The following is a 124690-nucleotide window of genomic DNA, read 5'->3' on the forward strand; positions in this document are numbered from 1 at the left end:
CGTCTAAACTGGTCAACGATTATCAATGCTGCATTCAGTAGCGCAATCATCCAAAAGCATGGATGGTCTAAATTTATGAGCACACTGCTAAAAATTTGTTCAAGAAACTAAAGTTTTTGATACTTTATCCTCTATTCATCAGCAATATGTTGTTTTATATAATTGGGAACGGCCAGGTCGTCTTTCTAAAGTTCTTATTGTCATTCTTTCTACAGCCAGAGATGGCCTTCAGAAATATTGGGATGAAGTATAATATTATTCAAGCAGAGGTGTCAATCAGATGTGGATTGTTAGAAGTTCTCAAGATCTACTCCAAAATCTTCAACCCAATCCTTACAATTTTGCAGAAATATCAAAACATTTGATTTTTCTACACTCTACAATACAATTTCATATGCTCAATAGAAACATAGACTAAACTTTCCAATGCGCAATGCCTTGTTTTAAAAAAAATGGGAATCGTAGATACAAATTTCTTTTTTTTAGGTCATCATTAATGTCAAGATCCCCACTGTTTCCAACAAAAATACACCGACTATGACATACAACATATTTGTTGAGTATGGTGGATAGATATTTTAACAGGCAGTATGTATTCCAATGGGCACTAATTGTGAACCCTACTGGTCGACTTATTTTTTTAATTATTTGATGCAAAATTCATTAAGAACCTCAAAAACGAAAAAAAAGCTTCTTGTCAAGTTTTTTATTTCACTTTCAGGTGTATTGGTGATGTCCTGTCACTCAAAACCCACATTTGAGTGAGTGCTTGCATCTCATATATACCCGTGAATATATGTTTAAGGATACTTCCAAAACTTGAAAATCCACTTCATATCTCATTATATGACCAAAGTATAATCGAAAATATCATCATTTGATTTTGAACCAATGGTCAAAAATGAAGAGTTCCTGTTCATTGGAATATTATTTTTTTTTAAATTCAACGCCTCAAAATGGAGATACTAGACGTTCAAACAAGTATAAACAACAAGTTAAATCGAATGAATTGACCAATTATATTACAATGTGGTTCCAAATGCACTCATAGTTCATTATGTCGATTTTTTTCTTATACCAATAGTTCAGAAAGAGTCTACATATATAAAATATAATACACAATTTATTAACATCATTGAACCACTAGCAAAAGCCTAAACAAATTAGAACACACGTTTATAAATCTCCCAAAAACTTTTCTATTAAATGCCGTTGTTAGGGTAAATGTTACCAAATCAAACGACAAAATTGATGCACCGTCAATCAATGTACTAATACAAGTACATCTGCTGAAAATCTTTACAGACATCAATGTATTTTAATTCGATTAGATGATATATACATTAACTTACTGAGCATACCATTGTATCATTAGTTATTAGGTTTTTCCCCGTTGACACACCTCTAGAAATTGTGTTTTTTTTTTCTTTCCGCCACATTTTTTGTAGTGCTGTATTTGGTTTTGTGAGATGTAGACAAGATATCTAGAATATAATAGTATACAGTTAGTATGCTTTTGAAATTCGCACCTTATGACCGAACACTTTTCTGTTTGGTAGTCATCTCCCCTAACGCTGTTATTTTGTCATCTCACCTCCTTAGTAACCACAAAAGTTATAGACAACTCTTTTTGTTTTACATTGTTTGAATCCCCAGAAGACTTCGGTGATTTTTAACCAAAACGATCCAGTGACACCTTAGTAGTAATCTCCTCTTCACTATTTTCACTTTACCGTGTGTTGATGAAACCACGGGGGGTCTCTTCCTACATGAAGGTATATACATATGTGCCGCTGGAATGGGTCCCTTTTTTGATACGTCAAATATATCGTGGGGTGCAATTTTAACGAGGAAATATATCAATAGGTAGTAATTGACAAATTGTGATATATCAATGGGTCTTAATTTTTCAGTTTGTTGTACAACGATCTTCACTGAATTTCCAAAACTCTTTGTCATTAAAATTTCCACATCTGCTGAAACTTATTGACACAAGTTTTGAGCTGATAAATATATCAATGGGTTATGATTTCGCTGTGAAAAATATGTATAGGTAGGGATTTCACAATTATTTAATATATGAATGGGGGTGTTTTTTAAATACAAGCTGCACAACTGTACCCAAAATCCCATGTTGAGATCCACCCCCCGTGGATGAAACTCATAAACCGTACCCAATACACACTTGTAGTCTTTTAGTTTGAGGTCCTTGGTCCATAACTAAGAAATTAATGCCTCGTTCACACGTACATTTAATTCGAATTGAATTCGAATCGAATGCGAATCGAATTCGCTAATCGCGATCACACACTCTTCTTTTTTAATTGGAATTGATTCGAATTGGCTAAATCGCATTATCCAATTCGCATTAGAAATGCGTTTTTGTTAATACGAATTAAAAGTTAACGTCGTTCGGACAGTAAAGCTAATTTGACGCGCAGTGCAATTCGAATTAGAATTTACGTTTGAACGTAAAACGTTTCGAATGCGAATTAAACTAATTCGAATTAGTTAATGCGAATCGAATTCGAATTACGTGTGAACGCAGCATTAGGTCAATGTCAAAGGTAAAAGTCATGTTTAACTTTTTTACGCTTGTGATCGCATCTCCTTTAAACTTATAAAAAGACGAATATAAAAAACATTGGTACGAAACGTTTTGAGTTATTAAACGGCAGATTTGGCAGATTTGGTCCGAAGCACTTCTAAGACTTCTTCTGTGAGTTATTGTCCCCGATGTTCAAATTGATTAAATAATTGACTATAACTTTTAATTAACCTGGTAAACAATTAAGCATCCAAAGGAGAATTCCAAGTAAGACCCCTTTTTGGCCCCAAAATATAGCATTTTTTCAAATTTGTTAAAAATGTAAACATTTAGCTATTTATTGGAAAGTAGAATACTTCTGTTACATAAATATGGGCTATAGTTTTGACAATGCAATGTGCATGCATCAGGTACTAGGCATCATTAAATCATGCAAAATCACTGAAATCTTCACAATTTTAGCATTTGTGCTAATATTTAGACGGTTTTTGTCTAAAATGGAAGTGGCCGCACTTAATATTTAAACTATGTTGTATTTGATGATAATACAAGACATATATAAAGGTTGAGACTGAAATTTTATGTTTTTGCAGGAAACATGCAAATTTCAAACTGAAATATCTCGAAAAGTAATTCATGAAGGTATATTTTTCTAAGCATATTTCGAAAGTGCATATCAAATTGACAGTGTGAAAATTTTAAGAAAAAATCAACAAGACATTTTTTCTGCATCGTATGTCCTTAAGTCAGTCTCTAGACACAAAAGGCAAAATTCATCTAGAGGTCAACACATGGTCTTTAGCGACAGAGACCAACAATAAATCAATCTCTAAAGCGCAAAAATAGAAAGAAAAACAAAAATACTAATAGTCAAAAATAATAGATGAAAATCTGGATATACGCAATTGATTAGGCTAAGCTGCCAAATATATTCACAGACCAACGAAGATAATGAAACTATTTGTCCAGGTTACCTATTTCTAGAATAGATACTGGTATGAAGTTTTTACATACCCTTGTTTTTCGTGACTTTTTATGATCTGTAACCAGTGTCTCGGCTTTAACATAATTTAAACATACATAATTACATAATGTTAACGTTTAAAACGTACTGTGAATTAATTTTTATTCGTGAGGTACCAATTTTCTTGTATTTCGTATGTATAGGTTAACCACACAAGGGTTTACATGTTCAACAAAGTATAAGTTTTCTAAAGGTTTGTATGCAGACTTTGGCAAAACCAGGAAATCATACATCAATGAATAATAAATTTTTCTCAATCCACAAATATTGGTATCCACGAAAATAATTGATTCCATAATTATAGAACTGAAACTAAGTAATCCTGAAGGCAAATTTGAGGTTCTGGTGAGGCCCGTTCTAAGTTTAAATGATCTCCAACGTTTTATGGATCTATATTTTAAATAATCAATTGATTTTTTAATGCTAAGTGCATTTGGTTTTTTTTCTTCTGTCTAACTGTGATGTGGACTTTCAGGTTGTACAACTCCTTTAGCCAATAAAGGTCCATTCTCTTTGTTTTTGCGACACAGATAAAGAGCAGGCCAAACTACGTATTCGATTACAGTTCCTGACTTTGTATATTCTTTATGAGTGTCTTTATTTAATTTTTCTCCTTCTAAAGGCGATACGTCCAGGTATAGTGGCGGATCCTGAATCACAAATTGCCAACATATTTTCAAACATGTCTCAAAATATGAACTTTTTTGCAAGATACAAAGTATGTCCCCATTAAGACCTGGACTTAAATCTTTTAGTTTCTTCTTGTATATGTCATCCTTTACTACAGTCTGGAAAAAAAGCAATACAAATTGATGACAGATTTGGAAAACCATATTATGGATACATAGTGATATATTGACACAAACACGATTAAGATAACTCAGAAGATAAACTATGTGATTTTATCCAAAAAATAATATCAATATCGAGTGTTACTGTTGAGTAACTGTTTTGAATATTTCTTACATTTGCAATACTTTACATGCTGGAGATTTTCATTAATAAAATACTTAATATTTTTTTTTCAAAAAACTTTGTAAGGAATTGAAAGATAGTTGTCAAGACAAAGGCTCTTCCCCTGCGTAGGATTTATACAAAATGGAATACAAAATGGGCGGTTTAAAACAAGCGTTTATGGAAACATGGATTTTTTTTATCTTTTTGTTTTACTTTCCTAGGATATAAAATGCACAAGCTTTTCTAAACGGTCGAACTTTATCTATATTTGTAAAAGCAGGACAAAACTATTAATTAAAACTGACAGTTTCATAAGCCAGCTAATGCTAAATATATTTTGTGTTTTTTTTTTACCTCTGTGAGAATCTTAATATTTGCCTCTGCCATCCTTTTCCTGCTGTCAGTAAAATTTTGCCGTTCTGTCGCTGGAATTTGTGACCACAAGTCATTTACCTATAATTAAAATATGCGTCATCAATTTTTCTTATTCGATGGTCATAAAATGTTGAATTTTGTGACTTCATAGTCACTTGGAAAACGATTTTTAGATTAGTGCTTCCCAATTCATACTTACAATTGCAACATCAACCATTATTGAGCATCTGACTGACAGAATAGAATGGGATTTAGTGACAAAAGTAATACATTGACTTATTTATAAATTAATCTTCTATACTGATGACCAAATTTCGCAAACATTATTCAAATAGCTGATAACAGCTGACCAAATTTTTTCGTGTTTTGTTGATTTAAAATATATTTCGTATATTCTTAGCTTCGACCTTCAGGAAGATGGGGTTTTAATACCTTACGGAATTCTGTCCTTCCATCTGATTAATATTGACGTACACTACTTGTGCTTTTAACTATTTAACTCGCGTACTGTATAAAAACTTATCATAGATACCAGGATTAAAATTCTGTACGCCAGATGCGCGTTTCGTGTATGTGCGAATAGCTCTTGATGTCATTTAAAAGCGTATTGTATCACTGTAATCAAAACTTTGTAAAGGTCATCAATGGATTCATAAGTGTAAGAATGTTCTTAGAGTGCTTGGTTTATATTGTGATTTATATTCCCTGTTTTGTCCCAAATGAAATATTGAGTCTAGTATATCAATATGAAAATGTTTCAAGTTGTTGCATAAACTCCTGAGAAAGTAAAACTGAATTATATTTTTCCCCTATTAAGCATTGACAATAAATATCCAAATACGGCTAGACTAGAGATTGTTGGTGAGAGTTGACAAGATTTAGATATTTCAGTTTCTCACGGGAAACTCTACACAAAAATTTATGACAAAAGGGACGATTTCTCGTTCAATATTGTTAATTTATTTTTTTTGGAGGAAGATATTCCTTTGGCACAATCTTACGGTGTTTATATATCCATACTTGTTCGATATGCCTGTGTCTGTTGTGATGTTTTGGATTTTAATGAACGTAATCTATGTATTACTTGTAAAATCATTAAGTCAAGAATTTCGTTACCACAAATTACTTTGATACCTTTTGATATAGTCTTTCATATATACAAAGATATGGTTTGGAAATTTGTTGTAACTGTAGAAAACAAACGGGAAAGAACATCCTAAATTTTACGGTGATGTTGTTAACCGAGTCCCTAAATCAAAGTAAACTTATCGAGTCTTTAATTAAACTTATTCTAAAAGGTTACCAATTTAATACTTTAATTAGATCTTTGAATATTGTTTCTATCGGTATAAATACTGATTTGGTTAAAATTTTATTAAAACATTAGTTAAAAACCAACTAAATATTAGTGTTATACATTGTTATATATTTTAGCATTGAACAAGGTAATGTTTCTCTGAATGATAATGACGTCTTCACACTAAACCTATTGGATGGGTTTTGCTCATTGTTGAAGGCCGTACGGTGACCTATAGTTGTTAACTTCTACGTCATTTGGTCTCTAATGGAGAGTTGTATCATTGCATGGCAATCATACCACATCTTCTTATTTTTAAATAGCTTGGCCAAGAAAGAAAAACTGCAGGTTCGATAAACTGAACATTAAACCAAATAATTTATGTAGTTTCTATAATCTTATATAACATATTGTTTGTCCACGAAATATATGTTCCGTCAAAACCATCAATGGAATATGGTGTGTGCATGGTAGCAAAACAGAACGTTTTTTGGGAAAAATGCAATTGTTTATCATTGAAATGCTATAGATGCACCTTTTTGTATTCAATCAGATAAATAAATGAGCCACTGTTTTAACACAATATTATTTGTATTATATTGTCAGGTTCGTTTGGGTTTTATTTCGAAAGCAAAAATACAAAGCAATATATATAATGTATGTTTACATCTCGATATCGACATATAAACTAGAAAACTGACATATCACAGAGAGCCCCGGTTGCGCAATTTTATGCGAGCCAAACACCAGTACTGCATACTGGTGCAAACAAAACGACACATGTACTGGGGTAATATTTTCATGGATTTCAAGTTTCAACCAAATCATGAAACTGAGTGCCATATGAAATAAAATTTTCTTTATTGTATTAATCATAAAACCATGTTATTTGAAAATGGTGAAAAATAGATATTTTGAAAATGGCAGCGAACGAAACTTTTAACACAAGAAATAAGTGAATTATTACATATTCTACCTAGATACCTTTTTTTAAAATTCCAGGCACTTTAAATGTTTACGTATATATTGAATATTGACACCCATTTTGAAAATAGCGGCTGACGAATAAATTTTTACACCAGAAATTAATTCAAAATATCAGTCATATAATTTAAGACAAAGAAATTAATTTGGATAAGCATAATATTTTGAAATCATAGCGTAGTAATTTAAGAATTTGCTTAAAGAGAGGCGGAAAATATCAAAGAGATATTTAAACTCAAGTCGAGGAGAAACTTGACTCGCCATGACAAAAAAAGAAGGACAAACAACAGTATACAAAACCAATGTAGAAAACTAAAAACGGTGCATTATTAAATCCAACAAAAACCTTCGGTGATCTCAGGTGCTCCGGAAGGGTAAGCAGATGATGCTCAACATGTGGCACCCATCGATTGGCTCATGTAAGTGTCAGTTGGAATCCTAAAACACAGGTACAGTATACGACAATCAATTGAATAGACACTTAATGGAAAACGTTATCTATGCTATAGTCTATTCTGGTCGATTGAGTAACGTTGTAGGACCAATCGATTTTTGTGGGGTATTTGCTATCACTTGTATTCCAACTCTATTTATCTACTCAATCGATTCTTTACACATAGTTACATAGTGTTCACTCAATCAATTCTATTATTTCAATTTGCTAGTAGCACGATCGTATCAAATATCCATAGTTTTGAAGTTTTTGCATTTATAAAAATAAATCTTTCAGAATACTTTGAATTATAACAAAAGCATCCTACAGGTTCTTGTGTTCATAAATTATTGATGGACAGACAAATGGACGGACAGGGACATAAATGGACAGAATGAAAGATAGACCGACAAAATTGAAAATTATTTCGATCCTGTATCCCCATGCTTAGCCCTTATAACTCTTCATTTTGGTTATATAGCTTTTCAACTGTTTCGGTTATTATACATACATCCTTGGTTTCAAATATTCGGCTCTGAGCTGAAGGTATATCTAGTAAAGAGCGTCGGAAGTATGAATTCTTAAATCCGTATATTAATTAATAGTAGAGCATTTGCCTTTACTACAGAACGTTCTAATTACAATCCGGTTATGAATGTTGTTTGGATGTTTAGAGTTCCTTCGTTAACTTATATTATAGTCTGAAGTAGAACAAATTCTAATTAAAATTTCGCAAATGCTCCTGGTGTATGTTAGCTATGAATTTAGGTACATATTTCTTTACCACAGGGTACTTGTGATATGGGGAAAATGGACTTATTTTCGGCCAACTATGCTTTAAATAATTTGATCACTCTAATGAACGGTTAAAACATGCTGATGCTACTACTGAATAACTTTTTTTCCTCCCATATCTTAAATTTTCATTCATAATTTATTGTTGCAAGTGTTTACTATTCTCTGAAAAATATGTCTATCAAATGACTGAATGAATCAGAGCAAGATATGTATACTGAGTGCCATTAGAAAGACAACATCTACATTTATTTTCCATTTAATAGAATTAAAACCTATATATATCATTTGTGATTTTGAAGACTTCTTACGAGATGAATACAGAACATTTCGAGCAATTTTCAGAGATTTTTTATTTATTTAAAAAAAAACATTCTTTGCACTTGCTCCATTCTGTTCACATTTTAATAAAAACGTTTTGCATTTGAACCCTTTGGAACTAATCGCAAATTCCGAATTGAAAAAATCGGTGCAAGACCAAACTGTTAGCAAAATGATACAGGAATGCATTGAAAGAATATTTTTTCATTGTGATTTAAGGTAGATAAACTGCAAATCGCCATCTTGGATTGTAAAATAGCATTTCACAAACGGTCTTGTTTTTTGCTTAAATCTGCAAATTTTGAGACGGAATGACAATTAATGTGTAAGACTGTTTATTTAAATAATATAAAATAAGTGATTTATTGCATTATTTAGTCTGTTTTTACAAATGCCAAATAACTTTTTCGTTCGATTCATTTTTTTAAGTTCCCAAAATAAGGAGAGAAAACTCTTTTAGTAAATATTTTATAAAGAAATGAAAATTTCTTGTTTACTTGTAGCAATAACACAAGTTTGGTAACACTATTTTTTATTTTTATTTTCTAAAAGCATATAATTACACCTTTCTTCTTATATTTTATTTCAAAATTCTATCTGATAGATTTCTTTCTATGCACAAAAATGTTGGTTTTTTTTATGAATTAACTATACAATTTAGCAATTTTGCACAACTTGTAGCTTGGAAAACAGCAGTGACCTATACTTTTTATTATATTGTTTGAAAAAAAGCATGGTAAAATCTACATTTTGGCAAAGTATCAGAAAATTCTATAGAAGGAAATATTAAGTGATGATCAATCTTAAAAAGGGACAACCTACCTGTGTACTAGATGGATTGGTTAAAAGTAAAAAAATACCAACTTGTTCTTTAGCTTTCTTTCGACAGGTTTTATATATAACCTATAAAATAAAATAATTAAACGGATTCTTGATGTATACATTTGGCTATACTTTATCAATACACAGGGATTCAAGACACTATTATCAAATTGTTTGCCGAAAAAAATTCTTTTATGTCTTATGTATCGATTTTATCAGTATGTCCCTTTTATAGTAAATATGGATTCTTTTATCAAAATAAAAGATAAAATGTGAACAACTGCTAGCAAATCGACTGATTATATAAATGTTAAACACGCCTCAGATAATGATGCATGAATATTGAAGACAAGCTAAACATAATTTAAAAACTATTTAGATCTTGGAACATGCAAACACAATTTCGATTATATCAAGTCTTCAAGTTAATGAAATTGCCTCAATTACTTTTTAGACCTCAATTATTAATGCACTATCTATCAAAAATAAGACAACAAGATTTAACCTGAATTCGGCGAATATCGTTGTCAGAAAATAAGATAAAAGGTATTTTTTTAATACATGTAAATAATAAATTACAATAATGTATATGATAAATAGTCGTATATGCTGTTCGGTGTGAGCCAATGCTCCGTGTTGAAGGCCGTACCTTGACCTATAATGGTTTACTTTTATAAATTGTAACTTGGATGGAGAGTTGTCTCATTGGCACTCATACCACATCTTCCTATATCTATGTATATAAATGAGTGAAAATTCAGTCATTAAACGCAGAACTGCTTTAAACCTTTTGTGTGAAAAAAACCACCGAAATGAACCAATGACTCATTTAATAATCGGGCTTCATTTGTGGTCACAGATTGTCATTTCAAAGCATTTTCAATCAAAATTTTGAACATTTATTAACTATTCTTATGCACTTTTAAGACATTGAATCAAAAAGTGTACCAATATAAGCAAAGCATTCAAAATTGTCTTTATAACTTTTCAGTTATAATTTCTATTAAAAATGAAAGATACATTATTTTGCGACCATAGGATTGATTTGATTTGTTATGTAAATCTTGCCGATTCCATTGGTCCTTTTAGACGCTACAGGTAAAGCTGAAATAGGTTTGAAAATACGCCTAATTCCAATCGTTATCTTTCCGTCAAAGTGTTTGATTTAGGTGACAATATTTGACGTCATTAGTGCGTTTGTTGGGCAGTACATTGAGCTAAGGGATGCATATTCTAATGGAGATAACTTCCTTATGACTGCTTTGATTACTGTTTTTAAATGATCAAATTAATATATTTCATTATGCAGGGTTGGATTAAGTACATAAGAATAAAGACCGGTGTTTGAAAAAATGTCAAGCAGTCACAATACGTTGTCAGTTCAAAGATACAGGGATCCAGTTAATTAGCCCAAAAAACATTTAAATGATGTTAGCGTATAGTTAAAGAGTATTTCTGTAACTAACCTTAATTAGACTAAACAAATGATAAACAAATTGTTCATGTTTATCACGTTTTTTCTTCAAATACTGCTTTTCCAACGCTTCCAAGGCATCTGTCCACTCATCATCGTAAATCTTGCACCACTTTTCCGCTAACTTCGTTGCTCGATTTGGATCATTTAGGTCTGTTATATTTGGGTTGTTTTCTGTGAGCATTGAACCAGCCACACTGCTTAACCTTTGATCACAAATATTATCAGTTCATAAAGGTTCAAAACTAGACCAATGAACAGCTCTTAACAGACTTTAATATAAATCAAAAATCATGTTTAGTCTGTCAGACAATTTTCAGACTTATTCACTGCGGTAAATTCAGTACTGTTCATACATGTCGCTTGAAATCAATCAAGATCTATTCAGTTTTTGTTTGGACTGTAAAGTTATTTACCCGTACGATTAACAACATGATAATACTGAATTTCTTAAATGCATGCTAAAGCACTAGATTGACAAAATATTTGAACGGTACTGAAATTACAACAGGAAAAGTCTGAAAGATGACTTAAACTCTTGACCAGATTTACGTTTTTTTCATACTTTGTAAATGATGTTACAATAGAAATGGCCGTTTAAAAAAAGGTAGATACCAAGGGAACATTCAAAACACATAAAGTAGGGGTGAACTGACAATACTATGGCAAAAAACGAAAGACGACGACAAGACACACAAGTTTACAAAACACAACACAAAAAACGAAAGACTGAGCAATACGAACACAATCAAAAACTAGGGGTGATATCAGGTACTCCGAATGGTGAGCAGATTCTCCTCAACTAGTTGCGTCATATTCCTCATTATTTGTTCTAATTCGGTGATAAAATTAGTTCGGTGATGTCAACATCAAGGAAAAGAGGATGGGATTGTGATCCAGACCATTGGCACATATCCGCGGTTATTTGGGACACATATATGTCATAACGAGGAACCAATTTGTTATGGCGTCAGTTAAAACTTTTATAGGGATAATTTCAACTTTACAACAGAAGCTTCCTTGTATAAGACCTCCAATGCGCACCCATTCTGTCCACTAGTTTTTATGTACTATTACTAAATAAAGAGCCCTGTGCTGTAAACTTTACACTAACTCTGTTTTTTCAGACAATCACAAAAAGCAAGGGAGAACCATAACTACAAAATAGCATATGTGAAATAATCAAAATCAAATATAACATCATTTTTTGTCATTGTCATTATGTCATAAAAAGTGCTAAATATATCCAACTTAAATTTGTGCAACACTTACCAAACAATCAATCATGAACTGTTATAGTCTTTATCATATTTGAAAGCGGTTCAAATCTTTCATTGACTTTTTTATGTTTGTTCTCCCTTGTCAGGGGTTAGGTTTTGAGCACTTGTTATAATTTCAAACCCAGTCATTTTCTGTATTTGCTTGTCCCAAGTCAGGAACCTGTTTTACAAACTTGTTACCGACCATGTCAATCGGTGTGGAAGTTATAAAGTTGTAAAGAACAGATAGAAATATGGAAACACTCACAGAAACGTACTTTTTTTACTTGACCAGACGGCAGTATTGGACATGAGATAATATCTGCAATTGAAAGTCTAAAAATGGAAAACCACCTGGAAATGATAATCTGAATGCCGAACTGTTTAAAATAGACCCCGACTTATCAGCCATCCTGCTCTATAACACCTTTAAAGACATCTGGAAAAAAGCTCAGATATCTTACGACTGGAATAATGGCACTATAATAAAAATATCCACAAAGGGAGCATTAACTGATTGTAAGAACTGGCGCGGTATTACACTACTTTCAATCCAAGTAAGATCATGGCAAAAATTATTATAAGACAAATTGCATACTCAATTGATGACCTCCTGCGTAAAGAACAAGCAGGTTTTCGCCCTAGGAGAAGTTGCATCGACCACATCATTACATCAAGAAATATTGTAGAACAATGCACAGAATGGCAACGGCAACTGTATATAAAATTTGTCGACTTTGAGCAAGCGTTTGACAGCATCCACAGTGATAGTCTTTGGAAAATATTAAGATCATATGGCATTCAACCACATCTTATAAACCTCATAAAACCATTCTACAACATCTAAGGTGGATGGTTGGGTACAATGATATATACTTCTAAGGAAAAACAGGGGTAAGACAAGGATGTGTCATATCATAGACACTTTTCATCATAGTCATAGACTGGATAATGAGACAGACCACTGCTGATACACCAATAGGCATTATATGGGGCACCTTCACCACTTTGAAAGACCTAGATTTTGCTGAAGACCTAGCATTAATGTCTCACACACACACCAACATATTCAAGATAAGACCACAGAACTACAAAAATATTCAGGACAAATGGGACTGAAAATCAACACCAAGAGAACTGAAATCATGACGCTAAATGTAAATAATCCGAGTCAGTTTTACTGGATGGAAAAACATTACCACATGTTGACACCTTCACATACCTTGGCAACACTGTTACTACCAAAGGTGGAGCAAATCTGACATCAACAGACGACTATCTAAAGCAAGGCCAGGTCTTAACAACCTGCAGGCTGTATGGAGGTCAGGGAAATATACCATCCGGACCACACTCAAACTTTACAGCAGCTGTGTCTTGCCTGTACTTTTGTATGGATCAGAATGTTGGAGGATCACGACCAAAACAAACTGTCTGTATTCCATACCAAAAGCCTCAGAAGGATTCTACGAATCATTTGGCCACAAACAAATTTCAAACCAGAACCTTCTTACCAGATGCCAGCGAGACGATATAGCCACAACTATAACGAGAAGACGCTGGAGGTTGATTGGACATGTCCCATGGAAAGAAAAAGAGGATTTCACTAAGACAGGACCACAGAAAGTAAAAGAAAGAGAGGAAGACCCAAAATGACATGGAGGAGAACTGTAGAGGCAGAGGCTAGTCAACCTCAATAGGCATGGGATACAATACAGAAACCTGACAACGACCAACAACGTGGAAAATCTTCGTTACTGCCGTACACGCCAATGGCATGCAAGGGCAGTAAGTAAGTAAGTAAGACGGCAGTGTTGGATTTCAGACTACTTGAGATCTTCTCCCACCAAAAACAATTGGTTAAGATCTTATTTTTTGGTTAAATAGCAATTATTTACGTAACGACGCTATTTCTAAAATATCACTCTATTTAAAGGGAATGTGACCTAGTCTTCAATCTTGCAAAAACAAAATTGTGCTGAAAAATAACTGTCAGGCATATGCAAATGAGACAGTAATACAGACACAGGTTTCTATCCACTGAGTAACTAGACTTTGTCAAAAGATTTTTTAAACAGAAATTTTCAAAGATCTTTCATCGAAATCAATGTTTGCAAATGCGAAAAAGACAGGGATAGTTCACATGTACATGCTTACTAGCCGACGAGTTTCATAATGCATAAAACAAATAAAACATAAATTGCATATACAATTGGACAGCTATACATACCACATCGATCAGTCACCAACTCCCGATGACAAAAATGTAACAACGAAAGACACAAAACAACAGAGATGATAACCTCGTTTTCAGTGCGCGTAATGTTTTGACCATTTTTTTATAAAGGTAAATCCCACAATTAAACACATGAACCGTCCATCTACTAACATGATGAACACAAATATAAAAAAGGAGATGTGGTATAATTGCCAATGAGACAACTCTCCACAAGAGACCAAATGACACAGAAATTCACAACTATAGGTCACCGTACGGCCTTCAACAATGAGCGAAACCCATACCGCATAGTCAGCTATAAAAGTCCCCGAAATGACAAATGTACATCAATTCAAACGAGAAAACTAACGGCCTAATTTATGTACAAAATAATGAACGAATAAAAAATATGATACACAGAAGCAAACGACAACCACTGAATTATAGGCTCTTGACTTGGGACAGGCACATACAGAATGTGGCGGGGTTAAACATGTTAGCGGGCATTTTCTCTTTGCTGTGTCTACTTTTGAAGAAAGAGAAACAGGACAATACGCGAATGGGCTTAAGGCGAATTCAAATTGATACATGTGTAAACGCAAAGTATAAATACAATTGCTACGAAAAAGGCATTTTTCGATAAATTTGGATTACCTATTCAAATAGCCATTCTTTTCAAGTGCCATTTTCTCTATTTGTCTCCTGAGATCATCTAAACAATTTTCAATGTGTGACATGCTTTGCAAGAATGCAGGTGGACAAAGCGAATTATCCGTGGTTAAATTTCTATGATTTAAATGCTGATTTTTACAAATAATCGCCAGTCTTTCAGCTTCTTTTGTCATGGCTTGAATTTTCATGTCTGGCTCCTGTCTGGTAAAATATAACTGGATTACAATGTGCAAATATAGATAATTGAACCTGAGTGACGGATTTACATTTTAAGGTGTTACGCCACAGGACTAGAGAATATAGTTACAATAGCACGTTGATACTCGAGAGATAATGTCGGAATGTATTCTCTACTCTGTATTCTACACTATCACATATTCTTATCAAACAGAAACTTTCGAGTTTTATAAAATGGTATTTCGATGAATTTGTGTGTCATTTGTATCTCATTACAATTCATTACAATTCATTTCTCAGTAATAAAGAAAATACAGTTGACTTGACATGTCAATGTATACGTCCGTAGCATATGTGAACCGAAAACAGTTATATTATAATAGAGTTGACATGTTTCTGCAAACACAAAGTGTTCGAGGTGAGAATTCGGATTCGTTTGAGTTAATAAAATAAACTGCATGAACTCAAATTGGACATGTTTGGTCAATACATGATTTAAAGAATACGTTTGAACGAGTTCGGCCTGTTTTATCCAGACGATCACGTTTGGGGGACAGAACACGTTAGAGAACGTAAAATAAGTGCCATTGTAAATTTTAAAGATTTTTAGCATATTATGATGATCAATTGCGAATAAATTTACACAATCCGTCACACACAAACATTTGCATACATTTGTAAGCTTTAAAAAATATATCAAAACTATGAAAAAAAAGATGAGACTCAAAAGGAACATTCATAATACATCTTCATTTCAATAAATAACAAACAGGACATTTTGTCATTATACATACACTATACATTATTTCCTGAATACCTAGTTAATGAAAAGAAAGTGATATAATTATAAGTTTCAAAAGCAACAAAACTTGTTTTTAAAATGTTTCATTTTTAAAGCTAAAATACATGCTTACTAAAACAGATTATCATTTTTTTTAATTATGTTCCTGTGGTGTTGGCAATAACCCTATCTGACTACGACTGATAAGTATACACTTTTTGCTAGCAATAGATAGTCAAATATCTATAATCTATAAATGGTATTATGGGTTGACAGGCTGCTTGATAGCATATATTCCATAATCATACACTATTGGATATCAAGGTATTGCACAGAGTGTTTTGACCCACTTGAAAGTCAGGCTTTTAACAATTAACATTCTTAAAAACTTTGAACATAAACACGATCTGTATATAGCTCCAAAACACAACTAATACATTGTATTTAAAATGTACAACTTGTTGTCTAAATCATGCGAATTAAATTAAAAACCTTGTAGTTTAAAACCAGCATATATTTATATTGAACACTTATTTTATATATTGGGTTATGAAAGTATACCTAATTATGTCATCTTCATCCTGCTTTGTCCGCAAACTTGATGCCAAGAATAAAACAGCAGATGATGGTCTATCCTGTCTGAATTAGTAATTAAAATCATAAATTAGCAATAACATGTAATAAAGCAGCTATAATATTTATTAATTTGTTGATCCAACATTATAAATATGGGAAGCTAGATACATATCATTATATTAGTTAACCAAGTATCATTTCCGAATATGTTGTGTCATTAAATCATACTGAAGAGTTCCTATATTGTACGCTAAAACAGAAAAATACTTATAAACATTGTTAATAACATAAACGGTATCAATTTTTCTGCACCAGATGCGCATTTCGACAATCAGTGTCTCTTCGGTGATAAGTTATGCACATTAGATTAGTTTTATTTATCCCATGGAAGTGTCTGGGTTTCATTTACTTATGATTTGCAAATGCCCCTGAGGCATCGTCTATCTATTTAAGAGGTTTTGAATGATGCCAATTTATACGGTCATTCATGTCGAAATTGATATATAGAAATATGTTTTTAGCATAGCTATTTACATGAATATCTGATTCAACAGTACAGATAAATACAGGGCCCTCCAAAAAATAACATCGCTACATTATGATTAGAGAAATAAATTGCGTTTACTCCCTCGCTGATGTACCTAGTCATACTGTTCCCTTCGCGTTCATTGTTTTTCTCTTGTGTAATCTTTTCTATGTTGAAAGGTTTGTCAGGAAAACTGCCATTGTCTCTGTAAAACAGAAGTCTTTTTTTCAATTACCCTTAACATTGATAACATTCTTTAAGACATTTTTGTTCGATTTAGCTTGACGCATCATCATGCAAACTGTTATCATACGTTTTACAGCAATAATCAAAGCCGCTAATTTTCACTTAATTCCCTATGTCTAATAATGTTTTCTATCAATTTAACCAACTGCAAAAAGTAGTTTTTCGCTGTTCTTTACAAGTCCATTCGTTTTTTGCTCCTGTTAAACGATTCATGAAAGGTTAATAAATGCACATTACAAGTATCCTGTATTGACCTACGTTTATCCAGTATAAAGGAGACGTGGTATCATTGCAAACGAGAAAACTATCCAACAGGGACAAAATGTCGTTGATCCAAGCAACCGTAAGTCACTTTGTAAGTCACCATTTTCCACATTTGAAAATGCCTGTACCAAGTCAGGAATATGACAGTTGTTGTCCATTCGTTTGATGAGTTTTGTCATTTGATTTTGCCATGTGATTAGGGACTTTCCGATTGAATTTTCCTCGGAGTTCAGTATTTTTGTGATTTTACTTTTCACCTCTTCAAAAATGAGAATGAGAATAATACAGTCAGCTTTAAACGGCCCCGATATGACAAAATTTTAAACAATTTAAACAAAACATCAACGCCAAATTACTAACCAAATAATACACGAACAAAAAACAGAACAGACAGCAAACAACGACAACCACTAAAGTAAAAGCTCCTGACTAGACACTTACATAATGAGGCGAAGTTTACGATGTTTGTGAATAGTGGTGTTATATCACAACATAAGAATGAAAAAAAAACGGTACAAATCAGTTAACAATGGCTGGATTCATCTAACTGGCACGAGGCCAATTTACAAATTTATATCATAGCACATAAAAAACGATCCAAAGCTCATTTATACTGATATACCTTGAAGATGATGTTCTTTCACTGTCATTGGCAACCTCTTCTGTTGTAACTGCCGAAGGATGTGACTCGTTTGGTGCTGGACTCACCATTCTGTAAACAGGTACATATTTGTGTATATTAAATTGTAAATAATACGCATTACATCCTTGAAAAAAATTAATATTATGTGTTATTACTTGAATGCTTTTTCATAAATTTAAAATCCTTTTCTGATCGGTTTAATGTGCAAGAACAATAGCTATCCCTTCTAAATAATATTTTAAAAGAAAGCCAATAATTTTGCACACAAATACATTACCATAGTAATTAGGAATTTTGATATATCCAAAAGAGACAAGTTAAAACTCTAACCAAAAGTCGCAAAATTGAAAAATTCAAATGATATCATCAATCCTAATACGTATGTCAGAAAATCAAAAGTAATCTCATCATAGATACCAGGCTTAACATTTTGTTCGCCAGACGCGCGTTTTGTCTACAAAAGACGCATCAGTGACGCTTCTATCAAAAAAGGAAAAGGCAAAATAAAGAACGAAGTTAAAGAGCATTGAGGACCCAGAATATGATTATTGAGATATCTTAATGTAATAAAGAATGAATATATAACTTATGTTGTTCTTGTCCTCATTTTCCATGGACTCGTCTTCCTTCTCAGAACGGTTGAGCAAGTCTGCAGATGTTGGCCTTCTGAAAATAAACATATAGAAATACAGATAAACTATAGCTAGCAAACATGGTCGTGTTTTCAATATGCGGTCAAAATTGTTGATAACAAAAATTCAAATTCTTTTCAATGCTATATTCATATTTTCTAAAGTCCATAATTTGTCATCAAACATTTTTTATCGAGGTAAAATCAATCAATCAAAAATGTAGCACTCTGCCAAAATATATTATGTAATCTTAATGAAATTGAATACAATTTAAACAGTTTTATATAGTTAACACCAGATAGCCTACCAATAATGCTAAATAGGGGACAATGCAATATTATTAAAAAAGCGTATCTTTCTCGAAGCATATCAAAAGCATCGAGACATATTTTTTTGAAGATTAGTATTAAGCGTCCAATGGCAAATGCTACATGCATATGAGACGGTAACATATTTTTTCGAAATGAATATGAACACTGCTATGTAGTAGACGGACGAACTAGGCTCGATGTTTTAACATTTAGTTCACAATGTAATTGACCGGGCAAATTATTCTGACTCCGAGCAGAAAAGTCTTTGCTATTTCTCCTAATGCAGTGTGATAAGCGGAGACGCAGCATGTCATAGTTTTAAGTAGGTTTTACCCGGCAATTGATCGAACCCATAATCCTCCGCCACTACCAGTTTACAACTTAGATAGTATGTAACTTATGTCTCAGCTATCATAAAAAAAGCTGAAATATGTGAGGCGAGTCATTAATTATAAACCATATGCCAGCTAAGATAAAGTTCTCAAAACGCCACGTCTTTTGATAACGTTTGTAAAAAATATATCAATATCTAGAGAAAATAAAAACAACTTATTTTTACCAATTTCGTATATTTCACCTCAATCAATTCACTTGAGGTTAAACATTAACAAGGTACATGACACGAATTAAAAAACATATCATATCAGTATGTTTTACATCCAAGTGTCATATAAATGAAAAAGTTCTAAAAAGTAAAATAACAAAAATACCGAACTCAAGGAAAATTAAAAACGGAAAGTCCCTTATCAAATGGAAAATTCAAAAGCTCAAACATATCAAACGAATGATCATATAAGATCATACGCAGTTGATGGAATTCTATGTTTGTCTGAATTATATATATTGCTTAAAAGAGAGGTGAAGGATAACAACGGGAAATTCAAACTCACAAGTCGAAAATAAACTGACAACGCCATGGCTAAAAAGAAAAAGACAAACAAACAACAGTACACAAAACGCAACATAGAAATCTAAAGACTGAGCAACACAAACCCAACCAAAAACTGGGGGTGATCTCAGGAACTCCGGAAGGGTAAGAAGAACCTGTTTCACATGTGGCACCCATCGTGCTGCTCGTGTTTGTACAAACCCGGTGATAAGTCTAATTCGGTAGGTCACATACGAGGAAAACGGGACGGAATCGTAGTTACGACAATTGGAACATATCTGTTGTCATCTATGAAACGGTCTACCAACTCGTGATGGTGTCCGTGAAATTTACGAAGGGGTGATTTCAACTTTACCAATTGGAACTCTTGATCTTAACATTGATTTAAATCGACTGTATTGTTAATGAAGATAAGGGGTCAAAATAAAATTGATAGAGTTGTTTGATAATTTGCCAAAATGAAGCTGCTATGATGTTTTTTTTTTGTAAAAATATAGTAAAATAGTAAAAAGTATGGGTCACGGAGCGTGTGCAAAATTGTCAGACTATGTATAGATTATGCATGGAAAAAACGATTTTATGTGATAGTGAGAAAACTAAACGATATAATTTCAAGATAAATATTAGAAAGATATATTACATGTATTTCTTATTTTTCGCTTTCAGAAAACAAAAAGAAATATTGGGATCATTGGACTCTTTATCTTGGTACAAGACAAAATAGGTAAATTCTATGCACATTCTTTTATGAAGATCGGGGTTCTAGGGGACGTTACAAAGTTGCATTGAGGTGATAGTTTTTTTATTTTTGCTCCGTGTGACTTTGTGATGAAGTTCAGCAATAAAAGCGTTTTTCTTTTTCCTTTTGTGTGTTTTCTGCTGTGCATGTACTGATTTTGTGAAATGGGTGGATACCCTATATCTTTACTTTTTTATTATCTGAGTCATCTCTCCTTATATGGCAAAGTTGAAAAAATGCATTATACAAAAAATCAACTGTAATATTTACAAAACAGTCGTTATAAAAAGATAAAACGCATAATGTTCCTCATTTAGGCGAAAAGCCTTACACAAATTATGTTCCTCTCATAAAATGTGTTATTTCATTTAAGATCTAGCTCAATTGTGTTCTGCTGTTTTACAAACTAAAATGGCGGATGACACCAGATCTACCTTAAGTCGATTACCTTTTGCTGTTTAGTCTTTCTGCTGTTCCTTTCTTCTTCTTCTTTTTCTTCGATGGATTTTGCTTCTTTCTATATGTATCTGTAACTGTATCGTCTTTTTCATGACTGTAATAGGTAAATGCGTGAAAAATGAATATACATGTACAAAATTAGAAAAGATATAGCCTCAGTTACAAATGTGCTATATCAATTCAATCAAATTGGAGTATCCACAATATGCCACTCTCTTTTGTTCATCTACTGATTTATTATTCAAAGTCACGTTGTTGGTCATTTGATGAAACTTTAATGATGTCGTAATAAAAACAAAAAAGGATATAATTTAAACAGATGCGTAAGATTGGATTCAGCATGAATGCAAATATGTTGGTTTTTTTTTTTTATTTTCAGAAAAAAATATTCTGCTCATTTTAACCGTTGTCGTAGAGCAATCTCTTTAAATATTCATTGTATGAACTCATAAATAGGATGTCATTTATTATTTATTTCTAATCTATAAAGCGAATAATGAATAACATTTTTTAATAAAATGTTGTAAATATAGTATATTGTTTGAGTATTAGTAATATTTAATGTAGTAATATTTGATATAAACTCATAAACTCTCGGAATTTAAGGTTTTCAATGCTCTTCAACTTCGTTCTTTATTTGGCCTTTTCAACTTTTTTGATTTGAGCGTCACCGATGAGTCTTTCGTGGACAAAAAGCGCGTCTTGTGTACAAAGTTCCAATCCTGGTGTATCTATGATCAGTTTATTCATGTTCGAATCACTGTTGTACGAAACGATAATGATGTATTCGACATTTAAAGAGTATAATTTCAATACATCTTTTTCAAAAAGACTGAAAATACGAAGGTGCAATCGAAATTCATAAGTAGAAAAAAAATACAAAAACCAAAATCAACTACAAACAACACCACAGAAAACACAATCTGAATAACGCGAGCGCCACGACATCCTGATCTACATTTATAGAAGGGTTAGCGATTCCATTCTCTACTAGTGGCATCATTCGTGTTGCTCTTATAAATATTCAGTGATACATGTACATGTACATGTAAGTCTCAAACAATCTCATTCGGAAAAACACATCAATAGTGTTTGATTTGCTTTAAAACTATTGTGTTGCGACCGCCACTGATGAGTTTAAATTATGTAGACGAAACGCAAGTCTGGCGTAACAAAATATAAGCCTGGTATCTTTGACGAGTTTTCACAATCACTAGGTCGATGTCACAAGGTTTATGGCATTTGTGCATTTTTTGTCTCATTCAAAAGTTTAAGTAAAAAAGCTTAAAATATATTTATTCAGATCCGCTGATAGCATTGTTTCGTTTTGGTTTTTGTTTTGTTTATTTTTTATTTGACGCAAGGCCTCCATGTTTTGTATTTTACGTGCAAACGTTTTCGCTAAATTACAAAAAGGAGACCTAAAAGTACAACCAGATTCATTTATGGTCAATTTGCTTGATGGAGTTTGAATCTTATTTTCTTGAAAATTTCCTAATTTATTACGGGGAATTTAAGAAAACAATATTATAAATCAAGTCAGTATCATCGAGGCATTGGTTACCGGTAATACCCTCGGTGACAAACAATCCACTAGCAGTGGAATCGACCCTGTTCAAGTACGTAATAAATTCCGTTTGTTCGACGCGCTTTTCTGGATATACTTTCATCCGGAATATTAAAATCCATAGTACTAAGTTTCGGCTTTCTTCTACTTTAACTAGCTATATAAATATTGTCATTGCATGTCAGTAGCTGCTAGTAGTCCTTTGTTGATTTATGTATCATTGACATTTTACTTAGTTTCTTCTGTTACCTATTCTGACATCGGACTCGGACTTCTTTTAAACTGAGTTTTACTCTGCGTATTTCTGTGTGTTTGTTTTTTTCTACATTGTCTAGAGGTAAAGAGGAGGGTTGAGATCTCACAAAATATGTTTAACACTGCCGCATTTTTTGCGCCTGTCCCATGTCAGGAGCCTCTGGCCTTTGTTAGTCTTGTATGTTTTTTTCAAATTTTAGTTCATTTATATTTTTTCGGAATTTAGTGTGACGTCCATTTTCACTGAACTAGTGCACTTTTTTGTTTAGGGGGCAGCTGAAGCTGTGTTGAAGATCCAATTGGTGGCCTTTTTCTGCTCTTTGGTCGGGTTGTTGTCTCTTTGACACATTCCCCATTTCCATTCTTTTTTTTTATTTATTTTTAATGTCGTATTTTGTAAACATAAAGGAGATCTTGGACATACATCAGTGATTCAGTAACCTATCAAAATATTTCGGACAGTTATTGACAATAACATTACTAATTGATGTTCAGCAACATAAAATACCAGCCACAATATTCAATATCTGAATAACACTTTATCAATTTCGTGCGTCCGAAGCTCTTTTAGATTTACCTTAATCAGGAACGCTCACACCAAAATGTCTTTCTATTTTATTAATAGAATTTATTAAAAGTTCTGGTCTGTCTATATATTAGCCGTTATTATGGTCCTTATTGACAAAATATGTAACATCACTTTTAATAAGAGTTTTTAAATAACATGATGTAAACCAGACTAGAATGAAGTATTCAATCTGTGTCGTCAACGTTTGTACTTGATATTGTTTTGTTCGTAACTTGAGGAGACAAAATATCATACATACCTGTTGTCTTCTGTATGCATATTGGCATGTCGAGTTAGTGAACCATTTTGGTCCACTGACGCTGTAGATACATCATTCCTGTAACATATTTCAATAGATAGTTATAGTTATTGATTGTTGAAGTGAAAGAAGATAACAAAGGGTCACGTTAAAAGTTAAGATGAAAAGAAAAGCAAACAATACCAAAGGGACATTCAAACTCATAAGTCGAAAATAAACTGACAACGCCATGGCAACAAAAAAGAAAAAGACCACCAACAGTAAACAAAACAAAGCATTTAACAAAAGTAAAGACAACCTTAACTCCACAAAAAAATAAACAGAACACTAAAGGTTGCGCAACACAAACCCAAATTGATCAGTGTAAACGCAGCAGCTCTGCAAAGATCAGCAGCTCATTAATGTTTCATAATTGGTTTTTATGGCCCGCAACAAAGTTGTCGGGGTCATATAGTTTTACCCTTGTCCGTCATTCCGCCATTCCGTCATTCCGTCATTCTGTCATTCCGTCATTCTGTCATTCAGTCATCTTGTCATTCCGTCATTCCGTCATTCCGCAACAAACCATTATACGGACTTTATTACTAAACGCCTTCAGGTATTGGGCTGATTTTTGGTATGTGAGTTAACCATGATGAGTTACAGATCAAGTGTAAGTTTCGTTCTGCTCTGCTAATTTTTGCCGAAATTACGGGCTTTGGACTTTGATTAATTGTTGAAAATCACAGTTATACAGACTTTTTTTCTAAACGCCTTCAGATATTGGGCTGATTTTTGGTATGTGAGTTAACCATGATAAGTTACAGACCAAGTTAAGTTTCGTTCCGCTCCGCTAGTTTTTGTTGAAATTACGGGCTTTGGACTTTGATTAATTGTTGAAAATCATAGTTATACGGACTCTTTTCTAAACACCTTCAGATATTGGGCTGATTTTTGGTATGTGAGTTAACCATGATGAGTTACAGATCAAGTGTAAGTTTCATTCCGCTCCGCTAATTTTTGCGGAAATTACGGGCTTTGGACTTTGATTAATTGTTGAAAATCACAGTTATACGGACTTTTTTTCTAAACGCCATCAGATATTGGGCTGATTTTTGGTATGTGAGTTAACCATGATGAGTTACAGATCAAGATTAAGTTTTGTTTCGCTCCTCTGATTTTTGCGGAAATTAAGGGTTTCAGACTTTTGAAAATTGTTGAAAATAACAGTTATACAGACTTTTATTCTACACGCCTTCAGATTTTGCGCTGATTTTTGATATGTGAGACTACCATGATGAGCTACAAATCAAGTTTATGTTTCGTTCTGCTATGCTGATTTTCATGTCGTTTCAACACATCTTGTTAGATCTGCAGTACATCCACTTCCTGTTTGCTAATAGTTTGAAATTTAATTACTCATTGATCAAGGAAATTTTTCATCAAACTAGTATTGGTCTTGAGAGCTGGATTCTATCCATGCATGTTTGTGTCCACATGTGTTGTTGAAATTGCAGATTTTACAACTTTTTGAGACGGGGCCATTCGTGTCGTTCCGACACATCTAGTTTTTCTATGATTTTATTGCATAATCCTAAGTATTAAAAGGTCGTTTATAAACAATTTCAGACAAACTTAATCATAGCATTTAATACAACAATGTGGCGTGAGTGGGTAAAACCATTGTCATATATTGATCTACAAATGAATCTATCACGATATTTAAAGCCATAATAATATGCGATTTTGTTCCATGTCTGGTTATTATATATATATAAGCAATTAAAAATAAAAGTTACCTTGGAGACTCAATTCCATCGTTGGTTGTTTCTATTCCGTTGTTTTGAGGTTCACGGTCATTTTCCAGAGTACTTGGCACATCACTTGACGATTGATTCTCCGTTCTGGATAAAGAAGACGAACATTACAAATTGCATGCAATACACAAGAGTTTACTATGCTAAGGCATGTACACAGAAGCTCTATGTTTTTATTTTATAGTCACTGCTTAAACTTAACATTTACAACCTTTTGCAGTCATTAAGCATCTTTGGGCTTGAAATTTGTTACTACTATTCGGTACTCATGTGCCTTTGTTGGCTAAAACATTGATAGCTCAGTACAGGATAAAAGGGGACAAATATTTAACATCTTATATCATTAAATTTCCTTAGACAGAATAAACGTAATTTCTACCAAATAAAACAAACATATTTTTACAGAGTTTGTCTTTAGTGCCACGTGGAGACAGTAGAGTGCCTCCCCGTGCTTCAGGTTTATGCTCTTATAATATACAAGATAATGGAATGTGTGTCCGAGCGAGAATATAGTTACGATACTGTTGTCAGGTCATTAAATATGACATATTTTGGTATTAATATTGATTCACTAATAGGGTCTTTGCATTGGAAATAAACACATTTATTCTAAAACTAGTTGTTGGCATGATACGGGTTATGTTCTCCTCATATATTTTATGATTGTATGATACTAAACCCCTAACGGGAGGGATTGTGCTCGATTTTCATATGAGGAAGACATAATCTTTCAATCAGTTTAATTGAGGTCTGGAGCTGGCATGTCAGTAACTGCTAGTAGTCCTTTGTTAATTTATGTATCATTGTCATTTTACTTAGTTTCTTTTGTTATCTATTCTGACATCGGACTGGGACTTCTTTTAAACTAAGTTTTACTGTGCGTATTGCTGTGTGTTTGTTTTTTCTACATTGGTTAGAGATATAGAGGGAGGGTTGAGGTCTCACAAAACATGTTTAACCCATGCGCATTTTTGCGCCTGTCCCAAATCAGGAGCCTCTGGCCTTTGTTAGTCTTGTATGACTTTTAATTTTAGTTCATTTATATGTTTTGGAGTTTAGTATGATGTCCGTTTTCACTGAACTAGTGCACATTGTTGTTTAGGGGCCAGCTGAAGCTCGCCTCCGGGTGTTGAAGACCCATTTGTGGCCTTCGGCTGTTTTCTGCTCTTTGGTCGGGTTTTTGTCTCTTTGACACATTCCCATTTCTATTCTCAATTATATACTTCAAAACAGGAAGTGATGGTTGTATACAATTTTACTGTCCATCTAAGACATCGGGTGTAGGACGACTGAAATATTCAACACTACAGGTATAATAGTTGCATGATTCTAATCTTTATTTATAAGAAAAAAATAGACCGAGAAGGGTTTTTTTTTTGTGTTTGTTTTTTATATTTAGTATACAGTCGTCACATTGTAAAAATAGAATTGATATAAATATCACTTAAAGGGGAATAAGTTGCCAAATTTATGTTCATCAAATGGACTGAGCTCTTAAATTTGATTTATTACATACTAAAAGGTATTCAAGAGTCACGATTTCCCCACGTGAAAAATAAATTAAGTAAATTAAGAAATATAAAAAAATAGATGTGTCGGAACGACACGAATGGCCCCGCTCGCTAAAAAAGGCAGAAGCCATTTTTGGGAGTGGAAAATTGAGAATGAAAGTCCATATAACTGTTATTTTCACGACATTGTCAAAGTTCAAAGCCCGTAATTTCGGCATAAATCAGCAGAGCAGAACCAAACGTAAACTCAATCTGTAAATCATCATATAGTAGACTCACATCCTAAAATCCAGCTCAATATGTGAAGTCGTTTAGAAAAAAAAACGTCCGTATAACTATCATTTTGACGAAATTTTCAAAGTCCAAAGCTTGTAATTTCGACAAAAAACAGCGGAGCGGAATCAAACGTAAACTCGATCTGTAACTCGTCATCGTAGACTCATTTACTCAATATCAGCTCAATATTTGAAGCCGTTTAGAAAAAAAGTCCGTATAAGTGTTCGTTGCGGAATGACGAAATGACGGAATGACGGATAAGGGTGAAACTATAAACAATAAAAAGGATAAGCATTTTTGGTCTGCACCCATATAATTAACCATCGACATGATCTTCGAATATTGCCGATAGGCATACGACGCTAATATCAATATAAATATAAATAGTTATATACAAACAGCTCAATATGTATAGCACGTGTAATAGTATAACTGAAAATTTTTATGGAAACTTCATAACACAGATCGTTTTACCTGTCACTTTTAAAAGAATGTTTTTGACGGGTCGAAACAGTTAATGAAATCGGTCTTGATGTTGAAAATTGATTTTATTTTTTCAGATGATATTCATTTCAAAAACTTAATTTGTTGAGAACATGCGCAATCATGTCGAACTGAGTTCACATCAAAGGTTGCATGCATAGAGATCTAAATGAGGTGGATATATTCTTGTGTGCCATCTCGACAAATCATAACCAAACTGAACGCTCATAACAAATAAATATTCAATATCCCATACTTGTAAATGTTTGAAACAAAAAAAATAGTTAAATTAATTCAACTTATACTGTCAAAACTGTGGCTATATTTAAGGTATATCGGATCTTTGAGCAATAAAAAATATTTACGTGATTTACTACAAAATTTGTTCTGCATACGAACAAATCTGAGTACAGGAAAAAATGTTTAAAAGCATGACAGGACTGTAATTAAAAAAAAGTTAAGTATTTTATGTTTCAGAAATTAAAAACTTTTTTAGACCATAATTGGAGATTATTTTTTTCAAACATGCAGAAGGTGGTATAATAAATAAAAACCATGAATTTTGTTTGATACGGTCCACTCAGTCACAAAGTTTTAAATCCCATATTGTTGTGTAGATGTCTATTGTTCCTCTTCGAACAAATTTTCAATTCTTTTATAATATACCTTTCCATCAATATAGAATAAAGACTTAATTATCATCGTGTGTGTATTTAAATGAACAACACGACGGATGCCACGTGTGAAGCATGGTCTGCTTAACGCGGGCCCTTCCAGAGCACCTGGGATCACCCCGGGTTTTGGAGGGGTTCGTTTTGTTCAGTCTTAAGTTTTTTGTGTTGGTTTTTGTGTATTGTTGTTTGTCTTTTCGTCGTTTTTGTTTGTTTTATGCCATGCCCTTTGTCAGTTTGTTTTCGACTTGTGAGTTTGAATTCCCTTTAGTATCTTTCGCCTCTCTTTTCGAGTGGAAATAATAGTCCAGAATTGTCTTCTATTTGTAACTATTATTATAAAAGAACTTCAATTCTATGACAGAACATCTCAAATATTTTTCAAAACTCAGTTTACATGAACTAGTTTGAATCTAAGTTTCTTTGTGGTTTTAAGTTGATGAGTAGAAGGTTCAGCCTAACTCAGACAAACCTTTAAACGAGTATAACATCCATTTGAATAAATTTATTATATCCGGTCGCTTACTGGCATGCGTGTGTAGGTAATGCAAAGTACATGCAAGCAAAGGAAGGTATAACGCATTGCACAGTACATGAAATCATTCTTTAAAGTATAGCACATGTTATAGTTTAACTTTCTCTTCTTAACCTGTTTACGAATTCTGAACATTGCCAAACTCTGTCGCCTTAATCTAATTTGATAATTACCAATTAACCGATAAATTAAAAACATTACTATATACAAATATACCGGCGCGGAGTACAAGATATCGACATTGGTTAATAAATAATTTACCTTTCAATCTCACAATCTTTAGGAGGCTTTTCCCTCTTACCACTATCTTCTTTATGTGATTGATTTGGAGATAATTCGTGACACCTGTAATCAATATCACGTACAAAAACTGTATTTTTCAAATCTTGTTATAACTTGCAAATAAAGCGTAGCTCATCTACAGTAATCACAAGCCTGTAAACACTGAGGTTGGGAATTCGAACTCTGCGTCTGAAATATGCGTTATATTCCGATGTTAATTGACTGAAATTGCCACTTTTCCTACCGACAGTCGGTGGTATAATCCTGGTACTTTGACTTCCTCTTCCAACCGAAACTAGCCTCCCTAAAAAAGCCAAGTGTGCTAACAAATGAAAACAACTTTATAAATTGTATGTGTCCGAAGCGCTATTCTTGATTTATCTTAATCAGGAACGCTCATAGCCAAATATTTGAGAGATAAAAGGCAAGGATGTATAAGAACCAAAACACGTGAAGAGCAATATGACCAAGACAGACATAAACAAAATAGCCAAATCCATTTAAGGTCAACTTTAGAACCTTAATTTCTAAATAATTTATACATTTATAAACGGACAGTTTACGAAAGGTACGTGATACTATATGTCAGTACCAAAGCTCTGACTACTGAGCTAATTATACCCTGGGGAACTTAGTCAGCGATACAATGGGCACCAACAATAAATCAATCAATCACATGCACGGCCCGAACTGTCTGTTTGGGTCATTAAATCATTACCAGACGTAGTAGTTCATCATCTATAGTAAAGACTAGAATCTTTAATGTAAAAAGGCAGATGTATAACATGTTTAAGACTGATAAAAAATTTATCATGGCAGTGATAGGAAAATGGTATTGAACAATACTATTTCAATAGTTTCAACGCATGGACTTTTTATCATCGATAGTAATGGTACATGATTTTCTTTCAACCACACTGTCAGGAAACATTTCTTAAATAAAGCCAAAAATGCACAATAAATTTCAATAAAATTATAATGATCAAGAATGTTTGTCCATAGTAAACCATGCCCCTGTTGTCACTTTCACAGTTGCATATACAGTGAACCGCGAAATCTGATTATAAAATGAATTGAAAACATAAATAAAAAAATAAACATTTATTCTATAAAAGCACATTAATCGAATGTTAGATCACTTTATGCAGTCATGGCTGAAACTTAGTTCAGTAAATGGTTTAGTAGATTTTGGGTTAACATTTTTTTCTTGCCTAATTTTATTAGGATGTAAGAAAGATTAAAGGTATTACCATACCTGGGTATATGTTGACAAGTCCCTATATTTATTTTCTTATATAAAATGATGACTTTGAATTACTTATTATATTATATTACACATGGTTAATTGCTTTTGAAATCCCGTAGCTGATGTATAATGGTATATTATCAAAACTAGAAAAAGATGTCTTTCAATCCCATGACAAAAGAACAGTTTTCATTCAAATAACTACACCACATCTTCTTATTTATATACTAACATTAAATAGCCGGATTTTTAACTCAGTACACCATAATTATGAATATACGATTGGCGATATGATTTGAATATAAAGTCAGCAATGGTGTTTTTGTCAAGAGCGCATACAATGTAGCCAGGTTTTTATTAGTATAATAGCATGTATGCGTTTGGGTTTACAAGTGTAACATGAAATGCTGAATACTCCAGGGCACCTGATTTCATCCAGATTTTTTAAAGATGGGTCAGTTATTCAAATTTAGATTTCTGTGATGTGATTTGTGGACATTCTTTTCTGCTTTTCCGATTTTTTGTCATCAGCTATCTTTGAATTGCGTTTTTTCGAAGTTGTCATAATCCCACTCCTCTTCTTCCTCTTCATCTCTTTTTTCTCTTATTCATACATGTTTTTCACTTCTCCTGATACCTTTTCTTACTCCTCATACCTTTTCCTCCTGTCCTCCTAATACATGTTAATTCTCTTCCTTCTATACCTTTTTTTATTACTCGTACATTTTCCACCTCTTCCTCTTATTTTTCCTCTTCCTACTTTCATCCTTATAATTTCTCCTCCTCCTCCTCCTCCTCCTCCTCCTCCTCCTCCTCCTCCTCCTCATCATCCTCATCCTCATACCCTTTCCTCCTCCTCTTCTCGTCTTTCTCAAACATGTTCATCATTTTCCTCCATCATTTTAAAACATACTAGTGTAAACAGTGTTGTGATTTGGATAGGTCCGCTATATGTGTCGTGGTATATCACAAAGAATTATACAAAGCGTTTAATGATCGTATTTGCATTGACATTAAGATATATCACACCTGATTATACAAAGAATCATGGAATTCTTCAAATTTTTGTGTAAATAAAATTACATTATTGTTATTGTCGCGCTTGTTTATTTTTCTTTCTACTATGTTTGCTGTTTGCATTACATATGTGTTTTCGTTACATTTAACAATCGATTACATGCAGTTACGTCATCGATACTTAGATGGTTTACCGAAAACCACCACTACACACTAATATCGTCTTAGTAAAACAATAAACACCTGAAATCAAGCATAAACGTTCTATGCAGTCGTCATCATGATGACCCTTGATTTCTATAATTCGCAAAATATGTTTACGATTGTGTGCAATATTATTCAACAAAGAATCGGCATTCCTATGGAAAAAGCTTTTCCTCTCTTCTTGTCGACTTTTCATAGAGAAATAGAGTGAAGGATTGAGCGTTGTCCATTAACTTCAAATTCATTTAATAGATAATGCCTTTACACTGAATCCCAATCACCCCTATTGAATTTGAAATTTTGATGATGTTAATTTTTACATCGTTAACTTTCAACTTATTGGTAGCAGCATTCCAAAGCACCAACTGTATATGGAGCTTATATCTTCCAGTTGATAGAATATTCACAGGCTTAGATTACCTTTGAAGAGCGTTGCTGCTTACCAGAAATCTATTACACTAATGGATCTACATGGTAAAGTTGATGTCATCCCTTCTAAAGCTTTACGATCTCATTATGAAGTTGTCGACTGTTATTCAAAATTTGCGTCACAGATTGTCATGGCTATGATCCACTTATTGTATTACAAAGAACATATTTCTTCGATTTAAATCACTCAATTCAGATTGTCAAAGTATTTTGACTTCTCCTGATCAACACGACGTGTGCCAATAGTGGAGCAGTAACTGTTAATAATTACCATTCCTGTTTACCTGATGTCAACAATGGTTTAAGTTTGGTTGTTGTTGCTCAATCTTTAGTTTTCTATGTTGTGCTTTGCTAACTGTTGTTAATTTTTATTTATCTTCATTTAGACTAGGATGTTGTTTGTTTTTCGTTAACTTTTATATTGTATCGCCTTTTTGGTATCTTCCGCCTTTGTACAGAATCATAGTTGAATGAATTCCTAGCTTTTCAAACAATACTTACGAAATGCCACTTGGACTAGCTATACGATTTTGATTTGTGTAGGATTCGATTTTATTCCCAGTATCCTTATGTGACTGGGTGGAACAGGAATTATTGCTGAATATACAAGATAAAATTATTGTTCTTCGTTCCTAATTTGCATATAATGTAACATCTCATCCGCCCAAACATTTATATATTCAAGCATGCTAAGATTTATAAGTTCTATGCGTTTATGAATAAAAGGATTGATTGAATGATTTGTGTTTGATTAACTTATTAACACATGAAATCTCTTTGTTTTACTGTGCTATAATCAGGTTAATGCACAGCTAAGATGTGCATTGACTAGCTCATATATATACTGCACAGTTCAAATACATTTTTCACTTACAATTATGACAAAATTGATCAACAACTTATTAAAACTTTTATATATGAAGGTGTGGATGGGGGTTTACAGAAAAGAGAATAATGGGCTAAATATATAAAGAAAAGAGAAAAACGGACCAAAGAAATAAGGAATAGAGAACAATGAGGTGCTAAAATATAAAGAATAGAGAATAATGGGCAAAACGTATAAAAAAATAGAGAAAAATGGCCTTAAAATTTAAAGAATTCAGAAATGAAGGACCTCCATCCAGACCCTCATATATGACATAAAATAAAGATTTTTAAAGTGTTGGTGATGGAACAAAGCTCCTTTCTGAAATTTTATCTTTTTCATTATTTTTTGTACTATGTAAATCCTAAAATAATCCCAAATCAAGTATAACTAGACTATTTTTTTTTTTTATTTCTAGAAACATAATGAAAGTATAAGAAAATCTAAATGATTAAGATTTGATTTTTATTATTTTTTTTATAAACGGAATTCTTTATATATATCCTTGTTATGGTGGTATGAGTGTCTTCCACCAATTTTTAATTAGAGCAGTAACTTGCAATGCAGGATGGTAATTTAATAAGAAGAATGTTCATGTAAATGAACAACTTCATATAATGTTAACTTATAATATATAATATTTTACAAAAGTAGTTTTGCTTGATTTTAATTGTTTTTAATCTTACGTATTAAGGAGAGGTTACTCAGAAATGAAATAGTAAATTTTAGAAAGGAATCTAAGGAAAGACGCTATCCAAGTTCAATTTGCCGTTTTAGAATCTAATGCATTATGGGTATAACATTTTCAAAATCGTACATCAAAACGCTGTAATTGACTTACAGTGTTCCAAACAATTGAAATTCAACCAATGACGTGACGTTATTTTTCAATTTGGGGTACGAACAATGAAATTACTCATGGTCCTTTTGATTCTGAAACGGCGAATTGAATATATCATTCGCACCAAATCTCATACAAATTCAAAATTATATTAATATGAAGGATAATTATTTAAATATTTCAGAAAACTAAATTTGCATAACATATATCTGACATTGATCACGTGGTATATATCCATTTCTTTAGAGATATACTAGGGGAAAAAACTATATATTGATAGTAAACTGCACATTGCTAGGTAACATACACATGTTGGTGCCAACGTTGATAATTCAATATAAATAAACAGGAAAAATACGAATAATAAATTAAAATTACAATGATTACAAAAATGTATATCCGCTTAACGAGTCCTTGTGTTGTCTGCCTGAGTAGTGTTCATTCAAGCAGTTAACAAAATTTAGTATTTACGTTTTGCTACATCAAGTTCAAATTCGCTAAAAGAAATCAGGATATTTTGGGGATTGTGTCTCTTTTTCGTTAAATTCTGTAAGAAATGAATACGAATTTGAGTGCATTTCGATTTTGTGATTGCGCTGGTACACTATAAATCGAATATTTAACGTGTGTCGAAGTTAAAATAATAATTCTTATAATATTCTTCCAAACCACACTACTAATGAATTTATCATATTTCTTAAAAAAATTACAGCATACTAAACAATATTCTGTGAAAATATTCTGTTAACAAAAGGATGCGAATCGACATTTAACAGTAAATGATAGAAGTTTGCTGCTTTCGTTGAATCACATTGATGGTATTCTGAGCATTAATTTGAGCCCTTAACCACATCTGTGCATCATCAAATGTCGCATTAACGCAAACAAATTATCTATTTTCAAAACATTTGCTTCATCGTGAAAAGGAACAGGTTAAGTATGTACTTTATTAAGCTGGAAAAATAAAATGATAAATAAGATGCAGATCAATCGACTTCGTTCAGTTGCTGCATACAGTCAAAATTGGTTGTCGAACACAGTAGAAAAACATCGAAAAATAAAAAATATTACGTTTTTTCGTTTTACTTTTTCTTATAAATTTTGGCACATTTTCTTCAAACATTCTTCTTCTACATTCTTGAAATAATAAAACAAACACATAATGTACACTCAATAATCCTTTTAAGTTATAATTTCTTGTTAACCGATTTTGAGATTCAGCAAACGGAGCAAAGACTATAATAAAGGGACATGGCGTGTATACGCAAATAGGCAAGCAACCCAACGACAAAATGACATCACGAGGGCAATATACAGTTTTCAATATTAGACAGGTGTCTACAGAATATGTACGTTAATTTAATTGTAACTACATATAACAAGCAAGTGAGCCTGTAATTCAGTGGTCGTCGTTTGTTGCTGTATATCATATTTGGTTTTCGTTTATTGTTTTGTACATACATCAGGCGATTAGTTTTCTCGTTTGAATTGTTTTTTATATGACGTTTCGGTGCCTTTTTTAGCTTGCTATGTGGTACGGGCTTTGTTCATTATAGAATGCCGTACGGTGACTCATAGTTTCTAACCTTCTTCGTCATTTAATGTTCTCATTACCACATCTTCTTATTTTCATGAACCCTGCATGGCGGGAAATAAATTATAACCTTGCGAACATGGTATATCCAATTAAGCGATGACATGATAATAATAGAATAAAAAGAGATAAACAAATACTCATCTGACAAAAAAGGAAATCAGGCTACAAACTGCAGCAATGAAAAAGTGAGAAGATATAGATAGGGCAATGGATGCAATAGTCGAAGAAATAATACAATGGCCATCCGAAAAACGCCAGTGGTTTATGTTTGAAAAGTATGGTTATATATAAACGGACATAATAATCACCCTGGCTGTTCTAATTCGTTCTATAATATCATACAACATGTATTTTCATACATTACTCCATATTCTTTTTTAGTCACATTTCAGAAATTCGATACATTCATGCTTACGTGATTTTCTTGCTTTTTCTCGTGCATAATTACACGCATTCAAAATAGAATGTATACTATATATTTATAGAGTACATACTGTACTTCCAGTATTCCCTTTTAATCCTTTGTTAAATTTTACATGTAGTATTAAAAAAAGAAAGTATACTATACCTTGAATTAATTCCATTGGATCTTACAGAATCGTTGAGGCGTTTGTATCCCTGGCCCTGGACACTAGGTAATAATCAATAAAAGAACACTTGCACTTTATCAAAAATATACCTTAGATGTTAATACATAAATTCTGAAAAACCAGTATCCTTGGTATTCCTCAAATGCTATATGGCTGTTCAAGTGAATTACTTTCACCAATTATAAGCTTGGTCAGTGACTTCAGAAGACTGTAAGAACTTCTTCAGTGTTTTACATCCCGCCATTGTGTTATTGTGCTATGGTCAATTTTGTATGCTTGTCTTCATTGTTGCTTATGTACTTTGTGTCTATATGCCATTTTGTTTTTCTTTGTTGAAATAGTTATTTGTTTTTATAGTTATTAAGATTATAACACAATGATGACTATTGTACCCCAATTTTTTACATTTTTACCTTTTTTGTCTGTTTGTTTTGCTCACACATTGTTGTCAATATATTGTAAATCTATGCGACTGTCATACAAGTGAAAGGTTTAGCTAGCTATAAAACCAGGTTTTATCAACCAATTTCTAGAAAGGAAATACCTGTACCAATTCAGGAATATGACAGTTGTTTTCCATTCGTTTGATGTGTTTGAGCTTTTGATTTTACCATTTTATAAAGGACTTTCCGTTTTGAATTTCCCTTGAAGTTCTGTATTTTTGTTATTTAACTTTTTATATGAATATTCGTTTGACGTTATTTTAAAGAATGAGAAATATTTAACAAAAATGGCACGAATTAGTCAAATCGATTTCATGCTAAATCTATCGTCAAAGCTGGAATGTTTTGTTTGAAATTATATAGATTTGTTTAGGCAGTGGCTATTTTGCCGGCTCCGGCAAAATAGCCTCTTGGTGCAATTTACCGGCTCTGGCAAAATACCGATTTATTGATTGTCATCTCTCTCTGATTTGATTTCACCAGATCTTCATATGATTCGAACTTAGCGTTTAGTTCAAGTTTTTTTTTCACAACGAAGTGTAGTCTTCCATTTTCGAACGTCAATGTTCAACAGAAATTTTCTGCTACATGTACATGTAATTTTATGAGTGAAGTGAATAAACCACACGATGAAGGCATAGCCTGGGCTTAAAAGTAATGGACAGCTAACCATACATATCATTTGTGCATAAAAAAATTCAATAAAAAAGTTTATTTTATATAGTCTGAAAAAAAATCTGCAATAAGACCGACAAAATAGCAAAACTCTACACAAAGTCTATTTTACCAGAGCCGGCAAACTAGCACTAAGGAGGCTATTTTGACGGAGCCGGTAAAATAGCATCTAAAATATAAATGGCTATTATTCCGCAGCCGGCAATATAGCCACTGTCTTTTGTTGAATAGTTAAAAGATATAAAATAAAGAAAAAATTACAAAAAATAAATATAGAAAGTAATGAAAAAAAACAAGAACAGCAATAAATAAAAGTAATAAAGTAAATAAAATTAATACTTAAAATTTTATTCATACGATAAAAAAAATTAAGATAATTAAAATATATAAAATACAATGAAATAAAAATAAGAAATAAAAACAATAGAATAAATAAATTAAAAAAAGACTAAATAAATAGATAGAGCTGACCAAAAACTTTTGAAGAGACAGAACTGTCAGAAACTGTCCAACTGTTTTGGTAGAACTGTTCAAAAACTGTTTCCGGTTAAAACTGTTCTATGATAGAACTGTCCAAAACTGTACTAAGATACAATTGTCCTAACTAATTCATGGTAGAACTGTCAAGAAACTGTTGAAAATTGTTCTAAGGTAGACCTGCCAGAGTCTGTAAAGGTTAGATCTGTTCAAAGGTATTTTGGGTCAGGGTGGAATCGCTTCTGTTAACAGTTCTCCTGGCAGATTTTAAGAGAGGCTATAGAACTGATCCAAATTGTATTATCCCGAGAGCTCTGCTCAATAGATTATATTGGTTGAGAGTTGATTTGCTGTCTGATAACGAAAAAGCCATATTATCCACATTTATTTTATACTTAAAACAGTTGGATTAAACAATTTTTCTAGAGAATATGGACGTGTAAACTTAACCCGAATCACTCACAAACTGAATAAAAAATTGTGAATTTACAGTGACGTGAGTTTATAAGTCATCGGTTCAGTTTACGCACCAATCACCTCTGAAAAAATGTTGAATATATCCTCATAATTCTCAGCTTAAACAGGTGTCATCTTTTCTATCAACTCCAATATTCTTGTAACCCCATGATTCCATTAATGCATACCACTCATGATTATCACAGTGACATAGGGTTTACCGAGGATACGAAAGTAGTTTCGGAAACATGGTTTATCAAAATGTTAACCGATGGAAAAAAAACTCTGACGACCAATCACATTCAATTATTTGTAAATATGCAAATCATATAAGAATTATTACTAAGAATATAATAAATATCACAGTTCGTACATGTGCTTTGACTTTTATGTCAATACATATTGATATTTAAAGACAATATATAACTACAGAAGAATCAGGAACTGATACAGATGTTACTTACTTATTCGTGTTGTCTTCAGGGGATAGTTTCTAAAATTAAAAAAAAGTAGATATCACATGTGTATCCGTGTAAAATCATTATGTTTTAGAAATGTTCACTAAGAGGGAAAATAAGGAGGGTCAAACAAAGATGTCCAAAAATGTTGATATTTTCTAATCATCCTTTAGTGTTTATTTTCTATGGTCTTAAAAAAAAACCGAGAAATGTTGACGTCTATTTATAACCTTTGACTCCATATCTGTTATTATATAAACAAAAGCAATATTGATTTTGTTCCCTGGTACAATTTAAAATACTTTACAGTATTGTTGAAATTTGTTATGCGGACATTAGTGATATTTCTAAGGCGGGTCACCAAGTTCTATCTGCACAAACATGGTGATGAATCGGGCCTTAGACATTTTTAGGAATGTTTCTAGGTATATTTATTATGTTAATACTGTTTCCCAAAACAATCAGTCGGAAAATGGTTGCAGTCTTAGAAAAGCGCTTGGGTTGCATACAATTTATAAAATGTTACTTTTTTTTAGTTGATTGCAGTTTTGCAGAAAGATTTCTATTGTTAGAACTCGGCAGATTTCGGACGAGATGATTTTTAAAAAGTTTTAGTCTGCATTGGCTGTATGTTCAAATTCCTATACATTCTTACACTAAATCTATACAATAGTAACTTGCTTTACTTTTGATGTAAGATACAAATGCACATTATGTGTATATAAACTAAAAATACACAAATTTCAAAAGATTGACGTAATTGATCTTTTACAAGAACTTCATATTCAAAACATTTTGTCCAATTTGTCATTTGTAAAAAGTAAAATAACAAAATTACCGACCTCCAAGGGAAATTCAAAACGGAAATCCCTTTATAAAATGGCAAAATCAAAAGCTCAAACACATTAAACGAATGGCTTTGGAAAACAACTGTCATATTCCAGACTTTGTACAGGCATTTCCTTTCTAGAAAATAGTTGATCAAACCTGGTTTTATAGCTAGCTAAACCTCTCACTTGCATAGAAGTCGCATAGAATTCCAATATATTGACAACAACGTGTGAACAAAACAAACAGATATAAAAGGTAAAAATGTCAAAATTTGGGGTACAGCAGTCAACATTGTAATATAATCTTAATCACGATAAATACAAATAAATATTTCAACAAAGAAAAACAAATTGGCATATAGACAAAGTACTTATTAGCAAAAATGAAAAACAAGAATACAAAATTGACCATAGCACAATAACACAATGGTGGGATGTATAAGTACCGATCCACGTCAAAAGTACATTACCAAAAAATGGACTAAACAGTATAGGTAAAAAAGACCACTATAACACATAATGAAGATGATTAACAACGTCAGTTCCTACAATCTATACTTCAAGACCATCATGTATTATTTGTGAAGTTGATACGGAATATTTATCAACAAGGTCTTGATATCTTCCAATGAACTTTTTTAGAAAAAGGACGAGACGTTCTTTGACATAACCTTGGCTCATCAATTTTCTGCTCAGACACTGGTGACGTTTTATAAAGTCTGAGTAGCAGCTGCAGGCTAAAAGAGTTACATTGTAGTGGCTTTTTTTAAGGCATTGTGGAAATATGAACTTAGTGTTGAAATATTACAAATATATATATATATATATCGTCTCCATGCGTCTGCGTGTTTTTGCTGTAAAAGTTTAAGCCTGTTTTCAATTATGCGCACAAACAAAAAATATTCTTCATATTAAATGTTGCACCATGTGTTTTAGATTTTGTAAGTAAATGTGTACTCGGGTCGGATCGTCGTTAACTTTGAACCTGTAAAGTTACAAGTTGTTTTTTACTAATTTAGGGGTTTTAGATCTTTGTTACAGGCAACTTATATAAACAATAAAAAAAATGAATACAAATGTGGATTCAAAATCTTCGAAATGGAAGAAAATAATATGGTTTGAATAGTCATTTCGTGTTTTTTGCAGAAAGCTATTTATTAACTCCATTTTGCGTCTAGACGAAAGAATATTTCAAATCTGCAATTCAATTTCCTATGAAAATATTTGCATATGAATGTGTATGGGCAACAGAAAACGCACGCCAAATGACAGCAATAAAAAATACATAACACTTCGGACTAGGTGAGTTAATTAGCTGAGTTTTAAAGGAGCAGCAGCTTTTTATTGGTGTTCTATATCTTGATAGTAGTTGAATGTGTTTAACAAATAAGAATTTCCATGCTTTACAGTGAGGTTAAAATGGTTTTAGCGTCTGACATTTCACCAATTCATATATGTGAGATCGTTAATAAAAATTTATCACTAGCCAAAACCTCACATCAAACATGCTCACCAATTTATATGCTCTGTTTGTTGTATCATGGGATAACATTTAACAGACAATATACAATGTAAAGTGAATTATTATAAATGTCTCATATAATTATGGTTTCAGTTCTTTTTCTACATTTAATTAACTAATTAATGTATAAGAATATCTTTACTAAAATACTCACGCTATTTTGTGAACCCATCAACACTTAAAAGATTAACTCAGTCGCTAAAATTTTCATTATTCTCTGCTTGTCATTATTCAGAAATACATTTCTATAAAAGAAAAAAGAAAATATACACTTTTTGAAAATAAAACCTCCTCAAAGATACCAGGCGTATACGTTATTACACCAGGCGATCGTCCCGTCTATTTGAGACGCACCGGTGGCGATCGAATCAAAACAACTGTAAGGCCAAATCTATTGCAGGTTGATGACATTGGAACAAAACAATTCTAAAAATCTGAGTGTTTCAAATCATTCTAATGTTTTATTAAATTGAGTTATTTTGAAGAAATTGATCATCAATGATCCTTCATGTAAAAGAGAGGCGAAAGATACCAAAGGGACGTTCAAACTCACAAGTCGAAAATAAACTGACAAATGCCATGGCTAAAAAAGAAAAAGACCAACAGACAAACAGTACACAAAACACAACATAGAAAACTAAAGACTGAGGAACACGAACCCCACCAAAAAGTGGGGGTGATCTCAGGTGCTCCGGAAGGGCAAGCAGATCCTGCTTCACATGTAGCACCCGTCGTGTTGCTCATGTTAGTACAAACCCGGTAATAAGCTTTAGTCTAATTCGGTAGGTCACATTCGGGAAATGGGGACGGGATAGTAGTTACGACATTAGGAACATATCCGCTATCATCTGTGAAACGGATGTTCCGTAACGGTCAACCAATTCGTGATGGTGTCCGTAAAATTTACGAAGGGATGATTTCAACTTCACCACTTGGAACTCTTGTTTTAATAGCTTCCTTGTGAGCAGCAACACTATATCAAGTAAATACAAGAGCAATGACTACTGGGTTGGTGATACCTTCGGGTCAACCAGTCCATGGTATCGAGTCATTGATTGAAAATATCAATAATCTTTCTAGCTTCGGAACCGTTCGTAGCTCTTATGGTATTTGTGATATTTTCTGTACAATGTCACAGTCATCCGTTTCGTCTATAAAAGACACATCTGTGATTATATATATAAAACTTTAGAATTTCGACATATTATGTCAGGAAAGACTTGGAAAAATAAATACTTCAAGGTAAATATGGAGCTATAAAACACAAGCAATCAATCCGTGCATTTACTTAATCCACAAAATACTGCGAATATCCAAATGTGATAGCCAAATGTTGCGAGTTTATGTAGCAGTTGATATTAGACAGATGAAACACACAAACGCAAATTGACTGGTATTTTTTTTTCTCGATTAGTCAATTCTACAAGCTGCTAAAGTTGCAATCCTGACGTCTTATACATGTATATCTACACAACTATCTCAACAATTGACAAAAAAGTTTAAAGATGCATATGGTAAGTTCTTCAGTGGGTGACTGCGATATTTCAAATATGTTATACCTAAGAAAAAACAATCTTATGTTGGATAAAAATAAGTCGCACTTTAATAAAAATGACTTTTGAATAAGTTGGATACAAAGATTGACTACCACAAAAATCGAATATTTACCAAATCCGTAGGCAAAAAAATTCAAATAATTAGTATTGCCTTTCATGGGGGTTATTAACCTTAAACCTTGTATCAAACTAATTAAAAGTCATTAACTGTTTGATCATATGACTATGTTTTCTTAAAAAGCTTGAATTACGATATTGCATTGATTTACCTGAATGCCAAGAGTTGGGATGTCTTGCAAGGTAGATAACTATCAGAAAGCATTACGAAGAAAATCGGACAGGGAGTAGCGGGAATCATAATCATCGCCAGAAAGTCTTTGCTTAAGATTATGATACGATGTAAATTGAGCGTATGAGTCTCCTGACACAATTCGACATCAGGACCATTAAAAATATTTGTTTTTGGCAAAAACCACAATACCTTCCTATTTCAAAATTCGATTATCACACAGGACATTTCCAATCCTTAAATTTTAAGACATACTTGTTGTTTAAGAATTTAACATTCTTCGTATATGGGTCATTATCAAAAAACATGCAAATTTCGATGAAGTAATATTTGGAAAAACAATGTCATTGTTTAAAACATTTAAATGTGTCCCTCTATTCTATAGTATGGTAGCAACTATTTTCAGAAATATGCAATGGGAAAAATGAAGGGTTCCTTCAATTTTAACAATTTTAGGTCATCCTTTGATAGAATCGTGTCAATGGTGTTACCAATTTAAAACATGCATTTAGGTACTAAATATTATTGTTAAACATCAAACAACTGTTCCAATTTGTTGTTAAGGTTTAAATTACTACTTATTGACATTATTCCTCTAGCTATACATTCTTTTTAAACATAAATTTTAGAATACATTGTCGTAAAAAAGTTGGCTGTCCTAATTATGGCTGTTGTAAATACTAAAAAATACACTTAAATTGAATATATGTATAATGTATAGGATGAAATGATAAGAATATGCTTAATCCTTCGTATACAACCTAAAAACACTTTCATTTATGAATAAAAATTAAAAAGTATCGCATTTTTATATAGTAACACCACTGACTCTTCAGTAACTCCAATGACACAAAAATATCACCATTGACAACACATTTCAAATTTTACTTTTATTAAGTACTGAACACAAAACAGAGAACACTGAGCAAAAGAAAAAGAAGAAAAAATAATTCTTAGGCTGAAAAATCTCAAATTATATAACATAATATCAATAACTAAAAATGTCAGTAGTGTCACTAAATAGTGTCATTGGTGTTACCAGCATACACCAGTTTTTTGAAAACTTTGTATATGTAATACATGATATTGTTAAAACATTGTTAAATAAGTATTGTTTGTTATAAATAATATGATGTTTCGCTTGTTAAACATGAAAGAAACACAAAAAAATGCTGATTGTCATAATATATTCAGTGGTGTTACTAAGCTAGTCAATGGTGTTATTTTATTAAAATGGTCTCACCATTGACAGTAACACCATTGATTTTCAGGTGTATTTTAAGATTTAGTTACAAAATAAGGGCTCCATTCCCCTATTTTATATGGTGTTCCTGGTGCATGTTTCTACAATCAATATATTTCATAATTCAAAGTTCAGGAATTTAAAAAAAAAAGATTTTTATAAGGGTACACCATGGACACTATTTTCAATTACGATATAGCTTGTACTTACTTTTAATATTTTTTTACTAAATTTTCAACATAAATGTTTGTTTTCTTTTGCATAACATGCTTACAGGTAACATTGCTAAGGGAGAAACTATTGTAAATGCTGAAATATTGAGAAAGATAACTCTTACCCTACCAATTTGTCTTTTGGTTACACCATTGACTTAAAAATTGAGACTTTTCCTTTTGGTTAAATTTTTTATTATAAAACCAACATACACCTTCCAAATCATTAAAAAAATGTTTGTATGTATCAAATGCAATAAAAAGTGATAATTACAATAACAAATGATATGAATAATAGCCCTATTTCAGGTCTGAAGGGATTTATAGTAAAAAATAACAGTTGATTCTGGCTATATCCAAGGGTTTGAGAAAACATTAAGAATGTTTTTATAACATTTAATACTGTAAACTGTATATAGTGTATCACAAAACATTCATATCCTTCATATGCAATAGTTATTTTGATACATTTTGATATAGTTTCATGTCTTTTGACTTGAAAAGACCAAATAACATAGTTTTGCATGTTTTTTTGATAATGACCCATATATATCGTTTTATTTTATTAAAGTGTTCGACACAATTCAATTACGTAACGACTAGTAGCAATATGTACCAAATACATGTACTCATGATTGTAAATAAGATGCATCAAGGATAATTTACTTATACTACATCTAGTGTCTGTGTAAAATAAATAAACATTACAAGAAATATCACCCTATTTTAGATTCTAAAATGGAAAACTGTTTATATCACCGTATAATTGTATTTTTTCTTAAACAAACATAGTGACATATACATTAAAAATAGCTATATTTATACTTATAGTATTATATGTCAAATTTTAAAAGATTGTAGATCAAGATTACATGTAAGTTGCAAAATAATATAAATGTTATCCAAAACCACATCACATCGGTTTAATTTCTATTTACATAGTAACATAAGTGCCACTGTCACTTACTGGTAAGATCTTATAAATCAGATGAAACAGGGAAATTTAGAAATTTCCCTGCAATATTCAAGGCTTCGGTAAGAGCAATTAATATTGATACAAAAGCAACTTGTGTGCTCAGAGGTTGTAGTATTGACCAATCCTACCAAAATATTTGAATTTTTACCTTAATCGGTATATGTTTTTGTGATCATTGACCTTTTAACGACCAAAAGTACCTCATTAACACCAGAAACTTGAACACAATATTATAAACCTAAATCATATATATTCAAAACGTTTGATCAAAATATAGTTGTTTCCTTATATTTTCGGGTCAAATAGGAGCTTTACTGACTTTCGCTTCCTATACTAATGTGCTCAAAGATATTTGTTTTGTCTTTTTCAGTCTTTTATTTGATTGCCTTATATCAATACTTTAAATGACAAAATGCCAGGACATTTCATGTTCAAGTTTCTTCAAAATTGTCCTTTTTGAATAATCTGAACTACATAGAAAATATATCCCGTTATACATAGTAATTTTGTTTTTCGGCATTTTGAGGTCAGGATATGGCAGGAATGAAAGGATGGAATAAAACTGGTGGACATGTCCTTAATAAGTATTTAAACTGACATCAAGTGATTGCTCCCAATATAGCCTTAAGCAAAAATATCTATAAATCAATTAATAGTTAGCATACCACTTGAAATCCAAATCGTTTTTAAGGATCGATGGCACTCCTCAGTTGATGGTCAGCAAAAAGCTTGCGTCTATAACACCAAATTTGTCTTATGAGAAGTAAAAAAGGCGATTTAAATTCTTTTTTTTTTGTAGTTGACAAAAAATTAGTACAGTTGACTTAAATACGATAAAGTTGTATAAAAAAAACCACTCCAAAATAACGTCCCCAGAAAAAGAGAACGCGATGTACTCGTAGAGAATTATCTGCAATTTGTAGAGTAATGAATTCAGTTATCTATCATATGGCTGATAAAAATAAGATCTAGATCACGGTTTTCCAGAAACCTGAACAATGACAATATTTTTACTGGAAATAAAGTAACTCTTGCTTTATCATTGTCGTAGGAAATAGTAAATTAAAGTCAACACATTATAAACGATACAACATTACATATACCCGAAAATATTTAAGAAGTTTTACTTTACTTTATCATACCTTGGTAACAAGAAGCACAGAAAACAACCAATTTACTTCCCGTATGATAAAAATAGACTACCTACGTTGTGATTAGTCCTGAATTGGATCAATAGATTTGAATAAGCTCACCTTATTTAAATACTTGATCATATCATTTGATAAAACATAACGTATGAGAGAACACATTTACTAAGATCATAGTCATAGTGCCTATGTTGTCGTTTTTTGTAAACATATGCCTCATAAGGTACTAAAACATTTAGCTAAAAGGTCCAGCGACAGGATATTTAACCAGTGATTTATGGCACATTGAGCCATATAACTTATAAATCGATCAATTACCTCCCCCCAAAACGATATGGGTCAATTGAACGATCCATGACATGATTTCTATGTAATATTATACCAAATAAACAATTCGCTTTTTTAAGGGTGGGACATGAAAGAAAATAAAATTAAATTTTGCATCTTATTACTAGATGTAAGAAGATGTGGAATGAGTGCCAATGAGACAACTCTAAATCCAAGTCACAATTTGTAAAAGTAAACCATTATAGGTCAAAGTACGAACCATCCCTTTCGAGTGTAATTTTTACAGAAAAACAAATATATGCAGTGCATACCGAATTCTCCAAGCAACGCAAATCAGTAAGATATGGTATGGGACAATAACTAATAGGTAGCCTATTTTTCGTATAAAATCTTGACACAGAGATGTCTCTCCTATTTGTAGTTTTGATAGTATAAAGCAGATATTGAAATTAAAATAACAACCCTTTAAATATTAATGCAAATGGTCATAGTAACTGAACGACTGGTGATGTTATACGTTTGTTATGACGGGGCCTTTTATAGCTCACGATGCGGTATGGGTAACCGTAATGCTTATTATTGAAGGCTGTATGGTGACCTATAGTTGCTAACTGTTACATCATTAAGTCTCTGTTGGAAGTTGTCATATTTGCAATCATACCACATCATCTTATTTTTATATCATGACTGAGGGTAAAGGGCCAAATGATCTCTATCGATAGGAGATATGTTAATGCAACTGTATACAAAATATCATTGACTTATCAACAGGGATTCCCCTTAAACTTACCTTATCACAAACATTAACATGGAAACTACCCAAAATTTCAGTTAATAAACCATGACTGAGGGGGCCGGGTCTTATATTCTCCATGGATATGAGAAGTGCCAATGCGCAGTGGAGAGTTGTCTAATTGGCAATTATACCACATTCTCATATTTTTATAATACAAATATATGCCAAATATCATTGACCTACCAGTAGTGGTTTCCTTTATCATAGCAACTTACCATAGCTGCTGCAGATGCTGACAACACTAATAAGAGTAAGCCAAGCTGCCAAGGTCTTGCCTTCATGACTTCATCTAGGCAATGCAAAAACTAATGACTTGACCGTAGGTTAAAGGTTAAGGTCATACGGTTATATTTAAACATTAATATCATGAGTGACCTCAAGTTCAAAGGTCAAGTTCAATTAGTTATTATTCTATGCATCACATGCCAAATAGCACAATTCTATCATAGAAGACAGCTAAGTTAAGGTCTAGCTGCAGATAATAGGAGAAAATTTCATGAAAGGTTACCCCTCCCATTGTATTCATCATAATAAATAAGGTATGTACCTTTAAGACATACATTCTATCCTAATTTGAGATATTATTACATTGAATGATCAGGAGAAAAAGCATTAGTCCCTAAAATGTATTATTTTGTGTGATCAAATCTCTTTGTATTTTCCAGTTTGAAACTATTTTCTTAATTTGGTGATCATTCTATTTTATTTTCATTTAAAGTGTGTTTTATTCATATTAATTTTTTATGCAATAACTAAGTTTTTTTTTCATACACACTTTGTGCTGGATGATGTTGTCTGTTGTATTGTGTGATATTTTTGGCAATTATAAAACTGAACTTTTGGTTAATTTTTTTACCATCTTCTTTTTTTTATAATTGAGGACTCATATGATAGTGGCAATTAGTTTGTATGTTACATCGTTTCCGCCTACAGTTGTATGGTTGACCTTGAAGGGAGTTTTTTATCCTTTGGTCAGGTAAGGTTGGCAAGGGAGTAAAACTCATCCCTTGCTTCTTGGAGGCTTTTAAAATAGTACATCATCCTTTGGGTCCTTTTGAGTTGTTTTTATTATCAGTGATTGATATGTATATATTTCATAATCAATTTTATTTTAACAATATTTTTATGTTTTAATGCAATGGCAATATATTTGTCTTAAGTGTACATGTCAGTTTGTTGTTGATGCTAATAGACAAATATGAGACATTTTTCTATGATAAAAACAAATAAATTGGAAGAACTTTTCTTAATAGGGAGAAGTTTGACCTCTATATCCTGAGAATAGTGTTCAATGGGAGATTTCATAAATATCAAACACTAAAGGTTCTAAAGAGTCTGTGTTGTTCACCTGGATCTTTGTGCATCTTCAACAATGCCCACCCTTAAACACTGCAGACAAGAATATATTATAATGTTAAAATCTCATGCTGTGAATTTTTACTGTGTACAGTTTCTCTCTGTCTTCTATAATTTTTGCACATGATGTAACTATAGGCTCTAAAGAGCCTGTGTCGCTCATCTGGATCTATATGCATCTCTAACATTGTAAACTAGAATATAATTTTTTTCTTTAATTTTTATTGATCTTGTCTTTCTGATCATTTTTACTCTTTACATTTTTTGTTAAATGGTCAGTATGTAGATCTTCTAATTCTGACCTTTTCTGCCCATATCAGATTTTCTTTACCTATAGATCTTTTCAAGATAATGGACAAAAAATTATCTTTTGTTAAAAAAATCAATTAATTAAGATCACAAAATTAATTTGTAAAATTAAAGGTCTGAGAATGGGAAAACATCCACTTTGGAAAGCAATAATACTTATAGCATGTGTATTCAGAAAAAAATTTGGTGGATGAAATAATCCTCCATACTTTGATAAACAAAAATATTGTGTAAATTCCCTCGTTTATAAAAAATAAAATGTAAGCATAAGTAGAATTTTATTCATAAATAATTTATTTAGTCAAAACTTTAATGAATACGTCTTTTGGCACACTGATTTTTCCTATCATTCGCATTTTCTTTTTCCCCTCTGCCTGTCTCTTTAATAACTTGTTCTTTCTAGTGATATCTCCTCCATACTGGAATATATATGTATAAATAATGTGTAATTTAATCAATGCATATCAAAAATCTTTTATGATCAATCATTATTCATACATTAAGATATGGACTGACACTTTTTAATGTCTAAACATTTTGTACATTCCTTATAAATTATAGTTATCATATGTCACCTTTCCAGTATAAACTAAATGAATTTCAATTGATACTCAGACATTTAAACTCTTGAGAGTGCCTCTATGTAAGATTTCCATGTGTATTCATTTTCATAGTCTTATAACTGTAAACCATATTCTTGGTGCATGATATCATTTTCACCTGTTAAGAAAACATTCTGAAAAATTGTCATAAAACTTGTTTTCATATAAACATTAAATTTATATCATTTCTTTTAAAATCTCCAGCATAATACTGGTTGCCGAAACTGTAAACTTTTCTATGGTAAAAGACTAAACTTTCTAAGCTAAAAAACATAGGAAAAAAACTCTTCCACATCCTGATGATGATGATGTTTGTTTTACATTAAAATGAAAATAACATGTGTATTCATAATACTGTGGATTCATTTATTTTCGTGGGTACCAGTTTTCATGGAGTAAGGAAAACTTACATGTTCATGGATATTTAATTTCGTGGTTTTGCCGAAGTCTGCATACAAGCCTATAGAAAATTTGTTATTCGTTGAACATTTAATTTCGTGTTTCACCTGTATCTCTGAAATCCATGAAAATTGGTATCCAACGAATAATAATTAATCCATAGTAGTAAAACTACATTAGTCCATTTTTTTCTTTCTCTCTAATTACTTGAACAATCTGTGAAATGTAGTGTTATGTAAATAAATAGCTGTTGCCACCAGAACATACTTTGTAACAATAATATGAATTACAATAAAAGATAGACGTGTACTCAACCCTTCAAAATTAAGCAACTGCCTAGACAACAGAACAAAACAACAATGAGCTAGCATTTATGCACATACATGTCTTTGAGACTATAGATCTGATGTTAACTTACACATTTTGCAGTAACATCCTTCCTGTAAGGTTGAATATCTTCCCTAGCTAACACTTTACCACCAACACAGGCCTGTACAGACACTTTAAACAATTGTCTTGGTATAGATTTACACAGTTTCTCAACAATTTCTCTGCCTTTCTGTCTGGCTTTAGTTATATGGCTTATCATTGTAAGTTCATCTAATTCTTTTCCATTCAATAAATAGATTATCTACAAAATACATTCATGGTAATATGGGCGGCTTTTGAATTAACATACACAAAGCAGAAGGTACGATTTGGGGCCAAATTAGCCCTAATATATTCGATATACTGCAACGAAACCACTGAAAATTCAATAAATTGTGAAATTCAGTGGTTGTCGTTGGTTCATGTATAGCATATTTGTTTTGTTAAAAATTAGGCCGTTAGTTTTCTCAATTGAATTGTTCATATTTTTCCTGTCGAGGCCTTTTATAGCTGACTATACGGTATGGGTTTTTCTCATTGTTGAAGGCTGTGTGGTTGCCTATAATTGCTTACATCCACTTCATTTGAACTTTGGTGGATAGTTGTCTCATAGGCAATCATACCACATCTCCTTATTTTTATTTTCAATTAATATAGAGCACAACCATTGGCTGAAAACCTATTCAAACATAAAAATGCATTTTGTGTTGATCTTGTCACTGGCAAAAAATAGTTTTGGGCACCGGTTGTGCTCTATGTTAATTCCGCCAAAATGTTATTAAAATTAACCTACTTTTGCTAAAACTTTAATAAATCTCTCTTATGACATTGCTTTAATGACAGTCACTCCACTTAATCTGCTGAAGGAAGATTTTTTAGGAGAAACCCAAGAAGTTTAGAGCTTCACCTGAAGATCATGATAAGACTGTCGTAAAATCAAAAAGATAAGCATTGCAAGTTGATTAAATAATTGTTACTGAATACAACATTGCTTTAAAAGTTCATGAGTTATCTTGTGATGTGCAGAAAAACAAAATAACACCAAAAACTGGGAGTGATCACATGTGCTTCTGAAGTGTAAACAGATCCTGCTCCACTGATGGCACCATTCATGTTGCTCATAAAGTTTGAATGATGAGTTTATGATCTGTTTGTTTATAATTGGTGTAATTTTAGAACTACAACTATCTTCATATTCTACCAACCTTCACTAAATCTGACTCCTGATATCCATGATCTTCATAATCAAAACTGAAACAGATATTTCAAACATTTCAAAAAGCTTATGTCTGCCAATTTTTAAATAAGTCAGCTCAAAATTATGGAAAAAGAAATAAAGAGGAATTTTTTCATAAATTTATGTCATATCTGAAGCATGAAATATAAAACCGACATTAAAAACAATAAAATCCTCTAAAATCCAAATCTTTGGAGATTAAAAAAGGTCTATAAATCCGTGAATGTAATAATAAATAAAATACAATACATATTGAAGAGATCTATTGCCCAATTAATATGATGATGAAATTTTTGTTCTACCAAAATTAATGTAATTTTTTTATAAAACAACTAATCCATGAATTCAAATATAGGTAAATTCTAAGAATGACCAAATTACACATTAATTCACTGCAACTAATTCAATGTATTATAATAATAATTATTAAACATGTACTACAGAGGCAGTGTGATATGGACAATTAATAATTATCATATCATATGATGAGATACAGTGTGGGAATTCCTTTTAAATATCTACTGATTATTAGACAAGATTTCCTCAACATTATTTTTCAAAAGACAATAGCAGTAAACAGTAATAGAAAAAACATTTCAAAACAACATTCAATTTTGACCATTAAATTGTTAGTTTTTATTTAAGTAGTACAGAGTATGCTACTTAAAATAAAATTTTGTGAACTGGTCCCAGTTTAAAGAGAGCATAATGTGAAACAAAATTTGATTAAGTGAATATGATATTGATGTATAGGGAAGCTTATTTTTATTTTTGTTTCTTTCTAAAGAGTTTAAAAGATAGATTGTTAACAAGGTTAAAAGAATTTAAACAGTACTTCAGTCAACAGAAATGTGTATGTAAAAGATGCAGTTTGGACTATTTCACTTATGACAAGTCCAAAGTTGGTCATAAACATGAACAACAGGACTAGACAAAAACACAGGTTTTATGATTCATAGAAACTATCAATTCACTATATTAATCCCATATCTATTTCCCCAAAAGAAACTCAAGTATTTGCAGTAATAGTGTACCTTGCATATCCTGATGAAACAGATTTCAATTCGTCATAGAAATCTATCAAAATCTCATTTAATGGGAAAATCACTTTAAACATAATTCTTGTATCATCAATGTAGCTTTGGTCTAATATTTCACCTCTTCTTTCCTACAACATAATCAAAATCTATTATTCAGAAAGGGTCAACAAGGTCAAATTTAACACTTTATCTTTTCCATATCCTGATATTTAAAATTTGGTAAGAAAAGTTTTTTATAACTAGTGCGTCTATAAAACTTTGTTGTGTTTTGTTTTTATTTTTTTTGTCATTTGACAGTCTAAATGTTGGAATCTTCAAATTATTTTCAGCAAGTTAATCAATCTTTTCAGTTGTCTTATTAATCATACAAATTTTCCAATTACTTCTAAAACTCCATACATAACTTTAAATAGACATTTCTTCATCACATCTAAAATTTCAAGAACAGTATCTTATAAATTTTCTATCAAGTTTCAACACTGAATTGTAATACCCAATTAAGGAACAAAAGGATATGCTTATGACAAATTTGTTTTGAACTTTTTACATACTTAGACAATAGAAAAAAAAGCTGCTAAACCTTGTTAAGACAAGAGTGCATAAGCTAAAACGTCTTTTATTGATCAGGATTGAATTTTATATTATCAAGTTTTGACTATAAGTATCACATAAATTTAACAAAATCAATGATTTATGATAATGAGGTCAAACTTGGATGAACCCTGCAAGACAAATATGCTTACTTTAAAACCTTCCATACACTAAAATGGTTGACCTGATTGCTTATGGTATCTGAGGAAAATATCTTTTAATGAAACTTAATATTGACCAATTCTATGAACCATGTAAATGAGTTCAAGGTCAGATGATTTCTGCAAGACAGATATGCACACCTAAGAAACTTTTTATACACCAAATATATTGACTTAATCATGTTAATGCTTATTTGTGAGGGAATAAGCCAATACAACTAGTTTTTTAAGCAATCACTAAATATTGATACTGCAATTATGGACAACAGAAATACATGTACTGGTATGCCAGAAAGGGACGTCAGATTATTATTCCACCTTTCAAAGTTCCTAGATCTACTAACCCTGAGACATCTGCATTCAAAAATCCAGGTTTCTTTAATTTCCTTTTAAAAAATTGTGCTCAATACAAAATAGTTTACACATTTGTCACCATCCTTTCTGAAGTAGCATCCTTATGTCTTGCATTCTGTATTATTCATACTTTGTGGGACAAAAATATGAAAAAAGTTATTCAATAATTCTATTTCATTCTTTTCATCCAGGATTTAAATTGACTTCACTGACATAATGCCACAAGCTACTGTAGACAAACTTACCATACAAAGTTTTATGGAATAACTTACCAATATCCTTGAAAAAATCAACCTCAAGTACAAGCTCATTCAAAAAAGATTTAAAAAATTACTTGTTGGAACATTAAGAAGCTGTGTAATTTTATACGCATAATAATATTCACACACTTAAACTTTAAATATGGTTGAGGTAATTTGAATGATGCTAATATTATATGAATTCAACATTTTTTACCTGTTTTGAAAATTGTATATTTTATAACAGTTTCTTATTTGATTATTCTTGTGTGTGTGTTTGTTTGATTATTTTGTAATTTTCTGTTTGTTATATTTCAATGTATTTCATGAGGGCCTCAAGGAAGATTAGTGTTATAGCTAACTGTGTAACCCTCCCTAAATAAAGAATTATTATTATTATCATTACTATCATTAATGTCACCAATATAATCAACAGGAACTATAATAGTACTATACACCATAGGTTCATACTGGGCTTCTATTATATTAGGATCTGGTAACTGTAAGTTAGATATACTTACCATACAGAGGGGATTAATGTCTCCAATATAATCAACAGGAACTATAATAGTACTATACACCATAGGTTCATACTGGGCTTCTATTATATTAGGATCTGGTAACTGTAAGTTAGATATACTTACCATACAGAGGGGATTAATGTCTCCAATATAATCAACAGGAACTATAATAGTACTATACACCATAGGTTCATACTGGGCTTCTATTATATTAGGATCTGGTAACTGTAAGTTAGATATACTTACCATACAGAGGGGATTAATGTCTCCAATATAATCAACAGGAACTATAATAGTACTATACACCATAGGTTCATACTGGGCTTCTATTATATTAGGATCTGGTAACTGTAAGTTAGATATACTTACCATACAGAGGGGATTAATGTCTCCAATATAATCAACAGGAACTATAATAGTACTATACACCATAGGTTCATACTGGGCTTCTATTATACTAGGATCTGGTAGCTGTAAGTAAGATTAACATGTCATTGTACTTTGTGTAAAGACTCCTTTTATATGTTTCAATCTTTACAATCAATCATCATGGAAAGAAATAAGATTACAAAAGAAGGTTCTCTTTATACAGTTCAGTTCAAAGAATTTATATTCAATAAGAGTGTACATGATAAAAGTTTTGACAACAAACATCACCATAAAGTGACCTCTAGATGTCTATTTTGGTGAATTTGATTTGTTTGTTGTTTCTAATTTCAGTTTGCTAAAAAAATCGTCTTTTATAAGTAACTAGTATACATCTCACATAACACTGTAGTAGAATGGTACACTATTTTACTACTGTTACATTTTTTTTTCAAATTATGTACCTGTTTATTTGTAATGGATAGAATACCTAATCTATACATGGTGTATATCATATAAACCTCAAATATAAATCTTAGCTCTGAAAAATAAGATGAGAGGCATTGTCCCCAATCAAATCCTATAATAAACTGTGATAAGGAACCTATAGTTTGCTGTGCACATCTTCGAACTCCCCTTCAAGAATAGAGGCCAGAATTACTTGTATCTTTGTTTAAAATTTGTATAAAGTTCAATTTAAATTCATGTGCCCACTGAGTCAAAATCAATTTAAAATTTTAAAAAAAAGTTCCATAGCAACATTTCATGATGTCTCATTGTATATATTTTCATTTGGTGAACAATAATATGCGAAATTTCATCTGTCTCTCAGTTGGATTTGCAGTTTTAATTGACAGATAGAGGGATTAGCAGGGAAGTTCTTATATATATATATATATATATATATATATATATATATATGTAACACTCAGAAATGTGTCCTTCCCCCCAAACATGTCCGATTCCCCCAAACATGTCCACATGACGTCACTGAACTGCAAAACAAGTCTTAATGTAAAAGGGCGCCAAAGCGTGTCATTTGTTTAAACGCCCAAACGTGTCCATTTTTTAATAAACACCAATACTTGCCCAATCCCCCAAACATGTCCATATCAACCTCCATTTGTTTTCTTTTACTGGAACTATCATATGGTCCATATTATAAATACATAGGTTATTTGGTTATTGCTTTTTCAACCCTCACGTTACACTCATTTGACTTTTTCATTAAAAAATAGAAATAAATTTTTTAGATTAAAATCCCAACTAGTGTTAATCCTGAATAACGGTAAAAATTAAGGCCTAATCCTAAATTCCCGGTATGATAATAAAACCTTTCTACAGTATTTATTGTAAACATGATGTCGTTCAAACAATGCATGAAATATTTGGCACTGGACGTTATGTCTCTTGTTTGTGTGTCTTTAGTGATGCTCGAAACCTAAAATGTATTAAAAAATCTGATAACCAGTTTATGATCTATGAAGAGCTTTTAAAATACAAGAACTGTTGAAAAAAGGGAAGTCAATTCTGCTGAAAGCCCACCGTGCAATATTCGGATTAATATAAAGGCATCATCAGAGTTTATTAGTACAAAATAATTCACTTAGTAAACGATTAATTGAACTGTACTAAAATTATGTGTATGTTTACTCTAAATGAGCATGAAATACTTGCAACTGAACAATAAACAATTTCAGTCAAAAGTTAATTCATATGTTACAGATTAAATTTGAAATTATGATCATCATTCACAACCGGCAATGAACAATCTAATGATAATAAATGACCACTTCATCAACTGTGTCCCCCATCATAGAATTGTCGTAAACGTTATTGATGTCATTTAGGACATACATTTATTAGCGCTAAAAGACGTGAGACGTTCTGGCGTTTAACAATAGACACGTTTTGGCGAATAACAATTGTCGGACACGTTTGGACAACATTGAATATTACGGACACGTTTGGGGAGAATAGACACGTTTGGGGGAATCGGACACGTTTGGGAGTGTTACATACATATATATATCCCCATTCTTTATTTGCATGCAACAAAACTTTGAGAACAATCACGAACTATAAAATCTTCATTGTCACTTACTTTACATGGATTAAGTATAGTTATCTCCTCAGCACCATAAAACTTTATATTCTTGTCACCTTTTATTTTTACTACAAAATATGATAAGGGCGTGTTATACTTTTTTGGTTCACATTTGCAAGTAAAAAAAAAAGTGTCTTTCTATATAAAAAAAAAAATATGAGCTATAGAATAAATAAATTTTTTCCGGTACAGTTAACTATTAATAAATGCTAGATTATTTCTAATTGACAGTTGCATTTGACAGACTCATTAATTACAGAATCAACCTAAAATCAAAAAGTGAGATGTCAGTACTAATGCACCGTTGTGACTGCAATCATAAAAAAATGGGATATTTAGGCTCTGAGTAATTAAATGTTTTAGATGTAAGGCTTCACTGTAAAAAGAACAATATCATTAGTTACATACTAGCATATGAGTAATAAAAAACAATTGTAACTGTCAGCGGGTATAATAAAGATATCCTTAAAAAATAGATAGTTAAAGTAGGATGGGAGTAAAAGTTGTCTTTTTGATAACCAAAAAATAATTTGTATATTTCATTTAAAGGAGTAGGTCCAGTAAGACCCCTTTTTGGCCCCAAAATATAGCAGTTTTACAAAATTGTTAAAATGTAAACTTTTAGCTATTTATTGGAAAGAAGAATACTTCTGTTACATAAATATGGGCTGTTTTTGGCAATACAATACACATGTATCGGGTACTAACATCATTAAGTCATGCTAAATTACTGAAATCTTCACAATTTTAGCATTTGAGTTAATTTTTAGACGGTTTTCGTCTTAAATGGAAGTGGCCGCATTCGTGTTCATTCGTAATATTTAAATGTAAGTTGTATTTGATGATAATACATATCATATATAAAGGTCGAGGATGAACACGAATGCGGCCACTTTCATTTTTGACAAAAACCATCTGAAAAGTGTCATATTATGACATAATTGATAGATTTTTAATATTTAAGCCTGAATTTGAGCGTCTTTAGTGACTAAATCGGCCCAAATCTTTCAGATAAACTAATTGAATCTACTAAAGTAGACACTTGAGTGTTTAAAAAGTGTCCAAAATATTTCATCAGATGAACCTGAAATTTGAGGCCAAAATCGGCCCTTACCGGACCTACTCCTTACATAATACTGTAAACCAATTAATTTTTCAAACGATTTTTTTTTTGTGACTTTCACTAGTAGAAAAATAGCACGAATATAAATCGTCATGATTATGTAAATCTTGGATCTTTTCTTATGTAACTACACCAAGAAATATGATAATTGCAAAATTAAATCACCGCAAAGTTGGCTAGAAAAGGTTAAACGTGAAAATAAAGTATCCACGAAAATTAGTTGGTTTACATTAACTCATAAAAAATTATCATAACTGCAGACTTTAAAAAAATCTGTATAAATCTAAATAATTTAATTTTGGATGTAACGCGTCTTCTGATTGGCTGACGTTGTTTTGTTTATCAGCTCATAGAAATAATTTTGTCATGTGACCGTGACGTCATCAACGTTTTTTCATGGTTTACTCAGGTTTAAAATGGAATTTAGAATTAAATTATAAGAAATGACTGTAATATTTTTTCTGTCTATTCGAAATATCAAAAAATGTGGTGCACACTTTAAAATAACCCCCTACGCGGGTTATTCAGTGTGCACCACATTTTTGATGTTATTTCTTCATAGACAGAAAAAATATTACAGTCATTCCTTAAATATATGCAACTAGTTAAAAAGTGTGTGATTCTGTGTAAATTACAACATATTCATAAAAGTATAATACCATGTTCATGACATATTTTGAGTTGTCTCTCTTCCCATACAGTTTTTTTAGGTTTGCAACACATGTACACAACATTCCTAAAACGGTTGATATGCTGAAATGTTTGACTGTTTCAATTCAAGAAAAACTTTTCTATTCACAGATTGAATTTGGTTGTAACATTTGAGAAGGGTTTATGTCATGATAATAAAATCTTTGATTTTCTGGCTTTTTCTGTTCACTATTTTTGACATAAAGCAAAATACAAACATATAACTATCCAATGTAGTAGAAAATATACAATATATTTCTAAAAAATTAAGAACAGGAAGAAAAGTTTGAGAAAAAGATGGATACCACTAAACTTGATCTATTCCTACAGTTATATATAGTGTTTATATCCTGCTATTTAATATTCATACTTTTAATTAATGTTTAGTTTTACAATTTTCAATTGTTAAGTTTATTTTCATACAGATAAATAATGATAAGTCTTTGCCAGCAAAGGAGAAACATAAATGAACTGTAACATACATAGTTATTCCCATATTACTGTTAACTCATTATAGAAGCAGGGACCAGTAAATATTTGTATACCTTACATGTAAATCATAACTTGATTACCTTAATACATATCTATTAGTTTTGAATATTCTGCTTTGAGCGTTCCTCATGAAGCTTAATCCAGAAAAGCACTTCATATGCATGGAATTTATAAAGTGTTGTTTCAATATTTTTACTAGAATGGCAAATTGTATGATAGAAGACTTGATCAAGTACATACAAGATTTAAATGTTTATGTTGAATTCATATTGGATAACTTTTACTGTAGTTGTACCTTTATAAGAGACATTAGGAGCTGTAGGAATAACTGATGCATCATATTCCTGTTCTAATCTCTGATTAAATACATCCATGTGTAACAAGCCTAAAAATCCTAGACGGAATCCTACACCTAAGGCTTCACTGGAAATAAAACAAAATCATTAGTTATACACAGGCAAATTTTGCTCACATGAATTTTACCTGAATCTCATGTGAAATTCACATCAAAAATTTTATACAAATATATCATGCTTACAAGGGGTATTTGCCAAAATACAGGTTGAGAGGTAAACAAATTTCCAGATTTGTTAGGCGAGGGAAATTTGTTTACCTGGAAACCGATAATTTTGGCAAAAACCCCTTCTAAGCATGATATAATTGTTTTATTCCACCGAAAGTTCTTTGTATCCATCTTGACCTCAGAATTTTTATTGTAATCAGGTATCCTATTGAGTTTCTGCTCGACTGTATAATCTTTGTATCTACTGGAGATGTGCTATTTGTGCAGTCAAATTTACCTTATAATCATTTCTGATGAACAGTCACCGACCGTATATTGCCTTATTTTAAACGTTAACAATGAGTTTCCATAGAGTTTTATTTATGACGTCATTAAAATTACAGGTTCTCGGAATTTATACGTCATTCGCTCCAAATTCAAAAATGATGGTTTTTATCCTAAATATTTCAATTGGAACAGTTGTAGGAGTTGCAGTATATAAAGAATAACCATACATTTGTCCTATTAGAATAGATATAATCATAGTATTATTTTTAGACATGTTATTTCCCATCTGCAATGGTATTTGCTAGCAAATACCTTGGCACATAGAATTCCCTACTGACAAATACACCGGCAGAGAAAAGAAAATTTCAATAAATAGAAAATTTGTGAAAAATACCATTTCTCTCATCCAATCAAAATACAGTATTATTACATTAGGTGGAATTACACGTGATATTCACATCTAATGAGCTTATACATGAAACTCACGTGAATTGATATTCACATGGATCTCACGTGAAATTTTTCAGGTGAACTTTACAATAAAAACTAGAGGCTCTAAAGAGCCTGTGTCGCTCACCTTGGTCTATGTGCATATCAAACAAAGGACACTCTCCAACATTGTAGACGAGAATAGACTTCATGACAAAAATCTCTATTTTGTTGATCTTGTATTACTGATCTTTTAGTCTGTTTAGTTTCTCTCTATCTTCTTTAGTTTTTGCTCAAAACACAAAAGAGGGTAAAAAAATCCTCATTTAAGAGCAATCACTCCTATGAAGAGTGACAGTCGACTAACTATATCAGCAAAAATTTACTTTTTAATAGACCTTGCCTTGCTGATCATTTTTGTGATTTAAAGTGTCTATTTATCTATTATAATTTAAATCATATAAGGCATAACGGAAAAACTAGAGGCTCTCAAGAGCCTGTGTCGCTCACCTGATTCTACTTTGGTTTTGGAAATCATGTTAAAATAGATTAAAATCATAACAGATACCCTAATAATGAGTGAGGCCAAATTTGGTTTAATATTGGCCCTGTAATTTAATAAAAAATCCTGATGGCAATCTTGAACAGTAAATCAGCAATAAAGTAGCAACACTTCATCAACACCTCATAAATAAAAACATTTATGCCATGTTTGGTTTCATTCCATTCAGTGCACCTCTAGAAGAAGACATTTGTATTTATTTCCAATAAGGTTTTATGTTAAAGGAAGTCCCCCCGCTGGCAGCCATCATGGATGAAGGATCAGCTTCAAAGTAACAACACTTAGTCAGCACCTCATAAGTAACATTCATGCCATGTTTGGTTTCAATCCATTCAGTGGTTCTCTAAAAGAAGACATGTGTATGTAATGTCCATAGGGTCCTTTGTTAAACACTGTCCCCAACTGGTGGCCATCTTGGATTATGGATTGGCTTCAAAGTAACAACACTTGGTCAGCACTTCATAAGGAACTTTCATGCCATGTTTGGTTTCATTCCATTCAGTAGTTCTCTAAGAGAAGACATTTGTAAATATTTCCCATAGGGTCCTATGTTAAACTAAGTCCCCTGCAGGCGGCCATCTTTGATTATGAATCGGCTTCAAAGTAACAACACTTGGTCAGCACCTCATAAGTAACATTCATGCCATGTTTGGTTTCAATCCATTCAGTGGTTCTCTAAAAGAAGACATTTGTATGTATTGTCCATAGGGTCCTTTGTCAAACACTGTCCCCAGCTGGTGGCCATCTTGGATGCTGGATCGGCTTCAAAGTAACAACACTTGGTCAGCACCTCATAAGGAACATTCATGCCATGTTTGGTTTCATTCCATTCAGTGGTTCTCTAAAAGAAGACATTCGTATGTATTTCATGTAGGGTCCTTTGTTAAACTAAGTCTCCTGCTGGCAGCCATCTTGGATTATGGATCGGCTTCAAAGTAATAACACTTGGTCAGCACCTCAAAAGGAACATTCATGCCATGTTTGGTTTCATTCCATTCAGTGGTTCCTTAAAAGAAGACATTTGTATGTATTTCCCTTAGGGTCCTATGTTAAACTAATTCCCCGCTGGCGGCCATCTTGGATGATGGATCGGCTTCAAAGTAACAACACTCGGTCAGCACCTTATAAGGAACATTCATGCCATGTTTGGTTTCATTCCATTCAATGGTTCTCTAAAAGAAGACATTTGTATGTATTTCCCATAGGGTCCTATGTTAAACTAAGTCCCCCGCTGGCGGCCATCTTGGATTATGGATCGGCTTCAAAGTTACAACACTTGGTCAGCACCTCCTAAGGAACATTCATGCCATGTTTGGTTTCATTCCATTAAGTGGTTCTCTAAAAGAAGACATTTGTATGTATTTCCCATAGGGTCCTATGTTAAACTAAGTCCCCGCTGGCGGCCATCTTGGATGATGGATCAGCTTCAAAGTAACAACACTTGGTCAGCACCTCATAAGGAACATTTATGCCATGTTTGGTTTCATTCCATTCAGTGGTTCTCTAAAACAAGACATGTGTATGTAATGTCCATAGGGTCCTTTGTTAAACACTGTCCCAAACTGGTGGCCATCTTGGATGATGGATCCGCTTCAAAGTAACAACACTTGTTCAGTACCTCATAAGGAACATTCTTGCAATGTTTGGTTTCATTCCATTCAGTGGTTCTCTAAAAGAAGACGTTTGTATGTATTTCCCATAGGGTCCCATGTTAAACTAAGTCCCTCGCTGGCGGCCATCTTGGATTATGGATCGGCTTCAAAGTAACAACACTCGGTCAGCACCTCATAAGGAACATTCATGCCATGTTTGGTTTCATTCCATTCAGTGGTTCTCTAAAAGAAGACATTTGTATGTATTTCCCATAGGGTCCTATGTTAAACTAAGTCCCCCGCTGGCGGCCATCTTGGATAATGGATCGGCTTCAAAGTAACAACACTCGGTCAGCACCTCATAAGGAACATCCATACTATGTTTGGTTTCATTCCATTCAGTGGTTCTCTAAAAGAAGACATTTGTATGTATTTCCCTTAGGGTCCTATGTTAAACTAAGTCCCCCGCTGGCGGCCATCTTGGATTATGGATCGGCTTCAAAGTAACAACACTCGGTCAGCACCTCATAAGAAACATTCATGCAATGTTTGGTTTCATTCCATTCAGTGGTTCTCTAAAAGAAGACACTTGTATGTATTTCCCATAGGGTCCTATGCTTAACTAAGTCCCCCGCTGGCGGCCATCTTGGATGATGGATCCGCTACAAAGTAACAACACTTGGTCAGCACCTCATAAGGAACATTCATGCCATGTTTGGTTTCATTCCATTCAGTGGTTCTCTAGAAGAAGTTCAAAATGTAAAAAGTTAACGCCGACGACGGACGACGACGGACGATGGACGCCCAGTGATGAGAAAAGCTCACTTGGCCCTTCGGGCCAGGTGAGCTAATAAAAATGATTCTCTCTAAATATCATAGTTTTCATGATAATAGGCAATAAACTGCTTCACTGAGCGCAGCCTGATATGCCCGCAGAGGTCCAACCCTGAACAGTTGGGGCAAAAATGGACACAATATTCAAGCTTGATACAGGTCTGAATTTGGATTCTACTTAAATATTTGATATATTATAGGTTTCTGAATAAATGTTAACAAAGAACTTGAAATTAGTTATATGAAAGATTTCTTGCTGTTGTGCAATACACTGTGCTGTTGCGCAATACTTAGTAAATCTTTTGTCAGACTATAAACAAATAAAATCTTATAACTCTGAAATGTAAAATCAAAAATTTATAAAAATCAAAAGGGAGCTTACAAAAATAGATATAAACAATTTACCAAAGTCTCATAAAAAATGCTGAAAGCATTTTTTGAGTTATTGTCTGAAAACTGGAAAATCCCCCTTTTTGTAATGAATAAAACCCCATAAATATATATTCTGAAATTTATAAAAATCAAAAGGCAGCTCATGTCGATAGAAATAAACAATTCACCAAAGTTTCTTTCAAATTGGTGAAGTTGTTTTTGAGTTATTGTCTGAAAACTGGAAAATCCCCCCTTTTTTAATGAATAAAACCCCAAAACTCGGAAACGGTAAATCCGAAACTTATATAAAACGAAAGGGAGCTCACATCAATAGATATGAACAATTCACAAAAGTTTCATGCAAATTGGTGAAATTGTTTATGAGTTATTGTCCGAAAACTGGAAAATCCCCCCTTTTTTAATGAATAAAACCCCAAAACTCGGAAATGGTAAATCTGAAATTTATAAAAAACGAAAGGGAGCTCACGTCAATAGATATAAACAATTCACCAAAGTTTCATGCATATTGGTTAAAGCATTTTTGAATTAATGTCCGACATGTTGATGACGGACGGACAGACAGACAGACAAAAATGAAAAAAAAATGGTAAAATTTGTCATTTATGGGCAATAACTCCTAAAAGAATTTGTCTAACAGTTTGACGTATATGGACAATTGGTAGAGCTCATTATTCTGAGCATTTTTGCTCCTTTCAGATTTTCTCTATTTATAACGGTTCAAAAAATAATAGACAAAACTTGCATTTTACCCCTATGTTCTATTTTTAGCCATGTCGGCCATGTTGGTTGGAAGGCAGGGTCATCGGACACATTTTTTAAACTAGATACCCTAATGATGATTGTGGCCAAGTTTGGTTAAATTTTTCTCAGTAGTTTCAGAGGAGAAGATTTTTGTAAAAGATTACAAAAATTTACAAAAAATTGTTAAAAATTGACTGTAAAGGGCAATAACTGCTTAAGGGGACAATTGACCATTTTGGTCAAGTTGACTTATTTGTAGATCTTACTATGCTGAACATTATTGCTGTTTACAGTTTATCTCTATCTATAATAATATTCAAGATAATAACCAAAAACTGAAAAATTTCTTTAAAATTACCAGTTCAGGGGCAGCAACCCAACAACGGGTTGTCTGATTTGTCTGAAAATTTTAGGGCAGATAGATCTTAACCTGATGAACATTTTTACCGCGTCAGATTTGCTTTAAATGCTTTAGTTTCTGAGATATAAGCCAAAATCTGAACTTTACCCCTATGTTCTATTTTTAGCCATGTCAGCCATTTTGGTTGGTAGGCGGGGTCATCGGACAAATTTTTTATACTAGATACGCTAATGAGGATTGTAGCCAAGTTTGGTTAAATTTGTCTCAGTAGTTTCAGAGGAGAAGATTTTTGTAAAAGATTACAAAAATTTACAAAAAATTGTTAAAAATTTACTATAAAGGGCAATAACTCCTTAAGGGGTCAATTGACAATTTTGGTCATGTTGACTTATTTGTAGATCTTTCTTTGCTGAACATTATTGCTGTTTACAGTTTTTCTCTATCTATAATAATATTCAAGATAATAACCAAAAACTGCGAAATTTTCTTAAAATTACCAATTCAGGGGTAGCAACCCAACAACGTTTGTCTGATTTGTCTGAAAATTTCAGGGCAGATAGATCTTGACCTGATGAACAATTTTACACTCGTCAGATTTGCTCTAAATGCTTTTGTTTCAGAGATATAAGCCAAAATCTACATTTTACCCCTATGTTCTATTTTTAGCCATGGCGGCCATCTTGGTTGGTGGGCCAGGTCATCGGACATATCTTTTGAACTAGATACCCCAATAATGATTGTGGCCAAGTTTGGTTAACTTTGGTTCAGTAGTTTGAGAGGAGAAGATTTTTGTAAAAGTTAACGACAGACGATGACGGACGACAAGTGATGAGAAAATGGTTTTTTTCCTCATTTTGATTAAATTTGTAAATTCAAATGTCATTTGAATAAATTATTTTATAAATTCACGTGAATTTCACATGAAAAAAAATTATGTGATTTCACGTGAAATTCACACGAGTTTACGAGATACTAATTTCAAGTGAGTTTCACGTTTAAGCTCGTTTGAGGTGAAATTGGCGCGAGATTCACATAAATTTAAATTCATGTGAAATTCATGTCAGTGAAATTTCCCTGTGTATATACTAGCATATCTTTCAGTAATAAAAAAAACAATTCTAGCTGTCAGCTGGTATAATAAAATTATCCTTAAACTATTTTCTAGACCATACTTCTTCATAAATCTAAACTTTAATCAGTGTAAATTCTTCTATTCAGTAGTGCATGGCAAAAGATTTAAGGCTCCCAAATATCCTTCCAAAGCGAATGCACTTATTTCAGATTCAAACATTTCCAATTCAAGTTGTTTAAATCCACATCATTTGGGCTCTGGTGAATAGCTGTCTCATGAGCAATCACAACCACATCTCCTCATTTCAAATTGATATATCAATCCTTTATTGCATGCATTCAGAAAACATACACAGTACCTACCTGTTGTCATTACTGACAGATACACTGGGATCATTCATTGTTAGTTTTTCTAAAGCCATTTTTAGAGCTTGGTATTCTGACTGGTCCATAGGATATGTCCCAGCAAATACCTGTAAAATATGATATAAAATCAGACTGGTCCATAAGATACCTGTAAAATATGATATAAAATCAGACTGGTCCATAGGATACCTGTAAAATATAATATAAAATCAGATTGGTCCATAGGATATATCCCAGCAAATACCTGTCAAATATGATATATAATTTGATTGATCTGAAAATGCATCACACTTTAAAGATCCACAAGACAAAGCTTTGTACCAAATAGCAAGATGATCTCAAAAAAGTTGCTTTAACAAAGTAATCAATATATTCTTTACATGTTTTTATATTGAAGTCAGCAAAGAAAAAATGAGCAAATGACATGAAAATATTTAAGACAATATATATTTATTTGACATATTTGATTCTATTAAATATGAAGGTTATGCTTTGTAGTTCTCATTAAAATGTTATGAATGGTGTGAGGGAACAGACATAGAAGTAAACCATTATACCTCCTTTAGAGCTTGAGTGTAAATATTCAGATGGTAAGGTATATCTTAGTTACACTTTTCTTGTATGCATTCTTCCTTTGTTAGTATATTGTATTGTATTCAATATTTATGTAAAACTGTATATCTATGCAGATTATAAAGTAATATGCTGAATGCTTTTAAGAAAGGTATGTTATACAGAGATTCACTGTTTAATGGGCATCAGGCCTTAAGTTTTCAGGGCCTTTTATAGCTTAATGAATGGTATCATTTTTGCTCATTGTTAAAGGCTGTATGGTGACCAATAATTGTAAACTTCTACTTAATTTGGTCTCTGATGGAGATTTTTCTCATTGGCAATCATAACACATTTTTTTGCTATTTTAAAACTTTTGTTATAATATGACTACATAATTTAATTTTGGATGTAACGCGTCTTCTGATTGGCTGACGTTGTTTTGTTTATCAGCTCATAGACATAATTTTGTCATGTGACCGTGACGTCATCAACGTTTTTTCATGGTTTACTCCGGTTTAAAATGGAATTTAGAATTAAATTATAAGAAATGACTGTAATATTTTTTCTGTTATTTGAAATAACATAAAAAATGTGGTGCACACTTTGAAATAACCCGCTTCGCGGGTTATTCAGTGTGCATCACATTTTTGATGTTATTTCTTCATAGACAGAAAAAATATTACAGTCATTCCTTAATGAAATAAAAAGTTTTAAATTTCAATCATGTTGTGTTTGTTTCAATAGGAATCAATTATGTAAAGTTTATGCATCTGTAAACAAAAAGACATTAATTTTTGTCATTTTCAGGGTTTTTTTTTTTTTGGGGGGGGGGGGGGGGGGGTCCCCTTATTGAGCCATACATGGTTAATTCACAGTTAGTTTTGTGCAAGTTCAACTCCTAATATTGCCTTTACGGGCCAGACTTAACAAAATCCTGGACCATGACTATTCAGAACAAATAAAAATAAAAATAATACTGAATATAGTAATCAATAACCATATACAGAGTACAATTTTACCATTGGTTTAGCAGGTTTAAATCCTGGTAAAGCTTCAACAGGAGATTTTTCATGATACAATGTATCTCCTATCCACACATCTGTCATAGACTTTATATTAGCCATCATATATCCCACCTGGCCTCCATATCTACAATAAGAGATTGAAATTAAAAGCTATCTTAGGGAATACCATTATCAAGTAATGTTTTAGAATTTGATTGGTAACCGAATGTTTGCAGTCCAACCATCTGAAATTGAATGGTAAATTAGCTGCATAATCCAGCTTACAGCATAATTGTTTCTACACAATTATATCATGCCTACAAGGGGTATTTGCCAAAAATGCCGGTTGAGAGGTAAACAAATTTCCAGAGCCGTTAGGCATGATATAATTGTTTAATTCTACCGAATGCTCTTTGTATCCATCTCAACGAAAAGTCTAGAGGTCTTCAGAAGTTGCTTTATTTTTTAGACATGGTGTTTCCCATCTGTCGTGGTATTTGCTAGCAAATACCCCGGCACATGGAATTCCCTCATGAAAAATACCATTTCTCTCATCCAATCAAAATACAGCATTATTGCATAAGGTGGAATTATTTCAAAAATTTATTCTCAAAATGCAGTTTATATCCTGCAGCAGGTTAAATCTAAGAAAAGTATCAACTTGTCTGCATGGCATAAACTATCTTAAAGTTTAAATTCCTTTCATAAAATAGAGTATACAAAAACAGGCAAGAAAAACATTAAATAGACTTCATTCATATGGCGTTCTCTCATAAATCACATTTTCTATCTCTTAACTTATACTAGCCTGACCGGAGGATTAAATTTCATTGACTAAATGTTTACCTTTTTCACTGTAAGTATTAATTATAGTTGGAGATTCAGATAAAAAATTCAGATATTTCATAAGATCAATATGATCAAGGGTCGACTATTAATGTTTGAATATTAAAAGACGTAAAAAATGTAGCTCAAGATCTTTTTCTTCATATGAAAATGTCTATGTTAATTGGACGAAGAGTTTAACAGTAACACAATGTTCTCTCTATATACATGTAATCCAAAATGACAGCTCTCATTTACTGAGACTTTTTTCTTCGGCCCTCTTTCCAAAAATGTATGTATCGTCTCATTCTCTCTCTATTTATATACCACAACTCTCACTTATCACAACAATTTAGCTTGGTCCTAAAGGTAACAACATGACAAAGGTGCAATAAGTATCTTTTCCTTCATAATATGACAGTTAATGTTTTAAAAATCCCTAATTTGAAGTAATCTGAACATACAAGCAACCTGTTGATGTTTGTTCTGGATATAAAATGCCAACATCTTGAACTTCATAACTCTTCTTTGTATGAGCTGAAACTATCTTATCTCCTGAAAAAGTCAAGGTTTAATTATATTTTAGAGGTGTTCACTACATTCAACTTTATATCTTTATATCTGTGTCTTCTATTTAAAGCTAATGCTGACCTGGTACCACATCATTCTTTAAACATAATTAAATGTAAACTTATTCCCTTTTTTAAAAATTGCACTCTTAAACAAACTTGCAAGATCAGAAAATAGATAGTTTGCAGTAGCCTTAGATTAAAGTCAACAATGAAGTTCATTTATATTAACATTTCAGTTCTAAAACAAATCCTACATAGAATAACACAAACCTTTTTTAACTACTCCATCTTTGACGCTAACATTAGTTACAGCTCCTTTAAATTTCTCATACGTAGAATCAAATACTAATCCTTTAAATGGTTTCTTGATATCTGTAGTAGGCCTGAAAAACATTTAATGGCGAATATGTCAAATATGTGTTTCCTTTGGCAGAAGTAGTCCTTTGCTACAACTGTAAGTTGGTTTAATAGGAATATTTTTGTATTTGCAACACATGCACATAATTAAAGGTTTATGATTTCACTATTTAAGATATATATTTATATTTTTATGTTGATGAATTCCTGTTTCATTGTCCCATACTATACAGGCATTTCTATTTGTCATGTGTGACAGTAAAGTTGTCCATTAGAAAGTAAGTTTTGTACAAAATTTAATTTTGTTTTCATCATTTCTGATGATTCATAAGGAAATTTGTGGCATGCCTTTTTCAACTGATTTTTATAGTTTATTCTTATGCTGTACTGTTACACCACTGTCCCAGGTTAGGGGTAGGGTTGGGCGCCCGATAACATGTTCAACCGGCCACATTCTATATGTGCCAGTCCCAAGTCAGGAGCCTGTAATTGAGTGGTTGTTGTTTGTTGCTGTTGATCATATGCGTTGTTTGTTTATTGTTTTGTACAGTTTTGTATTGTTCTGTTGCACCACTGTACCAGGATTAGGGGAGGGTTGGGTGCCCACTAACATGTTTAACCCTGCCACATTCTGTATGTATGTGCCTGTCCCAAGTCAGGAGCCTGTAATTCAGTGGATGTTGTTTGTTGCTATGTTACCTATTGGTTTTTCGTTCATTATTTTATATATAAATTAGGCCGTTAGTTTTCTCGTTTGAATTGTTTTACATTTCTCATTTTGGAGCCTTTTATAACTTACTATGCGGTATGGGTTTTGCTCATTGTTGAAGGCCGTATAGTGACCTATAGTTGTTCATTTCTGTGTCATTTGGTCTCTTGTGAAGAGTTGTCTCATTGGCAATCATACCACATCTTCTTTTTTATATCTTATCATAGAACACAGAGAACACTGTTAGATATTGTATTTACTTGGTTATCAAAAACAGAGGATAAAATGTCTTATCAGTATACTCACCTAAATAAAATATTGGTCCAACATTCAAACCTGAATTTTTATTACACCAAGAGCATAAGGGCCTCTACTCATTTAAAATTCTGTATGTACTGAAGTATTGCAGTAATTATTATTTCATTATATGCATATGTCATTGGCAAAAACTCTGAGCTCTCTCCAAAAACCTTTAGTTTGTGATGCATGGCTAATTTTGGTTAATATCTATATACAGAAAAACTTGATATTTTTTTACACTTATGAATACCTAGCTTTCAAATGTTGGATTTGAGCATTCTGATTGAAGATTCCAGAAAAGTGCTTCAGAAACATTGAGTTTATAAAGTTATTTTCCTGTGATGCTGTTTGTTTTATCATAATTATGAAAGAAAACATTTCAACTCTCAAGACGTCAAAATCTACTAAAAAATAAATCACATGCATTAGCATATACATTAGATAGCATAAAAAGTGTAATACACAGTTTACTTGTTGTATGTCTTACGGAGGGATTCTATCTATCACAGCTTTTAACACGTCTTCTACACCTGTTCCATGTTTAGCTGATACCTACAATATAATAATCAACATATAAAAATAAAATATTATCAGGATATAGTATAACAATTACAAAGGAGGGAAGAATGGGAGGGGATAATAAAACTGTCAATAGTTAAACATCATAAAGTTCATACAAGGCAACCTTCTTAAGTCTTAAATTGCTAGGTGGTTACTAAAGTCTAAGTTGTTATCCGACACAGTTGAAAGTTTACATTAAATTTCAGTACATTTAAATCATACAATGGTTAAAAATATTTGAATTTCAGTAATGCTTTAGTCTATCAATCATTATAACGCTAAGTCAAATTAATTCAAAGTATTTTGCAGTTTTCATATTTTACTGTGAGTCATTCTGATATGTAGCATACAGGTAAATATATCCAAGAATGCAAAACTTTGAGTTTTTTGTGCTTGTTTTTATTAAAGAAGCATCTCAATGCAGCTTTAATCCCTGGATATTTAAAAAAGATATAAAGGTAAAAAATATTTTTTTCAGGTGTGGAGTGAAAATTGGTAAAAATGTCATATGCTTCCTATAACAGACATATTTACATTTGTATGCAAATTTGTCTGCCATAACTTAAGACCACACAAGTTTCCACAGAATATTGCATCACAATTTAACATCATAATTAAAAAGAGATTGTTTCATGACATCAGAAGCTTATTCTGAGATAGATCTATAGTAGTGTCAATCAGAGACAATTTAGCTAAAAAAAGGTTAAATATAATAATTACATGAAAAAATAACTAATGTTATACAGCCATGTTCCTATGCTTTCAGATAACAAGCTTTGACAAGCCTGTTGTACAACTACAAACTTAATCGTCTACTTTTTTCAACCTTGATATCCTTTCCATAAAAAGCACTTTTTATTAATTTACTATGTTAATCTTCATCTCCAATCAGAATTTTTATTCTATAAACCTTGACGAATAAAGCAATAATGAATATTTCACCTGTAATATTTCATCAGGTTCAATATCAAATACATTTTTCATTTGTTTCTGTACTGTCTCAACATCTGCCCCAGGTAAGTCTATTTTGTTAAGGACAGGTAAAATTGTCAAATCTGCCTCAAATGCCAAGAAAAAGTTAGCTACAGTCTGAGCTTGAACACCCTATAAATAAAATACAATTTACATAACATTTCAACATTTCTCCTTCATTTAGAACAGTTACTCAAAATAGTTTAATATAATTAAAGAGCACAAGTAAGGTAATTGTAAAAAATCTTTAGATGTGAGTCAACTATAAAAAAAACTCTGAAGAAGTAAAATAATGTTTTTTACACAGTATCATTCTTAAGAAACTGTATGTGTAGCTTTAGCTTATCAATTCAGTTATATAGATACAATGGATAAGCGTGGATTCTTGAAAAAGAAACCATGAGCCCGGAGGGCGAATGGTTTGTTTTTCATGAATCTACGCTTATCCATTGTATCTATAACTTAAACTATTGTGTTAATTTCTTTTCAAAATTAAAGCCTTTTCTTAATTAGATGGTATTGTAAGTGAGTTTAAATAACCATGTTATCGTGTCCAACGATGCATTGATAATTCTCAGATCACAATTAATTGGTTAACAAAATACAAATATAACACTTCTACCTTGAAAGATCTTTATATTATCAGGCATCTGAATATTATCTGTTTTTACAAAATAAGACATTTTCGAACTTATTTCTAATAAAATTGAGAATGGAAATGGGGAATGTGTCAAAGAGACAACAACCCGACCAAAGAGCATATATAAAGTATATATAATAAGTATATTACCGAAATTTCTAGCACTCTAGGCACATCACGATTTTCTAGCATAGGAATTTGCGAACAAATATTTGTAAAATTATGTAGTAAAACAGATGAAATCATACTATATTTATACAACAAAAATTGACAAATAGAATGTAATCATTTTTGTTTCAAACATGTGAAATAGCCAATAATAATTTAAAAAATAAACGGTAAAACACGCTATTACATGTATTACAAAAATATCCACTATAACATGCAAAATTAGAAAAAAAAACAGAATTGGGTCAACAGAGATAATACAGGGATTCGAACCTAAACCGACAAATCCCTATCTTTTAACTCATTGATTTTAAGCATGCTAACCTCGCGGCTACCAACTTATACTATACGACTGCCCATTGTGTATATATAAAGGTACAACCCCTGTGTGTCCGATGTTCATTTATATATATAAAATAGACATCTAAGTTGTAACCCATTGGTAGCCGAGAGGTTTCGTCGATATGTTGATGTCAGTCATTCATAACAGATTTCAAGGAAGGGTTCGATTCCCAGTGAAGGCATATACAAATTACAAAAATTAAAAGTAAGTTTTTAAATTAATTCCATTAGTGAATAGAAATCAGTAAATTAGCCAATTCAAACTTAATGAAATTAGACACACAAAGGATACAATTGAATATAATTTGGTGAGTCCATTTCAGCGGCAGATTTAGGAAGCGTTGATTCTAGAAAAAGAATCCACGGTAAATGAATAGGCTGACGTCACCACAATGGTTTAATTACATATAATAATTTGATTCAAGTGTTGATTTTAAGGATTTCCCAAAAAAATCATAATTCACATGTGAAGTGTAAAATAACATAAAAGATCATATAAAACTTTCAGTTTCCTATTTAAATAAAAAAACATATTTTCTCAGTGAAAAATCTCATACTTTTAAGGTTATAAAAGTTGACATCTATGTATTTTCTTTAAGGAAAAATTTAATGAAAGAACCATTTACAATAATATCATACCTGATTGGCATCAACAAGTAATATAACACCCTCACATGCCCTTAAAGATCTGGATACTTCATAATTAAAATCTACATGTCCCTGTAATATAAAATTATAATCTGACTACATATCCTTCATACTGTTACACAGAGTACTATCAATACATTATAATTGTTCTACTTGGTTCTTTTGGCTAATCTATGCATTATAATATATTTGTAAGATTCTTCCTGGCTAATCTATGCATTATAATATATTTGTAAGATTCTCCCATGTACAAATTTACTGCAGTATTTAAACACAAAAATGGCTCACATTTTGTATTTTGCAAAAGACAAATATGACCCACTTCAATTACAATATATACAGGAACTTGTCTTGGAAGACCATACCTCCTGTCACAAAACTTGGCCTATAAAGACAATTGATCTCCAAACACATTTATTTAATAATATTAATTATGAAGAATTGGCAACTCTTATTTGGTTTTCTAAAAGAAGGGACCAGTAATTGGTTGTCTTTTGTTGCAGTACATCATATCTATTTTTCGTTCGTTGTTTCGTACAATTTGTTCTTATGTTAGCACCACTGTCCTAGGTAACAAAGAGGATTGGGTGCCGGGATAAATGTTTAACCCCGCCACTTTCTGTGGATTTATTTATTGGATTTATTGGATTTAAAGCTGTACGTCAGAAATTTTCTGATGCACCACTATTTCATCTCAAATGGATTTAAAGCTAGAGAGCTGAAACAATTTTTAAACATATACAAAGGGATGGCTCAGCTACGCATACTCAATTTTTGACCTGATTTTTAATGTAGGGTTTTCCTCCTTGTACTTGATAATACTTTTAGAAGTAGTGAATAATCATGCCAAGTTTCATAACCAAACTCCAAACGGTTTGAAAGTTAAAGAGCAGAAAACAATTCTTTTTACATATGAATGGGCGTAAGATGAACCAATTATTTATTTGACCATGACTTTACGGTGTTTTGGTACTAATACATCCTTGGCTTTCACAAATTTAGCTTTTGAGTGTTCCTGATGACAGTTAACGGTAATCCAGAAAAGCACTTCTGACGTATTGTCAAAATTTATTAAGTGTTATTCAACTTTTCACTGTAAGCAACAAGCCTTTAAGAAGTAGTGACTAATCTTGTCATTTTTTATTACCCAACTGCAAGGGGTTTGAAAGATAGAGAGCGGGAACCATTTGTGACAGACAATCCCACCCACAGACAAATAATTACTAAAGGCCTTCTGATTGATGCAAAATACATTAAGTAGCTTAGACTAAAACTTGTTTGCTTGGATTGTACATTATTTGTACATGTAAATCCATTGTTATAGGTATATATCTGTACTTACTGGTGTGTCTACAAGGTTAAGGAGATATGTCTGTCCTTTATATTTATAAAATAATGATGCTGTTTGAGCTTTAACCGTTATCCCTCTTTCTCTCTCTACCTGTAGTTTGTCTAACACCTGTTCATTCTTTGTGTTACTGGATATAGTACCTGTAAATAAAAACAATAGCATAAAGCAAGATGACAGCTAATAAAATATCAACTGCTCACAAAATTATTACAATCATGAAAAAAATGCACTAAAAGTGATCTCCAGAAAACTATTATTTAAGAAATTAATAAACAAATTTAAAGACAGTATGGGACTACCAGTGTTTTATAGTATAATTTTCCAAAGATTCATATTATCAGAATATTTATATGACCAGGTCTGCTAACCCTTGAGAAACATCTCACTTCAACTCAAGTTATTTTAGTTATTTTATGTTGCTTTTGGTTTTTTTATTGTTGTTATAAAATTTCACTTTTCAATCTCTTTGTTGTTAAAATTTACTTATACAAATGGTATATAAACTTGTTAACTTTGGCGAAAAGCTTAAAGATTAGACTAAGGACATCTATAAATGTCGTATAAATGAAACCTTATCAATTACTTTGGCTAATTAGATTTTAGCATGAGTAGTACTAGTACAATGTTCGTCAGTAATGGAGAAATATAAGATCACCTGAGAAATCAAATGAAATTGACATCCTTGTCAAACCTTGTTTACATGTAACAGGAAGGATATGTACAAAGTTTAAGAACTTGGACTTTCAGGTTGGTTGAAATGTGCTGTGCATGTACTTTACCTGTAATTTCCAATAGTCTGTCAGCTAGTGTACTTTTACCATGATCTACATGTGCAATGATGCTGAAATTTCTTATAAGATCTGCTGGGAACTGTAGTAAATCTATCTTCTCCTGTAATCATACAAATAAAACGGTTTGAAATTTTACAGTGAAAGGGTTATTCGTGTATAAAAGAAGGGATTCAAGTGATGTTGCATATACATTTCTTTACTATTTTGTTAGTAATATCATCTCATATATTTTCCTAATTGTACTTGCTCTCAAATCATAGTTATGAACAGTTGTCTCATTTTTTATCAAATTCAACATTATATCATGTATATGTATTCTGTAGCCTGGCTTGATTACATTCACAGTATATTATTAGAATAGTAAGTTACAAATAGAAATAAACAATGCCTTTCAAGACAAAAACTTAAAAAATAACAAAATCTTACCAATTTAGCCTGTAGTCTCAGAGAAGTAAAAAGATTTCTTGTACTTTTACTGTGTGGTGAAATAATTCTGGAAAAAAATATATTACATGTAATAATTTCATCCAAGTATATACATGTAGCAGATATATTCATAAAAAATTTGAGTTATCTTGTGCCAAAAAGAATGCCCATGCAATGTTTCTTTTCAGCCCAAGATCAAGTTTAAAACATCAACTATCAGTTTTCATGCTTGGCCATAGGCCCACCAACCCAGGTTTATCAAAATTCACTTATTGGGCCTGGCAAACTTTCTATGAATAGGCCTATAAAATCTATACAATATTTTCACAAAAATGAGCATCTAATCATTTAAAGGCAATAACTCATGTACGGAGTCATCTTAATATGGTTTCTGTCAAGAAACATTTTGTAGATCTTCTATTTCTGATCATTTTTTTGCTTACAGTTTATTGTTTTCAACACGTCCAACATATTGTAATACAAAATTGAAAATTTGTCAAAAAAACCCATTCAAGGGCAGTAACTCATGTAAGATATCATCCATGATAAAATGGTTTCAATCATATAAGCTGTTTAGAGATCCTTTATTGGTGATCGTCTTTGCTGCTTACAGTTTCTTTATTTAATTGAATGAATACTTTGGTACTATGGATTCATTAATTTTTTGTGGGTACCAATTTTTGTGTGTGGATTGAGAAAAAAATGTGTATTTTGTGGAAATTTGATACTGTTGTTTCAGTGTTAAAGTCTACAAACAAGACATATAAAATTTGTATGTCATTGAACATCTAAATTTGTGGTTCGCCTTTACCCACTAAATCCTTGAAAATTGGTATCCCATGAATAATAATAAATTAATCACATACTACATTGTATGTATCTCAAGTACTGATTGGTAGTTCAATTTAATTTCATTTCATTAATCATGTTAATGTGACTCTAGATAAAATATAGAATATACATGATATAAGGCAATGATAATAAAAATTTAAAAAAATAAAAGTTTTTGAATATCAAAAATTTTGTTGATTTCAACATATAATCAACCTTCACTTGTAAAAAGTTTATGCAACAATGATATTTTTTTTATCTATAATCTTCAATTGTTGTCCCAATCTGATTTAAATCAGATCTTTCACTTTGCTCTCATACATTTGTCACTCATGCAAGATATAAAGACATCTCATAAGGAGCCTCATTCACTCAGTGACCTTTTAGAGACAAACAAATTTAATGGAGTAATATAATTTAAAAGACCTTTTTTTAAAAAGATGTAGCTTAATTAATACAAAGCTGTTGAAAGATCTGAATTAATAAATATGTCTGTTGTCTAAGCTCTCTCTTCATACTCAGTCTAGGTTGACATAGATATACATGTAGTTGGTCTGATTCCTCTTTATAGACAATCCGATTTATCTTTATAGGGTATGCAACGTACATCGATTTCCTGAAAACTCAACAAAACTCAATACAAACCTGAGAAACAATAGATATAACCCCAAAACTTTATTTTATATGATATAATATTGCTTTTAAAGAAAATAAAGGCTACAACTTTGAGATATAATCATATACTCAATAAAAGTACAACCGAACTTCAGGAATTTCCTTATATAACAATATGGCAGACATTATAATTCAAAAGGTAGATAACTCTATCTCAATAATATTATAAAAAGTACTGAAGGACAAGGTTCTTTAACAAATGATATTAAAAAGTAAATACATTGTTTGGAAAACTTAAATTTAAAAAGAAAGTAAGTATGATTAAATTCATCATTTTTTTTTTAAATCAATTTTCCAAATAATGTCTGAATATTGGAATGGCATAAAATGCTGTCAAGATGACCTTGTTATCTTGGACCATATAATAATATTTGAGATCATGTGTATAAAGGTACAGACATTTCTTTGAAGTTCCATTTATCAGAAATCAAGTATAATTCAAAACTATTTGCAGATATGTAGCTAGAAGAAATTCTTAATTTTTCCGCAGAATAGTGCATAAATCTGAGACTACTATATAGTAGTCTCAGATGCATCAACTTTGTACATGGATAAAGAAAGATATTAATCACTGAAAATGATGTTGTTTGATTTTTTTAGGGGTGGGGAGGGGGGCATGTACTAATATAACCCTACTAAATGACTAATACCCTACAGACGTACACAGAAAAAAAATCACTGATACGCTCTGAATTTATGTGTATGAAAGTTTAAACATGCCTAGAATTTCTTTGTATGCTAAATATTTTCTTCTCGCATCGTCTGCACATACGACAAGTCGAGGGAACAGATGGAATTCTCCATAAAAACATCATTGTCCTTGTGATGTAAATGTTGTTATTGGGAGATTATTTCAATTATAAGTGACGTCGCTCATATTTCCATCGAATACATTAAAATAACTTTAAATTCCTTCATTCCTTCAGAATACTATTTGACATTTCCAAGTGAAATGGGGGCTGACATCTTGGATTCAGAACGAGGCAAGGAAAATCCCCGAGATTGTTCCCTTACTGAACATTTCAAAATATCACGAGAACCAACAGGACTATTTTAAACAGAAACTCACCACAAAGATTTTTTCATCTTTTCTGAACAGCAGTAATTTTAAGATTCCACAACTTATAACAAAAAAAACATTTTAGAAAATTATGTTCTAAGTAAAAAGATTTAGTTAAGCTATATCACGGATTTTGGTAAATGTTTGCAACTACAACTTTTGCTATTTGAACTATATATAACTGAAAATCGAAAAAAAATAATTCTTTTATCTTTTTTATTTTCTTGAAATATCACTTAAGTTATTCTTTCAAAAAAGATGCCGATTTTTCTTAGAAAACTGATACGTTGTTTTACACATAAATTTTCATTTCATTGATATAAAATAACCATAGGGTCATCGACCTCGTTTCTGTGTATTAACCAAACTGCTACCTAGATGATAGTGAAAAACGTCAATAATCAAAGTTTTTGGGCTTACAACGCAATTTTGTTACGCTAATCAGTTCGACGTTTTGTGGTATTTAATACAACTAGAACCCCACTTTTAATTATGTATCCTGTGAAAACGAAGTCAGTGACCCTATTATAATTTAACACCATTAAAATAGAAATTTATGTATCACTATATAAAAATCTGGTAATTGGAGATTTCATGATTTCATGAAAAAAAACAGCCTGCATTACAGTCGTTATCTACAGACGAAGCGAAAATACCACAGACACTTACCTGTCTTGGAAAAAAATAATTACCTACATGTATATACTTTAACACAAGGTACCTATCTCGTACATTTGAGAAATGTCTCCCGGTCGCGAACTTCCGTTATATTTCGATTCTGCGGTTGTCTATCCCACTAAATCTTGTTATGTTGTAAATCTAAATTAAATTATTTACAAAATGGTGCATAACATGCCTATTTCTATTATCGGAAACATTCGTAACAGGCCTTCCAAGTATGTCATCCGCAATTATTTCGTCTCCTCACAGCCGAATGGAAATGTTAATCTCGTAATGAATGAAAAAACATCATTTGTTCGACCACGTTCACTATGATTTAAAAAAAAAACTAATCAAAGATACAAGCTAAATATAATTTTCACCCGAAAATTAATGTCTAAGCAGCGACAGGTTCCGAACATTTGACTATTTCAGTGGGGTATGCCTAGCCATCTGACTCCGAATTTTTACAAAAACAAATATGGTTTTGGCAGTTGGAAAGAATAAGTAACTTGTCTTTTTCACTAAAATATGTCATGGAGTTTGATAACGAAATAATATGGTTAACCGCGTCTAAAATATAGGTATAACAAAATGTATTTTGCCAACTATGATAAACAAGGATTTGAGCTAACTATATACAGTCGTACCTATGAGGAATTCAACTAAAAGAACTAGCCAAGGAATTTGTTTTTGTCCCGGCCGATAAAGCTGCTAATAATATTATTATTGTTTGACGTAAATTTTACATTGAGGTTCTGAAAAAAGAAATCACCAATTCACCAACATTCCAACTGACTCCATTTTCAGAAAACGACATCTGTAACAAACATAAACTTTTAGCTACCGCTTTACAAGCAGAACCAAATACAATGAAAGTCCCAACTATGTATTGGCTTCCGAAGCTACACAAAACACCTTACAAATATAGATTCATTTCGTCTTCAAGCCATTGTTCCACTACTAAATTGTCTATTCTTCTTACCAGTACACTTGGTACAATCAAAAACCTGATAATAAATTGTTCAAATAAGGCCTTCGAAAATAGTGGAATTAATTACTTTTGGAGTGTCAAGAACTCGTTGGAAGTACTTGATAAATTGCATGCATATATTGGTGATTTTGAATCTGTTCAAAGTTTTGATTTTTCTACCCTATATACCACATTGCCTCACATTCTCATTAAGAAAAAATTCACACACCTAATTAAATGGGCATTTAAAAAGTCAGAATGTGAATATATATGTTCAAACTCTTTTAGGTCATTTTTTAGTAGCAATAAACAAAAAAACTATGTCAATTGGACATGCTTTGATACTATATATGCCCTTGAATTTTTACTAGATAACATTTTTGTTCGCTTTGGAGATTCCGTATATCGTCAGGTTATCGGAATTCCAATGGGGACTAACTGTGCACCACTTATTGCGGACCTTTTTTTGTATTGCTATGAGTTACAATTTATGACAAAAATCAGTAAAGACCCATCGAAACAACATCTGATACACAAATTTAATAATACTTTTAGATATTTGGATGATATTTTGGCTCTCAATAATGACGACTTCAGTATGTATACTAAAGAAATTTATCCTGTTGAACTTACTTTAAATAAAGCTAATACTAACAATGACCACTGCCCTTTCCTCGATCTTGATATCTATATCATTAACGGAAAGCTTAATACTAAAATATATGATAAAAGAGATGATTTTTCATTTCCTATCGTTAATTATCCATTTTTAGATGGTGACGTTCCCTTGTCACCATCTTACGGTGTTTATATATCTCAACTTGTACGATTCGCTCGTGTATGTAACAATGTTTTAGATTTTAACGAGAGAAATGTATGTATTACTGAAAAATTATTACACCAGGGTTTTCGATATCACAAACTAGTCAAAACATTTACTAAATTTTATCATCGGTATAAGGACATAATTCGTAAATATAGCTCAACATGCAGACTTCTTATACGTTCAGGTATTTCACATCCAATTTTTTATGGAAATATTCTTTATAAAGCACAAAAATGTCAGTATTCACCTCTGAAACTAACAAAACCTTTAAATAGACTTATTAAGAAGGGATATAGTTACGATACTGTTGTCAGGTCATTAAAGATTGCATATTTTGGCGTTGATATTGATTCACTTATAGGGTCTTTGCATCTGCACTAAACACATTTATTTAAAAACCAGTTGTTGGCATGACACGGGTTATGTTCTTCTCATATATGTTATGATGGTATGATACTAAACCCCTAACGGGAAGGATTGTGCCTGATATTCATATGATGAAGACATAATCTTTCAATCAGTTTAATTGAAGTCTGGAGCTGGCATGTCAGTTAACTGCTAGTAGTCTGTTGTTATTTATGTATTATTGTCATTTTGTTTATTTTCTTTGGTTACATCTTCTGACATCAGACTCGGACTTCTCTTGAACTGAATTTTAATGTGCGTATTGTTATGCGTTTACTTTTCTACATTGGCTAGAGGTATAGGGGGAGGGTTGAGATCTCATAAACATGTTTAACCCCGCCGCATTTTTGCGCCTGTCCCAAGTCAGGAGCCTCTAGCCTTTGTTAGTCTTGTATTATTTTTAATTTTAGTTTCTTGTGTACAATTTGGAGTTTAGTATGGCGTTCATTATCACTGAACTAGTATATATATTTGTTTAGGGGCCAGCTGAAGGACGCCTCCGGGTGCGGGAATTTCTCGCTGCATTGAAGACCTGTTGGTGGCCTTCTGCTGTTGTCTGTTCTGTGGTCGGGTTGTTGTCTCTTTGACACATTCCCCATTTCCATTCTCAATTTTAAACATACTTGTGTTCCAAGTACAACCCAACACCTTTGTTTCAAGGTCTATTCAATATATTTGTGCTTAGGAGAACAACACACATTTGTTCCCATGTATGAGATATTTAACACCTTTGTTTTCAATAAAACTCAGCTACAACTTTCCATTCAATCCTATATCTTCGTTCCCAAAATAAAAATAAGGTGTTGTTGTATGTTAACATAATGCGAAAGCTAGCATTTAAAGAACAGAACAGAAAGACGTTATTAATTACAAGTCACCGTAAGACCTTCAACAATGAGCCAAACCCATTCCGCATAGTAAATGAAAATAACACTTTCAAAAAAGGTGTGTCAGAAGAGTTCTTTTAATTTACCATGTTTACCTTAATCAGGAGCGCTGAAATTGAAACATTTTAAAGCCAGGAATGTTTAAATACTGGACAAGCTATATAATTCAAATGAACAGACTTAGTCTCTGATGCATGAGTTTTTATCATTAATTGTTTTTGGCTTTTAACTAGCTTTCAGTAACTGCGAGTACTCCAAAATCGTACTTGCGTGTTAATTTGACCTGTTGACACAATTTGTAATTCATTTCTGTTATTCAATGTTAACTTATTTTGTGTTATATCTCGTCTTACTATTTTTGATATGTACCACCTTTGATAAGTATTTAGCATGACGGAAAAATGTTCACTGTTGTAATCGTACTATGATGATAACAAATTTATTTTGTAAAAGATGTTTCTGTACTCCTAACAACAAAATTATTATTTTTAAATTTACCTGTGTACGTTACTTTATTTAACGCCATTTTGTCCTAGGTTAAAGTTGCCTTTTTGACATCGAAACTTCTTTTTTATTTATATTGTGGCATAAATCAAACTTATTCGTTCAGTGTATATTTACCTGTTTTTGTGTCTTGGCTTTTTAATCGAGTTACTAAGCTATTTCAATTGATATTTCATTATGTGTCTTTTTAAGTTAAAATGTTATACCAGGTTAGGATGAAGGTTGGCGCCTGTTAAAACGTTTAAACCTGCTGCATTTTTATGCACCTGTCCTAAGTCAGGAGCCTGTTTTTCAGTGGTTGTCATTTGTTGGTGGGTTCATAAGTGTTTCTCGCTACTCGTTTTTTTTTTTTTTAGATTAGGCCGTTGGTTTTCCTGTTTGAATTGTTTTACACTAGTCTTTTTGGGGCCCTGTATAGCTTGCTGTTCGGTGCGAGCCAAGGCTCCGTGTTGAAGGCCGTACTTTGACCTATAATTATTTACTTTTTACACATTGTGACTTGGATGGATAGTTGTCTCATTGGCACTCATAACACATCTTCTTATTTATATTAGATAAGCCAAAACCATCAAATGTATACTTTGTATGAAAGAGTTGGATTTCTAATAATGGACGATTAATGGACAATTCTATAATAGCATGTCATAAATCATGTCACTGGCAAATCAGAATGACTGACTACTGGGCTAGTGATACCCTCGCGGAATAACAGTTTATACTACTAGTAATAGCGGCATCTATACAGTGCTAAACAATTAAAATGATATATTTAAGTATAAAAATTAGGTGCGTTCAAAATGCTTTTCTGGTTTGACTTTTCTTCAGGAACGCTGAAATCAATTTGGAAGCCATGATGTATGAATAATTTACGAGCTAATGACAAAAAGGGAACCAAAAATAACAGCCGAAACAATCTAAATTAAAAGTCAAATTTTCCTGAGGAGTTGGAAGTTTATAGAAGAAATCAGATATTGCTTGCAACAGCTACTAATATTAGGCATACTCGTTTTACTAGATACTTTTCTATCCACCGTCTAGACCAAAAACAAGTTCATCCGACATTCAGTGATGTTATTATACAAATAAGGTTTTATAAATTAATTAATGTAATATTGAGCTATTAAATCACATGTTAAGACACTACAGTTTCAAACACCTCCGGCAAAGTTGAGGCTGATTTGGCCATTCTTAAAGGTCCCTTTGGTAATAAATCTCTTGACGTATTTAAATATTTATACATCCTTGGCCCGAATCAAAAAAGATTGAATGCCAAATCAAACACGAAGTGGAAGAACATTGAAACCCTTAATTTTCAAATTAGTGACAAAAGTAGTTTACCCATGTTAAAATCTCAAAAATCCAATAAAAAGATACAAATCAAAGTATCAAACAAAAATCTAAGGGAATCGGAAAAAGTGTTAAAAAAATCAACCGAACTCATTCATTTTTTGAAAAAAAAACTTCATGATTTGTTTTACAGTTTATCTTTCTACTTAACGCCAGTATTTCAAAATTTGAAGACAATGAGTCACTTACGACGGAAACAATCTGATTAAAATTCTGATCACTATTAACTCGCGTGCTAGTATTATGAGGATAACGAAATCAGGTCTATATTTTAATTAGATTAGGACGTTTATCGATAGACCCTACATGTAATTTAGCAGATAAACTATATTATTAATAAGATCCCTTTTAGAAAAATTTATAACCTGCCGGTCTGCAAAATGCCGAAATCTAATGAAACAAAATGTTCAAGAGTCCATGACAACCTTATAAACAATGCATGTCAGGTATCCTGCGTGTAATACAGAGATTGCCTGTAGTGTCTGTCATATTTGTTTTTCGTTTAATAATTTGTTATAAATCAGGCAGTTATTTTCTCGTTTGATTTGTTTCTCATTTTACCATGCCTTGGTCTATGATAGCTGGCAATACGGTTTGGGTTTTGATAATAATTGGTTGAAGGTCGTATGGTTTCGTAAAGTAGCTTATATCCATGGACTTTGTGGCTAGACGTCTCATTGGCAAGCATACCTCATCTCCCAATTTTATCAAGTCGAAAACCAAGTCGGCATAAACGCATAATCCAATAACAGTCATACAGTGAAAACGTTAACAATTTAAACAATGCATGACAACAAGGTGAACGAAAGTGAAATCTAGTTTGTTCTAATTTAGAATGTCGCCGCTCATTGTATAATGTCTCTTATTGGATTAAATTATAATACATTTATATAGGCCTGTTTTGTAATTAGTAAAATGTAGGAAATATCATTGCATATTTATAAAATTTTCCCTTCGGTTCTAAGCAAATATTTATAAATGATTATGATGAGTCTACTAGTCAATTGCAGTGTTACATGTCGTTAAATGCTGGTACCTTTATAATATGTTCTTTGTGAAGTATTAAAGCAATAAGGAATAGGGGAAAATGTTCGAAGTCACAACAATCTGTTGGAATCAAATAACATATCTTCTAACTGACCGCTCTTTTGCTGGTTTTTTTTGTGTACAAAAATCGAGCTGAGCATGTAAGCCAATCACAAAATAAAATAAGGAGATGTTATATGAATTCCAATAGGACAACTATTCAACAGAATCATGGATAATATTATTTCATCAAATGGAACATGAACACTAATGTATCATAGACTAAAATGCCACTTTAAAATGTATTTGAACGACATTCAACTTGATTGATCGGTACAATATCTTAGCTGCTAAACTTTCGTTAATGAGTAATATTTGTGCTCTCAGCAATGCACATACCGGTATGGTGAATTAGAATTAATTTCTGTTTCATATAATTTCGACATATCAATTAAGTCGATAGTAGTTTATCGATATTCAATACCATATATCGATTAGGAAAAGGCAAATCAAGGTAACACACAAAGTCTGATGGAATCGCATTAGCTCCAAAATGAACGACACTGAGTGCTTCGGCAGGGTAAACGTCTCCTGTTATGCATTTATCACCCATCATGCGAATTCAAACTTGGTTCAAATGTCACAATCGGGTATAGGACACAATAGGTAAAATTACAGACCAGAAAACTATACTGGTATCTAAAGATCTAAGACCGAGATAAAATGTCGCTAGAGACACCGACATATCATATCGGTCAACATATCATATCGGTCAACATATCATATCGGTCAACAGATTCGTGATGGTGAACGTTAAAATTAGTGAGTGTCGATTTTAGGCGTTCCTCCTTATAACTCTGTTGAAGCTATTTTTGTGAATGGAGCACACTCCTCTTTATGAATTCCGTATAGTGTGAGCATGCATGGGCGTAAAAGAGAGGCGAAAGATACGAAAGGGACATTCAAACTCATAAGTCGAAAATAAAATGACAACGCCATGGCAAAAAACGAAAAAGACTAAAAGACAAACAAACAACACTTTACAAAACACAACGTAAAAACTAAAGACTGATCAACACGAACCCCAATAAAACCGTAACGTATAAAACTGTAAAGCTGAAAACACCATACGATGGAGCAGAGGGTATGTTACTGTTGAGAAATGGGAAGTTGACAATTGGAAACTTTAAATCATCACGTTTGGTTTGTCATAGATTCTAGTCTGATTTCGTCCATTTGTGTCAATTTCGAGGAGAAGATTAAGATATGAAGCAGACATTCTGCTTTTGGTAGTGTCCTTAATTTCAAGTTCACTGGGATATATGAGATATAAGCAATCATTGAAAAATGGGTTATTGACTGACAGAACACCATCAATACATCTGAAAGTGAAATCAGAGAAATTTGCAAGATACTTTTTCTCTTTGACTTTTAGAAAGTTCTATTTGAATCATGCTCTGCTTCATACGAGTACAAAAACTAGTCGTCAGCAGCACCAATTGGAACATCGACTGTCTGCGGAGATATCAGTCTCCGAACCCATTACATCCATTATTTTCCATTTAGAATAAGTACTTTATGTCATATCCCGGCATGCTTTGACATTTACTATCGCATATGACTCAAGAAACATATGCAGAGCAGAACACGCTTACCACGTCACTATATAGAATCAACACCGATTTGTATGTTTGAATCAGCCCAACATAGCTCGCCCATTGATAAACGATAATATAATTGATAACCTTTCTCTGGTGTGAACTGTCTTTATCATGGGGCAGATTTATCGGATAGCTCCAATTATCTTACCTCTTATACATTTCTAGGAATATGATTGGTTAAAAGCAACGGCGTGGAGACCGTGTATATTTCATATTAGGTAAGTAGGCGGGGCATATTTCAATACAAGGTTAGTAGTGGAGTTACGCCCCTTTATAAAAACAACACGGTGTTGAGGAAAAATCTGAAAGGTTTCAACAGACGACGAAATTGATGATGAACGATTGAAATAAATTCATAAAACACATTTAAAGCTAACAAGTTGTTATTGTTGGCATTTGTTTTTGTATAGACAAATGGAAGTAGGTTCTTCTTAATACTAAGTATTGAAGACTTAATCACTTTGTTAGACCACATGTTAAGATAGTCGGTAAGATAAATGCGTTACACAGTGTGCTAGAGACCTAATACGATATATATGGGATCAGTAAATTCCATATGGGGATTCGAGCTTCGCTCTTAACCCATAAGGAATTTAATGACCCCATATATATCGTATCGTATTAGGTCACTACCACACTATGTAACTAATAATATACATGCCGATGGGGATTCCGTGTAGTGAGCAGTTTTGAAGGGAGCAGTCTTGATTGGGGCGAAGATATGTTGGATTGGTCTAAACATCCATGAAAGTATACCGGTATTGATTCCATACAGTGTGTGTTGAAATACCAGTTGTCTTATCTGTTTTGAATTTATTGGATTCCGAATGTTTACTCTTCAATATTTGTCTGATATTGACTTGGCATTTTAATTGACGTCGGTTTAACATATTCATATTAACATACATGTGTTCATTAGTGGAATCATTCGTTGTACATTTTAGACAAAAACAAATCTTTCAAGATTTAACTGTTTTGTTTTAAACACAGAAGGTGAAACTTAACAACTTCCTAACATATTATCTTACAATTCGGTAATACTAAAATAAACTCTACCTCTACAACTACTTCTACTTCTACTTCTACTACTACTAGTATTACTATTACTACTACTACTACTACTACTACTACTACTACTTATTATTATAATCAATATTATTTTCATCTTGTCAGAATTATAATTAATTCAAATTCCATTTCATTGTAATAATGTTTGCCAAAAAATATCAATGTCTTGAGACTCCAGCTAGAATAGCTCCTGTAATGGCTATACCAAATCCTAGGAAAAGTATAAGTAAATTACGAGTGCCCTGAAAAAGTAAAGAAGACAATTAGGCTTATGTTCATTTATTTGCTCAAATGTCAAGATTTACGATACGTTTTGTAAGTTTATTCAAATGCAGGATTTGTTGAAGAGATATAAATGATTGTTTAAAATTAAAAATGGAAAAAAATGTTTGAAGAAAGCAGGCCAGGAACTATCGGATATCAAAACTGAATAGTTGAACCTTATTGCATTTTAAATACAATTGTTTTTAAACCAAACATATACATATATTCAGAGCTTCATTACCAGAAGGTCATAAAATTTATCCAAATATCTGGGTTTTTTTTAAGTTCGTACTCGAACGAAGTGCTCGTATGGTGTACTTAATTGTCAGCAAAGTATCTTTAATATTTATCATAGTGAGCAATTATGTTAATAAGTTCATATCAGCAGTGGTATCGACCCTTTGCTAAACGTTCACAAAAAGAAAAAAAACCATAATTTTTATAGTATTTAATATGAAGCTTCTTGGTAAACTCAGCTAACAGTTGGGAAGTTCAAATAAGTATGCATGCATTTAGATTGTATGACCACGCGAATCCTTTACGCAAAACCCATTGAAAACTAGCCTTGACAACACATTATTACAGAAAATTAATTACAAAAATGTAGTGATACTGCAAGCATGTATATCTATTATACCGGTAATATAGAGTTTAATGATTTTTCTGTACTGATTAGTATTGCGTGTTCTTTTGTAATATAATAATGAAAAAAGGGTCACAGGAGTTACTACATATATTGAGCGATACATCAGACTACGCTTAATAATGACCAGTTTGCCAAAAACAATAACTAGTTCAAACAGACTAAATAATACCAGAGTGAGGGTCTTATACATGTAAAATCACCGCAAAGCCGTTCATTGTTTTATATGTACCTTTGGTTTTTCCAAAAGTCACCATTACATTAGAGGAAGCTTGAAAACTCAAAAAGCTATCTAACCCCGTCAAGTGTTCTTGTGAATATCTCATGCCAGAAATCTCTTCATGGTTTTCTTTGCCACATATCATTGGTTGGTTTTTGTCTTTTCGATGGTTTGATGTTAACGGTAGATCTTTTATATAATCTCTTAAATCCAATATAAGGGCTTTTTAAAGCTAAACACACTGTTTAGACGCTGTTGTTAAAAACTGTATGTTGACCTGTTGATGTCTTTTGGAATTTTGTAGTTTTAGTTTGGTTGCTGTTTTATTGACGTATACCTGACATCTCATTGTGTTACGTTTAAAAGGATAAATACATCCAAAATAAGGATATATACTTGTAAAGTAGTTTGTCCTGCAAACAATTTAGGCAAATACATTATTATAATTTAAACGTGCGAATAAACGAATGCAAAAATCAAGTACATGTCATTATTATTCATTGTTCAGCGAAAGTAGATCTAACTCGTATATATGCTTACCTGGATTTCTTTGAAAACTATAACACCCCATAAGGATGCTACAATCGATGGCCCTGTTGTGACTATAGGAAAAGCTACTGGTATTGATAATGACCTATTTGCCACAAACCAACAACTAGTTCCAACAGACCACATAACGCCAGATATTAATCCAGGTAAAATCACTTTAGGGTATATCTTTGGTTTATTTTTCATAAATATAATATATATAACGAAAAATACTGTACTTGTTATATATAGACCACAAAAATCGGCAAAGACGTAATCAAGACCTACAAAAGACAATGATAAACGTCGATAAAGCAGGTGAAATTAAAAAAAAAACCGATGAATTAAAATGCAAAACGTTCTTTATATGGGATCAGTGGGTGACCTAATGGAAGGCTAAATTCCTACTGTTACCCAACAAACTCTTTTTATTTCAATTGAGGAAAAAATCCTGTCCATCATTTCAATGGGCCCTATGCAATTCTTACATATACATAATTAATTTGATTGTTAATTCATTTTTATCCTGAATATGTATAATTATGGCAAGCCGTTCTCGTCAAAACTATGTTTAAACCATTTTTCGAAAAATTTACACACTGAGAATTAAAAAAAAACACACTGAGATTAAAAAACCTAAAAACACACACTGAGAATTAAAATTTACACACTGAGATTTCATAAAAACGCACTGAGATTACAAAAAATGAAAAACACACACTGAGAATTGAAAATTAAACAATGAGATTTCCGAAAGACACACTGAGATGAAATAAACTGAAAAACACACACTGAGAATTTGAAATTACACACTGAAAATTTAAAATTACACACTGAGATTTGTGCGCACTTTTTATGCGCACATATCTAATTAGCATAATTAATCTGAATCTATTACGTCAAGCTTAAAACAACTAGGGGACAAAACTCTTTAGTCCTTCAATTTGGCGTTAAATGTTTTATAAAAAACATTAAAAATTATGACAACGTATAGAAAAAACTACGTTATTAAAGACCAAAAGAACAAGAAAAATACTTCTTACTCTCATTACAAAATATAACCAAATGGTGAAAAACTTTATCAAAATTATAAGAAAACATTGGAACAATCTGCAAAAATACAAACAATGCAGTGATTTTTTACCCAAGTGCCTATTATAGCATATATACGTAACAAAAATATAAAAAATTACCTTGCGAAACCAGGGTAACAGTTGAAAGACTTTTGAAAAGGGACCATGCTCAAACAGTTTTAAGCAAAAATCCCGATATACTGTTAGTAATAATCTGAATTATAGGCGAAAAAACATATGAATACGAGTAAGCAAAAAAATTTGTTAAGTCTTGAAATTTATTACGAATGTTGGTTGTAGGAACCGCATTTCATTATAATGACAAGAGTTCGGGAGACCAAGATATTAATCTGTTGAATTATTCATCTCATGAATATTCATTAGTAATTTGCATATTAATCTCAGTGTATTTTTGAAATCTCATTGTGTAATTAACAATTCTCAGTGTGTGTTTTTCAATTTATTTCATCTCAGTGTGTCTTTTTAAAATCTCAGTGTGTAATTTTAAATTCTCAGTGTGTGTTTTTCATATTTTTAAATCTCGGTGTGTAATTATAAAATCTCAGTGTGTAATTTCGATTTCTCAGTGTGTAATTTCAATTTCTCAGTGTGTTATTTAAGGTTCTTAAATCTCAGTGTGATTTTTTAAATTCTCAGTGTGTAATTTTTTCGAAAAAAATGGTTCAAACATAGTTTTGACGAGAACGGCTTGCCATATATAATGCGTTAGTGAAATAAGTTAAATTACCGTTTAAAGTAGCACCAGGATAGAGTTCTGGATGATCCTGAACATACGTAGCGCCAGTAAACATTTGACCATACATAGCACCGGAAAATATACACAGTACCAACCCTCTGAAATGCGGAAAAAGTAATTAAACCTTTATCATTTATGGAGATTAAATAGACTTTCCTATGAATTAGAACATATCTCTGAAAGTTTTGTTGTTTGGCTATTCTTTTCATTTTTGCTCTATTATTAGGGGGATTTACTTTTCTTAATTCAATTTTTCTTTATTTATGCCTTTTCATTTTTAAATGATTGAGCTTTCGAATTAGCTATTAGCAGCATTTAATAATGTTTTTTTTTTAATATTTTCCATCGTCTAGAAAAATAAAATAGGAAAAAATAATTTCTACATTGATGTCACTTACACAATTCTTTGCATACCCGGCGATAGTCTGTCTATAAAGGATTTTTCATCACTTTGGCCATCCATATTTATAGTTTTGTGCTGCAAATGGCGATTGTAATGTTAATGATAAAAACAATTACATTTCTTCTGCTTTACAATTATTGGAACTGTTATGCCAAACTGTAATAGGGAGGCGAAAGATACAAAGGGACATTCAAACTCATAAGCCGGAAATAAACTGACAACGTCATGGCAAAAGAAAAAGAACAAAAGACCAAAAGACAAACAATTGTTCACAAAACACAACATGGAAAACTCAAGACTGAGCAACACGAACCTCACCAAAACCCGGGGATGATCTCAGGTGATCCGGAAGGGTGAGCAGATTCTGCTCCACATGTGACAACCGTCGTGTTGCTCATGTAAGTACAAACCCGGCGATAAGTTCAACTCGGTAAGTCACCTTCGGGAAGAAGTGGAAAGGATTGTGATTACGACAATTGGAGCATATTTGTCGTCATCTGTGAAACAGATATTCCATAACAGTCAACTTATTTAAAGCTTTCTAACAACATTGATAACTTACAGTTTACATGAGCATATATTACGTTTTGAAAGCACTGTCATATTTGACCATACTTTCTATATTTGGCTATAAAAGCAGTTTTAAGCCACCATTTTATTCGGAAAATGCCTGTACCAAGTCAGGAAAATAGCAGTTGTTTTTGGCTTGTTCCGTTGATTGATAGCGTTTGATTTTGTCAGTTTTTATGGACTTCCCCCTTTTTGAATTTGCCTTGGAGTTCAGTATTTTTGCTATACTTTTATACTATATTTTATTTGCTTGAAACATAATACGGTATATGTTTTCGTACATCTTTAAAATTTTTTAAAATCTTAAAATTTGCATATTAAAGTGTATGTTTTTGAAATCTCATTGTGTAATTAACAATTCTCAGTGTGTGTTTTTCAATTTATTTCATCTCAGTGTGTCTTTTTAAAATCTCAGTGTGTAATTTTAAATTCTCAGTGTGTGTTTTTCATATTTTTAAATCTCAGTGTGTAATTTCGATTTCTCAGTGTCTAATTTCAATTTCTCAGTGTTATTTAAGGTTCTTTTTTTTCGTTTACAAATTATACGATCAGTTGAGTTAAGAGCAAAGATTGATTTTTCAGTATAAACAATCGGTAGGGGGAAAGGACCTCTATAATGGTTTCTATCTTCAGAAAAAAATAAAACTTCACAATCTCCTCTGAACAAAAATGTCCATTACATATTTTGTGTGTGTATATTTGGGTCGAAAACACGGTTTTGAAAAAAGCACTCTTACCTTGTCATTTTTGGACTGGTAGGGTGACTCATTGCCTTTTGAACCGTAAGTTTGTGGTGATATCTACAAAACAATATTATGCGATAGTAAGTTTCCTACACTTGAGAGTTGATATATCAGTGACAAATCAACTGTAAAGCTATTCAAGACTGGTTGATATATTGTCGGCTTCAACACAACATTTCTTCTGAATACTAGACATATACGTATTTGCTCTCGTTTAAATGTTTTAATTCTGTGAAATCATTTTCGTTGACTATTTTTGTTACGGTCACAATGAAAGGTTTGTTGCATTTGGTGATCATGAACGAAGAACATTAATGTTCATCTATTATTCAATATTTTCGCTGTATATTTTTGGAAAATTGATGTTCCATATTAATTTTATAATTAATTCTTTTTTTTTTGTCGTCGCTGGTGTACGTGGGTGTGTAATTTGTATGATAAACAGGCTAGGGTTTTCTTCAAATTCCTGTATATCGATGAGAAGAAACTGCATGACTTTGTAACATATATGTAGACGTATATATATCTGATCAATACAAATAAATGATTGTAACTTTAATTTAGCAATTGTGGTAGATTTCAATTATTTAGACAATAATTAGTGGATATAGCTTAATTTGGCTGTATGTTTCTCAATGCTCATCAAATTCGTACTTCATTTCGACTTTTAAAATTTTTTGATTCGAGCGCCACTGATGAGTCTTATGTAGAAGATACACGCGTCCGGCGTACACAATTTAAATCCTGGTATCTATGATGACTTTATCCCACTTAATATAAGCGGTCATTTTAAGAAACCACAAATCACAGTTCTAGAACAATATCATCATCACACGTAAATTAACTTTACACGAACTATTAAGCCTAAGAAGCCTCCATTAAATGAGAGTGTAAAATAGTTTGTAAGGAATATACCTCTGCTGATACTAATGGTTCATTCTCAGTCTCAGCAGGTGTTACATCGTTTTTAATTAAAGAGAAGACAACAGCACTGAAAAGAAATATTGTTAAAGGAAGGATAAAGGTGGTGTACTTGGAGAATCAAGACGGATCATGATACAAGATATAGACCAAATAATGCCAATGATATAATCTCATTAAGATTGGTAAACTCTAATATGCGCGTGTTTGAAGAGGACGTCCGTAAATACGCTGTCACGTCCGATTAATGGGAACTTTACATCCGTTGCCTCGTTAAGAGAATGCAAAGCTCTCTACACTTTAGAGAACCCTTGCAACAACTCTCTGAGTGGTCGGTATATGGTCTGTTGATAGCCAAAAAGTTGTCTCCTATCCAATACACCTTTTCCAGTGGCAGTTGAAATGTAAGCCTTTCAGTACGATCGAACCACTTTGCAGAACTTCTCTATATTGCGCAACTTGATAATTTGTTCTCTTCCTGAATATGCGAGAAATATTTGCCACTGATCTTTAAGCAACCACAATCAACAGATCAATTATTGCGTCCGGCCGTTTGTTATTTTTTTCAACATTTGTTTTATTGCAATTGCCAAACTATACTTTGAAACATTACTTAATTTTTATTTCGTTCTAATAAAATTTTAACTTGGAGTTTGCTATTGACATTGTACTACATCGTGTACGTAACATATTAAAACGTTGATTTATGAAATATACTCCGACCATCATGGTTGAATTAATAGTTTGTTATATAGTGTTGACAATTTTCTATAGATCATATTGTTAAAAAACATCGAGTAAATGAAATACTGCCCAAGAAGATGTCATATCTGGACGATTTAGAGCTTGACCTATTGAATGCACACATGTTTATTGTTGAAGACTGTAAAGTGCACTCTAAATGTCTTTTGGTTATTGCTGTCGTGTGGTTACTGTCTCATTGATATTTCCCAATTATTTTTTATTCAAAACTAACAGGTATTTATTAGGTATATGATTATATTATATGATAAAAGCAATTTTGTAGCTGTTCTTCCATTTCCCGGTTGCATTGACAATATGTGTAATTAAGCATATCATCAAACCCTTTGTATGAGTGCCTTTTTTACTTTTTTCACTATACAGACCTCGCAACACACAAAGCGACACCAGCATAATTCATGGCCTTGTTGTTTGGTACTGCTTTCGTCACGCCAAAGAATCCAAATCTACGAAATATATAAGTTATTTACTGGACCTAGCCGAAAGACGTCGTTTGGTTTAATGAGAAAAACAAAGATATGCCCCGCCTACTCATATTTTGGCCTTATTATTGTTTCGAAGCTTCTTGCGATTATAATTTGTTATCGTATCTCTAGCTTTGTAAACTGACCATAATCTTAGATTTATTTTATTTTATGCATTGAAATTATTTACACAAATTTAATTTACCATGGGGATTGTAGAAAGAAATTTTGTATGTGCACTGTTCAAGCTGCTGTATTAATTAGATATAAGAAGATGTGGTATGAGTGCCAATGAGACAACTCTCCATCCAAGTTACAATTTATAAAAGTAAACCATTATAGGTCACAGTACGGTCTTCAACACGGAGTCTTGGCTCACACCGAACAGTAATCTATAAAGGGCCCCAAAAATTACTAGTGTAAAACCATTCAAACGGGAAAACCAACGGTCTAATCTATATAAAAAACGAGAAACGAGAAACACTTATGAACCACATCAACAAACGACAACTACTGAACATCAGATTCCTGACTTAGGACAAGTGCAAACAAATGCAGCGGGTTTCAACGTTTTAATGGTACCAAACCTTCACCCTTTTTCTGAAACAATAGTGTAACATCACAACATAGAAAGACACACTATAAAATATCAACCGAAATAGCTTAACTCAATCAAAGGACATATCAACACCATTGAACATACACTGAACAAATAAATTTTACCTATGATTCAATGTAAATACAAAATAAAGCTATTTGTAGGTACAGCGAACAATATTAAAATATAAGGATGCAGTGTTTACCTTTGGTCTCGAAAATTTTAATTATACCAGTCCATGATGTTATTACCTCAGGACTCTTTAAATGTACTTGATTCATAAACACAAACCTGCCAGTAGACCATCCACTGAGAAGATTGACCATTGACCAAATACATAACCCAAGACCTAAACCAACTGTCTTTACTATTGGTACAACACATATGTTACCTACAATATAATGCATATCAATATTTGTAGATCAATCGTAAAACTACGAAAGGATGGTAGGCGCTTATCGTCTGGCGTAAAATATTACATGCATATTCAGAATGATAAAATTTATATGTGAAAGAAAGATAACAGCTTTGCTCATTGCTGACAAACTAAATTGGATATGTTTAACATGAAGTCCGAATGAAGACATGTCATCCTACTCTCAAATAAATTAATTTGCCTTCGAGACGACCAGTCTTCACAATTACTTATACATGTCGAGTGTTTACTGAAAATGCAACATTAATCAATTTAACAGTCATTCAATTTGGTTTGTTTTAATTCAAACCAATGCATGTATGTGTGTGTCCAAGTTCCACAAGACCAACCTTGCAAAAGAGGAAATTGATGCTTAGACAAACAACGATGTGGTATCATTGACAGTGACAAGGTTAACAACCAACAGATCATTTAGCATTGAAGTTAAGGTGACTATATATGAGAAAACGATCTCACAATGGTGGCTCTTTATCGTGTTATGCTCTACAAGAAAAACATACAAAAGAGAAACACATTTTACTGAAATTTAATTGTGGTTTGCTGGAAAGGCAAGAACGAACGACTACATGTCCATTTCGATATCGTATCAGCTTAGATAAATCATAAGTCGTTTGGACCAACTGTTGTCTAACTTTAGTTCATGCTGTTGCCGTTTCACACATTTTGGCAACTGATTTATGAACTTAACAAACAAACTTTACATTTATCTTAACATTTCCGTAGAAAAAACATTAAGATTTATAATAGAAAATGTTTATACCTATCTCCCAAACAACACCTCCAATCATTGCCATAGGAAAGAACGGTGGTTGGTTACGTATTAATTGCACAACAATACCTGCAAGCATTGCACCGCTGCACATTATCCACTGGAAAAACATACCTGTAAAAAAAAACTTTGTAAAACGTAGTTTTCTTTTATGTAGGTTGACCCTCATCAAAACTAGAAAAACAAAATGGAAAGCAAAATATTTATCTATAAATTATTGCTTTTTCGTATGTTATCAATATTTTATTGTCTCGGTTGGGTTATACCGTAATTTAGAAACCGTTTTTCTTTTACATTTCAATGATGTTTGACGAATTCATTTAAATTAGGAATGATTTGACAATGTATACATGTACATATTAAAACTTCATACCATCTCCAGTTTCGTATTGTTTTACCGGAACAAAATTGCTACCATAAAACAGAATTGCAATACCAGCTGCTATGAATCCCCAGTACTCTGGGATCTCTCCTTGTGACGGTACAGCTGTAGTTTGGAAGTCTGTAGAATTTGTCCATGATGTCATTGGAACGTGTGTACTTTGCCAAGATGTTATGTTCTGAGATTGGTTGAAAGTTGTTAAATGAGTTGTGTAATTTGTTATCGTGTCTGGTGTGGCATGCTCCATGGTTTGGTTCTTTTTACCTAGGCCAAGTAAAAAAGCACTCCATGATTACATGTAATTGTACAAATGAATAGATATCTCAGTTAACAAAAACAAAACTTTGGTCAATAAAATTCAAAAAATTAAATTAAATAACAAACAAAAAATCAAATGCTTTTTGTAAAAATGTCAAAATCTAATTTTTTTGATTTTTATTTGTAATAATTATAACAAATGATTGTTGTAATTACTGGGGATAATCTAGAAAATCTCTTTTCCAACGATAAACCAAGTCTTTAGTTTCGAATTGAATAGTATTATGTGCCTTTGCTCATTCCTTACCATGTGTATATTCTTGTACACTGTAGGGACAACCCAGAATATATATACAAAGCTCAAAGTCTACAATCTTCTAATTTAATTACATATGTTATCACTGAATTGCATGCTGGAACTTTTTCGGAAAGAAGCTGCTCAATGACATGTACCTATTTTTACTCTTATGTATTTGACAGATTAACATGCGTCATTGACTCAACTCTTTGCATATGGAGGTCCTAACATACACTGAAAGATAACCCGAATGCTACACCTTTGACAAAGTTTTATCCTTATCTACTTCTTGCTAAACTAATTTAAAAGTTTATAGGTTGATTTTTTTTTTGCATTTACATGTTTAAAATTTACGAGAGAGCGATGCCACATGCTAGTATTCAACAACCAATCAATCAATTCTGTAGGAAGATACATGTACAAGATCAAGATTTCTCTTGTCGGACTAGACCAGTGGGAGATATGAACCAGCAGTCTATAAACCAAAGGGTAGTTTCGGCGAATTTTTGTAAAACATCAGTGATAAAATCATTGCTTTTGAAGAATGACATATTTCTTTTACACTAATTCACATTTACAAGTATATGACAAGTTAGCATAACTTCTATATTTCTTCTATAGTTACCTTAATCACAGGGAACAAATCTTAATTCGCCACATACTTGCAAACCCTAATGTAAACAATTTGATTACGTTAGAACTATTCAACGCCAGAAAGGCCGGCCAATTTGACTAAAAATCATCAGTCTAGTGAAAGATATATCACAGCTGTAATCCAAGCAAGCATGTGCACATTTTGTCTTTAAAATGTCCGCAAATAGAAATATGTCTCTTTAGGAAAATGTCTATAATAATTCATTGGTTGCTTTATCAAAGAGGACACCATGGAATAAAAACTGAAAAGAAAAGTACTGAAAAAAGAATAGGGACTTCAGGAACTCAAAACATATATTGAAGTAATCACTTTACGTGCTCCCTTGTGAAGATTTAAAGAGTTGTATATATGTTTTTGTGATGTCATTCTGTCGATCTAATTTGGTTTGATTTCGGAACATATATAATAAGTTCAGTACCAAAACTATCAGATACCTACCTTAAATCAGAATGATGGTCTTTAAATTGTTTATACTCTGCCAATGGATGCTTACATTTATATACATCGTTTTGAACACTACATAATTATATTGATTTCTGAATGCAATTGTGTATTTCTTATTGTATTTTCCCATTAAAAACACCTGTTACAGATCAGTGTAATAAAAATCGTTACTCCGTTGTATGGACTTATTCAAAATTATGAAACTATTTTGTTTACTAGGCGGGCGGTCAAAATATTAAAAATGATAAATTCAGTTTCAATCTTTTTTAATAGATGTAATCCCCCTCCCCCTCCCGTTTTGGAAGATTGCTAATCTCTGGGGACGTAAAAGAACCTTTTCAAACTTTTGAATGTGCTCTGTATGTTTACCCCTACCCAACGTACCAGTTTTTTCAATGGAAAAAAAATCCCGCTTTCATATTGAGCAGTCACTTTGAAGAATCCATCTCAAACTTTTTGGTTAAATTGTACTTAGTCTGAATATGCATGAAATATTTTCCACTAGACATTATGCAAACATCACATTCGATTCTTTCTCTTCTCGGAACTACGTAACCATTTTCAAGTATCTGTGAAGGTTGCATCAGGAAGCCGACAATCAAACATTTGCTTTCGTTAAAACATTGTTATTATGATCATTTAAAAGAGGATTGAAAATAATAAAATCGATTAGAACTCAATGAATGAAAATACGTAAGACGTCATTGTGATAATGAATTACATTATTATATTTATTCGGCATATTATGATACATATTTTGCTAGTAATTTCTTTTTACAAATTATCATACCCAGGGGCGGATCCAGGATTTAAGTTTAGGGGGGCGCAAACTTAAATTTTCGCCGAGCGGATATCCGCCCTGATACCAAAAAAGTTTGAAATATAGTTAATCATACTTCTTATAAAAGTTTGATTTAAAATAACATCGTTTTCGATAGAAAGATTAAATTTGTAAAGCTACAGGAATGTTTAATGAGAATGAATCTCGTTCAATAATGTGTATATATAGAAAAGAAAGTAAATGAATTTCACATAGTAAGCAAACACAATATATATCTCTGGTCTCACCATTTTAATTTAACCATGATAGGTTTTAAATTTCACACAATCATGCAATTTGGAAAGCAGAAACAAAAAAGTTGTTACGAACTAAAATTCTTTTTATATAAGAATGTTTTTAATATAATTGTGAATATATATTTACCTGAAATTGTTACATACATTAAGTGTAGAGATATAGTATTCCATAAAAGAGGTCAATTTTATTAGTCAACAAATACATGTATCATACCGTAATCATGATAATCATATGATAATTCAGTGCGTTATAATTTTATAACATAAATATAGATATTTGACTATTTACAGTATAACTTTACAAAGATAAATTTTTATACATGGTGGTATATATATAAATTTGTATTGCACATGTTAAAAATTAAAAAACCGGAAATCGATTAGACTGTTCGAATTCTTATTTGAAATAAGATAAAACATAATAATTTTAACAGAAAAAATAAGTCCTTAAAAAAAAAAAAACAGATACGACCAAGGAAGACCCAAACCTTAATTGTTGGTTGATAAGAACTATAAGAACTATAAGAACTATGGTATCAGTTGCACAGTACAAATCCAACCGTAAATATCTCGAACAAACGATTTGGAATTGAAAAAAAGTTTTGCCTCTGATGGAGTAGCGAGAAAATCAAGGGTAAAACCAAGTAAGTATGTTCACATGACTTTATATCTTTTTCCATCTATTATAAATAAGTTAACATAGATTTATTTTAAATTCGAGGTTCACTGACTATAGATTTCTGCTGCTTAATCCTTGAGTAAGGGTCAATGTTCATCTAGGTTTATAAAATGTCTGGCATAAAAGACATAAAACGACATCGTTGTTCATAGCAAACTCTTCCGAAATTGAGGCGTTCTTCGTAAGCTGTAGTGTAACAAAAAAAAATTAAAATAACTCGCTCTTTATGGTACTGTCTTTCAAAATTAGTGCTTCGATACTCCAGCCAGAATTGCTCCAGTGATGCCCATTGTAAATGCTATCACTAGGATCAGTAAATTATATGTACCCTAAAATAAAAATGATATAAATGCAGAGGTGAAATAAATAAATACAATGTTTCTTATTCAGCGTTGCTTCCTATCACTAGAAGATATTTAAACGCCCTCACCTAGTTGAACTAGTAAAGTACTCCGTTAGGCAGCTCATATAATTTGCCAGACAGAAATGTAAAAATTCACTTTACATTCATTTATACGAACATCTTTTGAGACAAGAGATTTGTTTATTGATATGCCCGACAAGAGTGTCTGATACAACAAGAGCTAGAGATACATAAAATTTTGTAGACAAAAACACAATACGGGAATTCTACACAAATATTTTTTTTTCTGAATCATATCACGATATTAATCAATTTATGAACTGCGCGAAATAATCTCCTGGTTAAGGTGTATAATATGTTGATAACTAATAAATAAAGGGAAATATAAATAGATAGATAGATAAACATATGGAAAGAAGGAAAGAAATACACAGTCCACGTGATACATTTGTAACATCAGTATTGATATCATTGGTCGTCAAAGTGTTGATCATGTAGAACTCAAATATCAAAATCTTCATCATTCATCATTAGAGAGATGTCGTTTATCTGTATGATTTTAATATATAAACTAACCCGCTGTATTTGTTTGCACCTGTCCTAAGTCAGGAACCTGATGTTCAGTGGTTGTCGTTTTTTGATGTGATACATAAGTGTTTCTCGTTTCTCGTTTTTTTTTATGTAGATTAGACCGTTGGTTTTCCTGTTTTACTGAATTTACTGTTTTTATGTATTACTGAAAAATTATTACACCAGGGTTTTCGATATCACAAACTAGTCAAAACATTTACTAAATTTTATCATCGGTATAAGGACATCATTCGTAAATATAGCTCAACATGCAGACTTCTTATACGTTCAGGTATTTCACATCCAATTTTTTATGGAAATATTCTTTATAAAGCACAAAAATGTCAGTATTCACCTCTGAAGCTAACAATACCTTTAAATAGACTTATTAAGAAGGGATATAGTTACGATACTGTTGTCAGGTCATTAAAGATTGCATATTTTGGCGTTAATATTGATTCACTTATAGGGTCTTTGCATCGGCACTAAACACATTTATTTAAAAACCAGTTGTTGGCATGACACGGGTTATGTTCTTCTCATATATGTTATGATACTAAACCCCTAACGGGAAGGATTGTGCCTGATATTCATATGATGAAGACATAATCTTTCAATCAGTTTAATTGAAGTCTGGAGCTGGCATGTCAGTTAACTGCTAGTAGTCTGTTGTTATTTATGTATTATTGTCATTTTGTTTATTTTCTTTGGTTACATCTTCTGACATCAGACTCGGACTTCTCTTGAACTGAATTTTAATGTGCGTATTGTTATGCGTTTACTTTTCTACATTGGCTAGGGGTATAGGAGGAGGGTTGAGATCTCATAAACATGTTTAACACCGCCGCATTTTTGCGCCTGTCCCAAGTCAGGAGCCTCTAGCCTTTGTCAGTCTTGTATTATTTTTAATTTTAGTTTCTTGTGTACAATTTGGAGTTTAGTATGGCGTTCATTATCACTGAACTAGTATATATATTTGTTAAGGGGCCAGCTGAAGGATGCCTCCGGGTGCGGGAATTTCTCGCTGCATTGAAGACCTGTTGGTGAACTTCTGCTGTTGTCTGTTCTATGGTCGGGTTGTTGTCTCTTTGACACATTCCCCATTTCCATTCTCAATTTTATTGAATGGTTTTACACTAGTCATTTTTGGGGCTCTTTATAGCTTGCTGTTCGGTGTGAGCCAAGGCTCCGTGTTGAAGACCGTACTTTGACCTATAATGGTTTACTTTTACAAATTGTGACTTGGATGGAGAGTTGTCTCATTGGCACTCATATCACATCTTCTTATATCTTCTCATTGGCACTCATATCACATCTTCTTATATCTATAGATGTGTCGGAACGACAGCCCAGCTCGCAAAAAAAAAATTGTTCAAAGTCCAAAGCCCGTAATTTCGGCAAAAATCAGTGGAGCGGAACGAAACGTAAACTCGATCTATAACTCCTCATAGTAGACTCACATACTAAAAATCAGCTCAATATGTGAAGGCGTTTAGAAAAAAAGTCCGTATAATTGTTTGTTGCGGAATGACGGAATGACAGACAAGGGTAAAACTATATAGCTCAAACCACTAAGTGGCGGGCCCATGAAAAAGGATATGTAGAATGATTGCCAATGAGACAATTATCTAGCAAAGACCAAATAACGTCGAAGTTAGCAACTGTAGGTGACCGTATCAAATATTAAATGGACATCGCTATTTCGTATTTTGTTTCAGAGGCATATAGATGTTATAATAGGATAAAAAAACACTGCCCCATCTTGTTTATAAAATATGTTATAGTAAAACAAAATTCAATGTATTACACTCCAGTATCTTCTTACCTTAATTTCTTTGAAGACAAGAACGCCCCATAAAGAAGCTACAATCGATGGTCCAGTTGTGACAATAGGAAATGCTACTGGTATTGATAAAGATCTATTTGCTACAAACCAGCAACTGTTTCCAATTGCCCACATGACACCAGATATTAAAGCAGGTATCATTACTTTTGGGTAGACCTTTGGTTTAAACTTCATAACTATTATGTATGTAACAAAAAACACCGTACTAGTCACATATATACCACAAAAATCTGCAAAAACATAATCCAAACCTGAAATATAAGATTGTTTGATTTAAACCGGACATTTGTAGTCAACTTGAAACTAACAAACATTACATCATTATAAAAACACTTAATTCAAAACGAGTGATCGAACAGCATATTTACTCGTGATGTAATTAATCATTTTATTACATCGATTTTTAATATTACTGTAAACTAAAAATAAAATGCGAGGAACTCGTCTATTTTTTCTTAGCGTCTTACTTATTTTTGATGCAACTAACATTGTTGACAACGTGCTTACAACACATATTCTGCACTTGCATGAAATCAGAGTAGTAAAAATACATGATTTATTTAACATTTGAAATATTTGTTTTACTATAGTTTATTACAACCAATGTAATAATTTGCAACTACAGTCATATAGCTGTAGGCTTTTAACGGTACTCTTTTCGAGTTTTTCACTCTGCAAAACATTTTTCAGACTGAAGTAAGTACATCTAAATTTTGTTTGATACCATTTAACGTTGCCCCTGGGTAAAGTTCTAGATGATCTTGTACATATGTAGCTCCAGTAAACATTTGTCCATACATAAGACCAGAAAATATGCATAGAATCAGTCCTCTGAAATGAGAAAGAATGATAAACAATGTGACGCTTTTAGTAGAATTTGATAGCGTTAAGTAAAGTAGAAAATGAATCATTTTATTAAAAGAGGTACTAGCAATAGCTTCGAAGATTTGTCAAATCAACATGAGTCAGTTACTGTACCGTAGCTTCATATATATTGATCAAACCTTTTTTAAAACTCAATCTACAGCTTCGTACACGTTAAATAAATTTAGAGGGAAGAACCCCAGGCCCCTTTCCACTTCGTGCATTCGCCAATGCATTAAGGATGATATATTAAGATACTTCTTTTTCGGTTAGGTTGTCTTATTTTTTTTTTTGCGTTCATTTATCATTTCCTCTTCAGCGAAAACCGGTCTAAATAATTATGTGATTCAATCGCATTTATCATACTTCCATAATTATGTACATGCATAATATAATAATAAAAGTAAATTGATATATTGATAATTTAGAAACAGTTCGGCGGTAATAATAGCATACGAATCAAGACCCATGCAAGTGAATTTGAGTGCTGTATATTTCAAAATCACATTCTTCATGCTATAACATAATTGCTCATACTAACACAATTCTTTGCATACCAGGAGAGAGACTGTCAACGTAGGATTTTTCCTCACCTGCAGTGTCAAAGCTTATGCTACTGGCATTTTTTTGTAATTCCTGAAAATATTGATGTAGACAAAACATTGTTTTGTTATTTTGTTCACAATTTCTACTTCGGTAACAAACATAAGTTTAGGTACATTCTAGTTCATTAGTGTTCAAGAATCATTTATCAATTAAGTAGATCCAAATCAAGATAATAAAGCAAAAAAACAGAGGGAATCGCATGAATTCTAAAAAGAACGAGACCAGGAGCGTCGACAGGGTAAGCGTCTACAGTTCTGCATGCATGAATTTCCACAATTTGCCAATTCAAACAAATTAAAGATACGTGTGTATTGTTTGTGTCGTTTGGTTGCAGACTCAAAGACATATATCTAACCTCTCCTTTTATCCATAAACTACACGAAAACAATTGCCATACATTTCACTACTCATATAAACAGAGAACACACGTCCTCTATAAAAATGAATGGAACATAAGATAGCATTAACAGATACAGAATTAAAAAAAAAATAAAATGAAGAAGAAAATCTGAAAAGGTGAAAATATCATGACTACCTGCAGGATAAGACTTTTGATTGAACCCTGTCAAATCTAACGGAAGTAATTTTGTATCGATGTACAATAACAAAACTCTTGTGAAACCTTAGAACACATATCAGTTAGAAGCGCTGGTTTTACTATTCGTTAATATGATGGAATTTCACCAACGATGGACTAGAATGCTCAGACCTTAGGTCAAGATCAAGATGAGTCTTGGCATTACAGTAAAAGCGTTATACTTTGTTTGTTTGTCATTTGATAACAAAAATAAATAGGACGTTCATTAGCAACGTTCAATGAAATAATTTAGATTAAGCGGTATCTTCTTTGGCAAGTTATGTCTGAACATTGATTTGGGAATACTGAACGTAAATCAGAAGTTGAAGGGTCGAAACATTCGAAAAAGACCAAGAATGAATAAAAAAAAAAACATCAATGCATCGGTATTTATTTCAAAGTAATATATTTCCAGAACCTACCGGTCTATATATTTATACACTTTGGGATTTGTAGTCCATTATCAGTGGCTTCGAACCAGTCATCAGAGAATTTAGATTAACCTTACATATACAAAAATTAATTATTTCATTATCATTGTTTTTATTATTATCATTGTTTTTGTTATTATTTTAGATAATATTACAATTGATGACTTGCTGATTCCTATATTATTAACTAACTACTAGTATACATGCATCCACTGTTTTGAATTAATATATAAATATATAAACAGACCGTTACTATACATAACTGAAATAATTACTGAAAAATCAAATATCAAAAGTCTATATTTTCATAACATACCTTTGTCAATAAAGATTCTTTCTCGTCTTCTTCTATTGGTGAAACTTCAGTCTTCACCAAAACAAAGACAAATGCACTAAAAGACATTAAGAGAGAGAGACGAATGGTAATACTTTTATATGATTTTAGGTGTGTTTTCTCAAACAAAAACCAACTTCGCCTACACCATAATAAAACAAAATTGACTGTGTTCACGTAAACAAACAACATTAACGATCAAATCATTTAGATTTACGTGTAGTCATGCTTTCCTTGTGCTTACGGGGTAGCAGCCTTTAACACTCATGCTTTGGGAGGTTTCAACTGCTTATAAAAATACCATATCACATGAATCGACCTTGCGTGTGTTAGTCTATCATTAATTTTGATTTTCGCAGATCGAGGTAATTAGAATAAGCCGAGAATCGGGAATTTCGTCAGTGGTTTATTCCGACGAGTGAAATATGTTCAATAGTGCTGATCCCACCCGAGCTCTATCCATTGTTCATGAGTGGTGCTTATTGCTCTATTTCAGTCTTCTGCTTCAAGGTTTGTAATGTATTATTGCTGTAGGACTTTTCAAGACTTTAGACATGACATTTCTCTAAGATTTAAAACCCCTTCACAATGTAATAGTATCTTGTTTTGTTGTTAAGCTGACCTTAAAACACAAATTGCAACGCCAGAGTAGTTCATGATCTCATTGTCTGGTTCTGATTGTTTTACACCAAAAAATCCAAATCTGCAAAATGAAGATTTTTTTTTTACATTCTTTGATCAGCGATCTATTAAAGTTAAGAAAAGGTAAGCTCTTATTTCTTGTCTCGGGTTGGCTATATTTTTTGTCCTTTTCTGTTATATTTGCTCTTCTCGAGCATCACTGAAGAGCTATTAATTCTCGAATCGCTTCATATATAAACTTTTTTTTGGTATGGGTTTTTATCATTGTCGTACGATTGCCTATAATTGCTTACATCGACTTCATTTGAACTTGGGTGGATACTAGAAGTTGTCTCATTGGCAACCATATCACATCTCCTTATTTTTATATATTTAAGGTTTCTTTTCATCAATTTGCTTTATGAATGAGGCTCTCTATGCAAATTTCTCTGCCCGTTAATGAATTAGGAAATAACAATGATTTTTAGTGATTACTGATTTTAGGATAAAATGTTACATTTGTAACGGTTCGGTAAAAATATTAATTTACATTTTTTTATACTCAGATAAATACATAGAAAAAATAAGATATTTGGCGGGTAAATCTGGGGATCATGCTATTTGTAAGGGGGTGTTCTAAGCCTGGAAAACTTAATATGAGTATAATGAGATAATTTGCACACTCTTTCTTCAGGCGTGATATAAAGTATTACCGTGGTAGTCGTAAATTAGCAGGCGATAATTCAGTGTCATCTTTTTAAGACTATTTAGACGAAAATTTAAACATGGGTACGTGATAGATTGTGGTCGATTTTATAGAAGTTACATTGTAATGTTACAAATAACAGGTTGGGGGTGTTATAATTAAACTAATATACTTGTACAAGCTGTAGCAGAACAATATACTTGTACAAGCTGTAGCAGAACAATATACTTGTACAAGCTGTAGCAGAACAAGTTGATGCTTGTAGGGTTTGATGCTTGTAGGGTTTGATGCTTGTAGGGTTCCAAATTGTACCATATAGGACAAGTCGGTCATTACCTAAGAACACATTTGGGATTAGTTGTATATATTTTGAAATTGAAAACTAATAGTTAATTAAACGATTAACATAAATAGCAGTTCTGTATACCTTAGTTCATTGTTATTTTATCGATTAGAAAAGAGATGTAGTATGATTGAAAATGAATGAGACAACAGTTCACCAGATCTAGAGTCCAAAAGGCGTAGATGTTAGCAATTATAGGTCACCTTACTACCTTCAACGATGAGCCAATTCATAAAGTATGGTTATCTATTACGGATCCCTAATTACAAATTTTATTTTAGCTTAGTAGACTTATTCCATAATTCCATGAAGTTGAAATCATCCCTTCGTAAATTTTACGGACGCCATCGCGAGTTGGTAAACCGTTATGGAATATCCGTTTCACAGATGACAACGGATATGTTCCAATTGTCGTAATTACAATCCCGTCCCCTCTTCCTCGAATGTGACCTATCGAATTAGACTTATCACCGGGTTTTTACGAAAATGAGCAACACGACGGGTGCCACATGTGGAGCAGGATATGCTTCCCCTTCTGGAGCACCTGAGATCAACACCAGTTTTTGGTGGGTTTCGTGTTGCTCATTCTTTAGTTTTCTATGTTGTGTTTTGTGTACTGTTGTTTGTCTGTTTGTCTGTTTCTTTTTTAGCCATTGCGTTGTTTGTTTATTTTCGACTTGCGAGTTTGATTGTCCCTTCGGTATTGTTCGCTTCTATTTCATATATCTTGTAAATAAAACAGTTTTACTACAGTATCAAAGTGGTAACACACCTTTTATATATTTGAAATAGACACGCTAATCTAGTGTTCACGTTACATCATTACATATCGTCTCATACGACGAGTAGATGCTGTTGATAGGAACAACTACACTACATATTGAAACGTTTCATATTAATCGTCATTTTTATTTTCTTGCTGGTATTTCTTTTAAAAAAGCACAGGTCTGACAGGCTTTTCGTTTCATTCATTCTTTTAAATTTTGACAAGATATCTTATTATTAATTTCTTTTTAGAATATGACCAACCTTCCTGTTGACCATCCACTAAGGAGACATACCATAGACCAAATACCAAATCCAAGGCCCAATCCAACAGTCTTCACAATAGGAACAACACATATGTTTCCTGCAACAGTAAAATAAATACAAACCGAGTAATATAGCATGCGAACAGTGTTGGCGAGGGAATCGTGAAGTATAAAGTTGGGAAAGGGAAAAGGAAGAGTATCCGAAATAGAAATGGATATAATGAATGAAAATGAATGTGTATTCATGTATTTGCAATATAATGGATTCATATAGCAAAGTTTCAAGCTACACATTCTTGTTAAACAATCAGAACTTAGATTTTCCTTTTGAAACTGGCAATACAGACATAAATATACATATAATTGTTAGTTTATCTGTGAATAATCAATATTGAATCTGTAATCATGTTTAAATAAATTTAAAACTTAACGAGAAATATAGTTATGACAACAGAAGAGGAAAACAGATTTACCGAATGCAAAAACAACTCCTCCAGTCATCGCTATCGGGAAGAAAGGAGGTTGTTCTCGAATTAACTGAACCACAATTCCTGCAAGCATTACCCCACTACAAAATATCCACTGGAAAAACAAACCTGTAGAAGTAGAAAGACATTCGTATGTAAAAATATCGCATGTAGAAATTTTCATCAAAAATTTGTATGGATACTAGGATTGATTTCTTGAAATATATCAATGAACGCTTGCTTATAGTTTAAAACCATCTTTGCAACTGAATAAGCAGTTCTATTTTTATTATTTTGTTGGTTGGTCGTCAATGAAATATATAACGTTTGTGTTATTGCGGTTGATAATGCATACTTCACATCTACATTATTTGTCCACTTGCTGCCTTTTCTTTAAAATGCAACAAAACCATCTTGATATCATTCACGAAAGATAAGATTTTAGAAAATCACAAATCCGTCCTTCCATCTTTATACTGGATACCTAATCGTCACAAATATCCTTATGAAGATTTGATACTTAAAAATTCTAAAAATCTACTCCAAAATTGCAATCACAATCTTTATCATTTTGATGCAATATCAAAACCTTTGATTTTTCTACGCTTTACACTGCTATTCCCCATGCTCAAATGAAAGATCAACACGAAATAACTATTGGGTCACAATCTCAAATGAGTTGACCGATACGATGTGTCGGTGCCTCAACTCACTTTCCACGTGTTCTCGCGATCTTAGATCTTAAGATACAAGTATAGTCGTCTGATCTGTAATTTTTACCGATTGTGACATTTACACTAAGTGTGAACTCGTTATGGCGGGTGATGCATGCATTACACTATACGCTTATCTAGTCGACGCACCCAGCCTTACTCCTTTTAGAGTTCATGCTATTTCCTAGGTTTTTGTTAACCCGAACATTTGGTTTGGAGCATACAAGATGACAGCTTTTCATAATACCCACGTTGTGTGCACTGAAACTTATACCCTAGCCCCGAGAAAAAGACATAAATAACATTGACCAAAACGAAACCAACCAAAATATTGGTATTCAACATCCATTCTGATATGATAATATTATTCATAAAGCAAAAAGTTTGGGAATTGTACTTTTACTCTTTATTTTTTGACTTTATAGAATATATCACTATTTGTGATTCTGCGAATTTTGATCCGAGATTTTGCGACAGGTGATTTGTGTGTTTCATTAAACAATCACCTTTGGTTTGTTGCGTCAGACATTTTGACTTGTAAGATGAAAACTGTACGGGACGTCTATTGTATCCAGCAATGGTGGTTGATAATGTGAGTAGTCTTATTGAGAAAGATTATAATTATAAACTGTTGTTCGATAATCGAGTAGTTTTTTTATCAATTAAAACGAATTTGAATTTGATATTAATTGTTTGAAAACAAGGACTAAAATATTTCTGAATTTAACTGCTCTGATATTCTGAACAATATATATATATATATATATATATCTTTTGAACTTCTTACCATCACCCGTTTTGTACTTTTTCACAGGAAGTGGAACACTGCCAAAAAAGAGGACGGCGATACTAGCTGTTATGAAGCCCCAGTATTCGGGTATATCTCCCGTTGATGGTATATCTGTTGTATGAGTATCTGTTGTATATGATTCTGTAAAATTCGTCCAAAATGATGTCATATTCTTTGATACTGATGATGTCAGTGGAATGTGTGAGCTCTGCCATGATGTAATATTTGAATATGCAGTAGTCAATGCCATATCTGAAGTCCAATTTGTTCATGTATCTATAGTGATGTTTTCCATTTTCTGTGTAAACATTCAAACTGATCATACATGTTTAGAACATTATATGAAATCTAACAACATTTTCAAAAACACAGCTTATTTAAATGTCGAATGGTTAATAAGTGTCGCATTCAAATTCGAAAAAGTCTTTACCTGCTTTCATAATATGAATGTGAAAATCGAGATTTATTGTGCCAACGTTGAAGTGTTCATTTCAAGAGTGCAAAAAGAGTGTCGCTTTATGGTAAAAACAATCATAAAATTAATTACTAAAACCAACATTGAATTTCTATAAATGAACTTATATGACTTAAGAGATAAGTATAGGATAAAACCGTCATTTTAAATGTGATCATTGGAATATTACTGATTCTTCAAGTGCAGGCCAACAACACTATTCATAGTCCCTCCCTGGCAGTCATTTCCCAAATTATGAATTTGATATAAGTTATTTATATCACGTGCATGTACATGTAGTAGTTGCAATGCATGGCAATGGTAAAAGTTCAATAATATTCAATCATTTATCACTGATATGTAGGTCTAGCTTTATTTTTAAGAAAAGAAAAAACCAGCTTCCAAATGTTAAAAGTGTAAGGGTATGGTTTGTTTCAACGTTGTTGAATATCTGTGTCACAGATCATTATGGAGGTGTTCCTTTCATCATAGACACATTCCATTTGTACTTTCTCGGTTATCACCCTATGCAACTTTTACTGGATTTTTACCTGACATTGATATATGATTGTTGATCCACTCCTTGGTATTTTCTTACTTTTTGAAATAAATCTATCCACCTTAGAAATTTGAATGAATAAGTATCACTCTTAATTCACATGGTATATCTGCTTACGTTCTAAAGATCTACTGCAAAATCTTCAATAACAATCTTTCAATTCTGATGTAAACATTAGATTTTTCTACGCTTTAGACTCATGCTAAATTGAAAGATCGAATAAATCGTCTCATTAAACAGAGCTTTTTCCACAAAAATTGGAATTGTGTGTAGATACTTTGTGAAAAGTTAAATCACAAAAATACTGAACTCCGAGGAAAATTCAAAACGGAAAGTCCCTAATCAAATGGCAAAATCAAAAGCACAAACACATCAAACGAATGGACAACAACTGTCATATTCCTGACTTGGAATGGCATTTGCTTATGTAGAAAATGGTGGATTGAACCTGGTTTTATAGCGCTAAACCTCTTACTTGTATGACAGTCGCATCAAATTCCTTTATATTGACAACGATGCGTGAATAAAACAAACAGACATAAAAGGTAAAAATGTCAAAATAGGGGTACAGCAGTCAACACCGTGTCACAATCTTAATCACAACAATACAAACAAATATTTAACAAAGAAGCACAAAAAAAGCATTTATCACATTTAACAACCTCGTTCATTGCTTACTTATTTTTGTATTTTATTTATGTATGCCAAATCAACCCATAAAGGATCGAGGGAAGAACTGCTCTTATTCAAAAATAAATATGCCGAAGATGATATCACCGAAATGCTGGATTTTTGTAACGACATTTCTTTTTAAGTTTGTGGATTGATATTTCAAAACAAAGTCAGTATTCTATTGGGTACTAAGTGTGCACCTCTTATGGCTTTTTATTTTTGTGTACTCATATGTTATAGAATTCAAACAAAACCCTCTTAAGGACAAAAAAGGATTTATAATCAGACTACTACCAAAACTAGAATATTTGCTTCATAATTTGATCTTTTCTTCGATTTTGACACAGATTGACGACTTCAAACTAGAATCTACATTTATGACAAACGTAATGATTTCAACTTTCCAATTGTCAAATTCCCATTTGTCAGCAATACCATATCCTCTGTCCCATTGTATGGTGTTGCATATCTCAATTGATATTTTACATTCATATATGTTGACTTCATTAGCAGGTGTGTGTTCTTTTGATTGACTGATACGATATGTATGTGTCTCAACTCCGTAGCGATATGTTGTCGCGTCTTAGATATCTTTAGATACCAGAAAAGTCGTCCAAACTGTAACTTAACCAAAAGTGTACTTTCCTATTTCCGATTGTGACATTTTGACCGAGTGTGAATTTGCATTGCGGGTAATTCATGCTTAGCAAGAGACGCGTACTATGTCGACGCACTCAGTCTGGCTCCTTATTCAAATTTTGTGAAATACAAATCAAGAACAAATAACTGAGGGAATCTCATGAATTCAAATTAATCAAGACCGGTTAAGTCGACAGGGAACCAGATTTACATAGAAAGGACTAGAGAATTTCAGATTTTATTGTGAATAATAAACAAAAGATTACATTATATCGTTATAATTTTTTCCATCTACGTATAGCTGTACATACATTTGAATAAAGGAAAGTGAGAGAACAAATTGTGTTTTCTCAACAGAGTGAAATAAAAACATCTTTAAACATTGTTTTTATTGGTATAAATATTGATTTTGTTATCAGTAAATTAAAATCAAACTAAAAATATTATTTGTATACACATATGCACATTCATGGCTCACAATTTTTCGATACCTGTATCTTGGCATTTCACAAGGTCATGTTTTCTCTGACTGTTAATGACGTCTTTACACTAAATCCATTGGATGTTTGATGTGTACTGATTGATATTTTAGTCTTAGCTGCATGATGTTTTTTATTAGTTGTTATTGGCTTTGAACTAGCTGTCAGTAACTGCGAGTACTCTCAGATCTGTATTTCGTGTCTTTTTTGATGTGGGGATGTATGAATACCAGGCCACGTCCTGTCTGTGTTTTTGTTAGATGTGGTTTTGCTTTGAATCGATCTGGTGAGTTAATATAAATAAGAAGATGTGGTATGAGACAACTCTCCATCCAAGTCACAATGTGTAAAGAGTAAACAATTATAGGTCAAAGTTCAGCCTTCAACACGGAGCCTTAAGCAAGCTATAAAGGGCAACAAAAAGACTAGTGTAAAACAATTCAAACAGGAAAACCAACGGTTTAATCTATATAAAAAAACGAGAAACGAGAAACACTAATGAACCACACCAACAAACGACAACCACTGAAAAACAGGCTCCTGACTTAGGACAGGTGCATAAAAATGCAGCGGGTTTAAACGTTTTAACAGGCGCCAACCTTAGCCCTAACCTGAAACAGTGGTTTAACATTACAACATAAAAAGACACACAATAAAATATCAATTGAAATGGCTTAACTCGATCAAAAAGACAATACACAAAAACAAGTAAATATACACTGAACGAATAAGTTTGATCTATGACACGATATAAATAAAAAAGATGTTTCAATGTCAAAAAGACAACTTTAACCTAGGAGAAAATGGCGTTAAATAAAGTAACGTACATAGGTAAATTCAAATATAATAATTTTGTTGTTAGGAGTACAGAAACATTTTTTACAAAATGAATTTGTTATTCATAGTACGAGTACAGAAGTGAAATTTTTTTCGACATACTAAATACTTATCAAAGGTGATACATATTAAAAATAGTAAGACGAGATATAACACAAAATAAGTAAACATTGAATAACAGAAATTAATTACAAATTGTGTCAACAGGTCATATTAACACGACGTACGATTTGAGAGTACTCGCAGTTACTGAAAGCTAGTTAAAAGCCAAAAACAATTAATAATAAAAAAATCATGCATCAGAGACTAAAGCCCTCTTCAACTGATTTTTATAGACTAAGTCTGTTCTTATGTTGTACTGTTACACCACTGTCACGGGTTAGGGGGAAGGTTTGGCGCCAACAAACTAGTTTAACCCCGCCACATTCTGTATGTGCCTGTCCAAAGTCAGGAGCCTGTAATTCAGTGGTTGTCGTTTGTTGTTGTATATCATATTTGTTTTTTCTTCATTATTTTGTACATAAATCAGGCCGTTAGTTTTCCCGTTTGAATTGTTTTACATTTGTCATTTCGGGGACTTTTATAGCTGACTATGCGGTATGGGTTATGCTCATTGTTGAAGGCCGTACGGTGACCTAGTATAGTTGTAAACTTTAATGTCATTTGGTTTCTGGAGAAAGTTGTCTCATTGGCAACCATACTACATCGGATTCTTCTCATATCTACAATGATTAAATAAGGACATAGTATTCATTTTTTCATAAATATTTGAAGAAAGAAAAAATAAAGAAAAGAAAAAAAAGTTTCCGTAATATGATTCTTGAGACCTTTTACAATACGTGTAATTATTTTTGGTATTTACCTTCAGTTAGAAGTAGTATTACGGTGCAAGGTTTATTTTATCAATCAAAAGATAATTGTGTGTCAATATATAATAAGTTTGATATAAACAATAACAGATATAATCAAAAGCACGCATATATTAATTAAATATAAGATATTCGGTTATAAAATTTTACATTTTTAGTATTAACGTTTATTAAAATAATAAGGAGATATACTATTAGTTACACAGTGTGCTAGTGACCTAATACGATATATATGGGGTCAGTAACTTCCATATGGGGTTAGAGCGAACCTTATATGGAATTTACTGACAGCATAAATATATTGTATTAGGTCACTTGCACACTGTGTAACGAATTTATCTTACCGACTTTCTTAACATGTGGCATTTATACTAGTGGCCTATGAAAGTGATTAAGTCGCTTCAATCTTAAGAACCTATTTCCATTGATCTATACAAAAACAAATAACAACAATAACAACTTGTTAGTTTTTAAAAAATGTGTTTTCTGCATTTATTTTCAATCGTTCAATTTCTTTATCTGTTGATCGGGCGAAACGTTTCAGATTTTTCCTCAATGCCTTGTTGTTTTTATAAGGGACGTAACACCACTACTAAGCGTATATTAAAATAAAACACGCCCACTAACCCCATATAAAAATATACAGGGTCTCCACGTGTTCGCTTTTAACCAATGATATTCCTAAAAGTGTTTAGGAGAAAGATAATTATTACTATGTTTGATATGTGTATTTAGAATATTCGATATAAAGAAAGGGTTCAAATTAATTCTATTGTTTTGTAAGAAAGTATGAGAAACATCTTTAAAACGCATTTCCCACAACACACATACTACAGAATTACAAGAGTGCACACGCTGAAATGTCTCGCCTTCTTTACTAACCATTGATATTATGTTGATAGTCCTAAATGAAAGCTTTACTACAACTATTACATAAACTTAACATGATCCAAGAAAATTAAGTCAAGGTCATATAAACCAAACGAGAAATACATGTACACCTTAAAATCATTCAATACACTAAATATAGTTGACCTATTGCTTATAGTTTCTAAGAAACAGACTTAACCAAGAAAACTAAACATTGACCAATGAACCATGAAAATGAGGTTAAGGTCAGATGAACCATGCCAGACAGACATGTACACCTTTCAATCAATTTATTCATTAAATATAGTTGACCTATTGCTTATAGTATCTACTAAAAAACAAACTTAACCATGAAAACTTAACATTGACCAATGAACCATGAAAATAAGGTCAAGGTCAGATGATACCTGCCAGACAGACATATACACCTTACAATCCTTTAAGAAAAACAGACTGAAACACATAAACTTAACACTGAGCAATGAACCGTGAAAATGAGGTCAAGGTCAAATAAAACCTGCGAGACTGACATGTACATCATAGAATATTTCCATACACCAAATATAGTTGACTTATTGCATATAGTATAAGAAAAAAGACCAAAACTCAAAAATTTAACTTTGACCACTGAACCATGAAAATGAGGTCAAAGTCAGATGACACCTGCCAAATGGACATGTACACCTTACAATCATTCCATACACCAAATATAGAAGACCTATTGCATAAAGTTTAAGAAAAACGGACCAAAACACAAAAACTAAACTATAACCACTGAACCATGAAAATGAGGTCAAGGTCAGATGACACCTGCCAGCTAGACATGTACACCTTACAATCATTCCATACACCAAATATAGTAGACCTATTGCATACAGTATAAGAAAAACAGACCAAAACACAAAAACTTAACTATAACCACTGAACCATGAAAATGAGGTCAAGGTCAGATGACACCTGCCAGTTGGACATGTACACCTTACAGTCCTTCCATACACCGAATATACTAGACCTATTGCTTATAGTATCTGAGATATGGACTTGACCACCAAAACTTAACCTTGTTCACTGATCCATAAAATGAGGTCGAGGTCAAGTGAAAACTGTCTGACAGGCATGAGGACCTTGCAAGGTACGGACATACCAAAGATAGTTATCCTATTACTTATAATAAGAGAGAATTTAACATTACAAAAAATCTTAACTTTTTTTTCAAGTAGTCACTGAACCATGAAAATGAGGTCAAGGACATTGGACATGTGACTGACGGAAACTTCGTAACATGAGGCATCCATATACAAAGTATGAAGCATCCAGGTCTTCCACCTTCTAAAATATAAAGCTTTTAAGAAGTTAGCTAACGCCGCCGCCGCCGCCGGATCACTATCCCTATGTCGAGCTTTCTGCGACAAAAGTCGCAGGCTCGACAAAAAGTAAATATTGTAGGAGGTATTCGTAAAAGAACACTTGTATTGGTTGGAAATGTTTTAAAAGTCTCCATGTTTAACTACAGTTATCGTCTCCAGTTTCAAAAGATAATTACACTATTCAACGTTAAGTTGTATTGGCATTTCATGGTGATTTTTTGTATGCTTTACAATACAAATATGAATTCGGTGCTTTCATAATTTCGCACTTTTTGTCGTCAACAATGACGCTATGACGCAATAATTTTAAACTTGCATGAAGAGCATGAATCTAATATAAAAAAAATAGAACCAAAAGTAGAACCAGTCATAGTCAGCTGCTGTTACCATTCCATGACGAACAAACAATTTGTTTATTAGTTCTACCATCATAAGAAATGTGAGTATATTGGGATCCGTGTCTTGATAGTTCGACAAGGATTGCTCCTGCAATGGCCACGACAAATCCAAGGAAAAGATTCAGTAAATTACGGGTACCCTGTAAACAGAAAAGGTCGTCGTCTTGTATCTAAACATTTTTATACATTAAATTATAAACAGATAGTTGGTTATAGACCATAAACCTATTTATATAAAATGCATATTTCCATGTATTTGTAAGAGACGCATAAAATACCATTTCATAAACTGTTAGATAGCTTTTACTATGATATCTATCAAGATTTATCTTAATATGTTCCTCCAAGATAATCTCAAGTAAATAAATATACCTTAATGTCTTTAAAGACTATAACTTCCCATGCAGGAGCTACAAGTGGTGGACCTGTTGTTACTATAGGAAACGCTACTGGTATTGATAATGACCTATTGGCAACAAACCAACAACTTATTGCAATGGACCACATGATACCAGAGATCAGAGGAGGTTGCGTAATAGTGTAGATTTTCTGTTTGTTTTTCATGAATTTAATGTAAATGGTGAAAATTGCAGTGCTTGTTATATATACTCTACACAATTCTACTAATACATAATCTAGACCAGCAAAAAATATTCTCAAAATAAGATTGGAAAGCCTTCAAATACAGATCTTCAATTGGGAATACTTTCCTAAAAATCATCTCTTGTTCATTACATACAGTAAACCACACTTGAACTCACTGATAATAGGGTCTAATTAATTAAAGAACTGTAATTTTGAAAAGATGTCTCAGCAATAGTCTAAATAATAGACGCAATGGATAAGCGTTGGATCGTTAAAAAGATATCACGAACCCGGACCAACGCTTATTCATTGTATCTGCTTTATTTATAACTTTAAACTATGTGATCGAAAACTCTTACAACAATATATTATCTTCCCCAAAATTTCTACACTGCAGCTGATCATACGTAGTGCCAGACTAAAAATACATAACCACTACTGTATATTGTGGGAAATAAACTGAGTATGAAAACTATTAAAATCCTTTTTAGTTGGTCCTGGTTTGATTAGTAATTTTCAAGGAATTGTGGTGCTATAATTTTAAAGATCTTTGAATCATGTCAAGAAAGAAAGTATTATGATCAGACAATAATAAGAACGGTTGCAATTATAAAAGATTGCAATGCAACCAGTACGTATGGCAAGCCGATTTTATATTTATTCACTTTCAAGATATTTTATTAAGTTAAATCAGATATCTTTATAATTAAATAAGATATCTTATAAATGAATTGAGATATCTTGATAATTAAATAAGATATCTTATTAAGCTGGTTATAAAGATATCTTATTTAACATATAAGATATCTTATTTAGTTAATAAGATATCTTATTTAGTTAATAAGATATCTTATTTAGTTTAAAAGATATCTTATTAAGTTTATAAGATATCTTATAAACTATATAAGATATCTTTTATATAGTTTCTTATAAAGATATCTTATAAACTTAATAAGATATCTTTTAAACTAAATAAGATATCTTATTAACTAAATAAGATATCTTCCTTTCTTTTTAAGAATTGAAATAAAGTATCCCTTTATGTTGGAAAAAAGATTGACCAATCATAAAATCAATAGCAATTCAGATCGAGATTGCTAATTTGTATCTGTATCTGTTTTATAGATTTTGCCAGTGTAGGCACACCTCCAATGGAGTAGAATAAAAAATTAAGTACCCTTCACCACTCACTAGACAATAATATATCAATAAAAATGACTTCTGTTTCGCCACCGTTATGTAAAATTAATATTTAATTTCACAAAAAAAAAGAGAAAATTATCTTTCATTTTAATTCGCATGCACCTATATAATAACCAAAATTTCTAATTGGTTAACAACTGTCTATTTGATTTGATTACAACTGATGATACCTGTGGATATTCCAACCCTGATCATCCGCATCATATATATTTCATTTCGTTTGAAATTGGGGTTTCCCGTTTGGTATTTGTATTAATTATATATAGATGGGAACTAGTGTAACTGCAAGAATATGTACTATTTGTAAAGTTTAATGTTGACATACAAATTACTAAAAAAGAAGGGGGGGGGGGGGGGGGGGGTATGTGCATTTCCACGGAAGTTGTAAATGATCATTTCACGATAAACGAAAGAAAACAAATTCCTTGCTCCCTATCAATATGAATAAAATTTGTTAAATGTGCTTCAAGCAGGAAAAATTGCAATGATATGAAAATAACAGTTTACTACCAGCAAAGAAAATCCCAATAAGAAAACAGGGACATTTCTTTTGTCCTTTTTTCTAGGTAATCCTGCTTTTAATATAAAAAAGAGTTAATTATAATTGTTTATTGTTTTGAAGATTCTTATTTAATATATGAAATATATATAAGATATCTTATTTAGTTTATCAGATATCTTATTTAATATATAAGATATCTTATTTGATATATTAGATATCTTATTTGTTAAATAAGATATCTTATTTAATAATTAAGATATCTTATTAAATAATTAAGATATCTTATCTAATAAATGAGATATCTTATTTAATATATAAGATATCTTATTTAAAAAATTTAGATATCTTATTTAATATATAAGATATCTTATTTAATAATTAAGATATCTTATTTGATAATTAAGATATCTTATTTAATAATTAAGATATCTTATTTAATATATAAGATATCTTAATTACTGTAAAAGATATTTTATTTAAAATGAAATATATCTATATAAGTCTCACTTAAAATCAATTGCCAATCTCATTTCAATCTGTTTTCTGTTTATCTAGAAATAAGAATTTACGAAATTATTATCAAGAATTAAAATATTTTATGAAATTCCCGTTGTTTTTTTTGGGTTTTTTTTAGGGGGGGGGGGGAGGATTTCTTTGATAAATTCAAAATGTTCTTCCTTTCAGAATTCGGCAGCCAGAATTAGCAACAGGAATGATACTTAGTCCACAAACTGACATGATACAAAAACTAGGGGATGTTTCAAATTCTTTAAAGCAGTCACTTGTGTTGGCATGGTCATATTTGATCTACATTTATTATAAACATACTTTATATACTTTTAACCATACCTCTCTTTTATTCTATCCAAATATGACAAAAAACGTTTTGTAAGCTTACGGTTATTATATTTTGATGGTGTTTTTCATCACGATCTTTCCTTGATTATCACTTGCATCAAAGTCAACAGATTTTATATACAGTAACTGTATTTTTTTTCAGATAATATGTCATATTTCAAATAGCTTGAAAAAAAGCCAAATCACAAAAATACCGAACTCCGAGGAAAATTCAAAACGGAAAGTCCCTAATCAAATGGCAAAATCAAAAGCTCAAACACATCAAACATAAACTATACAAGAGAGATCAAGAACCATACTTTAGGACGCCAAAAAATCGTTTTTATTCTGATTGCAAAAGTTAATATACACTTTTTGAAACAGCTAACGTGTCTGTAGCGCGATTAATCTCAAGGCCAAGAATTAATTCAGGTCGCAGTTTGTCATTTTTAATACACCCATATGCTTTCTGGATATTAACATCTCGAATATTTATTAATAACCGACTCTTCTCAACTGCCATTTTGAAAGTGCGATCACATGATCTATTTACTGCCTCGTAGTTCAAGAGGGAGCGTTCATTGTTGAATTTATTTACTAATGCTATTTTAAATAAGATATCTGATAAACTAAATAAGATATCTTATTAACAAAATTAGATATCTGATAAATCAATCATATAAGATATCTTGTATAACTAATAAGATATCTTATATAGTTAATAAGATATCTTATAAAGTAAATAAGATATCCTATATACTTTAAAAGATATCTTATAAACTATACAAGATATCTCATAAAGTATTTGTTTAAAAGATATCTTTAAAAAGATATAAGATAGCTTATAAACTATACAAGATATCTTTAAAAGATAATAAGATATCTTATAAAATAAATAAGATATCTTATTAGATTCAAATTAAATAAGATATCTTATAAACATTAGAAGTATCTTATATACTTTATAAGATATCTTGAAATTGAATAAATTATAAAAACGGCTTGCCATAAGTACAAGTCATTATAGTACTGCTGAAATGTTCTGTCTAAAAACAAAGCATTTTGAGAGATTTGTTTAAACAGTGCATTTGCGTTTACATCGTTTCAATGGTATTATTGCAGTTGCTCTTTAACAACCAAAAGTTATATATCAAAACGCCCCTTGACGTTTCTACTTACCAAATTGGAACAGAAAAAAGGCTAATGCAAACTGCACATTTCCAAGCTGTTCTTTTAAAAATACCTTATGAAATGGAGAAAACTAAATTTTAGGAAAAAATAATTGTTAAGGCCAGCATGTCAATAGACCATGAAAGTGGTGGTACTTACTATTTTTCATGAATATGACATTTGCTAATGCAAATTACAACTACATAGTTACCAATTATCATTGACTTGCCATTAGTGCTTTTCATTAAACTGACCTAATCAAAACTTTAACATTTTAACAAAGCAAAAATTTCAAAGTCAATAGACCATGACTGCAGTTTGGAAATATAATCTATATGGAAATGAGATTACAAGTGCTAATACAACTACTAACCAAATATTATACTTACAATTAGTAATTCCATTAACCCAATCACGAACTTTAATAAATTGTTGACACCAGAGACTCTGCCAAAACCCCACAGTATTGCCTATGCAACTTCAACTAGGCAAGATAAAAACCTTCGTTTTTGCAGGAAATCATATTACTAGTACAATGGGCAGTCTAAAAAGGTTCCATATTATTCCTTGATAGTTTCGTAACGGTCTAGTTTAAATAGAGTATTTTAGTCTGGGAAACAGGATTTATTAATTATCCATAGTTGTAAATGACTCTCAGTAACTTAAGAGTACTCATAGATTGGTATCTTGCATCTTTAGTCTTTTTGTTAGTTGTTTTTTGTGCTTTGGGTCGAACTGATGATACAAGATAGCATTTTTCAAGAGAGGCAAAAGATATCAAAAGGACATTCAAACTCGTGTCTAAAATACACTGACAACGCAATGGCAAAAAAAAGAAAAATACCAAAAGACAAACAACTTACTTTTACAGTTTTTTCTCATGTTGTGCTGTTACACCACTGTTCAAGGTGGTTAGGGGAGGGTTGAGAGATCACAAACATGTTTAACCCTACCAAATTCTGTATGTGCTTGTTCCAATTAAGGAGCCTGTTTTTCAGTGGCAGTTGTTGGTTGCTGTATTTA

At 32.1% G+C, this 124690-nt stretch overlaps 4 protein-coding genes across 12 annotated transcripts; all 4 read right to left on the reverse strand.

Annotated features, from left to right (window-relative positions):
• Positions 1-3657: 3657 nt before the first annotated feature.
• On the reverse strand, positions 3658-46761 carry LOC127716432 (putative mediator of RNA polymerase II transcription subunit 26). Of its 3 annotated transcripts, none has more exons than XM_052222619.1 (18): positions 46691-46761; positions 41427-41517; positions 38927-38955; positions 36390-36452; positions 33020-33115; positions 29602-29685; positions 25847-25951; positions 24069-24146; positions 21409-21513; positions 18975-19055; positions 18369-18458; positions 17352-17441; positions 16696-16773; positions 15159-15377; positions 11023-11236; positions 9557-9637; positions 4884-4982; positions 3658-4360 (listed from the first exon to the last, which is right to left on the reverse strand). In XM_052222619.1, exons 2-18 carry the CDS (start codon positions 41442-41444, stop codon positions 4025-4027), a joined length of 1866 nt encoding a protein of 621 aa, XP_052078579.1. In that variant the 5' UTR covers positions 41445-41517; positions 46691-46761; the 3' UTR covers positions 3658-4024. The 3 variants fall into 3 exon arrangements, with proteins under 3 accessions (XP_052078579.1, XP_052078580.1, XP_052078581.1); XM_052222620.1 differs by having other exon boundaries at positions 16696-16764; positions 46691-46748; XM_052222621.1 differs by lacking the exon at positions 33020-33115 and having other exon boundaries at positions 46691-46748.
• A 2945-nt stretch (positions 46762-49706) lies between these two features.
• Positions 49707-79573, reverse strand: LOC127715453 (translation factor Guf1, mitochondrial-like). Of its 4 annotated transcripts, none has more exons than XM_052221495.1 (18): positions 79323-79573; positions 77097-77163; positions 76659-76770; positions 75871-76019; positions 74520-74600; positions 72701-72862; positions 71685-71749; positions 70102-70214; positions 69724-69814; positions 68450-68579; positions 66873-66982; positions 60032-60159; positions 57429-57499; positions 54959-55060; positions 53087-53220; positions 52021-52066; positions 50865-51077; positions 49707-49864 (listed from the first exon to the last, which is right to left on the reverse strand). In XM_052221495.1, exons 1-18 carry the CDS (start codon positions 79415-79417, stop codon positions 49739-49741), a joined length of 1995 nt encoding a protein of 664 aa, XP_052077455.1. In that variant the 5' UTR covers positions 79418-79573; the 3' UTR covers positions 49707-49738. The 4 variants fall into 4 exon arrangements, with proteins under 4 accessions (XP_052077455.1, XP_052077456.1, XP_052077454.1 ...); XM_052221496.1 differs by lacking the exon at positions 54959-55060 and adding an exon at positions 55082-55183; XM_052221494.1 differs by lacking the exon at positions 54959-55060 and adding an exon at positions 55205-55306.
• A 9208-nt stretch (positions 79574-88781) lies between these two features.
• Positions 88782-100298, reverse strand: LOC127715454 (transmembrane protein 144-like). Of its 4 annotated transcripts, none has more exons than XM_052221498.1 (11): positions 100202-100298; positions 98544-98816; positions 98162-98284; positions 97257-97356; positions 96269-96349; positions 95141-95211; positions 94215-94279; positions 92903-92982; positions 92496-92602; positions 90687-90958; positions 88782-89261 (listed from the first exon to the last, which is right to left on the reverse strand). In XM_052221498.1, exons 2-11 carry the CDS (start codon positions 98797-98799, stop codon positions 89178-89180), a joined length of 1239 nt encoding a protein of 412 aa, XP_052077458.1. In that variant the 5' UTR covers positions 98800-98816; positions 100202-100298; the 3' UTR covers positions 88782-89177. The 4 variants fall into 4 exon arrangements, with proteins under 4 accessions (XP_052077458.1, XP_052077457.1, XP_052077460.1 ...); XM_052221497.1 differs by having other exon boundaries at positions 94215-94277; positions 95136-95211; XM_052221500.1 differs by lacking the exon at positions 96269-96349.
• A 1910-nt stretch (positions 100299-102208) lies between these two features.
• Positions 102209-107624, reverse strand: LOC127715759 (transmembrane protein 144-like). Its single transcript, XM_052221908.1, has 5 exons — positions 107538-107624; positions 106149-106243; positions 105468-105574; positions 104723-104994; positions 102209-102292 (listed from the first exon to the last, which is right to left on the reverse strand). The coding sequence occupies exons 1-5, from the start codon at positions 107622-107624 to the stop codon at positions 102209-102211; spliced, it is 645 nt and encodes a 214-aa protein (XP_052077868.1).
• Positions 107625-124690: the final 17066 nt, after the last annotated feature.

This window comes from Mytilus californianus, unplaced genomic scaffold (genome assembly GCF_021869535.1).
Source record: "Mytilus californianus isolate M0D057914Y unplaced genomic scaffold, xbMytCali1.0.p SCAF_9, whole genome shotgun sequence".
Taxonomy (NCBI): domain Eukaryota; kingdom Metazoa; phylum Mollusca; class Bivalvia; order Mytilida; family Mytilidae; genus Mytilus; species Mytilus californianus.

Bases quoted from the DNA above. Each gene is read 5' to 3' on its own strand.
- LOC127716432 (XM_052222619.1), bottom strand. The intron at 33,116-36,389 runs GTATAGTATACT...TTGTATATTCAG, and splicing joins TCCAATGGAATTAATTCAAG to CAATAATTCCTGTTCCACCC. The intron at 17,442-18,368 runs GTATATCAGTAT...TCTGTTTTACAG, and splicing joins GAAAGAACATCATCTTCAAG to AGACAATGGCAGTTTTCCTG.
- LOC127715453 (XM_052221495.1), bottom strand. From the start codon at position 79,417: ATGATGTTTTTATGGAGAATTCCATCTGTTCCCTCGACTTGTCGTATG. The intron at 76,020-76,658 runs GTAAAGTACATG...TTTTATTTACAG, and splicing joins CAGACTATTGGAAATTACAG to GTACTATATCCAGTAACACA. The intron at 70,215-71,684 runs GTAAGACATACA...AATGTTTTTCAG, and splicing joins GTGATAGATAGAATCCCTCC to GCCTACTACAGATATCAAGA.
- LOC127715454 (XM_052221497.1), bottom strand. From the start codon at position 98,799: ATGGAGCATGCCACACCAGACACGATAACAAATTACACAACTCATTTA. The intron at 97,357-98,161 runs GTATAAACATTT...ATTATATTGTAG, and splicing joins AGGTGTTGTTTGGGAGATAG to GTAACATATGTGTTGTACCA. The intron at 92,983-94,214 runs GTAAGAGTGCTT...CGCCATTTGCAG, and splicing joins ACCAGTCCAAAAATGACAAG to CACAAAACTATAAATATGGA.
- LOC127715759 (XM_052221908.1), bottom strand. From the start codon at position 107,624: ATGTCTTTTAGTGCATTTGTCTTTGTTTTGGTGAAGACTGAAGTTTCA. The intron at 105,575-106,148 runs GTTAGTATGAGC...TTCTCATTTCAG, and splicing joins CCTGGTATGCAAAGAATTGT to AGGACTGATTCTATGCATAT. The intron at 102,293-104,722 runs GTAAGAAGATAC...TTTTTATTTTAG, and splicing joins TTGTCTTCAAAGAAATTAAG to GGTACATATAATTTACTGAT.